Source organism: Bidens hawaiensis, unplaced genomic scaffold (assembly GCF_021521415.1).
Source record: "Bidens hawaiensis isolate Kalapana, Puna unplaced genomic scaffold, B.hawaiensis_p1.1 tig00012834_1, whole genome shotgun sequence".
NCBI lineage: Eukaryota > Viridiplantae > Streptophyta > Magnoliopsida > Asterales > Asteraceae > Bidens > Bidens hawaiensis.
This window is the reverse complement of record NW_027492070.1, coordinates 359,011-503,189: the sequence shown is the minus strand read 5'-3', so window position 1 is coordinate 503,189 and position 144,179 is coordinate 359,011. Positions and strand designations below refer to the sequence as shown.

The following is a 144,179-nucleotide window of genomic DNA, read 5'->3' as shown; positions in this document are numbered from 1 at the left end:
CCCTTGTTGAATACCATGCTATTTAAGAGATCAATATGCTAATATTTTGATTATATTGTTTCACATCACATGGTCTATTTCTAAATACTAATACACCATGGTCCATGCAATTGTATGATCAAGTTGGTGAAGCTTTATGTTGGGTAAGTACACAACCCAAGTTAAAATCTTGTAAAAAGGTAAAAGTGTACCTACAAAACCTAACAACTATAACGACTCACCAAGAAAATGACACAATTGCCATCAACATAAGTTCACGTTTGTCTTTTTTCGTTTCACATTTATGCTATGATAGCCACCTAATTTGGAAAAAATAAAATTGATTTTAACACAAAAAGTTATCTTTTTGATTCATTATAATGTTTTTTTTCTTGATTTTTTAGTTGTTAGTTGTAAAACATGAGTTGCAAATCAATATCAAATGTTGGGGTGGACGTGTCGAATGATCAAGACGAAATGCAAAAGTTAAATTCCTTTTGGCACTAGGTTGCGGATTAGCGGTATGGGCACTGCCTCGCCGCCAATGTTGATTGCACACATGATTTGATCAGTGACGAGGGGAGAAGATCTCCACGCTGAGGTGAAGCGGTGAGTGGTAGGTATACCGCATAGCCTAAGGGGTAAATGAGGACCATACCCCACTTAAGGGCAAATTAGTCTTTTTAACTTTTTTCAGATTCCAAATTTCGCACACAAATTTACAAATCGAACATGATATAAAATTTCACATAAATTAACTCCGGTATCATCAACTTTTAAATTCTAATCCTTTCAAACTATTATGAGAATTAAATGGACCCCAAGACTCTCATTCCAGCATTAATTGGTTGTTGATAAATCACTTGTTCTTTAGGAAGAAGACCGGAGTTGAAAACCTGACATGAGTGTTTATGATGTAGCGGGAAAACGAAAACGAAGATCGAATCACGTTGATTCAGTGAATACCTGTGATGAACTTCCAAAACCCTCAGATCCCACCCAAAGGTCAAGGGAAAATGAAGAGAAAAATGATTGTTAATAAATTCAAGTATGCCCTTTCACATTACATATACTGAATATAAATAGATGTTCTAATACGGATTGGGCCCAAAAAAGGCCATGAGCCAAACACAAACCTAAAAATAAAAACATAAAAACTGCTGAAAAAACATAAAAAGGGCATAACTTTATTTAGAAGGCGTTTTTTTGGCTTCGGGCAGGGGCCAAACCGCCGTGGGCAGTTTGCCACAATGTGCTCCTCGTCTCAAGCTTCGATTTGACTGGTAATGGGCCTGAAACGGAGCTTTGTGGGCCAAGTTATACCCATTTTCGTGCAGCCCCTTTTGCAGCACGATCTTGGACCTCCGGAAACATAATGACCCAGTCTTCTACACTTGGGTCCACATCAGTTTATTTTCTTCGACTATTATGAGAGTATAAATTAGATATGCATGTTTGAGTCGCCGTTAGATAAACGGACCCCAAGGGCCAAGACTCCAATTGTCTCCCCTCTGATCTTTTTCAAGAAGTGATCATAACAGTTTAGTTGTGTTCTTGGTATTCTTACTTTCTTCTTATTGTTTATTGAAGTGTGAGTTTGTAAGAATTGTTATAGGAAACTAGGAAAGTTAAAGAAAAAGAAGAAACTTGATTGATTTTATTATGGGGTTTTCTAGGAACAACTATCCTTTTTTTTAAAAAAAAAACCTTATATGCCTCGTATAGAGCGTATTGGGTGCCCGTATACTATTATTATAGATAACTTAGTAATAGACTGATGGAAACATATAATATGACACTTGTTTTCTCGGCTTTTTGTGTACTTGAGTCAGTGTGTCATCGTTTATGTGATTGTGAGGAAAGAACATTTATGCTTAAAATATTCAAATAAAAATAAAAATAATCAACTTGTTAACATTTATAAACGTAAAACTTGTAACACTTTGCACACACCTATAATTGTTGAAAAAAGTCTATACATGACAAAGAGTATAAATGTAAAGCTGTTTTCAGTTAAAGAGGTAGGGTACATTTGTTAATAATTGTTATAATCAATTTATATGAGTTTATGACCACATTTAATTTTATACAGCTTTTAGGTAGTAAGTTCTTATGAAAAAAAAAGAATTTTGTGTATGTTGAGATGAGATATTTGTGGTCTTTTGTTTACCAAACATGGCTTTAGATTTAGTTTCCACTTTGGAAAGCCTTATGAAACTACTAGTTTGAAAGAAAAACTTTTTATTGTTGACCAAACATTTTTTTATCTCATTATTTTGCTATGGTGTAGAATTTATAAATTCTTTAAAAAGTAAAAAACACTAATTTAATACTATTATTAAGCGCAAAACAGCAGAGGGGTTTGCCCCAATGGCCAGGAACATAATGGATGACCCGGATGTCCCGGGTTCGAATCCTGATTCCGACCAGATTTTACAGGGCATTAAAACATGTCGTGTTTTCGGGCGGGGTGAGCCAACTGGGTTTTACCGGGAACGCCAAGCCAAACTCGGATGCCAGCGTGGATCCTGATCATGTCAACATAGTTGGTCTGAGTGGGGTGGCGGGGCGCGACGTGTTCGCACAGTGAGATAACTTAACTGTAAAAGTCACCGTTCGAAAAAAAAAATGTTCAATTTTTCAAAAAAAACCATAAATAAACTTGTAGAAACAATACTCAAAAGTTTACAATCAATTTAAAAGTATGATAAAAGTTATTAGTAACACATAACTTAATTTTCAAACTTCTATTTATCGATTCATTTAATAAGATTAGTAATTACATGTTGTAAATGAACCAGACGTTTGATAAATTGTTCCTAAATCCATTTACAAAAAGTTTACCTATGCTCTTTCATTTAAGAAAATTATGAACATAAATATTTATTTTCACTTAATTAAACGAACGAATATGAATGCATAACCCATTCGTTCATTTACATTGAAGTGAGTGTTCTACAAGTATAAATCATCTAAGACCTTAAGGGTTTTGACAAGAGGCGCACACCGATAAACACACGCTTGTTACTTGTAACTACTATAGAACACAAAATATCGATTTCATTACAAATATAAAAACGATAATTTGCACATTTAGTATCCGATGGTAATGTAAGGTGACGTAGAAGATGATGAAGGAGAAGGAGAAGGAGAAGGAGAAGGAGAAGGAGAAGGCCATAATTGTGCATTTTTCACCTTTGATATGCTTGAAAGAACGCTAGATGGAGTAACGTTTCCAACTACCGTCACCTTCTTTGATTCCAAGTCTATATGAAATGACGTCACTCCTGCATTTATAAATTTAAATTCAAAAATGGGTTCAAGTCTAATTGTCACATTATCTATTATGATTTGATAACAATGAAATGCATAATTACAACTTTTACACGTAAATAATATATATGTAATGTCAGTTATATTAAGGAAAAATAATCAAAGTAACCTTCCTCATAAGAATGAATAAAGTGAACTGCGGTTTTTATCCATGTTGTTTGTCTAAATCTGCAGTTTTAGTTCAATAGATTCAAGCTTGTGATTTTCGTCCTTGTGGTTTCATTTCACTTGCATTTAAACCCGAATTCACTAATCTCATTAAGTCTAGTCGTTAAACTCATCAGCATGCACTTCATGTAAGGAGCAGTTTTGTCCCTTTTTGTCCCAAATACACCTCAGCCCCTCACGTGAGGGGGCTTGCGAATTAGGAATGAGGTTTATTTGGGGAGAAAAATGACAAAAATACCCCTCACGTGAGGGGTAAGCTGATGAGTTTAACAACTAGACTTAACTGGGTTAATGAATTCCGGTTTAATTGCAGGTGAAATGAAATCACATGAACGAAAATCACAAATTTAAAACTATTTGACTAAAATTATAGATTTGGACAAACCACATAGACGAAACCGCAATTTACTCTAATAAATATTAACCAAAAATCACAAAAATAACCTTTAATATTTGAAAGATATCGTTTTTTTTAACTTAATAACTAATAAGCCTAAGACCATTTAAGGAAAAGTAATTAAATTTTCTATAAAAATTAGATCAAATCAAGTAACTATGCATGATATTTATAGCTTGAACGGTTTTATCGGTAAAAATGGTTATTTGGTATAACTTTCTACATATAAATCATACCTTCCATTCTTGAAAGATGTTTTCTTACTTTCCCTGCACACCCTTTGCAGTGAATCGACACCCTCAGTTCCACCACCTGCACAAATCATTTTTTTATCATATATTATTATTTAAAAAATAACCATACTTATGAATATAAAATAGTTTATTTCTGTTTATTAAAGTTAATAATATGTTTAAATAATATTTAAAGATTCGAGTTTGAGAAAGTACGGACAATATTAATCTGCCACCCGTTTTAACTTTTTATTGTTTTATTTTTGCGGATTTCAATAAATCACGGATTAACTTTATAAAGTTGATTTATTAAAATATATGCAATTTTTTTATATTTAAGACGATTCCTCTATAAAAAGCCAAGTTTTGGCCTCCTTTTGCGTTATCTTGATTATAAAATTCAAAATTTAAATTAAAGAATAAAATTAGGAAATGGTAACTAAATTTTTCTATTATTTTAAAAAATTGGCTGTATCTTTTTTTTTTAAAAAGACACTATTTAAGTTCATATAAATAGTGTTAAACTATTATAAGTACTTTTATTATTATTTAAATTAAATGTTCTAAATAAAAAATATACAAAATGGTATCTTCAATTTTTTACTAAATTTCATTAAGCATTCCTAATTGAGCTTGTAATATGCAAAATTACTTATATGTCAAAGTTATAGGAGCTGACACAAGCTTTGTTTGAAAACCTAGCTCGAATTCTACTTTTATTCTATTAAGAAAAATTTTGAGCGACGTCGAGTCGACTCATATAGTTTTTAAGCCAAAATCGAGATGAATATGACTGAGTGACTAGGCTATGCACGCTTTAAATAGTCCTATAGTTTTTTATATCTTTGCAATTGTTTCATATAAAAATTAGTCACAAATAACACAGAAACTCAACTTTTTTCTAATTAATTTACTTGTTTTAATATTTATAAAAACTAATAAATTATTAGAAAAAAATTGAGAAACATAAAAAGAAAACACAAATAAAACATGGATATCTATATTCTCAACAATTATTAAAATTTCCAGAAAACTCCCACTTCAAATTCCTTTTGTTGACTGCCAACATTTATTTATTTTCTAAATGAAAATAGAACAAAGTAAATTTATACTACACGGTATCAAGATGTTGGATAATAAATAAAACTCGTTAAACAAACCTGATCACGGGAACGAGTCCTTGAAGACTTCAACCGCGGAGATTCCACCATCGCCGCCTCCCTTCTAACCGATGACGATCTAGACTTAACCAACGTCGGGGAATCACCACCCCAAGACAGTCCCGACAAAGACTTCTTAGGTGACTCATCACCATAATCCGGCCACACCAGTTCACTCACCACCAATGCTCCAGCATTACAAACATCACCCTTATCCTTCACATCCCTCACAAAAACCGGATTATTAATAATATACCTTGAAGAACAACCACTAGTATTACTATTCCCATCATTCTTATTATTATTCTTATTATTAATATTCCTATATTCACTCACATCAGCACTACTCTTCCTTCTAACTGTCGCGGTTGCTGACATGTCATCAGCAACCGCAACAGTGAAGGAAGTGCTTTTTCTAATATTATTATTATTATGGAGGTAACTAGTGTAGGGTTTAGGGTCAATATGTTGTTGTGAAGTACAAGGTACTGTAGGTACTTTAAACTTAGGTTTATCACCAAAGTCAAACTGATAATGGTTGTTATAGTAGTTGTGGTGGCGGTGATGGTGGTTGATTGATCTCGGGGTGCACCCGCCACCGCGACGGACCATGGCGTGTTGGTTCATGGTGGTGCAAATGGCTGTGGATGCTGGAGATGCACAAAAGAGTTCGGCTGTTTTGATTTTCATATTTTGTGTGTGTGTTTTGAGTGTGAAAGTGAAGGGGTGTGTGTGTGTGTGTGTGTGTGTGTGTGTGTGTGTGAGTGAGTTATAATATGGTAGTCATATATAGCTAGACAATAATAAATTGTATTATAGAAATGGGAATGTGGGATTAATGGATTATGATAAAGGACACCTCATGTGACATGATGATATGTTTCTATGGTCCAAAAAGATGAAGCCGAAATGTAAATGAAGTAATGTAATCACTATGTTTTTAAAGTCTTAAATTTATTTATTTTCTATATTTTATAACTTTTTCATGTGTACATATATATGTGCATATCTTTACTTGTTCATATGTATATCAACGAGTCCCAACTCACCTAAACTAGAGTGTAGTCTTTCAAAATACCAAATTTATATCCGAAAAATACTGGAAAAAAAACGAAAATAGGGATTTTCAATACCTGAAAATATGGTATTCAAATACCAGGTTCTATACCCGATCAGTATCCAGTGTATAAGGTTTGGTTTTTAAAGACAATACTTGGACTCGAACGCGACCCGAATTTGACCAGTTAGATTCTTTTTAAGAAATTTAATGACAGAGACCACATAACTTAACCTAATTATTTGAATTAATTATAAGCTATTAGACGTTATATTATTATGTTATGCATTTTAGGACGAAATATTTGTGTCCCCTAATTATAGCCTATTGATTGTTTTTAACCCATTGACAATTTAAGTGAACCCAAAATTTACTAATTTGAAATTATCCAAATGAATTCATACACAACTATATTTTACCCAAATTAACTCGAAATTATTTACTTCATCCACCCTCACACTTTCTTCCAAATACTACAAACTGGAAACGAAGCTCGCATTCACTAATCGAATCACGCCGGGCGGTGTGCTAGCCTTACTCTAGCGAGCCAGGTGGGCGAGTAGACATTTATATTTTAAAGAACTATTTTATTAATTTTTAAAACATTATATGTTTTTCAATTAAACATAATTATCAGATAAAATGATTACTAGAGAGGAATTGAGTGGTCTTTTTAGGTCTAAGAAATCCTAAATTATTGCTTTATATTCTTTTGAGAAGATTAACTTTGGGTGCCGATATTTTTTCCAACTCATTATTGCAATATCATTGTTAACGGATTCATCACAAAAAGCCTAACTTTGACAAAATTTTGGACAAATGGGGCAACTTCTATGGTAATTAGAGGGTTTAACACACTTTCTTGCATGTGCTTCCTTTCTTTTTATTTTGCTTTATTACTATTAATATTTTTAAAATATAGTAAATTTTTATTGGAAAATTCTCAAAATGTCTCATTTTTAGAGAGAGATTAAAAATATGTCATTCCAAAATTCAAATTACTTCTTTGACCCTTTATTAACTCATCTTCAGCTCTACGTTAGGAAATTGAGACGATATGTTTCTTAACTCGCCGTCTCCCCTCCATATTAGCTCATAACCCGTCGCCTCCCCGCCATGTTAGCTCAAAACTATCGCCTCCGCTCCATGTTAGCTCAAAGCTTATATTAGCAAAAAAAAATCTACATTATCTTTACTAAAAACATGGATTCAAAACTTAATTAAAAAATATTTGAATATTTTAAATTTTATTGGTTTTTAAGTTCTTAACGTAGAGCCGAAGACGAGTTAATAAATGAACAAAGAGAGAATTTGAATTTTGAAGGGACATATTTAGAATCTCTCTTTAAAAGTTACACATTTTGGGAATTTTCCCAACTTTTATTGGAGTAATATTTGATAACTAGTTTAAATATTAACGTGTACACAGATAAATTAAGTCAAAGTGAATGTTAATAATAAAAACATTCAAATTTACGAAGGTAAAGGTGGCCAAGTAAAAACTATACCTCAAAAATTAGGCTGTATATAGTTATGGGTCAAACCTGAATCTATAATTGTTGTTTTGGTTTTATATTTTTATCATTGATTGGTTTTGGTTAAAATCATTATGTTAATTCGGTTATTGAAATATATGTTTGGCTAATCCTTGGCTATCAGAATGGGTCAATTCAAGCTTATTACTATTAATTAATCCATTTATATTTTGCAACAATTAAAATATTTAGAAGCATGTAATACGAGAACGAGACTATTCTAAATTAATTTTTTTAGACAGCTACAAACACATCCATATACTCTTGCTCCTACTCCTAAACTATTTTACGTGAAACTCTACATTCATACCGGAGTTTGAACCCTGGTGTGTAACTTGTTTATTTAAAGCACAAATAATTACATAATTTATTAACATTTAACACGGACTGTTAAAGTAAAATACACTACAGAAAATAAGCAGAATTTTAAGACCGACAACCACGTTGTGTTCATAAACAACAATTTTTGTGCATCATTTTAAGACAAAGAATAATATTCTGAATAAGAACAAGAAATAGTTTAAAATTTTAGGGGCACTTTATAGGTCTAAGAGTCAAATTATAAATTAATTACCATGTTGTATTGTAGTTATTCAGATCCAACATTTATTTTAAAAATCCATGTTTTCTATTTAGCTTTTAAAAATAAAGTGCTTATTCTTTTTAACTAGAAGTCACTAACCCATTGATTCAACATTTATGTTGTAGATGAAACGATTTAGTGATAATCATAAAAATATTAAAAACATCGATAAATTATCATCGGATGAAGGTAAGGTACGCTTTTCAATAATCAATGCGTGATACAATTATAACGGCAGAGGATGTTGCATCTTTCGTTTATAGCCTTCTCAGAACTCTTTCTTTTTCACATCATCATCATCACATAAGTCTTTTCTTTTTAATTTCTCTAAAGGTGTCTTTAATGATGAATGCCCCGAGCCGTATCAACTTAAAAATAACCCACTGTTTTTTTTATATTGTTAGTCAATTGAATTTGTTTAGTTAAATTTTGTTACCATAGTGACTCAATGGGTTACAAATCAAGGAGTTGAATTCCACTAATTAAAAATAAACTAGGTTCATGTAGATGCTCCTAATCACATGATATTATGTGGCTACATAATATTATTGATACTTTTATTTATTATTATTATTATTATTATTATTATTATTATTATTCGTGTACTTTGTATTGATTAACAAACAAACAAATTGTTGTTTTGAAATTGAATAATTTAAGTTGTTTTCTTTTCTTTTGCCAAATTATATTCACGGGCTTTTTGGCTTTGTAACACGAAAGCACGTCCCTTCAATTTTTGCATTTAGTTACAGGACAGACGCCTATGGCTCAGATCCCCTAAAGTTCATCTAAATTATTAAAATTATACATACATACTAGAATTCCTTTTTGTGTTGATTAATTCCATCTATTTAGGTGTTATTTTGTAATTTAATGTTGAATCAGTAAGAGACCAAGTTCATTAAGAGGTAACCTCCGAATCATTTAACATTGATATGAAACTTGATCGTTAAGAGGCTCAATGAATCATTAAGAGGTGTCTTTTTTAGTGAACAAAACACACATTTGCTCTATAACCAATTCAAAAGTAGCCTGTTAATAGAATACCCCATAATAGTCATATATTAAAAAATCTAGTGGTTATGATTATTTCTTAGCCTTCCAACAAAAATAAAACTTTCTATTTTAACCTAACCAATGCATATAATAAGAGTTCAAGTTATGAAAATATATTTAAAAGGTGTAAATGAGTAAAACCATTTTCAATTTTAAATCAAACTTTAACTAGTCAAGTTTGAGTATCTTGATTACACTTTTATTTGATGCTTATTGAATTTATAATAAACAATGTCATTTAAAAAAATAGATAAATAAGAAGAAAGCTAACCCCGAAATGTGTTGTGGTAGTAATGATGATACTTTGGGGGAAAAAGTTGTAAAAATAATCTAATCCAACAATTTTGACGTGTAAAGGTGAAATCTTTTACCTAATTATAATTTTGTAATCACCTTATCTTTTTAGTTGGTTTAAATCGTTATTCCTTATAATTTTGACTAGTATTTATTATTTTGTGGTGTTTTATTAAATTACAGTTCAAAATCTATTAGGTTGTGAATATAAGCTCTCAAAATCTTAGTATTTTAGTCACGATAATTAATCATATACTAACGATTTATACTAACTAACTTACAACTTGTTTCTAGATCAAAACCTTCAAATTTACAACTTGTGTTCGGTTATGATTGTTTTAATAACTCAATTTTGTGATTCACCACAATTAAGTATATATAGTCGAATAGATCATTGGAGTAACTACTAACTAGACTAAACTGACATGAAATTAGGTCCATAAGCTGCACCAATAGGCGTTTAACGCCAGTGGGTAACCTAATAAGCTGCACCATTTTCTCCAAAAACTGAACTAACTCGACTATTTATAACTAACTTTGATTTGTTATGATAAAAAAATAATCTAAAAGTCAAAATGCCAAATCGATCATTTTCAAAAGGCTGGAAATTTATGACATGAAACGAAATACGACATGAAATAATATAGGTTTGAGCTGTCATTGTTAAGCATTTGATAAATGGGCCATGTTTTGATTAACAATTTAGTTTAATGGGTCATGTTGGGACCTGGGGTTGGCATGTTTAAGCCGTTTTTAGAACATGTTTACCAAAAACTCTATTTTATGGCCTGCTTGATATATTTTTTACAGCACACAAAACCGCTTACCACGTTTATAACTTATTAATTATTCGTTAACCCGTTTTTCATGCTTAGATAAAAGAGTTAAACTTGGCAACATGTTTTTAAATATGTGCCAATTAGAATTGATATTTTTTATTAAAAAGGAGAGAATATTGTTTGGAATTAACAATTCAACCCACCGATTTACACCTACACAACAAACATGGGTGGGCTTTAACTTTTAACGGTTTTGTGGGTCGGTGTGTTAGTGGGCCTTAGATCGTGGGCCCAAGAGGTTTATCCACTGTAAATAATTTGATGTTTGGTGGGCCATAAGAAATCAATAATTACTTAATCACGCGTTTAAAGATGTGGTGTGTTGGCAGATTAGTGGGCCGTTTAAGAAGCCCTTTTTTTTGTTTTTTTCCCTCCTCGTCTTTAATCAATTTTTTAATTAATAGTAAATATTATATACTCAAATAGTTAATTAATTCTTTTAGGAGGCTGGCAGCTTCACACTTTATGACCGTAACTTCCGCAAGTGTAAAATATTTCCTTGGCATTTCATTTAATTTTTTCATTGATTTTTAAAAAGAGCCGATTATTAAAAAATATATTACTCCGTATTAAATAGCATATAATATATTATCTATAACGAAGAGAAGATGAAAGTAAATTCTGTGTCGGGGTGGTTTAACTAAAATTAGGATTACCGATCGTGTGGGTTGGTAACTTGACTGATTTCTTTGTGGGTTGAATTTGTGAATTCGAATGCTACACATATGTTTTAACTTTTAACTATGACAATTTTCTTTTGCTTCCTAGGATTCGAACCAAGGACAAGGGCTATCAACCTAGGACATCTTCTTGTTCTTCTCATATGAAACAAAAAGATATTAATTTTTTTTAACTGTAAGTCGTAACCTCAAAAACAAAAGAAAAAGAAAAAGAAAAGAAAGAAAGGATGATTTGCTTAGTGGGCTACAACTTGTTTAACAAAGCCCATAAATACTAAAGAGAGAAGAAAATGGCTAAGGCCCAGAATCTTTTTTCCCTTTAGAAACGACTCAACGAGTGTAACACTGCACAGTACATTTTAATTTGTGTTTTTTAAATATACGTTACATATTAAAAGCACTCTACTTAAAAGTGACTTAAGTCAGCTAGACCATGGCCAATGCATGACATTTATCTTGTATTTGGTTGAGGTAACACATGCATTGAAGAGGAGGTGCATTGAAACTTGAAAGGTCACGTTTGTTACGAAACGCATTACATTCTGAGTATTGTGGTAGAAGAGTGACTAGAGAAAGAAGACTGAAAATGGTGATAGGGGACATGCATTTGCATCATTGCTTCGGCCATGGTCTTAAAATACTCTCTCCAAGCCGTCAAAGATTTGGACTATAAAATAACTTTTTTAAACATAATATAATGATTTAGACACAACTGAAAGGCCAAATCTTGCTCGATACTAAATATATACGTAACCATTACATCACGTATCATAATTTTGTAAGCCCAAATTATTTTTTCCGCTTCTCTTATTTTCTCTATTCGTATTAGTAATAATAAAATAAAATATAATATATTATATATACTAAAATACTCATTAGCAACTTATATGTAATTTCAATTATATCTTATTGTAAAATATTATTTAATAAATCATTGATTTTCATTATTAATTATTTAATATTTCTTATATTTAACTCCTGTAATACATAGGATTTAACCCAATATTTGTTATATTCATGCCAAATGAATTTGTAATCATAAACCCATACGTCTTATATAAAATAAAATGGTACATTTTGAGTTTCTATATTTTTTTTCCTTTGTAATTAAACTTCTAAACATTATAGATCATGGTGGTGAAAATGAGTTTAACAAAGTCATCATTTATATTAAATAAATCTCGATAATCCTAAGGGATACATGTTAAACCATTTCGAGTTATATCATGTGAGAGTTAAATCAAGCTTGTTGAGTGGTCCACACAAAAATGCACAAGAAAATTTCTAATATGACATGTTATTTCTAAAATATATTAAAATACTCATTAGCAACTTATACATAATTTCAGTCATATCTTATTTTATTATATCATTTTATGAGTAATAGATTTTCATTATTAACTATTTAATGAAAATCTATGATTTATAAAATAACATTTTAAAATAAGATACAATTGAAATTACATATAAGTTGTTGATGAGTTATTTCTCAGTCTAATATCCGAAACCAACTCGAATACAAGTTGTATACATCATTTTCTTGTTTCTTATTAATATGTTGACCATTCCTCTGTATCACTGTATGTGTTTGCTTATGATGATATGAAATTATATGAAAATTAATATTATAAAAGAAATCGGTTTACCCAAATATAAATTAAACGAAAGCAACTAAAATTTTGTTTAAGTACGGCAGTTTGGTAACAATAATAAAAAAAAATGTCATACACGTCTTTACTGTTTCATTGTGTCACAACTATCCAAATGTTACAATAAAACATGATTATCAAATATTATATCAAACATTATTCCTTTGACATGCTCTAATGATATTATTTCAGCCAAATATATATATTTTTAAAAGTTTTAGGATCACGACTGCACGAGTTGTGATATAAAATATCACTTTTTGACAAGAAAACAAGATCTTAATTATATAATATCAGTAGCATAAGGGAATGAAGATCAATTCAATCAACTAAGACTTTAAGTACAGTATTAATTAGAGATTAGAAAAACAAGTTGGTAATTAAGGATAATAATTGAGCGGTCATTTTCTACTTGACCAATAGAGTTGATCAATTCATTGTTTCTGAAATGGAGAAGGGTTGCATTTCAAATGAGATTACATGTGTAATCTGATTATCAATCGGCGGTGTGGATAGTTGTGCCACCAACCCCTCCCCCCTCCCCCCCCCCCAAAAAAAAAAGAAAGAAAAAACAATACTATCATTATTACGACAAAAAAAAATGAGAATTTAGATCAGAATTCTGATCGTCACCGAAGCAGCCTCCAATGAAACCTTTGGCAAGAAAACTTCACCTGGAACGAGAGATAGAGGGAGTCCGAGACAAAATCTCTTGATGGTCTTGGTTGGCGACAAGAGGAGTAACACTCGAGTGAAAGATAAAGGTAATCGACGACAAGATCTATTGGTGGAGTTGATCACCACAAGGTGGGTTGAAAGAGTTGGTGGTCGCCGATTGGGTAATAATAATACATACAATCCATATAAAGTTATAAACCATCGGTGTAACTAATTCTTATTATAATTTTATAAACGTTTGTAATTACTTTTTAACAAAATAAATCCGTGTAATTAACTTTTAATATATTTTTATAAACTTATGTATTTGTTTTTTTTTTTCAACAAAATGAGTAAGGTATCTTGTTAGCTAGTTTCATAAAGTGCTATTCATTTTGCTTTATATATTTTCTAAGACAATATTTGTTTCATCCAAATAATAGTGTTTTTTTAAATTGTTTAATAGTATGTTATTTACGTATATATAATAAACACACTTCCTAAAAACGCCACCCTACTTGGTACTTGCCACAGTTTGAAGACAACTACAAAAAGAATATCCAAATAGAAGCTTCCATGAGTATTTCATCACATATATATTTAGTGTAATGACAGCTGAAGATAGTTAAGCTCTTCCCATTGTCAAGTACGATGTCTTTGTTGATCATATGAATTGGTTCTGTCGTTTACTATATGATTTTGAATATAGATACCTTCAATGCATCATCTGGAATATTCTAATAAACATGAAGTTTTTTTGTTGTTTGATTCAGAATTCATGTCCTATTTCGGGTTATGTATAAGTTGTATCCCATTGCATTGCAAGCTCATTTGAAGATGTATGCCGATGATGGTTTCCTTTTGAGATTGGTCAGGGTTGCGTGTTTCTAATTTGATAATCCGATGTTATTTTAATCAAGCAATCTATACTCTCTAATAAAAGACTACAAGTATTGCCACTTGTCACTCTTACATTAAACCTCACGTTTTTTAATAAATTTATAATAGTAAAATAATAGTTATCATTTTTAGAATTTGTTAATTTAATATTTACTATTAATTTTTTTCAAACATATGATATTTATAATTGTCTTTTACTTTAAAATTGTTTTAATGAATATTGTATAACAACTGTATTAATAGTGTTTAACGGGTTTATTGTTTTCTTATATACTGATTATTTATTAAATATTGTATTTTCAAGAACTACTCGTGTAATACACGGGCCTCAAACTAGTTATATATATATATACAATTGTGAGATTGGTTTTCTGAGGGATAGTTATTATTCACTTGAAATTTACAAGTTTCGTAGGAAGAATGCTCACAAAACTTGTAAATTCGTGTTCAAAACTCAAAAGTGCCAGACAATAATGGACATAAATATAACAGAAGGGGGCCTCCGCCCTCCACAATTTTTTTAGTATTATTTGTACCCGAAAACATCGATCGCCTCATATATAATTTTGGTTAAGCCTCCGATCCCCATTATAAACTCACTATAGCCAGATATACCCACCAACACTGTCTGTCTCCTACAACTACCTACTAGTTAGGGCTGAGCACGGTTCTGTTCGGTTATTAGACGAAACCCAAACCGAAATAATCAGTTATTTGAATATACAAACCGTTCGCTTTTCGATTTTCCGGTTAGTTCGGGTTTTTTTTACAATTACGTGTAGACATTGCCAAAAAAAAATTAAAAAATGAAAATGCATATTTTAAGCTTGTATAAGAAAACGTATTATAGAACCACATATATATTGAATTCAAAAAAACAAAAATATACACGTGTTACGGGAATCATACAAATACAAAGTTGCTTAATTAAGTTTAAAATTCAATAAAAATTTTAACTAAAAAACATTATAAGTTTATTCCCAATTTTCATTCATCTTATTTATTTTCAAAGTTTAATTTATTTCTCATCATCTTGAAATCTTTATCACCATCAATCGGTTCGGTTCGGTTTTTTTTCGGTTTTTTAAAAAAGGATGACCGAATCGAAACCGAAAATTCGGTTTTTCAAAAAAAACAAAAAATTAACCGTCGGTCAATGCTATGGTTCGAATTTTTTCCTTACGATTTTTTCGGTTATTTCGGTTTTGGTTCGATTAATTCGTTTTCTGCTCACCCCTACTACCAGTCACCACCAACACCATCAGAATCACCACTTGTACTTGTCATTACCACCAGCAAAACTAAAAACCAACTTTAAAAGACCCGTTTTAATCCGAACATATTTTTACCCAAAACCGACCACACTTGAAGTGTATGTTTTGACATGACTTGGCTACTGGTTAGATCAATAAACCAACAGTTGTTGACTTGATGCACATGCAAGGGGACCCTTAAAAGGCTAAAACAAAGACTGTTTCATGTCAATTGTGCCCTTCAACAGCCTTAATTGACTTCGTATGCTTTATGTCAACTTCTCATATTTATTTTCATGTGTTACATTTAAATCATAACTTAAAATCCAAATCCATTTTTCAACCACGCGTTTTATTCCCATAAGATGCCAAGTCAAACCCTTTGACTGAATCATCAACCACTCACACCAACTTTGCAGGCCTTATAAATAGTTAAAAGACCCCTCACTCATTATTCACTTCCCTCACAACATTCATAATTTCCCTTACAATTAAACAATTAAACAAACGTACCCAATAAAATTTCACTTACATAGTTTAAATCATGACTGGTTTTCATTTTACATCATCGAAAACAACACCCGCACACTCCCCGGCTAGGGTACACGTGTCACCAACAAACACCCTCTCTCATCACCATCACCAGACTTTTTCGGCTTCAATTATCGAAGAAGATTTACTTTACGCCGAACATATCATCAAACGATGGGACCTCGACTCTCCACTATACACAAAACTCGACCACTTATTCACCAACGACCGTCGTGAAGCTCGACAGTTTATAAAATCCGTCAACAACTTACAATCCGCAATGCATTTCTTCGTCTCGGAGAGTTCCAGCTCCGAGAAAATCGTATACGCGCAAAAACTAATGCAAGTCGCGATGAAGCGGTTGGAAAAGGAGTTCTTTCGAATATTATCATCGAACCGAGACACTCTAGACTCTGAATCGGTGTCAGTCTCGGTTCGATCGTTTAAAACTAGATCTAGTCTTTCGGATGAGGAAAATGTTACCGAAGAATATTATCGTTCGCCCGAAACTGAAACAACAGTTTCGGACAGCAACACAGTTTCGGAAACCGTGATGGCGGATCTGAAACTGATCGCGGATTGCATGATTAAATCCGGATACGCAAAAGAATGCGTAAACGTCTACAAAATCCTCCGAAAATCGATAATCGATGAGAGTTTATACAAACTCGGGGTCGAAAAACACACTTTGAATCAAATCAACAAAACCAATTGGGACACAATGGAACCCAAAATCAAAGCATGGTTAAATGCGGAGAAACACGCGGTGAAAACATTGTTTTCGGGCGAACGAATCCTCTGCGACTACGTGTTTTCGTCGTCCGAAAACATCCGAGAATCCACTTTCTCCGACATCTGTAAAAACAGCGCGATCACATTATTCGAGTTCCCCGAACTCGTTGCGAAATCAAAGAAATCTATGGAAAGGATGTTCCGAACGTTAGACATGTACAGTTCGATCTTGGACCACTGGCCCGAGATTGAACTGATCTTCTCGTTCGAATCAACGGCTGTGGTTCGATCACAAGCCGTGACGTCACTTGTTAAATTAGGTGACGCCGTTAGATTAATGTTAACGGACTTTGAAGGTTCAATGCAGAAGGAAGTATTGAAAACGGCGGTTAACGGTGCTGGTGTTCATCCGTTAACTCGTTATGTTATGAACTACTTGGTTTTCTTATCGGATTATAATGAGATATTATCGGATATACTTGCGGACTGGCCGCTGGAGATCCAGTCGCCGTTGCGCGAAGCTTATTTTCCGAACGTTTATTCCGATGACACGTCGTCGGTCTCGGACCGGTTCGTGTGGCTAGTGCTTGTATTACTTTGTAAAATCGACTCGGGCGCGGATTGTTATAACGACGTTGGTTTGTCGTATTTGTATTTACTGAATAACTTAAACTACGTAGTTTTGAAGGTTCAGAACTCGGGGTTGAAAGCCCTTATTGGAGATGAGTGGATTGAGAAGCATGAAGAGAAAGTCAAACAATACGTTGGGAATTACGAGCGGATGGCGTGGGGTAAAGTGATACAGGCGTTGCCTGCGGGTGAGGCAGTAAATAATTTATCTGATGTGGAGGCGAGAGAGTGTTTTCGACGGTTTAATTTGGAGTTTAATGAGACGTACAGGAAACAGTCCACGTGTATTATTACTGACGGGAATATTAGAGAGGTGGTTAAAATTTCGGTGGGTAAAAAGATATTACCAGCTTACCGAAAGATGTATGAGAAGTATAGAGGGGTTTTTAGGGGTGGTGAATCGGTAGTTAAATATGCTCCAGATGATTTGGGTAATTATTTGTCGGGTTTGTTTTCGGGTGGTGGGGATTCGGGGAGTGTTAGTAAGACGTCGCATTCGTCTAATGGTGCGGTTTCGCGGAGCCGTTGAGATGGTTGTGTTGGAGGCTTGTTATTTTATTTTTTGAGATAAATGTAAGAATTAATGTTAAAAGAACTTGAATAACACGATTCTTTTGTATTTGATATTGTGAATTTTATTTCTTAACAAGTAAAAATATAATTTTAGTTGATTTAACTATTAATGTTCAATTTTAATAAGTTTCTTGGGTGTTAAAAGGTATTAATTGTGTTAAAAAGATAATAAAATGTCTTGATATACAACTACATAAAATGCAACCATGTTGATTAGAAGTGTATAAGATGTAACGAATTAAAAAGTTATGAAAGGTTGGAAATTTGCGTTTTGGAGCTACACGAGGCGTATCACATTCTGGCTTCTCATGCATTACGTATAGTGTATACACTCCAGGTTCTCTCATCTTCGTCGACTAATACACATAAGGAACAACGTAAGCTACGCCTAGTTTGGGTTGAGTTTTTCGTGGTTTGGTTCAGATATGGAATTGTAGCTATGTTTAATGATTATTCATGTGGGCTTGCTAACTTTTGTATTTTTGTGTATACAAGTAAAGCTTATGAAATTTAAGATGATTCGTGATTTAAGTCTTGGGGCTTGATATGAACATCGAGTCTAAAGTTGTAAATAGTTTGTGAATGTGTTAGTGCTCTATATATATATAATGGTTTTGTATAAACAGTTATACTTACTTTGTTCTAACATTTTCCATTATCTTGTAAATGTTTGCACGTTGGATGGATATGATTCATCAAAGTGAATATGATGTTAAGAAAGATTTTTGGTACCTTTTCTTTAGCGGCATTTGAATTTAAAATATACTAGTGTTGCTCGATTTGTTAACAAACGGGCCGATTTCAAACAAGCATTTTACGAGTAACCATTCCATAACTTGGATCACGGGTCACAATTTATACTAGGAATATGAATACTTGAATACGTAGCAATAGCCAATATGTATGCATGCCTCACGCAAAAATGTAAAATGCTAGTTTAATAAGCAGACACATGTTTTGAAAAATAACGAGTTAAGTATAGGTATATATTTTGATCATGGAAACTACTGAAAAACAAATATGCTAGATTGCTAGTACGAGTTGAGTCAGCTGAATGAAATCTAAGTTTGTCTCGAATTGAGCATGTTCAGCTTCAAAGAACTCGTTCTAAAATCTATGCTTAAGGCTTGAGCTTATATAGTGAGTTATCATTCAAGTTTAAGCTTGACTCGTGACCAACTTATGACCTATCTATTATTTATTAATTATAATTAATAAAAAAAGTATTTAATTATTTCTGTCATAATTATGTACGTAGTATAATAATACTTATTATGTAATAATATTTTTTATACGAACAATACATTCGTTCAATCTCATAAGTTTTGTTAAGCTCGGTATATAATAACAGGGTTGAAATTTTAAGTAGCTTACAAACAGCTCAATGTTTTAAAATCAGGTAAGCAGTTCAAACCGGTGGTGTTTGTTCATACTGGTTTTTAATGCATGTTAGAAAAATAGATTTAATAATTTTGAAAGCGAACAACATGATGGGGTTGACAATAATATCAATAACTTAGCCGTTAAGGTACTTGACAACTAAGTGACCAATTTTTGAGGCAATACTAGTAAACGATTTAGACCAACACGGGTCATGATCAAGCATTTTAGTGACCACCACCACAAGTTTGTATGGTTGTGACTTGGTTACATGACTTGCATCACAATTATAATGGTCAAACATGGCGTCGTCTAAATTAAAAGTTTGTATATAACACATGTTGTTACACCTCAAGTTTGACATTTTAGTATAGTTGTAATGTATCGTATATCAGATTATCAGCAACAGTATATATCATTTCAACAAGATCATGCTCAAAATAATCTAACATGTTATCATGCTTAGCAAATAACCATTTTCTTTTTTTACAATAAGCTATAGTACTTATAAAAGCTCAACTAATAATAAACAAATGCTTTATTAATATAATAATTTATATAAAATTGTATAAGTTGAATTAAAATAAATTAAATATATAAAAAAATACAATTATACAAGTAAGATTAAATCAAAATGAGCCCACATCATCACCTATCTTCTTCCCCATTTTCTCTATCATTAGTCACTAGCCCCATTTTCTTAACTAAGTTCGTGTGGTCTACCAACTCTGCAACACTGCCCATCCCATTTGGCAAAGCAATACACGTGGAACAACACGCTGCCCTTGGAGGCCTCGTTGGCGGTGTCCCCGGTAAGGGTGATGGCGTCGCTTGGCGACTCTCCTCCTTCGCTAGAGTGTGTGTTTTGGTGGATTCTAATTGGTTGTAAGCTAAACTTTGAAGTTCTAGTTAAATAAAAGAAATGGTTTAAAGGTGAAAGATGACTATTTCTCTTGTGATTTATATTGCAAAATACGAAAACAAAAGAAATGGGCCTGCATTGTTTGCATTTGATTGTTTCTCTACATTTTAAGTGGGCGTATGCTGATCCACTTGAAAAGAAGGGGGCGCACAGGCCCCTTAGGCCCAATAAGAATTTAAAGCAAACCGAAGCTTTAGCATACACAAAATTAACTTTGAATAGCCAGAACAACGCACCAAACGAAGATCCGATAAGAACACTTATATATAGGATGTACCAGCGGCGTATCCACCATGTCATTATCATCTCTACATTTGTACCGTTATCCCAACTATTTCGATTCTATATTATGATACACAATTGCACGCATTATGATTTCCATGCGAGGACTTCGATAATTATGTAGGCCTCCATAATTAAAAGTGGGCGTGTGCCAATTTTCATTTTTACGTGTATTTTTTCCGTTTAGCAACCAAGACAACTCAGCTACTCTCTTATATATTTTATGTTTCGGTGAATTTTTATACATTAAAAGGGGATGTGTGGTCCCCTATACTTTTTAATATTTTACAATTTTTTTCGTTTTACCTTTTGGTATAAAAGTCGCAAGTTAACACACCACAACATGAGTGTGCGGTTCAACGTTTTCTAACTTTTCCCGTGTGATAGTCGCATTGTTTTTACGTTTCGGTTTAACTTTTACGCATTAACATCGCAACGGGCATGAATTGTTCACCATTTTTATGTCAACTTTAGGCCACATGAGAGGGGATGGTGACCGAAGGAGGCATTGGTGGTGGTGCATATTTTTGAGTGCGGTGGATGAGTAAATAAATGGTTTACGCCGCAACGCCGGGGCATCAATACTAGTTATTAATAAATAATAAAGTTTTCAATCTAACTATATATATAATTGTCTACCATAAAATTCTAGGTGTCGCTCTCAGGTTGTTCCTCCATTCTCTAGAGCCACCTGATTGCTTGATTTATAAATGGAGGCTTCTCATGTATTTGACCCGAATTCGCGGGTACGGGTCTCATCAAACCCGGATAGTCTTTAAATGGGTTATAACATCTGATTTATTTATAAAACTATTTCATAATAAAACAATAATTTTCACGGGTCATGGGTCTCACCAAACACGGATAACCCTTAAACGGGTTATAACATCTTATTTATTTGTGAAATAATCCCTTAATCATCAAATAATACTTTTAACGTGTTATGGGTCTTACCAAACTCTAATAGCCCTCAAATGAGTTATAAGATCTTATTTATTGATAAACACTTTCATCATCAAACCTTAATTTAATTTATCTGTTTTACATGTTCTCCGTTGCTGGTCAATTATCTCCATTGTCGGTTATCTTCGATACTACCCACCATCGTCAACTACAACAACGCCCCTTTAATCATTAGACAAATATTTGTGTTCATGTTAATTTGTACATTTAAAAAAAGCAACATGCTCGTGTTCGTTTATGTTTGTTCGTTAAAAAGCTAAAAACCTAAACATCTCAACTGATAAAAGCCAAACATTAAAAAATATAATATCAAACTAATATATATATATATATATATATATATATTGAATTAAAACAAAACTACGTTAAAAAATAAAATAAATCATCATAAAATAACAAAGCGATTAAAAAAAAATTTTAAATAAACTCCCGTAACACGGAAGGATCAAACTAGTTTTTCATATTTATTCGAGGGGCATCACTAACTTCTTCTATAATATAGTTTAGTTAATTTTTTTAACACATAATCTCTTTTACTCTTTGTTGTTTGCGGGATTTGAATACAAGAGGTTTTTCTTAAAAACCCAGGTTTTTAAAGACTTTTACTGACAAGCCTTCATCATTGTTTAAAAAACATCATTATAGGTTTAGAATTAATTGTTTTCAAGTTTTTGTAGTTAGAATTGTCGGTGTTATTAAACCATCTCCAGGTTTAGAATCTCATGTAAAGATTTATAAAGGTTTAACGTCATGAATACTCTTATATCTAAAACTCAAACTTGTATTAAATATATTGTTTGGAATAAAAATTCATCCCTTTATTCTCAAACTCGTTTGTTTATTCTTGTATTTAGTTATAAATAAATCAAACATTATTTTTTTCTTAACGGCAAACCAACATTACTTTATTATTATTATTATTATTATTATTATTATATTCAGGACTACTATATAGCGTCAAATTTAGGGTTTGCAACTCCCTTGAAAGTGCTAATATCTTCGTCTTGGAGCCAACCATACTTCTCCAATAATGGGTTGGTTAGCTTTTGTGGCGGACAGTCTTCAATATTACACTCTTTCCATACGTTTTCTACTCCTTCAAGATCACGTACAACTTCCCATAAACAACTACCACATTTAAACCCTGTCCCAAAGCTTATCATAAGCAACCTATCACCTTTTTTTAGCCTCTTTTTGGCCTCCATGTACCCTAAAACATACCAAACACTACTAGATGAAGTGTTGCCGAACCGGTGCAGAGTCATCCGTGCCGGTTCAACATTATATTCGCTCAGACCAAGGCTCTGAGCGACTGCGTTAATCACTGCTTTTCCACCTGTGTGAAGACAAAAATGGTCCACACCGATCTTAAAGTTAATAACCGGTTTCGTTGCTTTTGTATGACTATTGCGAAACATTTTTAGTTTTAGTATCAAGTATAGGATGCCAAATCGAAGAAGCTCGCAAAATGGTAAGATCTTGGGCGCGATTTCTTTTAAATTGTCGACAAAGGCTCGGGTTACAGCTTTAGGTAGGGTTTTACTTAGATAAACCCCAACCCGGCCCTCGTTGTCTTCTTTCTGTATGGCACCCGCGTATGATTCATCTTTCGCGCCATGGTGGGTTCGAACTAGGCATTTCAACTTCAACATGCATTTGTGAGCTAAACTTGACTTGTTTGTAAGAATCATTGCACACCCACCGGCTCTAAATAAACAATTTGTAAGAATCATGGACTTATCATTACCATTGTACCAATTTGGAGTCAAAGATTCAGATGCCACCACCATAGCTAATTGGTTTTTCTTTGATTTAAAAATACTTTCAACAAGATTTATAGAAGCCATACTTGCACTACATCCCATTCCACACAAATTGTAGGTCTTGATATCTTCCCTCATCTTGTATTGATTAACTATTCGACTCGATAACGAAGGCATGCATGCAAACATAGCCACATTAACAACCAACACATCAATCTCTGATGGTGAAACACCTGTTCGCCGAAGAAGTCTTCCAATGGTGTACTCGAAAAACTCATCCATCTCTTCAATAGCATCTTGATGACTTGAATATCCTTCATGACCTTCAAACACCACTTTCGGGGCGTAGGTTTCTTCACCAATGCCAGAGCTAACGATCGTTTGGAGTAGAAACTTGTACTCGTTTAGACCGAGGTTCTTATTCCTCTTGATTACTTTACCACTGAAGTCCGTTGATAGTTTCCGGTCATCGGAGGGTTTGAACAATTGGTAATCCAATAAGTAACATTTATGATGCAGTTTTCTTTCAAGAAAGTTGAGCAGAATGAGGTAGAGGATGTATAATAGAGGTATGAAAGATAAAATGATGAGAAATAACATTTTTATGGACTTAAATGGTTGGAAGAGTGATTGAGATGATAGTTTATGTTTTTGGTGTGAAATTTGAAACCCAAAATAAAATGTATATATAGAAATGGAGCATACAACTTGCATGCCAGATAAACTTATTCATCATTCAACTTCTACCAACTAACAATAACTCATTAATTAACTTTTAGAGATCTGGAGAAAGGGCTGAGAGGACTTGGTTAGTATGATACACGAAAGTGGTTTTTCGATTTGCATATCGGTTTAGTACATACTTGCAACACAAATTATTCAAAGGAGATTAGAGATTTCCTTTGTAAAACCTTAGACAAGTGAATCAAGAATACCAAACACTTTTTATTGATAAGAAATAAGAATGGAATACATACTACTAAAACAAAAGAAAACTAATAATGAGTTTATATAACAACCCACAATTCTAGTCTTACTCAAATTAGAAAACATAATAATACTAAACTTCTAATTTATTTAATAATAAATAAAAAAATTACTTTGGCACCAAGTTATTCAACTTGGTCCATGAACTGTAGATCTCCACCAAACCTCCCTTGAGATCTAACGTACCACAATTTACACTTTTCGTATTAGTCATTCGGGCCTTTCAAGTTGGTGTTGCTCCAAAATTTACATCACTAATTAGGTCAATATTATTCCACTAAAAGGCCACATCTTGGGTTGTAAACGAACCGAACAAAGTTTTGTTTATGTTCGTTCGTTTAGCTTTAAATTTGTTCATAAACGCTAATCGAAAGAAAAATCTTGTTTGTGTTCGTTCGTTAAGGAATTGAAGTTTGTTTATGAATGGTTCATGAACATGTTCTATTATGAAAAAGAAAAAAAATCATTCTTAATCCAAAACATTAGTCATAATCATCTTAATTAATTAAATATAAAGTAAAGTACTTGAGATGATAATAATAATAATACCCTAATCGGCACACAAAGACTAGAGATAAACCTGTTTGAAAGGATATTAGAGTATATTTTTTTTCTAGTAATTGTGTATAATTTTTACAGAGATCAAAAGTAGAAAATAAATACATATAAACCATATTCTAAATCATGGAAAATAGAATAAAAAATAAAAGAAAATCCCTTAATTGTTGGAGATAACGGTCACAAACGGCCGGCAGTTTGGTGGTGATTTGATGTTGCAATCTTCAAATAAAGAAATGATGTTAATTGGCATATCCTTGAATATTCTTGATTATAATTACTTTTTATATTCTCTAACACTCCCCCTCAAATTGAGTAGTGGGATTTCCAATACTCAACTTGCTAAGACAGTTGTTGAATATTCTCCCGTTGGCGGCCTTTGTTAAGATATCTGCTAATTGGTCTTTTGATCGGACGAACGGTAACTCTATAATTCCAGCTCCAATTTTCTCTTTAATGATGTTTCGGTCAACATCTATATGCTTTGTACGATCATGTTGGACAGGATTTTCTGAAATTTGGATTGCGGTTTTGTTATCACACATAATTCTACTTGCTTCGTTTGGAGGGAACCCAATCTCGGTTAAAAGTTTGTGGATCCATAGAACTTCTGCCACGCCTCGTGCAATTCCTCTAAATTCCGCTTCAGCACTGGATAAAGCCACTACCTTTTGTTTTTTACTTCTCCAAGTCACCAAGTTTCCGCCAACCAGAGTGAAATATCCTGATGTAGATCTTCGGTCGTCTTGATCTCCCGCCCAGTCTGCGTCAGTATATAGCTGGATCTTCAGATGTTTGTTCTGTTTAAAGAGAACTCCATGACCCACTGTTCCTTTTAGGTATCTGATGATCCCTATTACTGCCTCCATGTGAGAATCTTGAGGTCGGTGCATAAACTTGCTAACCACTCCCACTGCGTATGCTATATCAGGACGAGTATGTGAGAGATATATTAGTTTACCCACCAAGCGTTGGTATCTTTCTTTGTGTGCTAACTTGGCTTCTTTTCAATCTGAATTTTGTGGTTCACTTTCATTGGTGTATCGGCGGGCTTGCAGTCGATCATTCCTGTCTCGGCTAGAAAGTCAAGAATGTATTTTTTCTGGAAAATAAAGATTCCTTGTTTGGACCTTAGTACTTCAATTCCAAGAAAGTACTCCAGTCTTCCCAAATCCTTCATTCTAAATTCTGTGAATAGGTTGGCCTTCAAATCTCTCATTTCGTCTTCATCGTTTCCTGTAATGATCATATCATCAACGTATATAATTAAACAAGTCACAAGTTTACCTTTCCGTTTAAGGAATAATGTATGATCGAAATTGCTTTGTTGGTATCCATATTTCTTCATTGCTATAGTGAATCTGCCAAACCATGCTTGAGGAGATTGCTTGAGCCCATAGAGAGATTTTTTTAGCCGGCATACTTCGTTTACTTTGAAATTATTTGTGAACCCTGGCGGAGCTTCTATATAAACTTCTTCTTCTAACTCTCCATGTAGGAATGCATTCTTAACATCAAATTGATGAAGAGGCCAACCTTCATTAGCTGCAATAGAAAAAAGAACTCTGATTGTGTCAAATTTGGCTACTAGGGAGAATGTTTCAGAATAGTCCACCCCATACGTCTGGGTGTAGCCTTTAGCTACGAGTCGTGCTTTATATCTTTCAATTGTTCCGTCGGGTTTGTGTTTGACTGTAAAGACCCAACGACATCCTACTGGTTTCTTCCCTGGAGGAAGGTTACATATTTCCCATGTATTGTTTTTCATTAGTGCCTTCATTTCGATACCCATTGCAATCTTCCAATTCCTCGAGTCTAGGGGATGTTCCATAGAAGATGGAATTTGTTCGGCATATAAGGAAGAAGTAAAAGACTTGGCTTCTTTCGAAAGGTTTCCGTTGGCTATGTTTGCTATGGGATACCTAGAGGATTTAGATTGTTTTTCTGGAAAATATCTTTTTGCTGGGATGCCTCTGTTGACCCTTGGAGGAAGGACATATTTTTCGGTCGTTTCTTCTTCTCTTGTCTCGTTTTGTATTGGTTCTTCTTGTTCCTCATGCACTATTTGTTCAACTTCTATCCCATGATTATCAGATATGTCACTAGTTTGATTTTCATGAGATCCTTTATTTATTGTAGTTTGAGAATCACTTACCTCGGATGGCAGATCAGGAGTAGTTGGATCTGAGACACTGACTCTTGGTCTATTGGATTGTTGTGAAGTTTGTGACTCATCTTGGGTACTGTGATTGACTTCTTCTGACGATGAAGCCCACTTTGGGACCCATTAAGCCAACTCAGTGTGTCATGTTTAGTCTCCCCCTGACCACTGTGTTGGGTGGCATAAAAGAACCCAGTTTCAAGGAAGTCACAGTTCATGGTAGTGTGCATTTGTCGGGTTTTTGGACTATAGCACCGATATCCTTTTTGTGACTCATCTTGGGTACTGTGATTGACTTCTTCTGACGATGAAGCCCACTTTGGGACCCATTTAAGCCAACTCAATGTGTCATGTTCAGTCTCCCCCTGACCACTGTGTTGGGTGGCATAAAAGAACTCAGTTTCAAGGAAGTCACAGTTAATGGTAGTGTTCATTTGTCGGGTTTTTAGACTATAGCACCGATATCCTTTTTGATTAACGCCATAACCAACAAATACACACTTCTCTGCACATGGATCAAGTTTGGTTCGATTGCTTTTTGGTATGTGAACAAAGACAGAGCATACAAATATCCATGGTTGTAATGTGAGGTCCGGTGGAAGGTTGGTGAATTCTGAAAGGGCTTGAAGAGGGGTTTTTAGGTCAAAGACTTTTGTTGGTAGTCGATTGAGAAGATACGTAGCGGTAGCGAGGGCATCAGGCCAAAAAGATGTTGGAACTTGGGATTCAATCACTAAGGCACGAGTTATTTCTAAAAGAATGCGGTTTTTCCGTTCGACAGTGCCGTTTTGTTCGCGAGTGTGTGCACACGACATTTGATGAATTATTCCTTTTGTTTGACAAAATTGTTTCATTGAATCGTTTACGAACTCCCCACCGTTATCGGATCGAAGAATTTGGATATTGGTTTTGAATTGTGTTTGTATCATAGCATAAAACATATTAAATTTATCAAAAACTTCAGATTTATGTTTTAGAAAATAAATCCATGTCATACGAGTGCAATCGTCAACGAATAAAACGAAAAACGAAAATTTTGACCTCCAAAATTTTTTGCCGGTCCTCATACATCCGAATGAATAAGTAAAAATGGTGAATTAACCCTAGTATTATTAGGTTTAAAAGTATGTCTATGGCTTTTAGCCAAGACACAAGTTTCACAACTAAAACTTTCATTTAAAGGAAATAACTTTGGAAATAAAATATGTGAATAACCGATTGATAGGTGTCCTAATCTCCTATGCCATAGCCAAGCTTCTGTATTGATAGTTCCATGGGCTAGCATCACAGTACCGTGTTGAGTCACTTCTTCCACATAGTATAATCCTTGGCGTTCAGTGCCACGCCCAATAATCGCTCCCGTCCTGATATCCTGTAATATACAGAAAGTCGGGTGCATTTAAACAGAGCAATTTAATTCTTGGGTCACATGACTAATAGACAAAAGTTTATGTGACAACGACGGGATATAAAGGCAATTTGAGAGTTTTAAAGTAGGTGAAATTTCAATGGTTCATCCTTCCTTTACGGGAAGCACTCCCCCATTCGCAGTTTTTATATAGTTAATCTTAGGTTTAGAGTTTGAAATTATATCTGATAGTTCAAAAGTCATGGTGTCGGTAGCACCGCAATCAAAAATCCAAGATTTATTTTAATTTTCGTTGGTTTTGGCCATGTTAACTTCTCCCATGTTTTTGTTATTTTTAAAAACATCATTTCGAGGGAGTTCTGAGATATTATGTTCTTTAGAGATATTACCATTATTAATGAATTGTTCATGGGTTTCAAAAAAATCATATTCTTGGTGCTGTTTATTGGCATCAGTAGATTCACCAACGGAGCTCTTTAACAAATCATATTCTTTAGAATTATTTATTAAATCTCTTTCTTCTTCAAGGGGTATTTTAAGCAATTTGTTAACGATAGGATCAATAAAAGATTCATGACATATACAAGGGTTTGAGTGTATTCCCTCAAACTCGTTACCTCTTCCTCCGTCATCATCATTATGTAGAGGCTTTGAAGCTTCTTCATCAACAAATGCCATGCCGCTGAACCCTGCACCCTGGTGGTTGTCTTTTCCAGCTGCGCTACCGACTGCACCAGCCGCCTTTGTACCTTCCTTGTTCCCTTTCTTGTGCCCATCATTCCACCACTCGGGATAGCCACGAGTTTAAAACACTGATCTCTGGTATGTTTTGACATCCCACAATGGCTGCACTTTTGGTTTGTCTTATCAATACGGGATGATCAAGAATTTAAATTCTTGTTGCCCGATTTGCCCTTTGACAGAAACCCTAGCCCTTGTCCTTCCGATTCGTTTGACCTGTTGGCAGCTAGTCCTGCTGCCACTCCGTTCTGAGAAGATGAACTATCTGTGAGGTTTCCTAGTATACCTTGGTGCGCCATCTCTTTTCGAACGGCCGAGTAGGCACCCTATGCCGAGGGTAACGGGTCTAATCGGAGGATTTCCCGCTTAATGGTATCAACTGTCGGTCAAGGGCGTTGAGGAATTGAAAGAGTTTTTGTTCTGACTGGATTTTTTTGTATGTTCCGATGTCGGTTGTGCAAGTCATGGGGTTTGGGTCTCGTCTTTCGATTCCCCCCCCCCCCCCCACACACCTTGCATAATAATTCAAAAGTTTTCTAATGACATTCCATTCTGTTTGATCCCGTTTGCCTTTACGTGTAAATCAAACGTTTGTAATTTATCCTTCCCACTACTGTAAGTGATCACCAAGGCATCCCACAAAGTTTTAGCTGTGGGAAATTGTAACGTCCCCGAAATTTTGATCAAAAAATGACAAGTTAGTAAAACTAAAGGGGTTTAAAAATAAAAATAAAAATCCTGATTTATTGACCCATCGCGATACGCGATGGGCATAGCCAAAGAGGCCATCACGATACGTGATGGTCCTTGATGACACATCAACACGTGTCACCCGGAGGTGACACATGGCAGACGTCACGACACGTGGCTGAACATGTCTTAGTAAATGACACGTGTCTACCACGTGGCAGAGGGTGGTTAAGATGGTGACACGTGTCCGCCACGTGGCGACACGTGGCACTCTCTGAGTAAAGCGTGTCATCGCGGTACGCAATAACAAAAAGAAAGGTTCCATCGCATACCGCGATGGAACCACTTTTCAGCTATAAATAGGAGGTCATGACTCTTTCATTTTCACACCCAAATCCCTCTCTCTCTCTCTAGAATACTCTCTCTCTACCTCGTTTTCCGTGCCACCGACCCGACAATTATAACCTCGTAATCCGCACCATATACCGAAGACACCTCGAAGTTCGTACCGACAATCCCGACCGTCGGGCCACCTCGTTTTGTGTGCCGACCTCGTAACGCGTGACGACCTCGTAAACCGTGCCGACCCAAGACGACCCGACATTCTGCCTCGAAATACGTGCACGACCCGGCAACCCCCGAACGTTGCCTCGATTTGCGTGCCGAGGAGTTGTTGATCAAGATTCTCAAAGTACGTGCAAGCGTCGAAGTGCCGCTCGAGAATCTAGAAAATAATAAGCTAAGCAAGGTAAGAGTTCTGTCTGAATAAAATATTAATAAAATAATAAAGGCTTAGACCCTAGTCAGGGGTATAGCCTAGACCTTGATCAAAGAATTATAAATATAATGAATAAATTAAGATAATGTTTCTTTAAGGAAGATAGAATTTTTAAAGGATATAGTTAATACATTATTTCTTTATTTTTAAGAAATATAAGATATTAACAAGGGATAGAGATAATTGACGTTACTTTTTGAAGAAGAAACATATCACATAGTTAGCAAATATAGATAAAGATTTCATATCAAAATATTTCTTCAAACAAAAGATCAATCAAGGTTTAAGCTATCAAAACCAGACTAAAGGTCTGTAGCCGGATTAAAAGACGATCCGGGTATTTATATAAACCTATTTTATTATAGGTCAATCATTCAATCAATCATTCATTCATTCACAAAGGTTTTCAAACGAGATCACAACTGAATACGTTAAACCTTTTTCAATCAAGATAAACGGGTTGTTTATCTTAAACAAAGACCGTCAAATAAAGATTTATGGGATTAAGTGATCCCTATTAAAATACAAGATAGAAAATAAAAGCAACTCGGACTGAGTACACATGTGTCTGGATCCAAACATAATCAATCTAGTCTATCAGTCAAGGCTATGTGGCCGCAGACTAGAAGTCATAATAAAAGTTCTTCAAAGGGTATCAACTCCCGGAGAACCGTAATTGTGTGTATGGCAGTGGCACAATCCCAGAAATAATAGACATTTCTGCTGAGATTGTTTCATGAAAACTATCTTGTCAGTCAAAGAAAGATTTATAAAATGTTTTTAGAGTCAACGATTCACCAGCATATCGCTGACGTATTTCCCCCCAAAATATTACATGAAATAAAGTTAGCACAGGTAGCATGGAATTATAGCCAACTCATGGAGATAGATGCTCGCAAGGTAGAGATGACTCAATATTTTAAATTATTAAAATATTACAAACAATATTTAAACAAAGTTTTATAAATAAAACAAAGGTTTGAAAATCAAACTCTTGAATATTTATTATTCGAGAAGCTTTATATCAAATCAAATATTTTGTTATATTTTACAAATAAACTAATGTTTCAAAACATAAATTAATATTTTACCATAAACTAAAGACTTCCGCTAAAACTCTGATACATTTTCAAAGCAGGTACCAACTATTGGTCACACGCCTAGGCCCTAAGTGCGGGTGTGACAGGTTGGTATCAGAGCCATCGATCTTAGCGAATTAGGTATTTAATCATACCTAGGCTTCGATCAGAAATAAGTTTATAATAATCATTAGTATCCAAGTAAGGATATCAAAGAAATAATTGAATGATTAAAAATACAAATAATATATAACAAGTACGGATAAGATAGGAAAACGCGCTCCTATCCCCAATATAGCCTCATACAGATGTGCAATCGTCAATCTAGCGAAGAATCCGTTCAGCTTCGACCCGGTAAAGGGAAAGGCTATATGGGAACATCTTTTCTCCCAATTCCTATATCTAGTGATGAGAGCTCATATCAAACAGCAATGGAGGAAGATTCAGATTCGTTTGATTCTAACTTTCCGCTAGCTCGGATTATTCCAAATCGGAATACGTATGAAGGCGTATCAATTAGATCCAAGAAACCAATTGTGTCGAAAGGAAAGGAAGTAATGACATATCTAGAAGAAAATCCTCAGGGACAGGAATATTATTCAACGATGCAAGATCTATACTTAACACACACTGAAGGTGAAGGTTATAACATGGAGATGTATGACATTGAAGATGATCCAACTCATTATGAAGTCAATGTCACCAAACTAACTGAAGAAATGGATGCTAAGGAAAGGCGAAGAGAAAAGAAGAAAGTAGAAAATACCAAGAATGACAACCAGATCAAGAAGCTGATTATTCGATGGAAGAAATAAGAATTCTTAATAGTTGTAAATAATGCAATTGTAATAAATGTCATGCAATCTTGTAACAACATAAATAAGAGATGTATTTAAATTTCCCCGAATTTGTAATATATCTTTTAAAAGAATTATGTCAAGAAAAGATTGCACAAACTCTCAAAGATAATTCTTCCAAGTACCTCTGGAAGTAAGAGAGTAATAACTAGAAAATAAAGGAAAGGTCCAGGTGGACAAAGTCTAAAAGATGACTAAAATCAAGACGACGCTACGTGAAATAACTAGCAAGGATTAAATGAAACATGACATAGAAATAAGAATTATGGAAATTCTTGAGGTCTATTTGTACACAAGGTATGTACTAACTATTTCAAGAATATGCAACGAGAAAATATTGATGCCTCTCAAGAACCCCATCGACTATCGTCATTAAAGTACTTGGAAATAATGTAATTATCGTTTCAAACGATTGTTTCAAAGCAAAGAATAATTAATTAGATTGTGTCATTACGAGATGAACAATCTCAAGAAAGATTAGAAAGAAGTATACTCGAAATGCGACAGACTTAATTAAACATTCTACAAACAAATCAATAAGAATGTCACACTCTTGTAACAAACATTTTATCGTTAACATATAAGTAAGAATTTCATTCATACTAAAATCTATTCTGTTCACGATATGTCAAACGCAAACAATCCAGAGAATAATGATGAAGCTTCAACTCATAGAAGCAACAAGGACATGTCAAAACATGAACAAGAGATCTTGCACAGTATCTTGTTCAAATACAAGAAATGATTCATAACGCAATGACTCCTTTCGTCGATGCAATGAAAGAAGGGTCACACAAACATAAAATAGAACATTCAAATAAATCATAAAGAACTCATCCGTATAAGAAACCTTCTCATCATGAAGAAAGTGTTCATAGTTCAAACGCTGAAAACAAATTAAATCGTAAATTCAAGAAACAACTAGTAATTCAAGGCAGTACTTTCAAGAACTTCAAGGAATTTGGACCAAAGGAATTCTATGGCGATAAAGGTGCCATATCAGCCGTACGATGGCTTGAAGAAATCGAGTCCATTGTTATCATCAGTAAATGTACCGAGATCGAAAAGATTCAATACTCCTCTCACTACTTTAGAGGTGAAGCTTTGGAATGGTGGAATACCCTGATCATGTCAAAGGGTAGAGAAACGATGTACCAATTGAAGTGGGAAGAATTCAAAGAACTGGTGTTACGAAAGTTCTCTCCCATGCATGAACTCGATCTTATTCAAACTAAGTTTTTTAACCTCAAGGTGGAAGGCACTAATCTCAGAGAATACAATACTAAGTTTCATGAGTATTGTAGATTGGTACCACATCTGGTAATACCCGAATCCAACAACGTAACCCGCTACATTTGGGGTTTACCTCGGGAAATTAGAGATATGGTAAGATCTCATTTGCCTCAAACCGCTGATTCAGCCATGGAATTAGCCGGTTATCTTATGAACGGTCTTATCAGAAATCAAGAAGAGGGTAAGAATGACAAAGAAAAGAGAGAAGAAATCGAGAAAAAGAAAACAAAGAAAGGCAAAGAAAAGGAGGAAGGGTCTTTTAAATATACAAGACCAATCTGCCAAAGCTGTGGCAAAAGAGATCACGGGAAATGTTTAAGACCAACTAACTTTCCCAAAAATACTCCATTAATCACATGCAACTTTTGCAAGAAACTCGGTCATTCGGAAGACGATTGCAAAAGGAAAACAGTTGTATGTTTTAGCTGTGGAGAAAACGGACACTTCAGCTCAGAATGTCCAAATAACACTAACAAAGCAAATGGAAGGGTGCTAAGAAAGGAAAGGCTAATATGTTAAACATACGAGAAGCATCCGACAATCAAGAATAGAAGTAGACAAGAGTATGCCAACGAAAGTCAAGATCTAAAGGCATTAGAAATAACTAATAGTTTAGTTAGCTCTTGTAAAGTGTTTGTAATCTCGTTTTAAACGAGAAATTTTGTAATCATATAAGGGTTTTTAAATCCCTAATGTATATAAAGAAAGATATTAGCATATAGATTGTGTCTTACACAAGAATGCTTACACGCAAAGGAAAAGAGATAGTAAAATTTTTGAAATACAAAAAAAAACTATCATGAAAGGAATGAATTAAACTCGGACATAAGAATATGTCTATTCAAGGAAAATCAATTATCCGAACTATAAAGGTTCAAGAGTATAACTGATAGAAATAAACGGAATCCGTTAAAATCAAGAAGTAAAGGAATATTATTACTCAAGTATGAATATCTTGAAAGGTATCAAGAAGAGTAAGTTAAAAGGATTCGATAGACTGAATCCAAGAAACAATCTTGTTAACATCAGTAAATGTTTAGAATACAAAAGGTAAGGTAAATAGTTAAACATAACTGGCCACTGTGCTTAGCAATTTACAATTACTTAAGATATTCTCAACTATTGACTGAGTATGTCACCCAAAGATATGAGTTAACAACAAATCATAAATTGCAAACCATGCAAACGGTTCAAGTTAAGCTCAGGCAGCAGATTAGAAAGAGTTTGATTGTAAATCGATAAGCAGGAAATCACTCACCACGAATCTCGAGGACGAGATTCATTCCAAGGTGGGGAGGATGTAACGTCCCCGAAATTTCGATCAAAAAATGACAAGTTAGTAAAACTAAAGGGGTTTAAAAATAAAAATAAAAATCCTGATTTATTGACCCATCGCGATACGCGATGGGCATAGCCAAAGAGGCCATCGCGATACGCGATGGTCCTTGATGACACATCAACACGTGTCACCCGGAGGTGACACATGGCAGACGTCGCGACACGTGGCAGGCCACGTGTCAACACGTGGCTGAACATGTCTTAGAAAATGACACGTGTCTGCCACGTGGCAACACGTGGCAGAGGGTGGTTAAGACGGTGACACGTGTCCGCCACGTGGCGACACGTGTCACTCTCTGAGTAAAGCGTGTCATCGCGGTACGCGATCAACTTTTTGCTTCGCCGTTCGCCTTAAAGTTTCAATCATCGCCAACAACCAATACTTGTTGGTCTATCGTTTGAAAAGTGCTTTTCTTCAATAAAGCATGTGAAGTCCGATTTGCATAATCATTTGGGTGATGATTATATAAATGATGTTTGTATTTGTTGTATTGAGAATGAGTTCTTTTTCAAAGTCGTGATTGAAGATATTTTTCAAAATATGAAAACACAAAAATAAAAATTATAATATGCAATATTATCTATATAATTAATGACTTTGTATTTTATTAAATGTTAACGATATATTTTTGTTATGATAGTGATATTGCGTTTTATTTATCTAACCAAATGATCAACCCAACCCGACCGACCCATTCGGGCGCGAAAACTTTAACACTGAAAAAAAATCAAGCATCGAATTCCTAACCCATACGAAAAAGTTTCTGGCTCTGCCGCTTGACACATGTAAATAGTATTTGGCTGCTAAAAAAAATACTTTCATGCATTTTCCAATATAGAACCGAGACTCAACCGGTCGACTCTAATTGTGGATTATACTTACTTGGGTCACTTCACTGCATAACGTGTCATAAATAATCACGAACAAAACTCAATAACTCAGACATTAAAATGATGGCAATACCATTGGTTGTTGAGCTATAAAGTTATCAGTAGCTTGTTAAACGGATGTGTAGTCTAATCATGGGAGGCTTGGAGGGTGTGCGAGCCGCACCATCGGCCGGGACACATAAAGCCCGAGGGCACAAACTTTTTTATACATATTACATATATATGTTTTTTGGTGTTAAAAATATGGTTATTTGCAATGTTTATGAGAAAATTACATGTTCAGAATGGTTTCTACTTATAATAAATTGGCCGATAAAAGTTTTATCCATGCGTATTAGTAAAAAAAATTCGTTAAGATCTATGGGCCTTTTTATTTTGACTCGGCCGATGTATTTAAATTCTCGAAGACGGCCCTGAGTCTAATCCAGCATTTGTTAACATATATCCGTCTCGCTAACCCGTCTTTTTTGCTCCAAAAGTGCTTTCATCAAATGATCAGATTCTATAAATTGTTGTTAATTTGTTACTTTGTGCTGCTTCTATATACCACCAACAATTCCCTCCCATGCCATCTTAATATTGTAACCTTGGGGATTGAACAAATGTTCTCAACAATAAAAACATCATATTTTAGCTATTCTAATTCAGATTCTGTTTATAACAATTTTAGTATATATTTATAAAAATGCAAGTGTCATTTCTCTTTTTAAAAACTCTTCCATGGCTCCAGATAGAAACTTATATATAGTTTTCTTTTGACATAAACGAAGAAGCTATGCACTGCGCTACAGGGGAATAACTCAATAGCTGCGATGCCCGTCACCGGTAACAGTGTAGAATGTCGCCGCCTTTTGCCGTTATTACATAATAGCGGAATATGATAGTTCACCGCTAAAGTTTCGTCGCTATTGTAGCATGTCGCAGCTAAAAACATAATTTCGTCACTAAAAGTTGATGATAGTGGGAATGGTGTCACCGCTACTAACCAAACGTCGCCGCTAAAAGTCTCTGGTTTGTTTCAAATGTTTTTTTTTTCTTTCTGTATTTCCAGGATTTTCAAATTTTCCAAAATACAGGAAAAATGTGAGAGCCGTATTATTTTGAATTCGAACCTGGGACCTCAACTCAAGGACATTGCAGAGCTACCAATCTACCATTGCATCAATTCTCAGCTTGTTTTATTGGTTTTTTTTATTAAATAAAAACTATATATGGGTTAATACGAATTTTCGTAGTATACGTAACATATAAAAGAAAAAAACTATGGGTTCGCTTGAACACGTACCCCTTAAGATACCCCTAATCCTATTAGTATATTAATATATTATGTTGGAGGCATAGGGGCTGAAAATCCAATACATGATCCGATGAACACCCTTTTGTGTTTGTAAAAACGGAAAGGAAACTTATTTGGTTTAGTCGTTCCTGTCACTGAACTTGTTTTAATTAATGATCATACATTGTACATAAATGTGGTCCGTGGTTACACACACATTAAACATCTTCAATCTTTTCACTTCACTTGTCATCATGATGATTAACTTTACAAGGTCCACCATTTTTCTCCCTTTCTCAAGCCATCATCATGCTATTTAAAACTTGATTTATATTTTGACGGTTGAATGACCGTTCAGAATCTGAGTTCATATGGCTTTAACTGTGAATAAATTTATAACTAGTTTTTGAACCCGTGTATTATACGGGATTTGTTAAATGAAAAAAAAAAAGGTTTGCTAATTAAATAAATGGACAAAATTAAAGGTGAAAAAGAAATGAAATAAATTATACAAACAGTAACAAGTCTGGAATCTTAAATTTATAAATTTGATAAAATCTATTTATATACAACATTTGTTGTTCAATCACAAGTATTCAAATTGCAATCCAATATAAACAAATTTTAGACAATGTCTGCTAGTTACCCTGAATAATGCAGCATATAATGTCCATGAGAAAAAACTGGACATCGAAGAAACAAAACAACCTTAGAAAAATATTGTTCTTTAATATTTTCTACTTGTTTTTCATGTTTCTAATTGTTTGATCTTCAATCAATATTACTTTTAATTTCGTTACTATTCTATAACCCGATTGCCAAAATAGTTTTGGCCAATGATATCCATTGTAGCTAGTATGTATGAGATGAAATATTAGAATATTAGAATAGAAGATTGACTATTGTATAACTCATTTGCCAACATTATTTTAACCCATGACCCATGGATATCATGAATTAATAAGAATAGAGATTAGAAATTATGATTTAATGTGATTATGACATATCGACATCATTATTTTTGTTTATTAGTAAAGTAAGATTTCACGTAATGATAAGGCAAAGGTTCTCCTCATATTAACCCATGCTAATTAGGTATACCCTTAATCCTGTTAGTATATTACTATATTATAGGGGTCGAAAATCCAATAGATGATTTGATGAACACCCTTTTGTGTTTGTAAAAATGAAAAAGAAACTTATCTGGTTTAGTCGAACCTTTCATGGTAGACTTCTTGTTTTAATGATCGTACATTGTACATAAACGTGGTCCGCGATTGCACATTAAACACCTTCAATCTTTTCTCTTCACTTGTCATCATGATGATTAACTCTAGAAAGACCACCCATTTGAGTTTTCTCCATTTCTCAAACCATCATCATGTTATATATGTAGTACTTGATGTAAATATTTGACGTCTGAACGGCCTAACCAATTTTATCTTCGATAATAGCAAAATAGAAAGCAGAGTAAACCCATGTTGTTTAAGTCGGTTCATTATTTAATGTATGGTACTAAAACGTCAACTAACACACTCTCAAATCTATTACTAAATTACAAGTTGTTTCTGTTCACTACCACCGGACTTGAACCCCCACTACTTAAAAAGACATAAACTTATCCACTATCTTGGTATCATTAGACCACAAACCTTTTTTGGAGGTATGGTATGTATGATATGTACTAGAAAAGTTAATATTACTTAGAGTTAGCTACGGAGACGGTCTCAATGCTAAGTTCAGATACGTTCATCATGTATGAAAAATTACATCCATGCTCACTTTTATACGATATAGTTCAATTGAAAACTCCTTTGAGTTTTAAGAACTTGATGTAACATTTTTTTTTCATATGTATTATACACAACTAGGTTTCTTTTACATGGATTACAAAGTGAAACAAATGAAACGAGCTGCTAAATTACAACAGAACATTGTAATGTAACAATTCGTTACATTCGTCACACTTTTGTGTTTTCATATGTGTTATATGTATGTTATATTCACTAGGCTCTAATACCAACTAAAGGACCAAGGGATCACAAATCAACCAACAATCAAGAACTAAAACTAAAGAAGACAGTCAAGGTCAAGGTCGGGATTCATCTAGGTAAATCCCTACCTAAAGCGGTAACCCGAGCCTTCGTTGACAATTTAAAAGAAATCGGTCCCAAGATCTTACCAATTCGGGAGCAACTACGGTTCGGTATCCTCTACACAGCCCTAAAACTAAAAAAGCTTCACAATAGTCATTTAAAATCAACAAAACCAGTTATCAACTTTAAGACCGGTGTGGACCATTTTTGTCTTCACACAGGTGGAAAAGCCGTGATAGACGCAGTTGCTCAAAGCCTTAGCCTGAGTGAATACGATGTGGAACCAGCACGGATGACCCTACACCGATTTGGCAACACTTCATCTAGTAGTGTTTGGTATGTTTTAGGGTACATGGAGGCCAAAAAGAGGCTAAAAAAAGGTGATAGGCTTTGGGACGGGGTTCAAATGCGGTAGTTGCTTATGGGAAGTTGTACGCGATCTGGAAGGCGTAGAAAACGTATGGAAAGAGTGTAATATCGAAAACTATCCGCCACAAACACTAACCAACCCATTCTTGGAGAAATATGGTTGGATTCAGGATGAAGATGTTAACACCTTCAAAATACCAGAGTGATTATAATTTGCAAGCTAAGGACTTCCACAAGAAATTCTTTTGTTTCTAGCAAAAGTAAGGGTGAATTTCGTATACATCGCAAAGTATGCTTGACTTGTGTATTTTAATGTGATTGTATCATGTATTTTTTTCTTGCATGATTTTCTTTTGTTTGTCGACTTTAATTAATAAGAGTTGTGCTAGTCTTGTGGAAAGTATCTGTGTTTGTCCCTTAGTTTGTGTTGCACGATAGTATCCAACTGAAAATAGTTGAACTTGTAAGGTTTAACAAGTGATATCAAAACTAACTCGGAAGTTAAGATTGATTTCCATGTTGTCAGGGGAATCAAGAACTTAACAAGAACTATAAGACCACACGTAGGGGCTTCGTTTTGTGAGGAAAACGAGCTCCAAAACTAACCCAACACTCTCCCCCCCCCCTAGTTGTGAGCCAAGTTTTGCAATGGCTCGTTATGCAAAACTCTATTGCTTAGTGAGACGTCAAATGTCGCAAAACGTCATTATGTGCTTAGTTATCACTACACTTGGTATAATACATGATCGACCTAAGGTCAAGATTTGTTGGAAGTTGTTATTGGCTTAGAGATGAACCAACCAAGAATTTATTTGAGTGGGTCCAATGCCATCCATGCCCATTGGCGGACTATCCTTGGGGTGGGTTGGGGTGGGGGGCGTCCTATGTGAAAAGTTTTTAGTGCTATTATAGTGTAATATTCTGACCGTCCTCTGAGAAATTTTGACATCTTCCTCTATGGAATTTTGAGAACGATCCCATAAAGTTCGAGACGAACCCTAACAAAATGCATATAGTGTACGGGGATGTGGGCCGGTAAGACAGGGGATCTGGGCTTGTTATCTATGGGGGAGAATAAGGGGAGTGGGCTACAGGTGATATTTGGGCCTAGTGTGATGTTTGTGGTTTCGACAAAGACCAGATGTGAATATGTGATCATGTGAGGGTGAATGGGGTGCGATAAGAATTCATTTGAGGGCGTGGGAGTGATGCAATTGGCAAAGGGAAAGATGGTCTCATAAAAAACAACGTGGTGAGAGATGGTGAATTGGTTTGTATGTAAATCAAGGCTAGTGCCGGCCCAACATTTTTAGAGGCCTAAAGCAAATCAAAAGATTGTGGTTTTTGTACGAGTTTTATTATTATTAACCTGTTTTTCTATTCCATCAAATGTCGATAATAATAAACTTTAATGCATGATTTATGTGTAATACATGATTTTTGCACTTGTGTTATAAATTAGTTTTTCTAACACATCACTTCCCTAAGTTTTTTCTTCTTGTTTTATCCATTTTCCTTCACTTTTTCACTTCCTTAACTCTCTTTCCTTCCTGTTTTCCTCATTTATTCGTGAAAACTAGGGTACACTTCAGGGATTTTGGTGAAAGACCATCCGGGAACCCGGGGGATGGTGTTCCCAGCTAGTCCCTTTTTTCCTCCATCTCTCCACGGCTCCCACTTCGGTGCTCTAATACCAAGTTAGCATCTCTTGTTACTCAATGCTAATTAAGATGGATATATAATTTATTTATTATTGTATTTGTCTTCTCAAACACCATAAACAGAATTTCTAACTAATAATAATGGAAAAGTTAAAGAAATACAATGTTGATGATAGCGCAAGTCTATATTTTGTCAAGATAACTATAAATATGGTGGGGAATGAAAACAAAGAATAATAATTGTTGGCATGGTCTCGTTATGATTAATTGCATACCCCAATTCATCATTATACCTTTTCTTTAATATATATATACATATTTAAGAAAATTGTTGATTGAGCGGTAATCAAGTATTTTTTATTTTTTATTTTTTTTTAACTATCAACGAGTAAAGGTGACTATCCGAGGTAACTCAATGACAAAAGACGATATCATATGCTCGCGGTATCATATTTCTTTACTAACCAACAAATGAAGGCCCACCATATTCTGTTTCGAGGAAACCCCACCGCCTGACAGCTCACTACAATAAAACCTGTTTGAGATCGAATTCAAACTTGAGTCCTTGAGGTATGCATTCCATATCTTCATTTCCCTGTAATGTCAGTTGAACTAAACGTCTAAAGTTGAATGTCAATCAAGTTTATATCTTAAGAAACTCATTCAAACAACCTATCTAAGCTTTAAATTAGGGTTATTTTTGTGAAAGGTTTATATGAATTTTAATTTTACTTTATGTGGACCAGCATATATGTGATAGTTAAAATCATACCCAATTAAGTAAAACTAACACTTTTTGGTGCATATATGCACGTTATCGTGTTTTCATAATTCTTTTATGGGCTAATAGGGTCCTAGTTACTTTAAATTAAGTGTCGACATATATACCTATTTGTAAGGCTCAATCTTTCTATATTAATACTCCGTATTAACTAAAGATAAGTGGGAACTTGGGTTAATAGCGGCATGTAATATTGGTAGTACATTACTACTATGACGTGTGATACATGACATTAATGGTGAGTTAGTACTAAGCAGTAGTAATTTAGCTCATGGTTCACTAGGCTCAGTAGTAACCGATATAAGCGGTTACTATTGAGTAGTAGCATGTTTTATCGAGACATTATACTGATGCAATTGATACATTCAAGCATTTTGCACTCTTTCACGAAGAGTTGTAATACTTCAACTTGTATATAAAGAAAATCATATGGTCTATTTTAGATATGATCATATCCACTAGTAGTATTATGGGACGGTTAATAGCTGATGTCGACATGTCATAATGGAAAATTGTTATCGTGAGTTTGGTTTTGTCAAGGAGAATTGTTTGTGGTGAAGATGGACGGAGAAGTTCGTGGTGTATGGTGGTTCAAGCAGGAGTGATGGTCCAGTGGTAATGACGGGGTTGGGTGTGGCAGTGTTAAACCATATTTGACGTCAAATCGGTAGTCAATAAATACAATATCTGAGGTTTATAGCAATTAACAACCTTAAAACCTTAAAAATATTATAAGAAATACTAAAGAACTAAAATACAATATTAAAGAAAAACTTAATAGTAGAAATATTATTAATTCGTAAAGGAAACAAAAAGTATAAGTCATCAAAATGTGACAACCCATCACCAAAATATTACAAACTATTGTTGTTGACAAAGACAACCATTCTTGCATTGTAAGTAGCATTTCTTTGACTTTGTGCATTGAATCATCTTTCTTCATTTGGGGATAACCTTTTCTTTTTCCCTTTTGTTTTGGTATGTTTCTACTAGTCATCATAGTGGCCACTAAATCTTTATACAAAATCATACAAGAGTGAGGAATACATATCTGGTTAGTATATTGTATACGTTATAATAATATTTCTTCTTTTATTATTATCATCATCATTTAAAACTACATTATTATTGTATAATGTTAAACATATTTGAGAAAAAATTATGAAACACGTCTTTTAGATGTGATATATACGCATATATATATATATATAGATACGTACAGAAAATCATGTTATAGTTTGGGGTTACATGACCAATATATTTCGTGTTTTAATTACCTTATGTACCAATATCAATAAAACATTATTTTTTTTCTTTCTAATAAAGTTCAAATCATATGCAAATTAGAGTTGTTTGCATATCTAGATTTGTGAACGTGTTAATTTCATCCGTCAAACTTCATGCTGTGAAAAGATGATATGTGATGATCACTTCGCATATACTATTGGATTTTAAGCATGCAAATAAAAGGCGTATGTGATACACGACACATTAGTTGTGTAACACATGGAATCTATTAAATGTTATATTCTTTTACCTGTATATAGAGGAATATCACACCATAAATAAGATTATTGGTTAGAGATTATTAGTTAGTTATGCTTCGAACCTTTTGAAGTATGGCTTATAACACAAATATTTGGATATACAACAACAAAGGGGTCGCCCCAATGGCCAGGAAGGTGATAGAAGACCTGGAGGTCCCAGGTTCGATTCTTGATTCCGACCCGGTTTTACCGACTATCGAGGCTGTGGGGCCATTTTGGCCGGCTAAGGAGACGGGTTTCTCCGGTTGGGGGTGTGGCTTCGTCACCATACGGAGTTCAAGATGTGGGCCCGATTCAGACAACACATCTTGGCCGGTTGTGGCTCGTAAGTCGCCGTTCAAAAAAAAACAACAAAAGGGTCATTTTATCTAACGGTAACAACAAAAGAGAGATTACATTTTATTTTTTGGGAAATATTCTTCCATTTTATTCGATTCCAAAAATTCATAAACGATAACAATAAAGTGGTAGGCAAACGGACAACAAGATGTGCTGCAACCCCCATTTGAATAGAAAACCCAATCCTACTAAAAACAAAGCTTTGGGACATAAGAGTCGAAGAGGTACCATTTACGACACGTTAAACCCTGCTAAAAAAAATAAAACTTATTGATGCTCTCTTATATTATAGCACATCATAATATTATATTAACCCCCCCTAAATCCTTATCTATCTACACGTCGTCTCGTCCGTTCACGAAGAAACAAAGTCTGCGACTTGTTTTTTTTGTCACGTGGAATTAAATGTAGCTCCGCATGCATATCACTAGTAATGACAACCAACATAAGTATGCTTGTTTTTTTATTTGAATTTCTTTCACTATCAAATTAATAAATAGAATATTTGATTTGATTTGTACGTTTCTTACAAGGGTGGGTCATGGATTAAAATCGAATCCTATGTTTTGGCTTTAATATTAATAACCAGTGAGTTTCGATTAATGACGATTTCGATTATTAAAAGAGATGAAATATTATTTGTAATCAAGGTTCATTTATCTATATTGGATTAATCTTTTACACCTATGTATATGTTACCGGATATTATAATATATATAAGGAGGGAAACAAGACAATTTTACATAATTTTAAAAGTTAAACCCATTTCAACTTTTAGAATATATGATACAATCCTTTTAAACATATTGCTAATCGTATATGATACTTGGGCTCTAGGAGGAGATGCAAGAAAAAAAAATCTTAGAGTGAACTAGGTTTTGGTATTCCTTCTTGAGCTTCTATTTCTTCCGTTTTAAGAGATTCGAGAAAAGAAGGAATAAGAAAACGTGTTTCCAGAATGAACAAGATACGGGTTGAGAAGTGAGAGTTAGCAAAGTTAGACAAGACTGGAATGGGCATAAGAATTTTAAGCTAACTTTTCCAATTATTTTTTAAAAATATCATAATTTTTTCATACGTTAATATCTTTTTTACAAAAAAATAAAAACAAACGCTTTATTTTTTAATTTAATTATATATGAAATCATTATTTTCTTTTAAATTAATAAAATTAGCATTCCCCACCGCATCACACAAAGTTTTTGGTTTACAATATAATTAACCATAGCTAGCATAAAACTTGATTATAAAGAAAAGAGAAAAAAAAGTTAATAACCAAATCATTAGTTTTTCAACTAATTTTATTCTTTTTCCTTCATTCTTTCATAAGTACAGAAATAAGGCCGAAAATTTTAGGAATTATGGAAGCTTTAATTATAAACTATAGTATGTTGTATTAACATTAATAAACATAAATAAAGGAGAAAAATAACATAAAACCAAACCTTTCAAAAAAAACATAAAATCTTCATGCAATTGATCAAAAGTCAATCCACAACATCAACCTTTGTAGTGCAAGACAACAACCTTCGGAAAATAGAAGCCAAGGAAGCCCAAGATGCTTCCTTAGCCTTCATAACCATGGTACACTCCTCCTTCCTCCTCTTCCTCTTTCCACCGTCTCGCGGACGACGGTCACCGCTCTTCGGAGTCTTGTCCGGTTTCCCGCGGACACTAGCTCTTTCCTTAACTCTTCCTATACACTTCATGGTTCTCTCATTCAAGCTTTCTTTCCTAGAAAACTTGTAGCTTCTTAGGTAAAGTTGCCTGCATGAGATACTATCCACCACCCTCGGGTGGCGGATTTCGTTCTCATGATGGCTGTTTTTACTGACTGACCGAACAAATTCTCGGTCAGAATCAGGCCATTTGTAGAGGTTTGTGTATGTAGCACGAACGGAGACGCGTGCGTCGTCAGCGATGCATGTTGACATGCATGTGGAGGCCATGGTGGTGAATGGTGATAAGGGTTGGCTGAAGTTATTGAAAGGTAGGATTGATGGGCTTAGGTTAGAAGAAATGTAGAGGAAAGATGGATGGAGTGTAAAATGAAAAGTGTGACTTTATTTATCTCAATATTGTTTATGGTGGATGATGAGTGTGTGGGGATAAAGTGGGAATGATTTGGCATCATGGGTGTACATGAGACTTCATGAGGTGACTTATTGATTATGCATGTCAATTTTGGTGTGTTAATATGTTGATAATTTGTTCTTTTAATAAGTTTGTTAGTTTTACAAATATAATCTTAAAAGAAATAAAAGAAAAATCCATGAATATGGACCCACTAACCCACACGTAGAAGTTTGACCATGAGCCAATGCAAATCCATTTTAGAAAAATTTAATTTCGATAGCACTAATTCAAGCAAACTAGTGATTAGTGAACACCAAACAAAGAGATTAGCATAATTATATTTGAAGAAATAGGAAAGAACACTAAAAATAATTTCCATCCACCAACACCTGAAAACCCAAGACGAGAATCTTATTTGAAATCTTATCTTCAGTATTAATAGCAGATTACAAGTCTAATATATGAACCTCATTCTTAAAACTCCTTTATCGGACGGAATTTAATTTATACTTAAAATCAAAAATCGATTCGAGTAATTAACTAGTCGATCTTGTACAGTTCCGAATGTTGAGGCAGTTTACAACCCTAACGCTTCTCCATAGGTAACCAAAGATCACCACATTCAAAAGTTCAAGCATATATTTTGTTAGTTGTGTGTTATAATCATCATTTGGCGTGTCTTTCTTGACTGGATCCCAACGAATCAACCATCATAGTGGCATTGGACATATATGGGTTATATTTTGTGCCATATATGTGGTTCTTAATTGCGTGACTTGCTAGGCCACTTCTTATTGCATTCTTTTAACAAATATAGCAAATAGCTTTTTAGTTGATGGAGTACGTAGACGAACCGTTTATAGAATAAAAAAATGAGAGACTTTTTATTACTATGAATTACAATACTAAATTGGAAATAAAATGGTAAAGTACAAATCCTTAGAAAGCAATAAACTACAACTATATAATAATAATAATAATAACAATAATAATAATAATAATAATAATAATAATAAAAGAAGAAGAAAGAAGAATAGAGGCGGAAGCATAAAAGATGACCGAGAACTACATGTCATACCCATAAACTGCATAAGTTAGTCCGTTTCCTAAGGTACAACATGAATAGAAGTTACCTAAATCACGAGCCTAGTTGATGTTAACGAATCATATTCTTGGAGATACGAGTGAGAAATCTCTTAAAATCAAAAGTGAGAAACCTCATGTACACTTTGAATTCTAGGAGGAATCATATTGAAAGTACTAAAGTAATGTTATAGGTTTGAGTTTGAATTTGTTAAATATCATGTTACATTGTAACCAAGAATAATAGTTTCTTTGCCATAAGTCCAAATACATAAAAGAAAAAACAGATGATGTTAGTTTCTATCAAACCTATCACTAGAAATTTGTCAAATGGTCCAAACTACCCTTAGAGCAACTTTAAACCACACCAAGGGCTTATAAGTTTGGACCACAACTCGCATACGTCGGCCAAGGGTATTTTCGTAATTTCACTCGGTTTTCCGCTTGGAAGGCCTTCTGTCCGGTTGACTTCTGTTAGTCAACCGACCAACAAATTTAAGAATCTCATCTATCAATATAACAGGCAAAGCAACCGCCAGAACCAACAACCACTCGTTAAAGCTTAACGGAACAATACCAAACACTTGTGCAAGAAACGGGACGTATAGGATTATAAAATGAAGCCCGAACGAGACTGACATTGCAACAAGCAACCATGGGTTGACCCATGGTGGCATGGTCAAAAGGCTCTCGTCTTCCGAAAGGGCGTTAAGGGAATTAAACATTTCAATGGCAACCAATACGGAGAGTGAGAGTGTCATGGCTTTGACTTTGCCGCCTTGGAAATAGTCACAAGGGTTCGAGTCAAAGTCGAATATTTGGTCTCCGGCTTTAAAAGGTGAAACGGTGAAATTTTGCCATGTTTTGCATTGACCCCAGTTTGCAAGCTGAGAGTATGTGACTAGAGTGTGACCATCTTGACTTAGGTTAATGCCGAAAAAGGAGTCGTGAGTGTACCAAATGATGAAAACGCCCACGGTTGCTATGCCAACATAGAGCCCAATTACCTGCATATTTAAAATTTCAAAAGTCAAAACAACACAAAATGTCAAATATATTGTAAACAAGCCTAGCGCCCTAGCCCCATTTTGTTTTATTATTTATTAATTATACGAATATTTTTATGTATATATGATTATAATTTTCATATATAATTTAATATGAATAATTTAAGTATTTTATCATAATTTGAAATATTATAATATTTTATACACTTAATACATCAAATACAAAATTATATAAATAATAGGCTCGTTAAGGGTCTTGAGCCTAGTCAAGCTCGATATGTGAAGCTCTGGCTCGAGCACATTAAAACAAAAGTCTCAAGTCAGCTTAACCCTAGTGACCCATTTTGACCCGTTACATGAGTCGCTCATATTTAGTATGAAGTAAGAAAAATACCAGATAGCGGATTAAAATCCAGGCACTGATTAATGAATCGTCACTTCTTCGAGGAGCTTTTTTCATGATGTATTTGTCGGGTGGATTAAAGCCCAATGCAGTGGCGGGGGGACCATCGGTGACCAGATTGACCCATAGAAGCTGAACGGGAATCAGGCCTTCTGGGATGCCGATAGCAGCAGTTAAGAATATGGAGGCAACCTCACCAATATTTGAGGAAATCATATAGCTGAAAAGTAGAGAAAAACAGTTTAAAAAAGATGGATCGTTAAGAAAAACAGAAGTAAATGATAAAATCAAGAATACAATTCAACAAATTATTGCTTTTGAACTCACCGAATAAAGGCCTTCATATTGTTGTATATAGACCTGCCTTCTCCAACAGCAGCCACAATTGTGCTAAAATTATCATCAGCTAAAACCATGTCAGAAGCTTCCTTTGCAACCTGTGTGCAAATTAACAAAATAATATTATTTTCCAAGAGATTAATATCTGGTTCGTTGTGCCTTTTGTCCAACATTTTTAGTATAGATAATTTGTCATATATAACCATAAAATTATATTGTTTTCAACCATAATCTATGTTTTTAAGTAAAATGATCTAGGAGTTTGTATGCATAAACTACACTCTGGTTGACTTTTAACATGTTTGACCAATTTGACTCATTTCCTTCTATTTTACCTTGTTTTATAACTTAAAGGCGATTTTAGCTCGACTAGGGTTTACCGAAACACTTTCTGTCCAAAATTTATCATTATTTTCTAAATAGGATTTACGCATGAAAAGTCAAACATACCTCGGTGCCAGCAATGCCCATTGCAATTCCAATATCAGCCAATTTCAAAGCTGGTGCATCATTGACCCCGTCTCCAGTCATAGCAACCACTTCACCTAAATCTTTAAGGAGCCTCACTATTTCTTGTTTGTGACGTGGTTCAGCCCTAGAAAACAGAAGTCCACCTTTGTATGACAGGTGTCCTTTTTGATCATGATGTTCCATAAACTCTTGTCCCGTTAAGCTTCTAGAACTAATATCTTCATGCTGTCCAAACACTCCTATTTCACGACATATTGCTTCTGCTGTGTTCTTATTATCTCCGGTTATCACAATAACTTGAATTCCAGCTGCTCTGCAGTCTTCAATTGCTTGACGAACTTCTTTACGAGGAGGGTCCTTAAAAAAGATAATATTAAATTAAGATTTAGTGTTTTGTATGAAGATATTAAAGAAATGGCATACGGGTACTCATTTACTCACCCTGAGTCCAGCTAAGCCAGCAAAGACTAAATTACTTTCGATTTTGGAGTAATTTGCTGGGTCAAGTAAAAGATTATGAGCAGGATGGTCTTCATCACCATTGTATGTCGTAAACTCTGATGGGTCCTCCTTGTATGCAAAACCCAAAACACGTAATGCCGACGAGGACAGCTCATTAAGGCTATTTAAGATGACTGTTTTGACCCTGTTGTCAAGTTCCACAACAGACCCGTCAAGCAACTGTATGTGGGAACTCCTTTCCAACAGATTTTCAACCGCACCCTGCAAAAGTCAAACAGTGGACCACATTTCATGTCAAATTTTTACTAATAAATGATTGCAAAAGATAATGTGTTACCTTTACAAGTAGTGAATTCCTCCCAGATTTTGATGATACAATGACCCCCATTGACTTTCTATCACGGTCAAACTCAAGAGTGGCAATTCTGGTTTCAATTTTACTCCACTCGTGAGAACAAGCTGCATATCACAGGATCACAAAGGGGAATTTTAGTCCACGTCACGAGTAAAAAAGACAAAAAAAATCACTATTGACTTACCCATAAGGTCGTTATCCCCAGTAGATGAACGAGAACCCAATCCAGTAGGAAGACCCATTTTCTCAACAAGAACCTATAAACAAAAACACCATAAGCCATGAGTAATTCTTAACACAAGCGAAGCACATGTTTCAATTGTGTATAAAAAGGCAACTTTTTTAAGGTTACCATACCTTTAACGCTGCTTCGGTTGGCATTCCAGTGGATACATAACCTTTTTCAGATTTTTCAATGCCTGCATCATTAGCCAAAGCAGCAATCTTTGCGATCGTTTGAAGGTTAGCATCCATTACGCCAGCTGGCCAATCTTGTATTCTCCCATCATACGGGTTGTAGCTGGTCCCTTCAACATTAAACGATCTAACAGCATTTGGTTCACGACCCATAGCAACAAGTTTCGCCACCGCCATCTGGTTGGTAGTTAAAGTCCCGGTTTTGTCTGAACATATGACAGTTGTACACCCAAGAGTCTCGACACTCGGTAACTTCCTAACGAGTGCGTTCTTCTGAGCCATCTTACGTGTGCCAAGAGCCAAACAAGTGGTAATGACAGCTGGCAGACCTTCTGGGATTGCAGCAACCGCTAATGCGACCGCAATTTCAAAATAATAAGTGCATTTCTCAAATGAGAACTGAAAGTTTCTTGGAAAACCGTCAACCATATCCCATGTAAGAAAATACTTCACGTTAATTAACCAAACGAGAAGACAAATTAACCCGATTAGCATCGTTAAAACTTCTCCAAACTCGTTTAGTTTCTTCTTTAACGGCGTGTCTTCTTCGTTTTGTGCAGCTTCTTGAATCTGTGAATGCACTTTACCTATCTCAGTATTCATACCTGTTTCTGTAACCAAACAGATACAGTTTCCGTTAACAACTGTGGTCCCCGCAAACACCATACATTTCTTCCCTTGAATATCAGATTCTTCACCAACAGGTTTAGTGGTTTTACTAACAGCTTCACTTTCACCAGTCAACGAGCCTTGTTCAACTCTAAGAGTCGAACTTATTAGACTAACAACTCGCATATCAGCAGGGATTTTATCACCTACACGCAGCTCCACAATATCACCAGGAACGAGTTCTTTTGCAGGAAGAGATGAAACTTTTCTTCCATTACGGATCACGGTTGCTTGTTCAGATTGTATTTGTTTCAAAGCTTCTAAAGCCTTTTCCGCATTACTTTCTTGCCATACGCCAACAATTGCATTAACAACTAATATAAGAAAGATCACCAATGGCTCAACGAATGCAGTCTCTTCTCCATCATAAGAAGCTAGAACAAATGATATCACAGCTGCAGCAAGTAATATTCTAACTAAAGTATCGTTAAACTGATCCAGTATTAACCTTAATATAGATTGTCCTTCATGTTTATCCAACTCATTGGTTCCATACTTTTGCAGTCGGTTCTTAACTTCATCATCAGAAAGACCTAATTTGATATCTACCTGATAGTGTTGTTCACATTCATGAATCTCCTTTGACCATGCAGGATATTGGTCTGAATCCTGAGATGATTTGCCTGTGTAATTTTGGGCTCCTTTACCCATTAATATATACCAAAGTGCAATGATGATAAAAAAATCCTCAGACGAATCACCTGCAGATAAATTTCACCAGCAAGTGAACAAAGTTTAGAAGATAACAGAAAATAAGTTTATTATGTGTGATTCAAACTATTAAACGTGAAACAAGATGAATTCAACGATTAATGACGACAATTACACAAGCGAAATCGATCCGAAATTAACACAAACACCAACAACAAGTAATCAAAACACCTATCACAATCAATTAGACAACAAAAAACACCGAGTATGAAAATACGATACAACAACCGAGTAAAGCAAGTTGAAATTACCAGAAGTTGATAACTATTCTAGCAGATGATCCAAAACTTGGACGAAATTAACATGTATAGCGTAAACTATTCAACGAAAACCACGTAATATACGATTCGATAAACCTAATCATCAACACAACCATGACAGTCAATTACACCTCAAAAACAATGAATGTACTATTAGAAGTCAAAATTACCTGCAACTGATTACTATTCTAGCAGATGATCCAATATTTGGACGAAGTTAACATGTATATAGCGTAAATTATGCGACGAAACTACAAATATATGATTAGATAATTAAGTAAAACAAGTTGAAATTAAATTACCCTGCAATAACCTACAGATCCACAGTAAAGTCAACCGAAAACTAATATTAACAACGGTTATCATGTTCTGTAACCTAATTATCAACAATAACTAATCAACACAACTATCACAATCAATTACACAACATAAACACTGAGTATGAATGTACGATACAATTATGAAGTAAAACAAGTTGAAATCACCTAAAGTTGGTAACTATTTGGAATAAAATTGACATGATACTGATACAGCGTAAATTACGTAACAAAAACAGTAGTATGAATGTACGATTCGGTAATTGAGTAAAAACAGTTTGAATATAAATTACCTGTAACTGATTAATAATCTAGCAGATGATCAGAAATTGACGTAAATTATGGTTACAGAGAACAGAGGAGGTTGAATATTATTAAGTGTGGAAGAGGAAAGGTATACTATTTATGATGAAACGAATCCACTTTTTGCCAAGTACTTGTTGGATTATTAGAATATAATATAATAGTATGGTTTCCTGGAAGGTGTGTTTGTTATAGTTTAGATTAATACAAGTGTTTGAATTGAAGAGGAGGATAATAAATGGAATATTTGAAATTAGACAGACACTCTTTTAGTTGTTATTATTTGAGGAAAGTAAGAAAAGGACTACAAGTTTGTTCACATTTGTGAATTTTAATATTTTAAAACTAGATTTGACGGGATTGTAATGGTGATGGGCTTGTTTGTTGTGTTTTTTCACTATTTTGGGCGGAAACACTGGGGAATTTTCGATAAGCTTGTATAAATAAATTGATTGTTGAATTGGTTGTGTAACTGGTTTATTTATAGGATATTATCTGTTGAACTGGGCTAAAAATTGGATGGCGACTTAGTAAATTTATAAACGTATGAAAATATTAATTTAAAAGTATTTATTTTGTATTGATTATATTTAAAATAATGAAAAATAATTATTTACAAAAGGAGAAAGTAATTAAGATACTTTTAGTTGCGAATAACTTAGTTTATATACCTAGAAATATAACATCAACATATTCTACATATTTGACCACATCTTTTCATGTATATATAATGCACTTTTTTATATAATAATAAAGAGTTTAAAGGAGTTGAAAAGTATTTAGTTTGAATAGCTAGACATATATATGTCAATATACTCTCATATTTGTTGACAGGTACCTCTTATCTTATGAAAAGGTATCAAGTTCCAATTTTATACATCCACTATATATGTTGACATTCTTTTAAATAAGTGTTCGTATTATTTTTTGTATAACTTTGATTAATTTTTTTGTAATTTATTTTTTTTACAAGAAAAAAACATGTACTTACAAATAAAGAGTCTTCGTTGCAAAAACTTGTAATATCAATGTCGAAGCACGAAATGGAATCTGACCTGACTCATGACGGAGCTTCCACGGATTTCGAGATGAATGAACCGCATTCTGGTCTGCTGATCCTCTCCTCCGGCTGCTCGCGATCTGCAGTGGCGTTTTGGGGGTGTGGAGGTGACCGCTAAGAGATCTTCAAGATCTCTTGTTCACAGACACAAAAACTGGTGGTGGCACCTACTGAGCATGACCCCATGATGACCTCCTTATATAGAGTCTCATGGCCACCATCATGATACCCTAATGGGCCTAGCCCAATTAGGGCTACCTCCACAAACCTCCTCAGCCCAATAACAAATGTATTAGCCCATATAATAAAACAAACCAAATATAATAAATTTAGGATTGTAAACCGGGTTTAATACCATACCCCTACAAGCCCCCCCAAGTCCAGCGTTGCTCCTGGGCGCGCAAGCGCTTAGGTGGAGCGTTGACTTTATAAGGTGTTAGGGCGGTTTTTTCCCTTTTATTCGGCCTTATCTTTATTGTCTTGAGTCTGGGAGATTTTCTCCATGATGGTGACGCGTTGTGATCCTTAAGATAATGGTGGTGTCGAGTTATAAGGATAATAAAGCTTTGCGCGCGAGAGGCGTCTTACGAGCTGAGAAATAAAGCCTGCGCGCGAGAGGCGTCTTACACGCTGGGTAATAAAGCATGCGCGCGAGAGGCGTCTTACAAGCTGAGCAATGAAGCCTGCGCGCGAGTGGCGTCTTACGAGATGAGAACAATAAAGCCTGCGCGCGAGAGGCGTCTTACGAGCTAAAAATAATAAAGCCTGCGCGCGAGAGGCGTCTTACGAGCTGAAAATAATAAAGCCTGCGTGCGAGAGGCGTCTTACGAGCTGAAAATAATAAAGCCTGCGCGCGAGAGGCGTCTTACGAGCTGAAAATAATAAAGCCTGCGCGCGAGAGGCGTCTTACGAGCTGAAAATAATAAAGCCTGCGCGCGAGAGGCGTCTTACGAGCTGAAAATAATAAAGCCTGCGCGCGAGAGGCGTCTTACGAGCTAAGAGTAATAACTGAGCTAGCGCGTGAGGCGACTTACGAGCTGTAATAATAACTGAGCTGGCGCGTGAGGCGACTTACGAGCTGTAATAATAACTGAGCTGGCGCGTGAGGCGACTTACAAGCTGTAATAATAACAGTAGCCTGCGCGCGAAGCGTCTTACGGGTTGTAATAATAATGTAAACCTGCGCGCGGGGCGTCTTACGGGCTGTAATAATAATGGAAACCTGCGCGCGGGGCGTCTTACGGGCTGTAATAATAATGGAAACCTGCGCGCGGGGCGTCTTACGGGCAATGAAAGTAATGATAATAAAAGCTGGCGCGTGGCCGACGGGTTTATGAGGATTCCCAACCTTCAAGTATGGCGGGGAGCCGTATGGGAAATTGAGGATTCCCAACCTTTAAGTATGGCGCGGAGCCGTATGGGAAATTGTGAGGATTCCCAGCCTATGGCGCGGAGCCGTATGGGAAATTGTGAGGATTCCCAGCCTTCAAGTTTGAGCTAAGACTCATATTTTTGGGCTAAGGCCCTGACGTTTTAGAGTTAAGACTCGTCAACGCGTTTGAGCTTGGAGCTCACGCATGTATGTTTTACTTCGCTTTCTTTTTAATTTGATGTCAATATAATGTTGTCATATTGCTCAAATTAGTAAAAGGAAGTGCGAAACATGTATGCGAAAACTTGTATGCGGTGGCGCGAATGCAAAACTGCTGCGCGCTGTGGCGCAGAGTAATCGCCTGGGCGCGCGCGCGCGACCCGCTGAGGCGCAGAGTAGTTGCCTGGGGCGCGCGCACGCGACCCCGCTGAGGCGCAGAGTACTTGCCTGGGCGCGCGCGCGACCCGCTGTGGCGCAGAGTAATTGCCTGGGCGCGCCCGCGCGACCCGCTGAGGCGCAGAGTATTTCCTGGGCGCTGCGCGCGACCCGCTGTGGCGCAGAGTAGTTGCCTGGGCGCGCGCGCGCGACCCGCTGAGGCGCAGAGTAGTTGCCTGGGCGCGCGCGCGCGACCCGCTGAGGCGCAGAGTAGTTGCCTGGGCGCGCGCGCGCGACCCGCTGAGGCGCAGAGTAGTTGCCTGGGCGCGCGCGCGACCCGCTGTGGCGCAGAGTAATTGCCTGGGCGCGCGCGCGCGACCCGCTGAGGCGCAGAGTAATTGCCTGGGCGCGCGCGCGACTCAAAGGTTTTGAATATCCACATCAGGTAGGTTTTATGTAAAACCAACAGATCTGATAGGGTTTATAAACCTATGAATATGAGGTGTGGCTGCTGCTCGGACGAACCCAGATCTGAAAACCCAGATCTGAGGGTTTTCCTCAAAAGCTCATTTTCTTCCTGTTTCTTCCAGATCTGGAGGTATTTTCCAGGTCTGAAAACACAGATCTAAGGATTTTCCCCAAAAGCTTGGTGGTTTCCTCCTGCATCTTCCAGATCTGGAAGTATTTTCCAGATCTGAAAACATAAATCTAAGGGTTTTCCCCAAGAGCTCGGTGGTTCTTCCTGAGATTTTGATGAACGGATCGGAGGGCCGAGAAGAGAGGCCAGTGTGGTTCATTGCCGTCCCACGGATGGCGCCAATGTCGAAGCACGAAATGGAATCTGACCTTACTCATGACGGAGCTTCCACGGATTTCGAGATGAATGAACCGCATCCTGGTCTGCTGATCCTCTCCTCCGGCTGCTCGCGATCTGCAGTGGCGTTTTGGGGGTGTGGAGGTGACCGCTAAGAGATCTTCAAGATCTCTTGTTCACAGACACAAAAACTGGTGGTGGCACCTACTGAGCATGACCCCATGATAAGGAGGTGAAGACCTCCTTATATAGAGTCTCATGGCCACCATCATGATACCCTAATGGGCCTAGCCCAATTAGGGCTACCTCCACAAACCTCCTCAGCCCAATAACAAATGTATTAGCCCATATAATAAAACAAACCAAATATAATAAATTTAGGATTGTAAACCGGGTTTAATACCATACCCCTACAATCAAAAACTGTTTTTATAAACTTTTAAAATACATGCAAAAGTGACATCCATTTGACTCTTATTTTGAGGTGTTCATTGTTCACAATTTCACATTAAGCTTCAAGCCACTTAGACCATTGGATGATATAGGCCCACGAGTTATATTCTCCACTTTTATATGAAAAAAACAAAAGGAACAAAAAGCTGTTTGTAAGTTTGGTTTCTTTCAACACCACCACAAATGTTTTCATTCTTTGTTATGGCCATTGTTTATTTCTATCTGTAAATTTGGTGGCTTCAATTGAAATAAAGAAAAAGCCAAGTAAACCATTTTTTTAAATGCTAGATTTATTTATTAATTTTTCATTTCTTCGTAAATTATGTAAGTATATGTCTTTAACTTGTTTATACAAATACAATGTTCAAAAATTCCTTTGTGCGGAACCACACACATCATTGTTGCGGTTATTAGCGTTTCATAACGATTTTTATTTGGCATGGTTGACTAAAGTTGAATCAGTTAATGAGAACGTTGGTTAGACCGCTTTTCATTTCTTTTAATATTTTATTTTTTTCTTTGCAAGATCACATTGATTGTCTGGTTTTCGTATTTTTTTTATACTTGGTTTTATCCTCTATATTTTGTTAAAGCATTTTTAATAGAGGTTCTTCAATCCCATGAACACTGATGAGGAGGAGAGAGAGAGAAAATGAAGGCATGGAATAGAGAGGGAGACGCCACGAGCAGTGCAACTGAAGTTCATAAGGGCAATGACATGGGAGGTCCATGAGACTCTTGCGTTGCATATGATCATAACATTGGAAGCCGTCTGACCAACAGTCGGTTCGAGGATCATTTAAGTTATGAAAACATTGTCTTTTATACACAAAACCCCAAGATTATATTGTGGCTGATATACGTGAGTTAAAACTAGTGAGGCTAAACTAAAACTTTTAGACATTTTAGGGGCTAAAATAGATTCATATATAGGGTTGTTAAACCTTTATAATATAATAAATGAAAAAAGGAAAGATGTGGAAACTTCCAGCTCCATGTCTCCATCAGTTGCAACAAGTGGGAACCCTAAGTTATGGGCCATTGCAGCATTTTCGTTTTCAGACGGCATAACAACCACCAATGGTGACACCACGATGCTCAGTATACTTTTGTTTTTGTTACATTGAAGAAATAAATAATAGTTATATCATTCATATAAATTATGTTCCACTTGTCATAATTAATTAGGTCTAAAGATAGGAATCAGAGTTGGAGAGTAGGTTAATATATGTCACATAAATATCATGGTTAAGTTACTATATCTTAAATATTAATTTAGTAATTTCCTTATTTTTAAATAGATATAAAGAAATATTGATATATACACAGTGACCGGTTTATAAATTTTGATTATTAGTTTCGTAAATTTTTGATGTTCGAACGTATGTCTAGGTGGATTTATAGCCGGCCCGGGTCGTTGACATTTTTTATCAATGATTTTTTTTATATTTGGTTCCTAAGTTCATTTTGTTCAAAATGTTCATATTGACTTAACAAGTTAATGTTCAACAACTACTAAGTAGCAAAATACCAAGTAACACTTAATAGGTTAAGGGATTTAAAATATTAGTAATCTAAGAATTGAACTTACCTTTGAATTAAACCGGCCAATAAGCAAATCAATTATAAGAATTTTATTGTATATATCTATCTATAATATATATAAACGAAAACATAAAAATCCTACGTGTCGCGATGTGGTCGCTCCCCTTTTTTTGGAGTCATTAGTTTTGCTTGATTTTTAAATGGAGGCTTCTCATACATTTGACCCGAATTCACTGATATAGGTCTTACCAAATCTAGATATTCCTTAAACGGGTTATAACATCTCATTAAATTAAAAGTTATTATCACCAAATTATTGATGTGAAAATCTCATAAAATATGATATAATATAAATTATTATATGATTTTTTTAAATATTATTTATAATTAAGAAATAATTTTATAGTATAAAAAATAAGTGTGTCTTGGGTCTTACCAAACCCATATAACTTTTAAACCGGGTTATAACATCTTAGTTATTTGTGAAACCTTTTTATCATCAAACTCTTAATATATTATAAATTTCATTACAATAAATAAAATTAAACCTAAAAAAATATAAATATTAAAAACGAGTAATGTAAAACAGCCCCCGTAATACGGGGAAAAAAACTAGTATATATATATACCCTATATATGTATTGGATCATTTCAGAAGTTTTTTTACAGCAAGAAGTAAAGATATAACTCCATTAATCCCTAATTTCACTCACTTTCTTATGTGTAGGTGCATATGTATGTGTATAGGTACGTATGTTTGTAAATGTGTATGTATGTTTGTATGTGTGTAGGTACATATGTTTGAATGTGGCTCGGTACATTTATATGTTTGTAGGTTGGTTTGAATGTATAATTAAGACATAAATACAACCAACCTACATATATGTATGTAACATCATATAAAAAGGAGTGAAATTAGGGATTAATGGAGTTATACATTCACTTCTCGCACTTCTCGCTGTAATATCACTTCTCGCAAGATATATATATATATATATATATATATATATATATATATATAGGGGATGGATATTGCGAGAATTGATATTACAGCGAGAAGTGCGAGAAGTGAATGTATAACTCCATTAATCCCTAATTTCATTCCCTTTTCATATGAGTTACATACATATATGTAGGTTAGTTGTATTTATGTCTTAATTACACATTCAAACCTACCTACAAACATATAAATGTACCGAGCCACATTCAAACCTATGTACCTACACACATACAAACATACTTACACATATACAAACATACGTACCTACACACATACATATGCACCTACACATAAGAAATGGAGTGAAATTAGGGATTAATAGAGTTAGAGCATTCTCATCTCATTCCTTATCTCCATCTCTATAATTACACTAAAAAATACTACATTTCTCTCTCATGTTCAGTTAAATAATATTTTTATACCTTTATCATTACAGTTTTCTCTCTCATCTACTCACAACCAATCCAACAAATATTAAAATATAAATAGGGGCAAACAATGTTTCCTCAAATTTACAAAAAAATCACTACATTTCTCTCTCTACCCTATAATTTACATTCACAATCACCTACAACCCCACCCCATAATTTACAAACTCCCCACACATAATTATAGGGGATGGGATGTGAATGCTTTTACATCTTCACTTCTCGCACTTCTCGCTGTAAAAAAACTTCTGAAATGATCCAATACACACACACATATATATATATATATATAACAAAGCTATGTAATGTTTGGAGGACAAACTTGTCTTCCTGTGTTTGAATTACGGTCAGGGATTCGAGCAGTACCGCTTCATGATCAAAAAGGAGATAAATACAAGTCTGTGAAGCTGTTTATGCGTTTTGATTTTGTATAAGTTATAAACTTGTAATCATATATCTTATGTTTTGTTTTATGATATTGTGATTAATATGTGTGATTGTAGATCTGGACAAATGAAAAAATATGTTTGTATACAGTATGACAGGAATAAAAGAGTTTTTAAAGTCAAATACTCTAAATTTCAATTTAAATATTGAAGTAATCTCATCAAATTTTCAAGATAGGTTTAAGTAATTACATAAAAAAAGAAAAATAAAACATATAAAAAATGATAACTTTAGGTGTTAAATAAGTGATGGATTGTATCCTGATTTTGAGCTTTGGCATATCAAGTTTGACCTCTAAAAGTAAGATCATTTATTACTTTAGAACTAATTGGAAATGATATTTTGGGTAGGGCATTATATATCATTTACCATGTAACCATCAATGACCTTGACAATGTGTACAACAATTCTTAAATTAACTTCAAATTGTTTCAAAACTTGAAGGGACATAAAGATCCATGGGTATATTTGACTTTTAAAGTCAAAGTCAATATGTTAGTCAATTACTCTTCCCCACAGCTTGTAACAAAAGCAGGAGCTTAAGGAAGTAATAAGATACACCTCCAATGGTGGCATACTGCAACTTCTCTGGCCCCTCAACTTCTGCGAAATCTCCTTCAATGGCACGGTTGAATCCGCCGGCCAACCATCCCAAATTAGTATATCCATTGTTATGTAACTTTGATGTTGCCATCATTGACCTGAAACATAAGGAATTAATAAACTACGGATTGAAAATCAAAATATGACAGCAGTAAGGGTTAAAACGCTATTAAACGCGTCCAATCAGTTGCAACATAAAAAAAAACCTTTAGGGTAAAGGATAAAAAGACTCATTTGCAGCACCACTTTTTAAATTTATTATTAACTAGTTTTTCATCCTGCGTGTTGCGCTGGGGCAGGTCTGTAAACACACAGGCGGTGATAAACCCAAGCGTCGATGTGGTAAGTCGACACGAATTTGGTTGTTTTCGGTTACGTGCGTTATGGTTCGAAACTAAAACCAAAACAAATATATATATATATATATATATATATATATATATATATATATATATATATATAATTGAGTTGGACCAATGGGCATGTGTCGGTTGGTAAAACTCGGACGTTGGTAAAACCCAAGCGTTGTCGATCCCGGCCGTTCAGGCGACGTGTCAACGCAAATTCAGTCGGTCTCCATCACGTGTGTTACCTTACTGAAACAAAAACAAAAACAAAAACAAATTTGGCATTCAATCGGTTTTCGCTACATCGTTACAGTACTAGGACTAAAACAAAATACAATAAGTTTACACGAATTCGGTACATGCACCCTCTCCCTACATCCTTACTCGGACCGAAATTACCATTTTCTTAAAACGACATGTCCTTACTGGAAACCATTCTCAGCGGTTACTCCCACAACCCAATCCACCCGTTTTACAGGTAATATGTTGATGAGTTATTGGCGTTGATAGCCGAAAGACAAGGGTACATGCACCGATCAGCCGGTGTCCCGATGATTGAGTGTTATGTGCCTTATGTCTAAGGCTTGATGCAAAACTACTATCGAGCCGGGGGTCTCACCAGAAGCAGCCTCTCTATCCCTATGGGTAGAGGTAAGGCTGTCTACATCTTACCCTCCTCAGATCCTACCATAGCTTTGCTATTGGTGGGATATACTGAGTACGATGATGATGATGATGATGATGATGATGATGATGATGTTGATGTTGATGTTGATGATGTTATGTTTTTTAATCTTTGATTTAGGTTCTACATGGAAATGTAGCTTGTCAACATTACCTTGAGGTTGTTAATGCTAAAACCAGGAAAGTTCAGTTATTTCATTGTTTTTTTTAGTAATACAGTATCTACTTAGTAGAATTTGTTGGGTCAATATTCTATATTAGTTTTCGGATTGTGTATGCCTTTATATTTGCTTAGAGTCGGTGTAATACGTACCCGAGTATGTTTATTGTGTAAGGATAAAATGTAAATGTGGAGAAATGGGGACCCTATATAAAGGGTCACTTAACCCATTTCTCCATAACCTTTGTGAATAAACCCTTTGCAAATTATTATCCAAGTAACATTAAAACTCTCTCTACCTCACCCTCTCCCTTCTAGTTTCGGCCTCCCTTAGCACCACCACAAGATCCGGGATCTCGGTCCTTACTAGTTGTTTCCGCCAACTAGTGAAGAGGTTGATCCAAGACGACTAGTTCTTAGTTTGTTGTGTTGTTTGATCCGGTCACGGGACCTACAGAATTCTACCTTGTTTCACTAGACTAAACAATGAAATGCTTGAGTCATATTATAGCAATTTTTAGAAACCGGATAGATTTCTTAACAGCGTTCGGTCATAGTTTTGATGATTTTGGTCATTTGCTCTTATTTTTTAATCGGCCCACCAAACCTATTTTGGCCGGAACCTGTTTTTACCTTAACCAAATTGGGAGATGTTTTAATCAGTACACTAAAATCCATTACCCAATCGGAGCCGACCCCCCCCCCCCCTCATTTCCCTAGATACCACGTTGATAAAACATTCGATCCTATCCGGTCCCACATTTAACTGAGACCAACCCCACTCCCGGTTCGGTCCTTGGATTCCATATTTACAGTTAAACAGTCTCGGTCCTGTCTTGGACGATCCGGCCTTGACCCGTTAATCAATCCTTGATTCAAACCTACAAATTTAGGATACTTTAGTTTAACCCATGGTGGGATTCAGACAGGTTTAGAAATATATTTTAATCCTCATTGATTTAACAGTATTATAATTAGAAATTTATAATAATATTACATTAAACAAGTAGAAATTATACAAACAGAACAAAAGCAGTCTACTTTATCTTTTATAATAATAAAAAGCTTCATGTGACATAACATTTGCAATAATTCAATGGAAGACAACTGCGCATGGAGTCTTATCTGTCATCGTGACTTTATGGTTGACCTGAAGTCTACTCTTATGATCATCCACACAAATTGAGCAATCTATTAACTCATTTGCTTCACCTTCATTTTTCATTCCAATCATTATTTCCATCTGAAATCAAAACCCACAAACAATCTTTACGTTTCCAGATTACAATATGGCTATTGGTGAAGTCTTTATTGGAGCCTTCATCACCATGTTGTTCGAGAAGGTGGCCTCGAGTGACTTCATCAAGCTGGCTCAGTCTGCAGGAATTGATTCTGAGCTCAACAAATTAACAAAAAAACTGGCCCTGATCCGAGCTGTACTTGTCGATGCAGAAGAGAAGCAAGTAAAAGACACATCAGTTCAAATTTGGTTGAACGAACTCAAGCATTTAGCGTATGAAATAGATGATGTTCTTGATGATTTGGCCACCGAAGCTATGAGGCGCAAGTTGAATTATAAAGAATCTCAAGCCAGCACCAGCACGAGTAAGATAGCGAAATTCATTCCAACCAAATTACATGCTTTTAAATATGGTTGTAAGATGAGTTCTAAGCTAGATGGGATTACGACCAAATTGCGTGATCTTGTTAAGGAGAAAGAACTTTTGGGTTTGAATAATAATGTTGAAAGCCCGAACAAAGCTAAAAAACGGTTGGTAGAAACTTCATTGGTTGATGAATCCAAGATTATAGGCCGGGGAGGCGATAAAGAGGCATTGTTGGGGAAATTGTTGGGCAATGAATCTTCAAGTAGTGAGACTCCAAATGTCAACGTTGTGTCCATAGTTGGTCTCGGTGGGATTGGAAAAACTACTCTTGCCCAACTTTTGTATAACGATGAGAAAGTGAAGGAATACTTTGAACTCAAGGTGTGGGTTTGTGTTTCTGATGTGTTTGATGTATCAAACATTACCAAGACCATTTTTCAAGCTGTTGGTGGAGGTAATCAAGATTTTGCTGATCTAAACCTTCTTCAAGTAGCACTTTCCGAGAAACTCTCAAAGAAAAGGTTCCTAATTGTTCTAGACGATGTCTGGAATGAAAACTTTAAAGAGTGGGAACTCCTTCAACGCCCTTTTTATGTCTGGGAAGTAAAATTCTTGTGACAACACGGAAGACCAAGGTTGCGTCGAAGATGGACTGTGGCCAAGCCTACTCTCTCAAGCTTTTGTCAGATGAAGAAGCATTGTCTTTATTTGCCTTGCATGCAAAGGGTGAGCAAAACTTCAATGTGAATCAAACACTTCAATTGCATGGTGAAGATATCGTCAAAAAGTGCGGTAGGTTGCCTTTGGCTTTGAGAACACTTGGGAGGGTATTTAGAACAAGATCCAGTTATGAAGAATGGGATGAGCTCTTGAATAGTGAGATATGGAATTTAGATGAAGGAAATGAAATTCTTCCAGCACTAAGGCTAAGTTACTATGATCTCCCACCACATTTGAAGCAAATGTTTGCATATTGTTGTTTATTTCCAAAGGATTACGTGTTTCATAAAGATGAACTTGTGTTGTTGTGGATGGCTGAAGGATTTTTGTATCAACCAAACGGGGACATATCAATGGAGAGTTTTTGTGGGGTGTGTTTTGAAGAGCTAGTGTCAAGGTCATTTTTTCAACAATCAACCAACGATAAATCACTATATACCATGCATGACTTGATAAATGACTTGGCAACGAGTGTTGCAGGAGAGTTCTTTTTCCTGTTCGATGGCAAGATTGATGTTTACAACGGCCATAATTCTTTATAGAAGGTCCACCACTTTTCATTTATTCGTGAAGATTACGAAACATACAAAAAGTTCAAGGAACTACAGAGAGCTAGACGCGTGAGAACGTTCTTAGCCATGTCGGTTAGACAGTTAGATAGATGGGACTATTTTTACATATCGAATAAGGTTCTTATAGAATTACTTCCTCAACTGCAATTCCTAAGGGTGTTAAGCCTAGCTTATTATCAAATTACAGAGGTACCACAATCCATTGGTAGTCTTAAGCATATGCGGTACCTCAATTTCTCCAACACCAATATCACATGTTTACCCGAACAAGTTGACGACCTTCATAATCTACAGAGCTTATTGTTGTCTGGTTGGGAGAAGTTATCTAGCTTGCTAAATAGTATTGTAAAGTTAATTAACCTACGACATCTCGACATCACTGATACTCCAAATTTAAAGAAGATGCCATCAGGACTTGGTGGGTTGACGGGTCTACGAACTCTAACTAGAGTCATTATTGGAGGAACTGGTGAGTGTAGATTGTCCGACCTGAAGGACCTAGTGCATCTTCGGGGTCTGATTCCATTGAAGGGCTGCAAAATGTTAAAGATGTAGTTCACATAAAAGAGGTGAACTTACAACAAAAAAAAGGGAATTTGTGATTTGAAGATGAAATGGAGTGATGTTTTTGATGAATCTCGGAACGAAAAAACTGAATATAGCGTGCTTGAAGGGTTAAGACCATTCAAGAAGTTGACAAGCCTCAAGATTGCGTACTATATGGGAACAAAGTTTCCTGGTTGGGTAGGCGATTCTTCATTTACTTGCTTAACCCAGCTAGCGTTACGTGGTTGTAGAAGTTGTACAAGTTTACCAAAACTTGGGCATTAACCTTCACTTCAAAAGTTGCTTGTTGAAAGCATGGATGGGTTGAAGAGTCTGGGTTCCGAGTTACTCCAACCTTCTAATTCTTGGCATGATGTAGCATTTCCATCACTCGAAGTTTTGGAATTTAAAGATATGAAGAGCTGGGAGGAATGGTCTACTAGTGTTGGTGACAAAGCTGGATTGTTTCCTATTCTTCGTGAGATGTCTATAATTAATTGTCCGAAGCTAGATGTAACGGAAATGGCGTTAATACCATCACTTCAAGTTTTGCATGTAGAAGGATGTTCTTTAGCGGTGTTAAAAACCATGGTCGGTGTGTCTTCATCAGTTGCTAGATTGACAATGGAGAATATTGAAGGACTTACTCAGCTCCATGGAGAAGTTTTAAAGGGCAGTTGAAAATTTAAGAGTTTCCATGTGTGATGAACTCATATATTTGTGGGAATCGGAGGCAGCGGCATATGCAATTCTTGTGAATTTAAAGAGGTTGGGGTTAAAGAACTTGGTATCTTTGGGAGAGAAAGATGTGAACCCGGTGATTAGTAAGTGCAAATGTCCGAGACTGAGTTACAATTGTCCCAATAGTATTGAGAATATATGATGCAGTAGTAACATCGTTGACCTGCCAAACAATCCAATTTGAAGTATCTTGAGATTACAAATTGTGGAGGTAAATTGGCTTCTCATGCCATCACTTGAATCTCTTTCCATTTGTGAAATGAGGTTGCTTCCAGAAGGATCATCTCACTAGATTGAACATTGAGCATTGGTGATAAGATAGAATCCATTCCAAATACTGGTTATGATCATTTATTTGTTTCATAAAGTTGTCATTATGGGAATCAATTGAAGCATACTCTTCATTTTCTACACCGTATTTACCATGTGCCAACAAGGTGTTTGATGAAATGCTTCTGTAATAATATACATGGAACTGAAATATATTCTTCACTACAAACATTGAACAATCATTTCCTTTTGTTTTAAACATCTTAGACAATTACGGGCAAAAAATATTTTATTTGGTGTTGGTCAAAAAAATATATATTCTTCACGGTTATGGCCTGAGGACTGGACCGGGATATTCATAAAACCTGGGTCCATGGTACAACCAAGGTATAACATTTTGGTCTGGGCTTTGGTTAAAACCGGGTTGGTTTATTGGTTTTTTCCGGGTCCCGGTCCATCTTAAAACAGTCCGGCAGAACCGCATTCGACCCGAGAAAAACCACCCTCTCTCTCCCAGTCCAGCACTTCGCTTCCATATTTACAGTTAACGTTAACGATCTTATTCCCGGGACGGTCCAAGCTATTTAAATTGCTAACTGGTTTGATAAACTGAATCAGGGTGGTCAAACGTTTGCTGATGAAGTGGTGGATGTTTCGGCTGATTTTGATGAAGAAACGAGTCTTTATAAAGATAAGCAAGACGAAGCTCTTGGGTATAGATTATCGAGAATTCGCCCCTCAAGTTTTCATTGATAATTGAAAAGATAAGCAATATTGTTCTCTATTTTTGCATGTTTGTGTGAAGTTGTATTATAATTATCAGCAGTTGAAAAAAATGGTTGTAAGTATCATTGAAATTGATTTTGGATCATAATCCAAGGTTACTTGCAAAACTCATGTTTTTTTTTTTTGTTGATAGTTATCTAGTCAAATTGACTTTTACTTTTATATATGTGCTTAGACTTTTAAACGATTTAACAATTTATAACAAAGTCAGTTTGGTTAATTTTAAAGCCAATGGGCCATAACTAGCATCTAAAGGTGGCATAAGTTTATATGAATCCAACATAAAATCAAGTTGATCATAAAAGTTAAAACAGTCTGACCAAACCCCGCATTAGACTCGAGACCAACCCCTCTCTCCCAGTCCAGTCCTCTGGCTCCACATTTACAGTTAACGGTCTTGGTCCTGTGTCGGCAAGATATTCAAATTGCTAATGGGTTTGATATATTAAAACCGGGTGGTCAAGCGTATGATGACAACTTGGAAGATATTTCAGCTGATTTTGATGAATAAACGGGTCTTTATAAAAGATGAAGTTTTTGAGTAATTGATTTTCTAGAATTAACCCTTCAAAGTGTCATTGATGGTCGAAAAGATAAGCCAAAATTGTTCTATTATAAGCAATGTAACATTCATAATATGGGTGTTGATTATAGTTAGAGGTGCACAAATCGAGTATTATGAAAAACCGGGTTCGGGTATGGAACCGGGTTCGGGTATGATCGGGTATTGAAAAATCGGGTATTAACAATAATCGGGTCGGGTTCGGGTCGGGTATTGGCTTGAAAAACCATACCCGGTAGGGTTCGGGTAGGGTATTGAACCAGGTCTTCAATACCTGGGTATTTGAAGACCCTATTTTCGGGTATTAAAAAAACTCCGTTTTATGGGTTTTGAATACCCTATTTTCCGGGTATTAAAGAAAACTCATTTTCTACAGTTTTCTTCTATTAACGGGTCTGCTTCATTTTTTATCCTAACTCCATTTTTTTGCATACAAACTTCAAAGTTTATTCAAACATACATAAACAACTAAACAATGATACAAAAAACATATATTTTATGTGTTTTCAGTTGTTGTTTGGTATATCAAAAGGTGTTAGCTCTAAACAAGTATTTATATCACATACGTGCTTCAAAAAAGATCCGTTGGAGAACAACTATATGGACAGCCACACAAAAACATGTGCACAAACACTAATATCCTAGCATGCAAAAAATTTTGTTCGGGTATACAAAAAACCCGGGTTTCGGGTATAACTAGAACCGGGTTTCGGGTTTCAGGTATTATCGGGTTTAGATCGGATACGGGTTCGGGTTCGGGTTTCAACATTGAAAGTCATACCCTATCCGTACCCTACGGGTAGGGTCGGGTTCGGTTTCGGGTATTAAAAACCCGGGTTTTAGAAAAACCAGTTTCGGGTTTTTTTTCGGGTCCGGTTCTGGGTTCGGGTTTTTTGTTCACCTCTAATTATAGTAGTAAAAATGGAGTTGCCCATTATTAAATGATGTGCTTCTTGTTTAGTGGGATTACGGTTGAATCAGATCCATATTTGGGCCTTTTTATATTTTGGGCTTATTGTGATTAGTGATGTAGAGGTTTTTGGGGTTTGGGCTGTTGGAACATTTATTGGGTTTTGTGGTTGGATTAATATTTTGTTGATTTTGATGATAAGCCAGCAATTATTTTACAGTATAAGTAACAAAAAAAAACAAACAATCTAACTAAATTAGTGCATACCAAAATAAATAATTAAACACTAAGATGAGTACATTGATATATAATTTTAACATTGCTAAGTTAGTTTGAGTATCTCGCCGAAAAAGGATAAATCAATAACATATAAGTATATAACTCACACAACAAGGGTCAGATATAGTTTATTATGACTAGTCGCACATGATACTAATAAAAAGAGATTATGTGTCATATGTGTATTCGACATTCGAGTGACATTGTATATTTTGACGATATATAACAAAATATATTTTCCCAAACTACACGGAGGTAAAACATTTTATTTTATATGGACCAAATATTGGCTAATGTGGTACTCTTTTTATTATTCTTTACCAAAGATTTGGAGGAACAAAAAAGGGTGTTACGAATTTAACGTGTGGAGAAAGAAAGCTGAATTTGTTGATAGACCCAACGACTCTTACCATAAGGCCTGATCATGCATGTGGCCATGTGAGGTGGGTGAGAGCCTTATGTTTTGACAGTTGTAAGTATATTTACTTTTAAGGGTTAAATCAAATTTTAATAATATACATGATGAGCACATTGTGGATTCCAAATGTAAATTTAACACCATCTTGGTACAATAGTAACATCTACGCACTATGTATAGTGTATTACCCAAGTATTACTTTCTAAAATAAACTTTTATGTAAGTATATGACCGGCTTAACGATTTTAGACGCATAAATCAAAATATATTTTAGGGCTCTCTCATGACAATTGTGAATAAAAGAAAAAAAATGCGTATTCAAAGTCTCAAACTCATAATCTATAGCATAGCTTAGCAACAAATAAGTTCATCACCAAACTAATACATTTTTTAAGTTTATTTTGTCTGTTATAATATATCTATATATAGTCTTTTGTTATGTTTTTTTTTTTTTTGGAATTTAGAGGCATTACTTAGATGTGGGCTTATGGCCTTACTTAGTTTCGATGGCCCACGGGCCTGTATAAGTATTATTATTAATTTATATTCGTCATCAAAGATATATATGGTTTTTTGTTGGTGAAATTTTATGAAAATCGGGTGTAAAGTTTAAGCTACGAATGAAAAACTTTAAATCCGTTGGTGAAACAATATTGACCTTCCCATAAAACTTTAATGGCTGATTAACAATGAAATTATAGTTTGTAAATAAATGTTATATTCATATACATATTTATAAAATTGTTTATATAGTATTTCCAACTTTATTGCCAAAAAGATATTGTTTCTTTTAAATATATTATTTAATTATACATACACACTCTTTCCTACTTCCGATTACTTCTATACTCATACATATCATGATACATGTGTGAGGACGGCATGATACTTACGTGATTGTCTTATATAATTGTTTAATTTCATATTTTGTAAATTAACAAAAGCTATATTTATAATAATAAAACAAATGATTTTGCAATAATTAAGTCTACTAAAGAGAAATTCAAGATTAATTAGAATTAATGTTGGATATTTTCAAATTACACAACTTTCCTTTTTAGGTACTCTTTGCAAAATGGAGACAATTCTATATACTTTTTTTTTTTAAATTGACTTTCATTAAAAACAAACACAACCAACGACTATTACCAAGACGGAGAAAGACGCTGAAATCCAAAAACCAAAAACAACAATCACGTTACATCAAATAAACACCATCTTTTCCAATCCACTACTCCTATCTTAGATCTATTTTTGTACAAAAGAAAACCCAAAGATTTTATATCCGCAACCATTTCTGCCACCTTAGTGTTCTTGCCCGAAAAAATCTTTTCATTCCTAGCCCGCCAAATCCTCCAACAAGTAATGATGACAATTCCATGAATAATCAATCTCTTGTTCCCCGTCGCACCACAAACCTTATGCACTTCCACCAAATCATTGACATGAAAAACAAAAGATCTAGGGATGTTGCACCATGAACCAATCGCATTCCAAACGGCCATAGAAATGAAACACCCGGTTAACAAGTGCTCGAGCGATTCCTCATTACTCTCACATAAAGCGCAACTATGATCATCACAATGCAAATGACGTCTAGCTAAAGCCTGCTTGGTTGGAAGACTATCCAGAACGGCCCTCCACATAAAAATATTACATTGTTTCGGGACCCAATCGCTCCATTGGAAACTGAAACTCCCAGCATCCACAACGGACCGCACCATCCATCTTTTAGTCGCCGAAACCTCGAACTCTTTGCAGCTACCAACCGCCCAAGACCATGAATCTTCACGGTCAACCATCACCACCCCTTGAAGGAGATCTTCCAACTCTTGCTTCTCGATCACCTCCTGTTGGGAGCAAGGAGCTCTAAGCCAATCCCACACAATGCGACGAGAAGATCCAGTGACCACCAACCGATCTGCTAACAAGACATTTTTATGTTTTTCTACCGCATATAAGGACGGATACTTGTCCATAATCGGCGCCGAACCCAACCACAAATCCGTCCAAAACCGAACTTGGCGACCATTCCCAACTGTGGCCCGGATCACTCTATTAAAACCCACACCATCAACCTTAAATTTGTTCCAAAACATAACACAATTCTTCCAAACCCCGGGAACCCCATTATTAACCGGAGCAAGCCCCCAACAGCGCGAGGACCCGTGAATAGACAACACTACTCTTCTCCACATCGCGTGATGATCATTTAGAAATCTCCCAAGCCATTTAGTAATCAGCGCTTGATTATTAACCTCTAAACGAGCGATACCTAAACCCCCTTCTTTTATAGGTTTGGTGACTACCTCCCAAGCCACCCATGACATCTTCCTCACTTCATCCGAACGACCCCATAAGAACCTTCTCATCAAAGCTTCTAAATCATTGGTAACCTTCTTGGGTGCCTTAAAAAGCGAAAAATAATAAGTAGGAAGACTATCCAGCACCGATTTAATAAGGGTTAACCGACCGGCAATAGATAACGAATTAACTTTCCATTTAGATAGCCTCTTCTTGAACTTGGACACAACCGGTTCCCAATTAACCACCCTATTCATGTTAGCGCCAACTATAATCCCTAGATAAGAAAACGGGATTCTACCCGGCTTACAACCCATGAAACCAGCTTGGATATCGATTTCACCATCTTCTACACCTACTCCAAATAACACTGATTTATGGAGATTAATCTTTAGCCCCGAACACAAGTAAAATATGCGAAGAATACGTTTCAAGTTATCAAAATTAAAAGAAGACCACTCTCCCATAATCATAGCATCATCCGCATAAAAAAGATGGGATAAAGTAGGACCTTCATTAGGAAGAGTAATACCATGAAACGCACCTATATCACAGGCTTGTTTCAACATACCTGAAAAAGCCTCCATCAGAATAATAAAAAGAAAAGGCGATAGCGGGTCACCTTGACGAATGCCTTTATGACACCCAAATTCGAATGTAGGAGATCCATTAACAAGAACAGACGATCTGCTCGCCAACAAGATACCACTAATCCAATCGCACCAGACCGAAGGAAAACCCATCTGAGAAAGAACCGACAACAAGAACTCCCAATTCACATTATCAAAGGCTTTATCGAAGTCAATCTTGAACATAAAAATTCTTCTCTCCCTCTTCTTAGCCCAAGCAATAACCTCATTAGCCACCAAAGGGCCATCAAGAATATATCTCCCGGATAAGAAAGCCGACTGATGCTCTGAGACAATCTTATTCATAACCGTTTTGAGTCGATTCACTAACACCTTCGACACAGTCTTTAAAATACAACCAATGAGACTTATCGGTCTAAAATCCCCCAAAGAAGACGGATTGTTTACCTTAGGAATTAAGGTGATAAAAGACGAACCAACCCCCGAGCAAAAACTTTTAACCCTATGAAAATGATCAAGAATATCCGCAAAATCCTTCTCGAACAACTCCCAAAAAAACCGAATGAACTTAAAATTAAAACCATCCGGCCCAGGAGCTTTGTCACCACCGCATTCAAAAACCGCATTCAAAAACCGCCTTCTTGATCTCATGCACGGAAAAATCACTGATCAAAAAATCCGCCTCCACCGAAAACAAGACCGAAAACCCATATCCAATCAACCGAGGCCGATGTGTAATAGATTCTTTGAACTTACCAGCAAAGAAGCGCAAAACTTCCTTTTTAATGAGAACCGGGTTTGTTTCCCACGCCCCATTCACTTCCAAACCCGGAAAATAATTTGAAGCTTTACATTTATTAATAAAACCGTGAAAAGTCGAGAATTTTCGTCTCCATGAATCGCCCAATTACACCGAGCCTTTTGCTTCAAATCCCGGTAATAATGACTATCCAACTCGCCTAGCCGTCTTTTAATTTCGCTTAAAGACCATGTCTCTTCTTCCAACAAATCCCGGACCTCCATGGTTTGGTCCAAATCACGCAACTCTTGCTCCAATAAAACCCTTTCCTCCTTTTCTTTGGCTTTACAATCGATCGCCCATCTAGTGATAGCATCACGCAAAGCTTTAAATTTATACAACAATCTCGCGTCCGGAGAACCATGAAACGAGCCATCAACAAGCGTCTTCTTAACCAACGTCCCAAAATCCTCTCTACCAAGCCATGAATTGAAAAACCTAAACGGTTTGGGACCATAGTTCTTGGAAGAACCAATTTTCAAAACCAACGGACTATGATCCGGCTTATTCCTTTCGAGAGCAATATACTCCGCACACGGCCATTCCATAAAGAAATCCCAATTAACGAAGATTCTGTCAATACGGCTTAATTTATTTCCTGCAACAAAAGTAAAACGCCTCCCTTTCAAGGAGTACTCGTGAAGATTCGAATCATCAATGAAATCGTTAAACTCATTGGCCTCACCCACATTAAACAAAGAATTCCGCCTATCCTCGGCACACCGAACCGAGTTAAAATCTCCTGCCACAATCCACCTCCCATTACCCTCCCCGATCAAATCACGAATTTCCCCCCAAAGTGCTCGTTTAGTAACTAGATTTTGAGGAGAATAAACATTGAGAATATGAAACAAGCTACTCTTTCCTTTCACAGTGCCCGAAACTAGAAGCCAATTATTATTCTTGACCACCCTTTCCATACGAAAGACTTGGGAATCCCAGATCGATTATAACCCACCCGACCTTCCAGACGAAGGAACCCAATCAAAAGAATACTCACCATAACCCCAAAACCGTCCCACATCCACAGAATCCAAGGAAACAAATTGCGACTCTTGTAAAACAATAAAACTAACCTCATGATGGACTCGAAGACCTCAAATCCAATCGGCTTTGCTAGAACTCCCTGACCCACGAATGTTCAGAGAAAAAACATTCATTGAACACCTTCTTGATAGCCTTCAGAAACAAGAACCTCTTTAACATTAGAAACAAAATCTTGCAAATTCTCAACACCTAACGCCTTACTCAACTCAATGGTCTTCTCCAACTCCACCTCAATCGGACCTTGGTGTTGCACCGGATCAATACCTCTACCAATCATCGAGGGCTCCGCAGTCTCTCCCTCGATGTCTCGAACCACCTCCGTATTAGTAGACATCCCTTTGTTAAGATCCGGTGTTAAGAACACTCCTTCAACACCTGTCTCGATACCCCTAGTAACATCCGAAGGCACGTGCATAATACCGATAAACCTATCAAGATCAAACATATCTTTATCCTCCCTTGGCCTCTTCTTAGGACGCTCCCTAGAACCACTACCCCCACTCCGATTAGAAAATAAAGACTTCCGTCTGAACTTCTTATGTCCCTTGCCTTTCAACACAGAAACATTAGTACTATCAACGTTACCATTCTCGACCGCCTCCTCATTAGAATGATCATAAGAGTTCGGAAACTCACCGACCATCACGTTAGAGACAATTCTATATACAATAGTCCCTAATCAAAATGGTCAATTAGTATCTATTTACAGTAAACATTATGATCACTCCTCTTTTTTTAGTTTGTACAAAGTTCTAAGGTATTCCAAATATGTTTTCATACAATTCCAAGAAGCTCTATAGTAAGAGTCTTTAATCTTTAAAACTTTTGTTGAATGTGTCATCCGGATTAACTTGATGAAAATTATGGTCCATAGTATAGTGCATCCTTTTTAATACCATGTCCGTCCCATAATTACGAAAAAATTTTAAAATCAAATTTTGTATCTAAATATCAGTCCCGAATGCTTTGACTTGAGAGTCCGCTCACTAAATTTAGGTTCATTTGACATTCTAATTAAAAGTTAGATTATACATACTATATATGAACTTGAAACTTTACCTGATAATCAAGATCCAGTTGTCCATAAATGAATCAATTTGGTCGGAAAAAATTGCATATGAGCTATTTTTATTTACTTAAATTACACAATTGACACATTAAATAACGAGCCATTTGTATATCAATGTTAACTTAAAAGGTGCCTATACTGTGAGCAACACACATGACCATTGAATGTCGTCACCACATCGATGGTCACCGCCAAACCTCTTCCGCCACCACCACCTCATTCACCGACACAACCATCACCACCTTCGTCGCTACATAACCTCCACCGCATCCTATGACACCACCATCACCATCACATCAATAATTGACCGTCTCTAGCTACCTCTAACATCTATGACCACCAATAAAAATTTTAACTAGCAAGCCAATTTGATAACTTATTTCTTGAACTAACACATATTAACCCAATTTTATTTTAGTCCCAAACAATATTTAACCCGAACTGAAGTGATACATTTTAAAATGACTCATTTGACTATAATTCATTCTGACTCAAACTCCACTTCAACCAATCTAACCTTCCCGTTATACAAACCTTACAAAAAAAAAAAACCCAATTCATCTTGCAAAAGTAAAGATACTAAAGATTCCCGTGAAACAAAAAGTTTTACTCCAGAATTTGCTCAACCCACTTTTTTAGCCACCCCTAACAAAAAATCACTATTAAAGTATTAATAAATAATTATTAATGTCAACGAGATTGTGGTGGAGTGGTAAAAACAAAAAGAGTTGGTGTTTAATGTGACCCATGTTCGATTCCCACTTTTATCATTTGGTTTCGGCGACATCATATGATGATAGGAGACTAAGCGATTAGTTGACGTTCAATAGTTGGATCCTTCAACTGAACATGTTTTATCTCATCGCACTGTCATGCCTGACTGCATCTGGTCGAGTGTTCATGAGCGTTGGCCTTAGGTGAATGTATCCATATTTGGGGAATTTAGCAGTACCTCATTTGAATGATTTGTTGGCCACTCAATAAATAAGGAAATTAATAAATAAATAGGAAAATTGGTTTTAAATAATCCAAATTATGCCTTATTGGAAAATAACAGTCCCAACTTCACACTTGGCTAGTAGCGGTCCCAACTAAAAGTGCATTTGTTTACAACGGTCCACGGCTAACAGAACCGTTAGTTGCAGGTCGCCGGAAAAACATTTTTGCTCGAAAAAAATCATATTTTTCGTTGGAAAACTCAACCTGAACACCACCACCACTAACTGACTCAACACCAACCAATTGCCATCGCCACTTGATCACCACCAATTGACTCCCGCGGTGGTTTTAGGTTTTCGGCGACCTCAATAATTGAGGATTTTACTCGAAAAAAATGTTCATGAAGGCCTGATTTAACGCTACAAAGAGGTTTCAGTCCAAAAGATTGATTTTCCGCGAAAAATATGATTTTCAGGCCAAAAACGTTTTTCCGGCGACCTGCAACTAACGACGTTAAGGTTCTGTTAGTCGCGGACCGTTGTGACCAAATACACCTTTCTTTGGGACCACTACCAGCCAAGTGTGAAGTTGAGACTGTTATTTGCCAATAAGGTATAGTTGGGATTATTTAAAACCAATTTTCCAAATAAATATTAAAATATGGATGTGATTTTCATACACCACTCCCATGGGCCATGGTGACTGTACATGGTTATACGACCCATATAGGCCAATACGAGTCGTATAGACTACACATGACTGGCAAATTTATAGAGTGGACACATAAAAAACAACTTTTTGCAGCCTATACGACCCGTATAACTCAATACAAGCCATATAGCTCTTCAACAACTCGTATAGAGCCTGATACACCACCCATCGTCTACAACTTTCAGCTATTAAGAAAAGTGTTTATACACCTCGTATTGAGCACTAGAAACATAAAACGACAACTTTCGAAACAAACTGACTCGTCTTAAAACCTATACAACCAGTACAAACCTATACACATATGAAAGGCGTGTATAAAGATCCATTCCTTATAAAATATTAAAATACAAGAATTTTAAAATTTTAAATCCCACACGTTTTACACCATAAATTTCAAGTATTTGTTTGTTTCCCAACGTATATTATTTTGAACACATACGGTTAAAAACTCAAAATAATAATAAACAACAAATAAATTAAATTATAAATATAAATATAAATATACATATCCCCGTCTGTCTAACTTTAATCAAAGATTCAAACACCCTTCTAACGGCCATAATATTATTATACTCACATCATCTTCACGGACTCTCTCATTTTAACTTTCTCTCTCTACATCTTAACCTAATTATAGATACACTCTCACTCACTCAACATCATTTTGACGCCGATTTCAGGTATACTTATTGTTATCTGTTAATCTATCACTTTCAATTAGTTGTTTCATTCACTTATTCAGATCCAGCAGTAACTGATTGATGAGATTCGGTTGTGTAAATTGCTAATTTAACGCCGTTTGTTTGAGTTTATCAGTTCAATTTGCTGTTATAATCACTTATTCAGATCGAACGGTTACTGATTGATGAGATTCGGTAATGTATATTGCTAATTTAACGTTAACGCCGTTTGTTTCAACTTATCAGTTCAATAAGGTCGAGCGGTAATTGATTGATGAGATTCGGTTATGTATTGCTAGTTTGAAGCTGATTTTAGTTTTTTTTTTGTTAATTTATCGGTTCAATTTGTTGTTACGTTCACTAATCAGATCGAGCAGTTATCGATTGATGAGATTCTGTTATATATTGCTAATTTGAAGCAGATTTTAGGTTTTTTTGTTAATTTATCTGTTCAATTTGTTGTTACGTTCACTAATCAAATCGAGCAGTTGTCGATTGATGAGATTCGGTTATACATTGCTAATATAAGTTAAATTTATTGTTGTTTTCACTAATCAGATTGTGAAGTCATTGATTTATGAGTTTCGGTTGTATATTATTGCTAATTTGAAGCTGATTTTAGGTTTTGTTTTAGAGTTTTCTATTAATTAAGTTAAACTTGTTTTTTCGATAGCTGTTCAGATCGAGTGGTTATTGATTGATGCGAATAATGCGATTCGGTTATATGTAGCTAGTTTGAAGCAGATTTTAGATTTTGTTTGAATTTATCAGTTCAATATGCTGTTATAGTGATCGAGTGGTTGTTAATTGATGAGATTCTGTTATGTATTGCTAATTTAACGCCGTTTGTTTGAATTTATTAGTTCAATAAGACCGAGCGGTTATTGATTGATGAGACTCGGTTTTGTATTGCTAGTTTGAAGCTGATTTTAGGTTTTGTTTGAATTTGTCAGTTCAATTTGTTGTTTTAATTACTGTTCTGATCGAGTGGTTATTTATTGATTAGATTTGATTATATATCGGCGATTTATTGACGCTATTGTTTAGGTTTCTGTTTTGGTCTGCATTTTGTCTGATTGTGAATTTGTGATAGCTAATGCTTACTTTATAAGGATAGTTCTGGTTGTGAACGAGTTGACTCGGTGAGTCGAATGGTGAATTGTTGACGTTTTTGTTTAAGTTTCTGTTTTCATCTGCATTTTATGTGATTGTCATAGCTAATAATGAGTTGACTCGGTGAGTCGAGCGGTTTATCATTTTTAAGCGTGTTTATTATTAATCACTTTTTAAGCGTGTTTATCGTTTTTAATTTGTTCGTGAACTGACCTTGAAGTGATTATTAATAATCAAATTTCTTGTTAAATTAAAGTTTTTTTTACTTAACCCTGGGTTTACTGATTGCTTGATATTTTTCAGAGAATTTTCAAAGAATAATTTCTTGATTTGAAGACTTAATTGTAAAGTTATGGAGAAGAAGGGAGGAAACACGATTCCAAGTTCACCATCTCAGACTCCGAGGTCTATTGACAAGTCAGCACGAGAACTCCGACACGTGGAAGGAAATATGAGTGGAAAACATGATAAAGAAAAGGGGGTAAATGTTCAGGTTGTTGTGAGATGCAGGTGTGTACTTTTTTCGTCTTCAAGCATAAATTATAAATATAATTCTAAAATTTGAATGTTAAGTCTATGAAAAGTTGTATTATTGTGGTGTTTTTGAATGTGTAGACCACTGAATCCTGATGAAGAAAGACTACACACACCAGTGGTGATTACATGTGCAGAAAACAAGAGGGAAGTATGTGCAGTTCAAACCATAGCTAACAAGCAGATTGATAGATCATTTATGTTTGATAAGGTGTGTTTACTTATTTAATGTCATTTATGTTTATCAGTATCAAATGTCTCTTTAAGCAATTATCTTTACTGTTTGAAGAATGAAGAAACGAGTTTTAAAGTGTACCTTTAAATGTTCAATATGTTTTCTTTTACTCTATACTTAATAGGGAAAAATAATTGAATCTGGTGTCGTTTCGTATGCTAATCTGATACAATATCCATAGGTATTTGGTCCAAAATCCGAACAAAGGGACTTGTATCATTCAGCAGTATCTCCCATAGTTTTTGAAGTTCTTGAAGGCTACAACTGCACTATATTTGCATACGGGCAAACAGGAACTGGAAAAACTTACACAATGGAAGGAGGAGGGCGAAAAAAGGTATATTTTACCCCAGAGTTGAATGAAATCACGAACCCCTTATGTTTTTCGGTTTTTATATCAGAAAATAACTGTCTTTTTTTTGTTCAGAATGGGGAATTCCCAAGTGACGCAGGTGTGATTCCCAGGGCAGTTAGGCAAATATTTGACATATTAGAAGCTCAAAATGCAGAATACAGTATGAAAGTTACATTTCTAGAGCTGTACAATGAAGAAATAACTGATCTTTTAGCTCCTGAAGAAGCTTCAAAGTTTCCCGAAGATAAGTCCAAGAAACCCATAGCATTAATGGAAGATGGAAAGGGGGGTGTGCTTGTTAGAGGCTTAGAAGACGAGATAGTTTCAACTGCTGATGAAATATACAGAATATTGGAAAAAGGTTCTGCTAAAAGACGTACAGCAGAAACGCTTATGAATAAACAAAGTAGTCGTTCGCATTCTATATTTTCTATCACTATTCATATCAAGGAACGTACCCCAGAGGGTGAAGAGGTTATTAGATGTGGAAAGCTTAACCTTGTTGATCTTGCTGGTTCAGAAAATATTTCGAGGTCTGGTGCGAAAGAGGTATGAAAGTAGGCCGTAATTGTTTTGAACATGCTAAATCTCTTTGTTATTTCCACATTTTATATGTTGAAGGACGTTTTATATAAATATATTTAGCGGTGTGTTCAAATGAGAACCACCAAATACTTGGGTGATCAATATATACACTATCCCTATTATAAATGAATAAAAACACTTTATTAGAAATTTTCATGAAATCAATTGTTACAGGGTAGAGCTAGGGAAGCTGGTGAGATAAACAAAAGCTTGCTTACACTTGGCAGAGTCATAAACACGCTAGTTGAGCGTTCAGGACACATACCTTACAGGTATTATTAGTTATTTTTTCGAATTGATTTATTATTGAAACACAAATCTGGATGAACCATCTAAATGCTTTATATTTCATTCTTAACAACAGGGATAGTAAATTAACGAGATTGCTGAGAGACTCATTGGGTGGGAAAACAAAGACATGCATAATTGCTACAGTCTCCCCTTCGATCCATTCATTGGAAGAGACGTTAAGTACTTTAGATTATGCTCACCGCGCAAAAAATATCAAGAACAAACCCGAGGTTAGTGCTGGCTACATCAATTTGTTTATTAATTCACAAGCTTCTGCCTTTTTAGCATGTAATGACTGATAACTGAACTTTTTGTTTTGATGTTTTAGATCAATCAGAAGATGATGAAATCCGCAATGATGAAGGACCTGTATTCTGAAATTGAACGGCTTAAGCAAGGTTGTGAAATTACCTTATTACCCATTGCTTCATAAACTCTCTCAGTATGGTAGCCCATAATTAACAATATGTATACTGTTACTGTTGGTTGACCAGAGGTATATGCTGCTAGAGAGAAAAATGGGATTTACATACCAAAAGACAGATATCTTCAGGAAGAAGAGGAGAAAAAGGTAATTTTCCATCAATTAGCATTTATTATCGTTCTTTTTATTGAAAGTTTAGTGATTTTTTTATAACTTAATCCAGGCAATGGCTGAAAAAATAGAGCGCATGGAACTTGATAATGAATCTAGGGGAAAGGTATATATAAAAGATATAAAAGATATAAAATTTGTTACCATTTCTATTTTATTTTTAGATTATTTGTTGATATTGGTTTTCTGCCTGTAAAATAGCAAATGATGGAGCTACAGGAACTTTATAACTCTCAGCAATTAATAACTGCAAATTTAACTGAGAAGCTTGAGAAGACAGAGGTGTGATATGTTTTCTTCTTTTTTATTTGGTATGATGTTTTCATTTTTCTGACATTAAAGAATCATACTTTTATTTGCTTTCAGATAAAGCTCCAAGAAACTGAACATTCATTGTTTGATCTTGAAGAAAAGCATAGGCAAGCAAATGTAACAATCAAAGAGAAAGAATATCTGATCTCCAACCTTTTAAAATCTGGTAAGTCAAAACTTTATTTAATCCTTTAATAATCCATAGCAATGTTAAATGCTGTGTTGTAAGTTAATGATTTAGGAGAGTAACAATATGGCAACTTGGATTTTGTTACATCTGTAATTGGTCAACTTGGATTTTGTTATATCTGTAACGGGTCAAAACTCAAAAGTGTATTTTTACTTTCATACAACCTGCATGACCCACCTGTATAGCTACCTGTACACAATGATAGAATATGGTTTGTAATAAAGGTCAAAGTAGTTTTATAGTAATGGTCTTTTTTTTAATATTAACAGAAAAGGCGCTTCTTGACCGGGCATTTGACCTCCGTGGGGAGCTTGAGAATGCTGCATCAGACGTATCTCGTCTATTCACCAAGATTGGTACAAACCTTAAACTCTAAATTTGTGATATATAAATATTCTTTCATGAATGGTGCAAAAACTGGCACTTATTTCTTTATTATGTTGACTTAAACAGAACGCAAAGACAAAATTGAAGATGAGAACAGAATTCTTGTCCAACAGTTTCAATCTCAACTAACCAAACAACTTGACACTTTGCATAAAACTATCGCGGCTTCTGTAACACAACAAGAGCAACAGTTGAAAGGCATGGAGGAAGACATGCAATCCTTTGTATCCACCAAGACCGAGGTATATATTATTATTTTAGCCAGATAACAAAGTAAGTCAAGCTAACCCAATACACCTTTTGCCTAAAAATTTCAAGTTTTTAAAAACATTTAGGGTGTCAAATAGGATTAACACATATTTTATATAATTTCAGTAATAGAGGAATTAGGGTGTTTCATACGTTTAAAATACACATTGTGTCTATGAATTTAAAATTTTAATAAATTTCAAGTAGGATTAACACATTTAGGGTGTCAAATAGGATTAACACATATTTTATATAATTTCAGTAATAGAGGAATTAGGGTGTTTCATACGTTTAAAATACACATTGTGTCTATGAATTTAAAATTTTAATAAATATTTATGGTCTCAGATACAGTTAAAAAAATTATATTATTTCAGTAATTATCTAAGTAATTCAATTACAATTTTTAAGAATGTTTCAAGCAATGATGATACACTCTTGTGTTTATTGTAACTTTTTGAGCCACTAATATGCATGCATTTTAAATTTGTGTAGGCAACTGAAGAACTCCGAGCTGCCCTAGAGAAATTAAAAACAATGTACGGTTCTGGAATTAAAGCTTTAGACGATATAGCCGATGAACTTAACGGGAATTCACAGTCAACTTTCGGACTTTTAAATTCTCAAGTCTCCAAAAACTCTTCCGCTCTTGGGGAGGTATGAATATAATATATGTTACCTTTTATTAAAAAAAAGCAATATTTATATCAATATGTCATAAGTTAGCTTCTGTTTCATTTCCAGCTTTTCAAGGGTATTGCATCAGAAGCTGAAAAACTGCTTGGTGATCTTGAGAGCGTTCTCTACAGCCAGGAAAATAAACTAACCGCATTTGCACAACAACAACGAGAGGTTAGATATATAACAAGTTAAACATAATACTTTTTGGTACTTTTAGTAATGTCACTTTTTACATGTGATATGCAGGCACATTCTAGAGCTGTGGAAACATCAAGAACAATATCTAAGACTACTATGAACTTCTTTGACACTTTAGATGAGCATGCAACAAAATTGATCAAAATTGTTGAAGAGGGCCAGACGGTTAATGACCAAAAACTGTTTGAACTTGAAAGAAAGTTTGAGGTAATAAAAGTTGTGTTTTACTTTTGGTTTGTTCTTGAAACATGATTTGGTCTTCTCATTCTATTTTAATTTTTTCAGGAATGTGCTGCAATTGAAGAAAAACAACTTCTGGAGAAAGTTGCAGAATTGTTTGCGGTTTCAAATGCTAGGAAGAAAGAACTGGTATGAACAAGTACAACACTAAAGTTGGAAAAATGGGCGGGTTGGGTCATGATTTTGAACATGGCTGGTTGACCCAAAACCCTTATCCAAAAAATTAAACTTTCAAAAAGAAAGAGTTTATACATTCGGGGTCACGTCAAAATGCACTTGACCCAAAACGTTTGTCCAAAATTTTTATACTTTCTGTGAAAATTTAGTTTTACAAATTAATTACAAAAATGTATATTTAATCTAATCTTTAATAAAATGATGTACTTGTAAGATTTTTTATACTCTTATGCATCAAAATTACACTCGTGCGACTTTTTACCCGTTTGACCATTTCCTTTCTATCAAGTTTTAGTCAACTCTGTTTTCTTATTACAGACAATTGAGAGTATAATTTCTTTATACTTATAGTTATGCTAATCATATTATACAGGTTAGAACAGCGGTTGATGGCCTACGGGAGAGTGCAGCTAGCAAAGCTAAAAGATTTGACCAAGAAATGTCAACCATGAAAGATTCAAGCTCTTGTATAAGGAATGAGTGGATAGGTTACACCAAAAAGGCTGAAATCCACTATCTTGAAGACACTGCAGCTGTTGAAAGTGGAAATATAGACCTCGATGAGGTTCTTCAAAATTGGTATGTGTTTAATATGCTGGTTTATTTTTCTTTTAAACATGCTTCTTTATATGGTCAATACTATTGACTTTTATTAAATGTTACAGTTTGCACAAGACAAAAATGGGGTCACAACAATGGAATAGCGCACAGGAATCTTTGATCAGTTTAGAGAAGAGCAATGTTGCATATGTGGATCAAATAGTTAGGTAAAAGAAATTTACAGCTTCATATTATTATTTTAATAATATAGTCAAAGTCATGTACTGTGTACCTAAATGCATACAAGTCCTTGGAGAAATTATATTATTGTTTTAAAAGTATAGTTTTATAATACAGTAACTATTTATGACTTCGGTTGAAAATATCATTAACAAAATGCAGAAAAATAACTGCTTTTTCACTTTTTTAGGGGAGGATTGGAAGCTAATCAAATCTTGCGTGCACGGTATTCAGCTTCTGTGTCATCTGCACTCGACGACACAAACATTGCAAGCAAAAACTTACTTTCATCAATCGACCGTAAGCATTTCTTATTTTACTTTGCATGTGAATAAGTTATCTATCAATGTGTTTTTAATTTTTTTACTATGTTTCTAACTTTTTTACTTTATTGACAAAAATCAATTGCAGATTCGTTACAACTGGACCATGATGCCCGTGAAAATCTTGATTCCATCATTGTTCCATGTTGTGGAGAATTAAGGGAACTGAAGGGCAGACACTATCATAAGATCATAGAGATTACAGAAAATGCTGGAAAAACTTTATTAAATGACTACACGGTTAGTTTTCTCATTTTACCTTAACTTAGTATTGTGAAATTTTACCTTTTGCCATTTCCGCCTCGGCATGCCATGAAACTAATCACGTTTTTGGTTGGTATATCTAACCCGTTTAACCATGTGTGACACGTTTAGATAAATGTTCGAGTTACATGATTTAAGTATGTGAGAGAGTAAACGAGCCAAGCCGGCTCGTGAGCTACTCAAGGTTGGCTCGTTAAAAGCTTGAATCAAGCTGAGCGTCTCGAGCCTTAATATAAGTTTGTTTAATAAATGAGCCTGAGCTTCACTCATCGAGCACGAGATGGCTCGCTAGCCTAAATGAGTTTTTTTAATTAATTTTATTTAGTGTATAAAGTATATATTTATATAATAATTTTTATTATATATAAAATTATGGTAAATAATAACTATATAATAACATTTTGTTGGATATAAAATTTATAATTGAAAAATATATAAAATTGAGCCCTGGTTTACTAGTTCAACCCGTCAATTCGACATGATTGAGATATATGATTTAGAAAAGTATATTATTTAAAAGCTAATCTAGTACTTTATTTCTAATGTCTTAATATTATTTTTGTTATGTTAATAAGGTTGATGAACCTTCATGTTCAACACCAAAAAAGAGGGCATTCAATCTACCAACCATGAGATCAATTGAGGAACTACAAACGCCGTCGTTTGAAGAACTACTCAAACAATACTGGGATTCAAAATCTTCATTGAAGCCGAATGGAGATGTGAAGCATGTGGAGTCTAGACTTCCACTTGCAGCTATTAATTGAGATACATAAAATTATACATAAAACATATGTACAAATTACCATTTTATTTCTAGATTCAAATTTAGGATTTTGAATCTTGGTTGTTTTTGCTTCATATGTTTATTGTAAGAGTTTGTACTATGTAATGGTGTTGCTATGAGTATTTGCTAATTTAGAGCATCAAAATTAGTTTGTTTTTACATTTACTGTTTGGTGTTGATTATAAGAATATGTTAATGCACCGTCTAGATGGCTATCATTTCACTTTTTTCTCAATTCTCGGGAAATCTTATACAATGTCAAACTTGAAAGTGAAGGCAGTAGTGTCTCTGTCAGATCTCTTAGCTTTGGGCATCCGTAAATAGAAAGATGTTGAAGGGAGGTGAGGTGTTGCAGGCCATCTGAAACTGATTCCAACTCCTTAAAATAATAGATATGTAATTGAGTGAGAGATGAAGGAAGAAGAAAAGTGAGGTTGGCAAATGAAACCACTCCTGAGTCATTTTCACCATCACCATCTAACCATAGCGAAACAAGTGAGGTTGGGAAATTCTGCAGCCCCCACTTTGAAACGGGCTTCTTTAACTCTCCTATCTTTAAAGTAGTTAAATTAGGAGGCCACACACCACATGGGAAGGACTCATCCAAACTTGGACATTTATATATTTCAATTCTTTTCAAAGATGTGAGACTTTGTAAATGCTCATGAGGAAATGACTTCAGATTCTCGCAATTATTGATCATAAGGTTTCTCAAGCAAAGACATGGAAGAAAACCATAACCATTATCAGGAATGGATTCTATCTTATCACAATCGTAAATTTGCAATGTGGTGAGATGAACTAAGCATCCTTCAGGAAACAACCTCAGATTTCTTATGTCATAAATCCAAAGATGTTCAAGTGATGGCATGAGAAGCAAATTTACCTCCACATTAAAACAATTCCAAATTTGAAGAGACTTCAAAGTGGTTGGAAGGCCGTCCATTGTTGGGAAGGTCAAGGATGTAATTGAAACGCAATCCTTTATTGTCAACTTCTCAATACTATTGGGACAGTTGTAACTCTCTAGTCTCGGACAGTCCTCGATACTCACTTCTTTAAAAGATTCTACTCTAATCACCAGGTTCGCCTCTTTCTCTCCCAATTTTACCAAGTTTTTACACTCAGTTAGCTCCAACCTCTTTAAATTCACAAGAATCGCATATGTCGCCGCCTCTGATTCCCACAAATTAACGAGTTCATCACACATGGAAATTTTTAAATCTTCAATTGCCTTAAGATGCTCTAAAACTTCTCCGTGGAGCTGAGTAAGTCCTTTAATTTTCTTCATTGTCAATCTAGCAATTGAAGAAGACACACCGACCATACTTCTTAACACCGCTAAAGAACATCCTTCTACATGTAAAACCCCAACACACGGTATTAAGTCAATTGCCACTACATTTAGCTTTGGACAATCTACTATAGACATCTCTCGAAGACGAGAAAACACTCCAGCTATGTCACCACCACTAGTTGACCATTCCTTCCAGCCCTTCATATCTTTAAATTCCAAAACTTCAAGCGATGGAATGCAACATCTTGCAAAGAATTAGAAGGTCGGAGAAACTCGCAACCCATACTCTTCATCCTATCCATGCATTCAACAAACAACTTTTGAAGTGAAGGTAGATGTCCAAGTGTTGGTAAACATGCACATCTTCTACAACTACGTAATGTTAGCTGGGTTAACCAAACAAATGAAGAATCCCCTACCCAACTAGGAAACTTTGTTCCTATATAGTACGCAATCTCGAGGCTTGTCAACTTCTCGATGGGTCTTAACCCTTCAAACACGTTATATTCAGTTTTTTCGTTCTGAGCTTCATCAAAAACATCACTCCATTTCATCTTCAAAACACAAATTCCCTTCTTTTGTTGTAAGTTTGCCTCCTTTGCATGGAATGCATCTTTCACATTGTGCATCCCTTCAATGGAAAGCGTACCCCGAAGATGCACTAGGTCCTTCAGGTCGGACAATCTACACTCACCAGTTCCTCCAATAATGACTCTGGATAGAGTTTGTAGACCCGTCAACCCACCAAGTCCTGATGGCATCTTCTTTAAATTTGGAGTATCAGTGATGTCAAGATGTCGTAGGTTTATTAACTTTACAATACTATTTGGCAAGCTAGATAGCTCATAACATTGACACAATAACAAGCTCTGTAGATTATGAAGGTCGCCAACTTGTTCAGGTAAACATGTGATACTAGTGCCGGAGAAATTCAGGTACCGCATATGCTTAAGACTACCAATGGATTTTGGTATCTCTGTAATTTTATAATTAGCTAGACTTAATACTCTTAGCAATTGTAGTTGAGGAATTAGTTCTATAAGAATCTTGTTTGATATGAAAAAGCTTTCTTGATAACGTAACGGTCTTGCCGACATGGCTAAGAGCGTTCTCACTCGTCTAGTTCTCTTTAGTGTCTTGAAGTTTTTGTATGCTTCATATATTTTATTCATGAGTGAAATGTGGTGGAGCCTCTCCAAAGCTTTATTCCCATCATAAGCATCCATCTTATCATCCAACAGAAGAAAGAACTCTCCAGCAACACTCGTTGCCAAGTCACTTATCAGATCATGCATTGTATATTGTGACTTAAACTTAGTGGAATGCTGAAAAAATGACCTCAACACTAATTCTTCAAAATACTCACCACCTAAAATCTCAAATGGTTTATCTCTATTTGGCTTATCCAAAAACCCTTCAGCCATCCACAACATGATTAGTTCATCCTTGTCAAATGTATAATCCTTAGGGAATAAGCAAGAATACGCAAAGATTTGCTTCAAAGGCGGTGGGAGATCATAGTAACTCAGCCTTAGAGCTGGAAGGATCTCATTACTTTTATCTAAATTCCATATCTCACTATTCAACAGCTCCTCCCATTCTTCATAACTGGATTTTGTTCTAAATACCCTCCCAAGTGTTCTCAAAGCCAAAGGCAATCTACCACATTTCTTGATGATATCTTCACCATGCAATTGAAGCGTTCGATTCACATCAAAGTTTTGCTCACCCGATGCATGCTGAGCAAATAAAGACATAGCTTCGTCATCCGACAAAAGCTTGAGAGGGTATGTTTGAACAGATTCCATAACAGATGCAACCATCATCTTCCGTGTTGCTACAAGAACTTTACTCCCAGGAGCCCATTCAGTAAAAGGCCGTTGGAGGAGTTCCCAATCGCTGTAATTTTCATTCCAGACATCGTCTAGAACAAGTAGGAACCTCTTCTTTGAGAGTTTTTCTTTAAGGGCCTCCTGAAGAAGATTTAGATTAGCTGAATCTTGATTCCTTGCTCCTACTGCTTGACAAATGGCCTTGGTAATGTTTAATACATCAAACTCATCCGAAACACAAACCCATACCTTGAGTTTAAAATATTTTTTCACTTTCTCATCATTATACAGAAGTTGGGCAAGAGTGGTTTTGCCAATCCCACCCAGACCAACTATGGACACGACGTTAACTTTTTGACGAGTCTGGCTGCTTGAATATTCACTACCGAACAACTTCCCTAACAATGACTCTTTATCACCTTCTCGCCCTATAATTTCATATTCAACAAGTGAAGGAAGTTTCGTTCATCCGTCTACTAATTACTCTGTTTGAACTTTCAACATTAATATGACTCAAACCCAAAAGATTTTTCTCCTCAACTAGATCACGCAATTTGGTCGTAATCTCATCTAGCTTAGAACTCATTTTACGACCATACTTAAGTGCATGAAATGTGTTTGGCATGAAATGTGTTTGGTATGGACGCAACTAACGGTATTATTACTATGGAATTGGCTAAAGGTAATATTATAAATGAAGAGATGAGAAGAAAGTCACAAGGTTCCTTTTCACAGTCAGATGCCTTGGTTACCGAAAGTAGGGGGAGAAGCCATAGCAGAGGTCCGAGTAATAGAGCAAAGCACCGCAGTAAGTCCAAATGAAAGTTTGAAGAATATGAGTGTCATCATTGTGGTAAAAAAGGGCACACAATAAAATATTGCAGGCAACTGAAAAAGGAGAACAAGAAGGCTAATTACAACAATAAAAAGAACATATACGTATACGGTATAGTACTAATTGTTTTTTATGAATAATGAGTCGATAGTTTATTGTTATTATTTTAATTTTGTTTTAATGATAATAGTAATAAAAAAATAAATATTTTAAAAAGTAACCCATGTTTACATGTATATATATTTTTGAAACATCTTTAAGCACCTATTCAAATATTTTAAATATTATACTTTACTTCAAAATAAAACATTTTAAATGGACTGTACGTAGGGTTGCATTTGCATCAACTACAATTACTTTGCTTTGCTGCTGTCTGTCTTGTAAGCCAAGTAATTAATACTGACTTAGTAACGACATGTCTATGCAAAACATAAAGTACTACACGTCTCCTAATTGTCATGTTTATTGTGTCTTAACTATGAAACACAACACACACACACACGCTCCAATCCCGACCACTGAATACTCCAGTCCAGGATTAATATGAAATAGACACTTCAATCCCATCTACAAAAACATATTCAATGCTATAGTTTATAGTTTATTATAACTTTATAAGACCAAGTGACATTAATACAGAAACACATAACTTATAAATATAATAATATCATGACCCTACCCTAGATGAGCTTAACTGATTTTCATCATTAAGTATATATTATTATATGATCAAGAATTGTGAGTCAAAGTAGATTAATTAAGGTGACTTGGAGGTGGTGGATTGATCATCAGCTTCTTTGAGATCTGTGTTGGTGAGTGGGAAGAGTTGTAGGGTTTTTGGTGGTTCTTTTGTGCAATATGGATGATCCATCATCATTGTCATTTGTTGGCAATCACACATGAGTTGATCAACCTTCCAATTGTTGATCATTGGGTTGCATTTTGGTGAATATTCAACTCCAGCAGTAACCTATTCACACATTACACACGAAATTGTTAGGGAAATTTAGGATTTTAACTCACACTTTAAATAGTAATAAACTCGTAATAGGCTGGTATTCAATGTTAATGCATAAAAAGCATATATATGATCGATCATAGGCGTAGTGAATATCAGGTTTATTATTACGAGCCTGTATATATAAGAGGTATCTTGGGTTTGCACATCACTCTATATATTGTTATACATTATTCGATGATAATCAATTGATGCCATCGTAGATGGTATAAGAGCCACCGGAGGCTCTCTATCATCAATTCTATAAAAAAAACTCAAAGATAAAAATCCTACGTACATCGCCAGTCGCCACCAAGTTCAAACATTAGACAGGAGGGTGTTCCATTTCTTTTCTTGAAATAAAATTATAGTTCAGTCACCTCACCTGATCTCACTAATTTCTTTGTTTTTGCTCTTATGTAATATATATTGATATCACTTTTCACTATCAAAAAATTTAACTAAAAAAGTATTTCAAAATTTAAACCACCAAACAAGCATGAATGAGTGAATACTTAAGAGAGACGTTAACTATTGCCTAATTGTATTAAAGAGTTAGATAATGTTTTGTCTTGAGTTCAAATCACGTAGGTGACAAAAAAAAAGTAACAAATATATAAAAGACGGCGTTGAAAAATTATCATCTTCTCAGTATATATCCAAATTAAAATTTCATAAAAGCTTTTCTATGTTATGTGTATATACACATATACATACACATACACAAATATACATATATATATATACGTATGTATATATAGGCAAAAGATCCAATACAATAATAGTTGAACGTACAATAGGTACGCGAATCCTTTTTTTCACGAATCGATTCATGAAATCATATCCCAGCATTTCGGAATCATCAATACATACCCATTAATCATCGATTCACCGAAAAAAACAGTTTTGGATCGTTAATGGATCAATTTTTTACTTTTTTCGCGAAACACGTTTTTGAGCGTTTTAGTTTTGACTAAGCGTTTTAGGTTCCGGCTTAGCGTTTTTTGAGTGTTTTAGTATTTTTTTTGCCTTGTTTTTTGCCTTTGAGCGTCTCGCGTACCTATCGTACGTTAAGACATTATTGTACAGTATCTCGACCATGTGTGTGTGTAGAAGCTTGAAAATTTGGCCACCTTTTAAAGGTATAGACGTTTTATATACAATATGCATGCATGAAAACACATACAAAACATGATAAGGAATTAAATGTTTTCAAATATATCATGTAATACCTGATGAATAGGAAGAAACGTATGATCATGAACAGGATAAAGACGGTGTTGCTGATACGACACCATCAATTTCTTTCTAAGCTTTTGACGGTCACGAGCCTTATGATTCTGAAACCAGTAGAACACATTTTTGCCTTGAATTCTGCCGTAAATCGACAATCTTGCGGTGATTTGTTGTATCTGAGTTGCCGTTGGTGTTTTTAGGCCGCCTCTATACATTCCCTCTAGCATCATCACCTGCTCCGGCGTTGGAGACCACCTGCTTCCACCACCACCACCACCGCCAGTTGTCGTCTCCCGCGCCTGCCCTGATGTCATTATTCTTTCTTTTGGTGTTTGTTTGTTTTTTTATTGTGTACGTAAGTTTTGAAGATGATGTATTTATAGAGGGGTGGGGAGTTGAAGGGGTACTGAAGTGATAACTTGAGTTGATGAGCCATGATGGTCCATTTTTTGAAATGGAAATAGATATATAATATATTTTATGCATATAATTAACATATATGGATATTTTTTTTGTTAGAAGAAAGAGTTTAAAAATAACATACGATGGATAAAAAGTAAACTATAGGCATTTACATAATTGTAACATATATATATATATATGTATAGAGGTTATGTGCATATAGATGTGTAGGTATATTTCCTACATATGATAATATATATAAATAAGTTTACAAGTAAAACAAAAATGGACAAGTAATTAGTTCAATATCTTTTTATATGTATATATAGCATTGACATTTGTATGTAATAAGTAAAGCTTTTAAATATATGGATAGCCCGCCTACCTGCTATGTTGATGTAATATCTATGTTTTTATATAATGAGAAAATATATATATATATATATATATATATATATATATATATGGATAACTAACAGCAAAATCAAATTATATAGGTTTGTTGGTGAGCATCCCTCATGCAGAGCATCGAGACTCCGAGAGCCATTCTTAATTGCTTTATATTTACATCTCAGTCGTTCGATACGTCGTCTTCCATCTTCGAGATCAAGAAGTATTCATAGACTAATCTTCTAATTTTATCATTTTGGTGAAGAAGAACTTTAGTATTTTAAAGTTATGATTATTTAGTAAAATGGCGTGTGTATTTTTTTGCAATTCTTAAGCCATGCATGACTTCTTATGAATATTGGGTGTTTGATTTTTATTAACTATAGTTATAAACTAATGTTTGGTTAGAGTCCAGTGTTCATAGCAACTAGCCAAATATATAATCATTGTAATATATAACTTATCATATGTTTATATATATATATATATACGCACACTACGTATTATATTTCAAGTAGCTTTTGGTTACCTGAAGAAACACTAACCGGACCCCGGGCAGATTACGGATAACCTGGGGGTTAGATAGGTGTTTCCCACGAGGGGTTAGACCCGGCAAAGATGGTTCTTCTGATAACCTGCAAAACAGACACCGTGAGCTCGTCACTGAGAAGGGGGGGTTCCTCCTTGTGACCACCCTCCGGCGTGAGAATCAGACTAGATTGCTCTTGAATATAAATGTATATTAAGAGATTGCTAGAGCAGATATCAGGTATAATATGATGATAATGTGATAAGATGAGATGATCATACCATTTGGGGTATTTATAGCCGAAGGTAGGTTTCCAAGGAGGTGTGGCCGGCTGAATAGTATTCCTGTTCTACCAACTGTGGCCTACGCACGTGCCCTGCTGGTAGTTGGTGGGTAGGCAGCGGCTGATAGTGACCAGGCCTGCTGTGTACTATTCCTTTCCACCAACTGCCGGCTATGCACGTGGTATGACAGGAGTTGGTGAGTAGGCAGCGGCTAATAGTGACATACAGTACAAGAGCATGCTGCTCGCCATACTTTTGTCAATAAGCTGTCGTATCTTTAGTCAGATCTTTTGCCCATACCTCGTCAGGTACAGTGCAAAAGATCTTCCCGTATCGTACGGACTGGCTTTTGGGCGGGAGTATTCCCCCTCCCGCCTTTGTGCGGGATTGTTCCCGGCTTTGCTCATTCCTTCAAGTGACAACTGAGTGATTGAGAGCTAAGTGCCTTGTGTGTATAGCCTTGCTGCGCGGGTGGCCTTCCCTGATGGCTTGTATCCGCAGCTGCGGGAACAGGCAGAGTACTTCACCATTGGGAGGCATTTCCTGCGGGAACAGCTTGCGTACTGCGCGTAAGGACGTCACGTCTCTGAGCATGGTGGGTCCTGCGGATCCAGTTGGTTTCTGCGCAGACGTCTCTCTTCAAGGTGAGTCTTGCGGGTCCAACTGGGCTCTGCTGGGACCTACCTCTTCAAGTCCCCCCAGTCCAATGTTCTTCTCATGAATGTTTAATAAAGTGAGGTGAACTTTTGGACTTAAGCAAAGGGTTTTGAAAATGGTTTATTTTAAAGGTTTTCCATGGGGATTCTTCCCGCGGAAGTCCTTTTGCAGAAATTCCCGACTTTCCTGCTTGATCTTTGGGTATGATGCGGGTAGGTCTGTAACCTCCTCGCAAGTCAGGAGCGTTGAGTCCCACTTGTGTGGATTCTCCATGAGGTTTTGGTAGTTTTGAACATAGTGATCAATTATGTTAAAACCACCAATTCCATCCTGGAGCTTCAAACAATGTAGTTCTCGACGTTCCCGCTATGCGGGGATGTTATTCCCGTTTCCGCAAGCATTGCCCAGAAGGTCCTTCTTGGTTTCAATTCCCTACGGAGCGCTAGGTATGTGAAGGGTTTTGCCTTAACACTGTACCCGCGCTCGTCTTACGGTTACTTTACTTCCAAGGTATTCCTGGCGTCCATTCCCTGCGGGTGCTAGGTATGTGAAGGGTTTTGCCTTAACACTGTACCCGCACCCGTCTTATAGTTACTTGGTTGCCGAGGTATTCTTGGCTTCAATTCCATGCGGGTGCTAGGTATGTGAATGGTTTTGCCTTAACACTGTACCCGCATCCGTCTTATGGTTACTTGGTTGCCAAGGTATTCTTGGCTTCAATTCCCTGCGGGTGCTAGGTATATGAAGGGTTTTGCCTTAACACTGTACCCGCATCCGTCTTATGGTTACTTGGTTGCCAAGGTATTCTTGGCTTCAATTCCCTGCGGGTGCTAGGTATGTGAAGGGTTTTGCCTTAACACTGTACCCGCATCCGTCTTATGGTTACTTTGTTGCCAAGATAAGGGGTATTTTCCCGCTTACTTTTGAATTTTTCTGAATTTTTGAAATTCGAAGGGTTGGTGAAAGGATAAGAACAGTCCAAACCTCTGAAACGTCGTGCGACGGTTTCTTCTGACTGTGTCAGGACGTGCAGGAAGTTATGGTGATGTGACAGTACATGGTCATTCCAGACGCTTTTTCAGGCGCGTGGGCCCGATTTTTCGGGCGCGTGGCCGCGAAATTAATGGTACGCGTCTTTTCAACAGCTGTTGCCAGCTTGCTTTTTGCCACGTGTCATAGTTTCATTGCACATTCGATTTCTCTCTCTTCCGCATTAAATTCATCGCATTAATTGCGATTAGTATATAAATGGGGAGAGGGTTCTTTGTAATCCACACTTTCACTTTTCTTTTCATCTTCAAAACGATTTCCGGCGAATACTCACCTTTTCAGCTGAGCATTCTCTTGAAATCGTTTTCTTCTTTCATCTGCAAGATGTCTTCTCACGATCTCGAAGCTACAGCCCAGGAGGCTGGAGTGTTCGCCGATGACAAGAGTACTGCTGGCGAGTGCCAGTGTGCTCTGCCTGTCGATCTGTATCAGTACATCGTCAGGAAGTTCATGCTCGAGTCTCTCGAGCCTGAGTTTCCTGAACCCCATCAGACGGTGTATGATGCCCCCAGAGGCAAGATCGGGGTTTATGCTGCATTCTTTGTCTATGGGAATCTTAGGTTCCCTTTGACAAAGTTTGTGTACCGTGTCCTGGAGAGGCACGGTGTGCACCTGACCGAGGTGCACCCGATGGCGATCGCGAAGATTCGCCACTTCGAGTGGGTGTGCCGGATTCTGGGCATTGAGCCCTTCGTCGACCGCCTGATGACCTTCTACTCTTGGAGGTGCATCCAGGGGTGGTATACGCTGATAACCCGAATCAAGGGTTTGAAGATTTGCGCAACCGAGCGCAGTCTTCGTTCGTGGAAGCGGGAGTTCTTCTACATCTCCGCTCGCGCCATCCCTCTTGCCATGAAATTCAAGAATGGGCAAGCACTTCCCAGCCTTCACGCCTCCAACTACCAGGAGGCGGAATGGTTCTCGAAGATATCCCGAGTCCAATCTCCGGTTTACCGGTTTGCGGAGTCCGGGATGGTGATGCTCGGGATGAGCCGGGTGTGGAAGGATGCGGATGCGCAAAAGATCCCAATCGTCCTTGAATACGGTTCGAACTCTGTTCCTTACGGTATGCTCTGTTTCTTTTTGTTGATTTAGAATCTCTTCTAACTTCTTTCCTGTTTATTTCAGAGGGGAACGACTTGCAGTCGCTCCTGTATCCGCGGGAGGCTGACAGTCCCGCTCGGATGGGTACTCGTGCTCTAGATGAGAACGAGTTGCCCATCCTTGAACAGACGGCGGATCGGTTCGTGGAGGTCTACCCGCTAGGCCACGAGATCCTGAGCGCCAGGCGGCCAGGTAAGGCGCTATTCAACCCTCGACCCCTCAATGTTGAAACCTCTGCTGGAATTCCTCTAATCTTATGTTCTGATGAGGAATCCGCAGATGGTCCTCCGTTGGTGCGGAAGAAGAAGGCTGCCGGCGGGAAGGGGAAGGATAAGGTGGCCTCCACTGCCGATCCGGTGCCTCGGTCTGACTCAGAGGCCGAGAGCGAGGAGGTGGCGGGGAACCCCGGTGGTGATAAGACCACCGCTCCGGAGGCTGCGACGACTGTCACCTCCGGAAAGCCCAGGATAACAATGGTGAGTGGCGTGAAGAGGCCGGCTCCATCGGGTTCATCCCCGCCTGTCCGCACTTTTAGGCTCAAGAAAACCCGTAAGTACAAACTTTATTTTTAACTTCATAGCTTTCCATCATTAATACTTCTTCTTTGTGCAGGCGTGGATGTTGACGCATTCCAGGATGGAGCGCAGAGGAGTACCCCTCCGCCCATGACGGTAGGCTTGGTCAGCCTACCTGAGGCGACGACCCAGGCGGCTGCGCCTGCGCCTGCTTCCGCTGGTTCAGTTGCTCACTCCGTTGAGCCGACTGTTCCAGCTGTTATGACATCACCGTCGGCTGTCAGTGCCATTTTTACCGCATCTTTCACTGAGCCGGCGGTTACTTTTGCCGCGGATTCCGCAGCGGCGACCGCGGCGGCTTTTACCATGCCTCCTCCGTCATCGGCAACGACGGCCAATCCTTCAGGTATGCATGGGGCTTATCGCCAACCTCTGCCTCCTTCCCATCTGCCTGACCTCTTGGATGGATTTCCTTTGGGTTCAGGTGATGGGTTCGGCGGCTATCGGCCTGTTGTTGACCATACAGGTGCGTAGGGTTCTTTTGGCCATTTTCATATTTTTATCATCTTTTCCTAACTGCTTTATGTTTTTTGCAGTGTCGGATTCCAATGAAGTGTATGTTCCACGATGGAACATCCGCCGAGGAACAACCCTTCGCACACCTGTGGAGTGCGTGGAGTGGGCTCGTCACGCAGCTCCCAGTGGTGCGTTGGGGGAAGCCATGGCTAGCTACCAGGAGGGTAGGCTAACCAATGAGCTTCGGGTTCTCCTGGCCCGGATGCAGCCGCGAGTCGAGCTTCTTTGTCGTGAAAACGACAAGTTAAAAGCAGCTCGCCTTCAAGAAGTAGCTCGGGCGCGGGCTGTCCGGGAGGAGAACGTAAAGCTTACCGCAGTGGCTGCGGAAAAGGAGAAGGCCTTCAAGGCCCTCGAGGTTGAAGTTCAGGCCCGGCTCGAGGCCCGTTCCAAGGCTGCCCAAGCTGTTAACGAACAGCTTCGGCTGGCTAAGGAAACTGCAAGGAACGCAACCGAGAGGGCCACCAAGGCTGAAGCTGTTGCTGAGCCTCTACGCGTGGAGAATGAGGAGCTTAAAGCCAAATTAGAGGCTCTCCAGCAGGCTCATGATGCCTTGGCGATGGAAGACGCCAAAAAGCTCCAAGAGATCTTGGACCAGAGGGGGGTGCTTGACCACACTGAGCGGAAGCTAAAGGGCGTTGAAGAGGCTGCGGCTAAAGAAGTGTTGCTTGCCAACCTCAACAAGAGTGAAGCCGAACGCGCCCGTAACGAAGCTCAAGCTGCCCTCCAGGAGGCTCTGGTTGCCAAGGAATGGCTTCTTCGAGAAGCGTTGTCTCAGGTATGCTTTTCATGTCTTTACGCTTTTCTTTGTAAATAGAAAAGGTTCTGATACTTGTATATTTTCTTTTTTGTAGGTTGTGCATCGAGTCTTCATGGAGACGTCTTATGACGATGCTATGAGCGCAGCCCTCAACGCTTCTCACGAGGATGGGGAAAAGGCCGGCTTCCTGCTTGGTCTAGGGTTCGTTGAGAAATGCATCCCGCCTTCCAACTTCCCTTTATTTGATTTGGATACTGAAGCTGTATACGACCAAGCAGTGAATCAGTATGCCGCCTTCCCGCATCCGGTGGTGGAGAAGGTGAACGAAGTTGCTGCTGCTGATGATGGGCTAGCTATCCTTAAAACTTTCCTTGAACTGCCACGCTCTACTGATGGTGCTGGTCCAAGTGGAAGTGGCCCTGAAGCTTGATCCTGAAGATCCCTTCCCACTGCTAGGATAGGTTTAGCTTGTATAGATTTATATTCTTGTAGGCGGGTAGTTACCCGGCCATTCTCAATGAATATTATGAAATATAAATCTTTGTGCGGGTAAGACCGCTATTTTCACTGGATTCCTTGCTTTATAAACGTTATATGACTTGCATACTTTAGTTTAAATTAACAATTTTCCAAGTGTTTAGAATAAGTTAACCTTTGAACGTGGTAGATAATAGGTTGAAGTTTTGCTTCCTCTTTCGTGATTGTGCGGGTAGGACCGTCACTTGCACTTAGTAGGATGGCTAAACTTTACCTACATCTAACCTGCGTGTAGGTTTTCCTCATCTTTTTTGAAATTTCTAAGTGTTTAGGATAAGTTAACCTTTGAACGTGGCAGATAATAGGTTGAAGTTTTGCTTCCTCTTTCGTGATTGTGCGGGTAGGACCGTCACTTGCACTTAGTAGGATGGCTAAACTTTACCTACATCTAACCTGCGTGTAGGTTTTCCTCATCCTTTTGTTAGAAATTCTCTGTTTTGAATAAGTTATCCGTTCGACGCGCGGTTGTCAGTAGGTTCGGTTTCCTCTCATGATTTGTGCGGTTAGGACCGGCACTTTCATTTAGTTGACCAAAGTTTACCTATGACTGACCTGCGTGAAGGTTTGCCGTTTTTTTGGGTTTATGCGGGTTTTGCCGCCTTCCCCACGCAACGACTTTCACACTTATGTATACGGTGAAAACCGGCATCAGTGTTGAATAAATTAACCGTTCGACGCGCGGTTGTTAATAGGTTAGTGTTCAGTTTCCTCTATCATGATTCATGCGGATAGACCGGCACTTTCATTTAGTGGGATGACTGAACTTTACCTTTAACTGACCTGCGTGAAGGTTTTCCGTTTTTTGGGTTTATGCGGGTTTTGCCGCCTTCCCCACGCAACGACTTTCCACGTAATTATGCGGTGAAAACCGGCATATCAGTGTTGAAAGTTCATAAAGTATAAATGTAAAATCATCAGCGTCGATGTTCTAAGGAGAATCATTTCCATTAGAAGTGGCTCTGGGCCTTTTCTTTACAAATTTGGAATTGATCTACATGCAAACTGTGTAATTGAGCTCCCTTCCATGTTGTTGGGATGGGAGTGCCATCGAGCCGATACCTGGTTCGGGATCTCGTTCTTTACGCAGCATGTAGTCTCCACATTGAAGCTGCAATTTTATTCGTGTTTTCCCCAGCTGGGGTTCTACACGCATCAGCCTGCTCAGCGTTCATTGCTCCACGAGGTGCGCGAGCGTCCCATCTCTGACAAATGCTTCGACCATGTCCTTTACGTCTATGCATTCTTCAGTGTTGTGGCCTTTTGTCCTGTGAAAGTCACAGTATTTGCTCCGATCAGCATTGTGACGATGTCGGATTATTGGAGCCTTTGGCCATGGGAGCTCCTCAGTGGCGAATATCTCGGTGACGCTTTTGGTGAGTGGCGTCCATCTAGAGTTCTGGTTCGATTGTACGTTATCCCTTCCGCCTAACCGATGTTGCAAGCCGGATGAGGTGTCAAAGTTTACCCTTGACTGCCAAATGCCTAGCTTCCGCTTTTTGTTTAATCGGGCGGTAAGGACGTTGTCTTCTCTTGTTTTCTGGGTGTAGAGGTTTGTGCTCTGGGGGAGATCTCTACCCAGTTGCTTCTCCGTTTCCGCAAAGCGTTTTGCTGCTGTCATGATGGCATCCCATGTGGATGGCATGCCATCTTTACCCGTTAAGGTGCGGATGAGCTCTGGGTCGTTCGCGCCCTGGATGAAAGCAGCGCGAACAAGATCTTCGCTGATACTACCCAGGCTTAGCTTCTTTGAGTTGAAGCGAGTGATGAAGTCTAGCAAAGATTCATCTTCCTCTCGAATGCATTTGAGGATTGTCCATTGTTCCTCGGTATACTTTCTTTGCTGGCTGAAGTGTTGGCTAAACTTTTGCTGGAAGTCTTCCCAACCGTAGATGTGGTGGACCGGTAGACGATCGAACCACGCTCTAGCAGCCCCAACAAGCGTCATTTGGAACATGTAACACCACGTAGGTTCCGTCCAACTACTGACGGTTGCCCCCGCTATGAACCTGTTCAAATGATCGTCTGGATCAGATATACCATCGTAAGTGCCGATGTTAGACATCTGTTTGGCACTTTTCGGGACGATTGCTTCCGCAATGTCCCTTGCAAATTTGGACGTTCCCGCCTTTGCAGCAGTTGGTGTAAATGTTTTCGAGAAGTCACGTGGATTTCCACCTGTGTTTTTTGGTTTGAAGGTTTCTTCAAAATTCTTTCTCGGTTGGGAGTCCGTTTCCTTACGCTTCCCTTTTGCCCTATGGCGAGGGTTCGCGTCGGTATCGGATTCCTCCGAATCATTGTCCCAGTACTCTCCGAATTCCTCAGGCTGTTGGAGTGAACGTAAGCGTTCATCCAACTCGGCTTGGAATTCTTTTTGACGTGCCTCCGCCCACGCTTTAACTTCATCGAGTGTTTGGCGGGGGAGCCTCGTTCGTTCTCTCTCTAACCGGGTATCAGTGAATCCCAGTGAGCGATTATTTACTGCACTTGCCCCAGCTTGGGTAACTGGGGTAGTGTTCGTAAAATTTACTGCACTTGCCCCTGCTTGGGTAACCGGGGTAGTGTTCGTAAAAACTGTGTAGTCGCCGGTATTCCCCCCAGTAGCTGGGGTTGTGGTTACCGGAGTTTCTTTAACCATCTTTCCAGAAGTTTGAAAAAACTGAAAAGAAATGAAGTTCTAGCTTTTATGCACGGATGGCGCCAATGAAGAAACACTAACCGGACCCTGGGCAGATTACGGATAACCTGGGGGTTAGATAGGTGTTTCCCACGAGGGGTTAGACCCGGCAAAGATGGTTCTTCTGATAACCTGCAAAACAGACACTGTGAGCTCGTCACTGAGAAGGGGGGGTTCCTCCTTGTGACCACCCTCCGGCGTGAGAATCAGACTAGATTGCTCTTGAATATAAATGTATATTAAGAGATTGCTAGAGCAGATATCAGGTATAATATGATGATAATGTGATAAGATGAGATGATCATACCATTTGGGGTATTTATAGCCGAAGGTAGGTTTCCAAGGAGGTGTGGCCGGCTGAATAGTATTCTTGTTCTACCAACTGTGGCCTACGCACGTGCCCTGCTGTTAGTTGGTGGGTAGGCAGCGGCTGATAGTGACCAGGCCTGCTGTGTACTATTCCTTTTCCACCAACTGCCGGCTATGCACGTGGTATGACAGGAGTTGGTGAGTAGGCAGCGGCTAATAGTGACATACAGTACAAGAGCATGCTGCTCGCCATACTGTTGTCAATAAGCTGTCGTATCTTTAGTCAGATCTTTTGCCCATACCTCGTCAGGTACAGTACAAAAATATTTCAAGTAGCTTTTGGTTACCAGATCCTAGCTTATTTTGCAGCAAAAATATATATATAAAAAGTTCAAATAGAATTCTAATAAATACAACAAGTAATGAAGAGAATTGCTATATTATGATAAATTTATTCAATATTTTCGGTAAGGCAATAAAAAGAGGAGCAAGAAAGACAAAACTTTAAAACCTTACTCTGTGGTCGCAGCCCGCGCCCCGCAGGACCATCAGAAAATCAGTAATCTTACAACCACCGATATTAGCTCTAGAACTTCAATATTATATATGTTTTTTTCTGTTTTTATATTATATATTGTGTGTGCAATAATTACGATATTTTATTTGAAAAGTAATGATGGATTCCGGATTTTTTTTAATTATGTCACTGGTTTTAGATACCAAACATAAAACTTTCTGGCTTGATTCGACAGTTTGGGTCAGTTTAATGATATGTGTCGGGCCAGGATGGAATCGCCTAAAATTTTTCTTGCTTTTAGATTCAGGAATATAAATTCCACCTAAAGTCCTAAACCCTAAAACTAATTATCCATAAAATTAACAACCCTAATTCCTATGAATATTCAATTGATACTCAACTAAATATAATAACCCTAAATCGTAATACTTATACTAATCAGTGATGAACAATCAGTTGATACTCAACTAAATATAATAACCCACAATTGACAATTCAGTTTATGTATCAAACAAATCAAAACCGAGATGGAAGATCACTTAAAAAAACATAAGGGAGACCAAGCCTTAACCATTAGAACCCTTATACATATTTCTATACGGTAGGGTGAGCACGGTTCGGTTCGGTTCGGTTATTGGGTGAAACCCAAACCTAAACCTAAGCTATCGGTTATTTTAGAATAATAACCAATCGGTTTTCGGTTATTTGGTTTTCGGTTATTTTCGGTTTCGGTTTAGGTTATTTTCGGTTTTATTTATTGAGAGGACATTACAAAAAAAAAAGAATTCAAATAAATAGAATACCTCATACATATTGAATTCAAAATACAAAAATAGGAACATGTTATGTGGAACCAAACAAATACAAAGTTGTTTAAGTAGTATAGTTTAAAATTCAACAACGTTCTTAATAAAAAAAAACCAAATGTTTCCCGAATCTTCATTCATTGTCTTATTCATCACCATAATCTTCATCATGATTATGGTAGATTCTTTTCTGGTCTTAACATCTTAAAAAAACACGTAGAAAACATAAGTTCGATTAATTGGTTCAGTTCGGCTTTTTTCGGTTTTTTTAAAATGGATAACCTAACCTAAACCCAAAAATCGGTTTTTGAAAAACTAAAAAATTAACCGTCGGTTAATGCTTCGGTTCGGTTTTTTTCGGTTCGGTTTTTCCGGTTATTCGGTTTCGATTCGGTTAATCGGTTTTATGCTCACCCCTACCATACGGGTTACTATATATATGTATGCAACATAGGATCTCATTACACTTTTTTGTATATAGTCATTCTATTAAAATTCTGAAACTCAGTGGATTTCGATAAACTTGGACCCTAAGTCTGCCCCAATGGAAGGTACTTAAAAGACGAGTTTTGTATGATTATATATTAAAAGTTTTAAGTTACTTAGAAACTACATCAGTTCTTCCTGTCAATGGAAATGTTTTTGGAATTGTTAAGGTAACCCAAAGTTTTTGCATATATCTTCAATGATTCCTCGAGTCAAGATGGTGACGTTATTGAAAATCTTATTATTTATTACCAGTAGTGAAACTCCAATATTCCATAATATATGTCTCTAACTTAAAAGTTAAAACACAAAGATGTGTGAGGATTTGAACCATTGACACAAACACGACCCAAACCGAGTTTGCAATACGCACCAACTAGCAAATGTTTCATGGTTTCCTCGTGCAAAGTTTTGTTTATTTAAGGCTAGTTTATAATGTTCACATGGTTGTTGGTGCACAACCTTGAATTAACTAGCGCATCCTACAAAAAACTTGCATTTTTCCAATCAGCCTTTGATAAATTATATCAACTTGACTGAAAATATACGTGCTAAATTGGATTAGCTTACACTGTTGATTTCTATGGTGGTGTTTGTTTTTTCCCAAAAGAGCTTCCTGGCATCTTCTGTCTGCGCCGCGCAGACATTGCCCTTTGTAGACTGTTTGTTTTTCCGAAGGTGTTTCATTAAAAAACGTCTGCGCACCCACTTCCTAGTGCAGACATGGTTCAGCCACTTCTAGCCTCTTCTCACACATATTTTTCATCAGACTCTCATCTTCTCAAACCCTAATCTCATCCTCTCCTTCCCTCTATCACCTCCACTTCCCAGCCACCTCCCTTCCACCTCCGCCACCTCTGCCACCGTCTCCTCCACCCACCACGGCCGCCGCAGTCTCCTCCACCCACCACGGCCGCCGCCCACCATGACTTATTTGCTGTAAAGATCAATCTAAAATAAACCAAAAAATATTAACCCTAGTTGAGAAATAGATGCAAGATACAAGATCGAGCAGGTGTGAAATTGTACGTGTACATAAAGACAATTTTTGAAAACCCATAATAAATTGGTTTTTTGCTTACATCATGTTTGTAGTGATTGCCATCGAAGGTTTATGGTGAGAGATAATCTTGAATAGAGAATATTGGTCAACAATATTGGTTTGTGGTGTTCCTTTTCTAATATGCACGAATGCAATTTACTTGATTGCCCTTTTTCAATTTAAATGATGAAATTAAGTTTGTAGAAACCGATTAAATGTTTGTAAAAATTGATTACTTTGCATAATAGTTCAATTGTTATTAGTGCAATTGTTAGACGTTAAAAAACAGTCTTGTTTTTGCAGATTGCAGAGGTTTGGTCCACCTCTTCTGTTGTAGATGTGGTCCGCAGGCTGCAGACATTTTACCTCTGAAAAAACAAACAGCACCTAAGTTTAAGCTTTGGGAATAATATTGGTTGAAATACTCATTCGAAAACCAATCTAAGATCATTTCCTTCTAAAAAAGTCCTCTTTGGTTCAAATACTCATTTTTGACACACAAACTTGTATATGCACTTTTGAATATTAGGCAATCTTTGTAAACAATGCAACTATAACTAAATAGAAAGTTTACATGTAAACAATTAGCAAGCATATATTTCAACCCACGGCATTGTAAAATGGTTCATATATAGAAGTAAGCTCTTGCCTATAATAGAACACATATTAGTGTATATGCTAAGCTCTTGACTAGCTCACTCTTACACCCAAGCTAGTCTGTTGTCTTTCAACCAAGACAACCCAACAAGGTTAAAAATTTGATCATGAGTGATAACAATATCTTTTAGAGTGTTCATGCGCTAATGGTTTGGTTTTTCCCTACTGATATGAATGTTAACAGTTTCTTTTCGGTGATCATGCCCCAAACACTCGGTCTAAACTTCCATCGCATGCCGAAAACTACTAGACATAAATTAAAAAATATTGTCGTATGTAATTTTCAACTCATCTTTTATCTGTATAGAAATAGTGAAATACTATCAATCCCTCAAAATGACAGTTAACAGTTAACACGTACAAACTTTCACATTTAAGGATTTTACTGTTAAATGGGGCACACTTCACCACTCTTTCGAAGGGGCTCTTAAACATAATTTTATATAACGTCATATTATACCTCTCCAAGTTTTTGAGAAGATCTATGAAACTAGTCATACTTTCTTAACATGATGACTAAAATAATAAGATGCTGAAATCATAAATTTCTGCTAGATGTCACAAACAAAACCTCTTTTCACACTCACCTTAAGTAGGGGTGCAAACGAGTTGAGCCGCTCGTAAAAAACTCGATCAAGCCGAGCTTAATCGAGCTCGAGTCTAAAAGTAAGCTCGTTTAATAAACGAGCCCGAGCTTCACTTATCGAGTTCGAACCGGCTTACAGCCCTAAACGAGCATGTCATTTGTATAGTTTTTTAATATATATATTTAATAATTATTAACATATATATATATATATACACTGTTATGAAAAAAACTAAATAATAAATATTATTTATTTATAAAATTATAATTAAAAAAAATTCATAAGTTATATACATATAAAAATTAATTAATAAATAGTTTACTAGCAAAGCTTGAAAATCTACTAACGAGACAAACTTGAGTTTTGAAAATAAAGTTCGAAACGAGCCGAGCTCAGCTCCGTATAAATTAAACGAGCCGAGTTCGAGCCTAATCGAGCTCGGGCTCGACTCGGCTCGTTTGCACCCCTAACCTTAAGTAATATCACAAAGCAACTTCAAATGGTAAAAATAAGAATATAAGGATATTGGATATCTCTATTAATAAATAAATTATCTTTTTTCAGCGACGTTTTCATTTTTATTTTTTATTTTGCCCTAACGAGTTTACCCTTTGAAAATACAAAACCTGATTTAACTCTTTGATACCGGTAAGCCAAAGATCTATTAATTTACAACCATGGGTGCTCTTTCCATTTTGACGCCCATGCTTAAAGATTGTGAAATGGTCCTGGCGTGGGCCCATACCTTAAAATTAGGAGACATGTGTTGAATTCTGATAGCTGAGACAATAATTCTTTTAGCGCCTAAAAGTAAATGTAAGACTCGTGAATTAATGTCTGATACAAGATGTAGATGAGGCACGAGTGTTAGTTATGTGCATTATATATTACTGTTTCTTTTCAGAAAATAACTATCCATTATTTTGGAGATGCCATGAATAACATCTATTTCTTGTCTTCCAACCCCCCTATTATTTCTGGACCCGCATTCTTTATAACTTCACATTTTCCAATTTTTTGGTACCATAGTTTTGTAGGCATTTGTTTGTACAATGTTTGTATTTATGTCAAGAGAACGTACCACAAATAGTTTATTACAAAAAGTTTTTGATAGATGCTTTATTTCCTCTTTTTAGCCCAAGGATTTGTACATAATTTCATAATTAATAATCAAATTTCAGTTTGTCCGTTTCAGTTATTTTACGAACTTATAAACGCCATAAAGTTAATTAGAGTATGTATATATAAGCATTAAATATGGTTTGTCGAGTTTTAGGAAATCAAAATTTAAAAATTTCTTATAAATAAACCTCAACGTGCTCATCACTCGATTAGTTTTTGATAGTTCCACAAGAAAAATACTGATATTCATTTGTGGCGTATTAAAAATCTTCTTCATAGATCTACTAAATAATATTATTGATACTTGGGATGACGTTACTTTAGAACTAAATGATGTAATTTAGGAGTAGTGTATAGTTTGCCGTCAAAAAAATTTAAAAAGTTGATGGATTCTCAATTCTTCATATGGATCATATATCTGAAGATGATGCTATATATGTTTGTATTAAAAACACTTCTTCTTCTTACCATTTTCAAAAAGTAGGCAGTCAGTTAAGTTTCTAGCTAGTCCACAATTATAACACAATGATAGCTAACTGTGCCTAATTTATGTAATATGTAGGTGAGCACAAAATGATTGAAGATTATGCTGATTTGAGGATGAGACTTTTAGGTTTTTATGAGTGAGTATTAAAGTATTTAGTACTTAGCAATCTTGTGATACAAAAAGTTTTAAGACAATCTTTCAATGTACATCATGAATGTTATGATCAGATTTAATTATGTTTTGCACTATATCTATTATTAAATTATAAGATATTCGTGTTTTGTGACATTTTTGTGTATTAAAATCTTTTTTTTTTCCTACTTTTATCTCATTTCCACGTCATCGCTGTGTAAAACAAAAATCATAAATTAAGAGCTAAAAGTTGTTCACTGAGTTTACTTTTGTTTCTCCCTTAAAAAAAATAAGAATAAGAATAAAAAAAATAAACAGGACTAAACTCTTTGTCATGTACCATATATGACGATGAATTTATAAATATGTGATTATGATGAGTGTGTTAGGACAGACAACATGACATGGTGTTATTGAAGGATTGACAGTAAGAATTAAATGAGAATAACAATGCACCTTAATTACCTCCATCATAGTGTCTTTTATTTAGTTTTCATTATTTGAATTCCAATCCATAATAATGTGGTTGAATACTTGAATTTGAACATATTTAATCTGTTTGGACCACTTACCTTGGAATTATAATCTTCGTCTATATAATTGATTAAAAAACATATTTACTCTTAAATCTATTCACCTTTTAGAAACCTAAAACATCCGATTCTTAATATATAGCTTTAATTTTATTGTTTTTAAACAGTTATTTTCTTGTGTTTAGACTACAGCACACGTCTAATTGAAGAGTCATGTTGTCTCACTCTGACAATCCTATGTTATTTTAACCGGGTCCACGCTGGCTTCGAAGTTTGATTTGGGCATTCCTCCGAGAAATTATACCTTTGGCTGCCACTTAATAGTCGATGTGTCAGCACAAGAGCATAACTCTATGACCTAACACACAGTGGGACGAAAACATAGGTGGGCTCGGGATTCGAACTGACAACCTTGCACAAGGCTTATATCAAATTCTTCATTATTATAATCTCCCCACCAAAAGTGATACAAGTGGTGATCGAACTTTGGTTTCCACCGAAAAACCCAAATCTCCTACCACTAGCTCTATTCAGTTAAGTAATAATTTATGTTTGTGTGTATAGTGTTAGGATCAAATAAAAATGGTCCATACCCTACGGCTTAATACCTGGTCAAAGGAAACAACACACAGTAATATTTTTGTAAATAAAGTAATCACGCTACAAAGAATTACTCAAGAGTAATTATTATTACGCTAGGCTTTTAAGAGGGGGCGGGGTGGTGCGTGAGCCGGCCTCATCACCTGTGATGGCAATTTGCACACCGCCGCCGGTCATTGCTCACGCGTGATTGGGGATGGTTGCGTGATAGCCATCACGCAAGTGAGGGGGTGGAAATCGAGGAGGGAGCCGTTGGATGGAGGTAGCCGTTGAGGGGGGGGGGGTCTAGAATGGAGGACTGTCACCGGAATTGATGGAGGACCGTCGCCGGAATTGATGGACCACCGAAAAAAACAGGGAAGAAGGAGTACATCTGGAATTTAAACAGGTAGCCGTTGAGGTCGCCGCCGTCGCCGGAATTGATGGGCCGCGGTCACCGGAATTTTTTGTGTATTGGAATTGGTATTTGGGTGTGGGTTTGCAAGTGATACCGGCCGGAATTATACCAATTTGGGTGTGGGTTTGCAAGTGATGCCGTCGCCGGAATTGATGGGTCGCGGTCGCCGGAATTGGTATTTGGGTGTGGGTATTGGAATTGGTATTTTGGGTATTGGAATTGGTATTTGGGTGTGGGTTTGCAAGTGATACCGGCCGGAATTATACGACGGCAAAGTGGGTTTGGGTGGGTGTGGGTTTGCAAGTGATACCATCACACAGCCACCCCTACCAAATTCCATCAAAATGTGATGGATTTGGGGTTGGTGATGTGGCACACCACAATTGGGTGCGGTGTGTGAGGAGGATTGACCACCCCCCGCCCTAAGTAGCGAAAAAGTTATCACGCTACTTCAATTTGGATGTAGTATTACATAACTAAATTACTCTAGAGTAATAGGTTTTTTGCCACTTTAAAGCTTTAACGTAATAATCTTCCTGTATTTCACACACATAGCAAGTTAAAACCTATTTGGTGTTTTTATGGAAATACATATAAATCCGTGTTAGCATCACACTCGGCACAAAATTGTTATGGACCAATTGGATTTGTGATAAATAACTCGTTGAGTGAGTCAATCTCTAAGAAAATAAAAAGGAATCTAGAGAAGAATTTAGAGAGTTGCAGAAGAGAATAAGATGGGACAATTTTCTAATATATTCCATAATGCAAACAAGTACACTATAAATAAGAAAACAATGAAAACTAATTCAAATCTAGTTCCTAACAACCAGGAAGAGAACGTTGGCATCCCATTATTCTCTCTTGGACTTACTCAATTTATTATTCAAATAAACAAAAGAAAATAAACGTGCATTTAGCATGCATGCATGCAAGCAATTAGCCAATGGGCTTCTTGGGCTCAAGCAGCTTGTTGGACTCATGAATATCATCTTTGAATTTCTTAGGAAATGGCCCAGGTACATAACAAAAATATAACCAACAATTAATTCACACTTCACCATTTACTAAGTAAACAAAATAACCTACTAATAAGCAAGAATGCAAGATGAAGCAAATCCAGTATAACAATTACATTTTCTCTTTAGTAAAAAAAAAGGTCAAAAACCAGGTCGAGTAAGAACCGGTTTCGGGTTTTTATTGGTTTTCGGGTAGGGTCGGGAGGTTTTGACCGGGTATAGGTGAAACCGGTTCCAGCGGGTCTGCACACGCAGGTCGGTTAGGGTCGGGTCAGGTCCAGAACCGGTTTTCTTTTGCACCTCTATCATTAGGTGTTAGATCTCCCAGTTCCTTCTCTTCTTTCTTTTTCCTCATCAAAAGAATATTGCTGGATTATTTATAATTATAAACAAAAGTAGACAATGATCTCCATAACAGACCATAATAAAAATAAAATTAATAAACAACGTAAAACAACAAACTCATTATATGTACAAAATTATTTCTCAACACCTACAAAAATCAACACAAAACTTACAAAACCATTAACCATAATCAACTCGGGTAATCACACACGGTTATCTGCAACTGCGGCTCCGCCACCGGCTGCCTCACAAACGCTCTCCTCCACCATATCTCAAACGCCCGTTGTATATTCGGGCAATCATCCCCCTTTTTAAGAAACCGACTGAACCAACTCATCAAAAACGCCTCTTGTTGCAATAACGGTAACGTAAGAATAATATTACTCAACACCTCTTCAATCATTCTCCGGTGCACCGTTCTTGAATCACGTTTCATCCAACCAAAATCATCGTATAACGCGTCCAACCACGTCGACAACAAACTCACACGTGTCTCTTTTGGTAATAAAATGTTACCTCGACCAATCGCGATACATAATTGTGCAGTAATACGGCTTATCTTATGTCTATACATTATTGGAACTTTTGAATGAAGCATCGCAAGCTCATTTTGCTCCGACCATATTTGAACAAACTCCTCGCTTATTTGCTTTTCGATTAATATATCGACAACCCATTCGAGATTATCGGCTACACGACCTATTTCACTCATGACTCCTCGGTTTTCATCATTAGACGTCGCTTCAAATAAGCAATTAATAAGGGAATTAAGACACTTGTGACATATGGTGTAAAGCGTTTCTTTCGAGAGATTATTTTGGGGATAATTTTGATCCGATTCTTGTTTGAGTAATCGTGAAACTAGGGTTTTCATTTCTTTACGGGCTTTTTCGTCTTTTGCGTGTATGACTCCCGTGACGAGCCTCGAGAAGATGTCATCGAGTTTTGAAGATGTTGAGGGGTGTAATGGTAATCTTTGCAAGACTTCATGAGTGGTGTGAAGATGAAGTTCACTGAGATTTGATATTATTCTCTCTTCTTCTTCTTCTGACCATGGTACTGCTTCTAGATATTCTAGACATGATGATATTCCATCATCAAATTTTAATGCATCACATACCTATAAAGATAGTAACAGATTACCAATAAGGGTAAAACGATCATATCACATCGACCTAACTCTAATGCATCATACTTCACACGCCTACAAACATCGTCAAATTAAGCAACTGGTTGGCAGTTGACTTACTGGGTCAAAATAGATCATGTTCGGAATCTAAGTTAGCATGAATTGTGTAATTCTGCACCTAAATTATACAATTCTACATCAATTTGAACAAATATTATCTCTATCATGAAAACTAACTTCGATGAATCACATATCCATAAAGATAAATAAGAGATTACTAACAATTAACAAAGGTAAAACAGTCATTCCACATCGATGTAGCCTGAATCCAAATTTCTCAAAATATTTCTCTAAACATGTTAATTTACCATATTCTTATCACAATTCACACCAGTGTTATAAACCTGTTAGGCGCTAGACGGGCAGTAGAGTACCTCTTTATACGTAAATTTTCAAACTTATCACAATTCACACCAGTGTTATAAAACTCACTAGGCGCCATACAGACAGTGGAGTACCAACAACTGACAAGCGATTAATCGGATTGGAGCTTTATATGTAAATTTTCAAACTTTATATATAACTTTTCAAACTTATTAATCGAATTATATTAATAAGTGAAATTTCAAATAATTTATAGATTTTGACCGGTTTTGACCAATTTTGACTGCCTTGGACCAATAACCAATTTTAAAGTCCGATAAGTTGAAATCTCATTGGCAGCCCAGCGATTAATCACCACCAAGAATCGATTTTTACAACACTGATTCACGCACCTACAAACACGATCAAAATTAAACAACCTAGTTGACCTGTTGGTCAAAACAGACCATTTTCAGAACCTAAATTAGCATGAATTGTGTAATCCTACACCTACATTATACAATTCTACATCAACTTCAATAAAAACCCTAACTTTCCAATCAAATCTCAACTAATCAAACCTAATAATAATAATAATAATAATAATAATAATAATAATAATAACAAAATCAAGAAACAAATAATTTTCAAATAATTCAACGATTTTGACCGAAAGTGGCTGCAGTTTGACCAATTTTGACAGCCTTTAAGTTATTACAATTTTAGAGGCCGACTAGTTGAAATCGCACCAGCAGCCCAGCGATTAGCGATTATTTGCCACCAAGAATCGATTTTTACAACACTGATTCACACACCTACAAGCATGATCAAAACTTAACAGCCTAATTAACTTCTAGGGTCAAAACAGACCATACTCGGAACCTAAATTAGCACCTACATTATACAATTCTACATCAATTTCAATAAAAAACCCAAACTTTACAATCAATCTAAACTAATCAAACCTAATAATAATAATAATATCAAAATCAAGAAATAAACAAGCACGTACCTTTAACAACCCCAGTATCTTAACCACACCTTCACCCAGCATCTTCTTAACCGGGTCATCACAATACATCAACACCAGTGTTTCCAGATACACCTCCACGTCATCACACTCACATATCTCAACCGAGTGGTGGGACCAGTCGAAGCATGAAATGAATCTGACCTGATCCATGACGATGTTTCCACGGATTTTCGAGATGAATGAACCACGTCTTGATCTTCTTCTCCGGCTGCTTGAGACCTGCAATGGTTTTTCGGGGGTGTGGAGGTGACTACTAAGAAATCATAAGATCTCTTGTTTACAGACACAAAAAGTGGTGGTGGCTCTTATTGAGCATGACCCCTTAATAAGGAGGTGGAGACCTCCTTATATAGAGAGTCTCATGGCCACCATCATGGTACCTAATGGGCCTAGCCCAGTTAGGGTTACCTCCACAAAACCCCCTCAGCCCAATAACATTGTATTAGTCCATATAATAAAATAAGCCAAACATAATAAATTTAGGGTCGTAAAACCGGGTTTAGTACCATACCCCTACAAGCCCCCCAAGTCCAGCGTTGCTCCTGGGCGCGCAAGCGTCTAGGTGGAGCGCTGGACTTTATGAGGTGTGTTAGGTCATGGGGCGGTTTTTTCCCTTTCCTTCGGCCTTGTCTTTATTGTCTGAGTTTTTGGAGGTTTTTCCCCATGATGGTGACATGTTGCGGTCCTTGTGATAATGATGGTGCCCTGGCATAAATAAGATATAGCACGCATCATAGTGGCGCGAGGCCTGATAAAAGATGGAGCGCGCATCTTGATAATAATGTAACATAACTTGCGCGCGAGGCAGCTTATGAGTTATGAGAATAATAAAGCCTGCGCGCGAGGCGACTTACGGATCTATGAGAATAATAAAGCCTGCGCGCGAGGCGTCTTACGGATCTATGAGGATAATGAAGCTTGCGCGTGAGGCGACTTACGAGCTATAAGAATAATAAAGCTTGCGCGTGAGGCGACTTATGAGCTGTAAGAATAATAAAGCTTGCGCGAGTTGCGGCTTACGAGCTATAATAATAAAAAAGCTGCGCGCGAGGCGACTTACGAGCTGTAAGAATAATGAAGCTTGCGCGTGAGGCGGCTTACGAGCTATAATAATAGAGCTTGCGCGAGTTGCGGCTTACGAGCTATAATAATAATAACAGCTTGCGCGCGAGGCGTCTTATGAGCTGTATGAATAATAAAGCCTGCGCGTGAGGCGACATACGGGCTGTAAGAATAATGAAGCTTGCGCGAGTTGCGGCTTACGAGCTATAATAATAATAAAGCCTGCGCGTGAGGCGACTTACGGGCTGTAATAATAATGGAGCTCGCGCAGATGTTGCGTGCGCGTGCGCATAGGCTCTGGCTTTGTGTTATGCGCACGCGCAGATGTTGCATGCGCGTGCGCGTAGACTTGATGTCCCGCGCACGCGCAGTTGTTGCATGCACGTGCGCGTAGACTTTGTGTCCCGCGCGCACGCGCAGTTGTTGCATGCGCGTGCGCGTAGACTTTGTGTCATGCGCCAAGCGCAGATGTTGCGTGCGCGTGCGCGTAGACTGATGTGAGAGCATGTGATGCGTAAGCATATGTAATACGCGTTAGCATCTGTGATACGTGAGCATATGTGGTGCATGAGCATGTGATATGCGACTGCGCTCAAGCATCATGGTGGTGTGCATGTTGAACGGAGCGGAGCCGCGTTCGGTCTTGTATTCGGCGCGAAGCCGTATGGGTTTATGAGGATTCCCAACCTTTAAGTATGGCGCGTAGCCATATGGGATATTATGAGGATTCCCAACCTTTAAGTATGGCGCGTAGCCATATGGGATATTATGAGGATTCCCAACCTTTAAGTTTGGCGCGTAGCCATATGGGATATTATGAGGATTCCCAACCTTTAAGTTTGGCGCGTAGCCATGTGGGATATTATGAGGATTCCCAACCTTTAAGTTTGGCGCGTAGCCATGTGGGATATTATGAGGATTCCCAACCTTTAAGTTTGGCGCGTAGCCATGTGGGATATTATGAGGATTCCCAACCTTTAAGTTTGGCGCGTAGCCTTGTGGGATATTATGAGGATTCCCAACCTTTAAGTTTGGCGCGTAGCCATATGGGATATTATGAGGATTCCCAACCTTTAAGTTTGGCGCGAGGCCTGATGCGCGCATGCACGGCGATGGAGTGGTGACTCGTGAGTGCGCGTGCATGGCGGAGGTCTCTTGCGCAAAACCCAGATGGTGGTTTCCGCGGCGGCACATGCACGGCTGCGGAGTGAGAATCCGCGGGCGCGTGTACATGGCGGCGGAAGTCTGGTAATTTCTGGATCTGCAATTTTAGAGTCAGATCTGCAACTTTAAACCTAAAATCCAGGTCTGTAATCTAGATCTAGATCTGTAAATCAGATCTAGATAGATCTGAAGCTCGGAGCAGATTTAAAACCATCACAGATCCGGAGACCTGATCATTCGAATCAGGCCGTTTCTTCTTGCACAGATCTGGAAGCCTCTTTTAGATCTATGGATCTTTTTGAGCTTTAATAGAACAAGCCTTGAAGCCTTTTTCTGTAAACTTCCAGATCTGGGTTTTTCCTGGGAGAGATCTGACAGCCGAGATGAAGATCGAAGGGTAGTTCGTTGCCGTCCCACGGATGGCGCCAATGTCGAAGCATGAAATGAATCTGACCTGATCCATGACGATGTTTCCACGGATTTTCGAGATGAACGAACCACGTCGTGATCTTCTTCTCCGGCTGCTTGAGACCTGCAATGGTCTTTCGGGGGCGTGGAGGTGACTGCTAAGAAATCCTAAGATCTCTTGTTTACAGACACAAAAAGTGGTGGTGGCTCTTATTGAGCATGACCCCTTAATAAAGAGGTGGAGACCTCCTTATATAGAGCGTCTCATGGCCACCATCATGGTACCCTAATGGGCCTAGCCCAGTTAGGGTTACCTCCACAAAACCCCCTCAGCCCAATAACATTGTATTAGTCCATATAATAAAATAAGCCAAACATAATAAATTTAGGGTCGTAAAACCGGGTTTGGTACCATACCCCTACACATATCAATTCTCTCATAGTTTTAACTAATTTTTAACGTTTAATTTACGTAAAGTTGTCATATACTCATATGAACTTGTACTTTCAAATGTTGTTATTTGTATAAAATTAAAAATTGATATGTATACTTGTATAGTAAATGAAGGAATTTAAGTAACTATTTTTTAGAAAATAAAAATAACAAAAAAGAGTTATTATATATATTGGTCGTGAGGCAATCACATCAGTCCCCAAGCCCGTGCTGGATTGCTGGCCGTTTTCGTTACTTCCTTTTCTTATGTACCCCACAGCCACCTCACTACCCCTTCTTCATATTAAATATAGGGTCATGCTATGCATACACCAGCCCCTTGGTGTAGGAATAAGGCTATATGGCTCGTATAGGCCTATACGAGTCGTATAGCCCTAATTTATTGACCTGCGTACGGACGTGTCAGTGTGGAAGCTTTTTGCAGTCTATACGAGCCGTATAGATTTTCCAGCTCGTATAGCCTACGTAACTCGTCTGACCTATACAAGCCGTATAGGGTATATACGACTCGTATATACAGCATGTACTTTGACCAGAGATTTTTAATTACTTTTCTTGTCTATACGACTCGTATAGATAGTATACGACCCGTATAGACCAGGTGTCATATTTTCTTTCTCAAACCATAACTCATATACGTGTCAACCAAAATGGATTGTATTACCACATCTAAAAAGTCGTTACCCCGAAACGCTCATGTTGTACGTATGTTGTTATGTATATTTTTATTTTGTAACCAACTGGGTGTTGCTTTTAATATTTTGTAGTTTTAAAATTGAAAAAAAAAACTATACGAGTCAAATAGACCCTATACGAGTCATATAGCCCTATACGAGCCGTATAGGGGCTATACGATATAAAAGAATAAAACCTGACACTTCTGCTTGAAAATGACTTGACCATGTACCTATACGAGCCGTATAGAGCCTATACGACTCGTATAGGCTACCCTGGTGTATGTATAACCCAAGCCTAAATATATTGCTTTCTTTTTCTTTTTTTTTTTAAATAAAAAGATAGCTATTATTATGATTTATGTAAATTACAAACTTTTCTTTAATTTTTTTTAGTGTAAATCACGTTATTTTACTCTCACGGTAAATCATTTATGGCTTTTGTTAGATTACAAACTGAACTAGTTATGACTGTTTTAAGTAAACATCTGGTTTAAGTTGTTAACTACGGTTTACGGGTTTAGAAGAACAGCAATCCTAATAACCAATCATTTTATTCGTTTATAATATTTATTATTGTTTTAGAGTAATTTTATCATTTATAACAAAGTAAAGTGACATTTTTGTCCCTGGAGTTTGGTTACTTATGTGAGTTTGGTTAATATCCTGTTTAGTTGAAAAAAAATGTGAAATTATAATATAAGTAACTCCTGTAAATTCTCTTGTCTATAGGAAGTTAAGAATCTTCCCATAAGTTGGTGGGAAGTATGAATTCTTCCAACTTGTTGCATGTCCTTATAAACACGTCACACTCACCCTTCAACTCCCCCCCCCCCCCCCCCTTTTCATTCTTCATTCAATCATTCTTATCATGCAAGATGTAAGTGATGAGAGGCAGATAAAATCGCGAACTTGCTAGGCCACAAAGGTTCAGGCACACAAGGTAGAAATCATGATAGTGTTCGCCTAGGACAAACTCATGATAATATGTTTGCATATTTGGGTTGGTGTAAGTTTGAGTAGTCTAGGTTTAGTTTTAGTGCGTTAGCATTACCAATCAGAGTACCTTCAACGATGGATTTATCCATCGGTGGTCTCTCAATGAAGGTAGGATACGTCGACAGTATGTTGGTGAAGGTTTGTGAGAAATGATGTGGATAAGAGTCATAGACTTCATCTAATTATGTAAAACAATTACCAAGAGATCACCGACAAATAACTCTGGTATATTAGTAAAGGATCAACCAATTAACGAATGCTTTTCACCAGTAGACTAGTTTTTCCCTAGTTTTCCATAAGCTTTCATCATGTTTTAGGAATCCCTAGTGTCTCCTCCCTTACATGTTGATTCGTTTGCATCTTAGTGATTTGTTTTTGGAAGGCAGTAATATACAATATGCATGAGGTGTTAAACAAATGATTTTTAGTTTGTTAACGATAAAAAATACATTATATAAAAAGAATACTTCAAAGAAAGACTAGGAGGTCAATATCTCCCAATGTTGTAGTTGTCGGGATCACCAACAACGGCATAATGGGAATCACGAATGGTTCCATCCCCACCTCTCCGCTCCACAATTTAAGTGCAAATTTGTGATTGTGAAGACGGTTGAGTTGGTATTCTTTCTTGGTCGGGTGACTACAGTTAAAATTGTCGATACAGAGTTTTGAAACATCAAAATATTATATTTGTGAATTAGTTCCCCTATATTTTTAATTTCTATGCATTTTGTGAAGAAAATACATTTATGTGCTTATGGGACATGCCACATGCAAGTGACATGTACACGAGACCATAAATAAACTCATACAAACTAGGATATTCGTCTCTCATCATATTAATCTCATTGATTGTGTTTGATTCTATCGTGTAAGATTAAATATTGTTAGGTGCAAAAGGCCTTGGATAAGTTTGTACATGAAGTGTGTGTTTGATTTTGGCCCAATTTGCACCAAACTTGTAATGGATAATTTAAGCACGTCACTACTGATTATTTATCACTATAATATGAGACTGGATCTTAAACATATTACACCAAAATTTACTGGTCTAGATTTATAAACAGGCATGTAAACAAATCGAATAAATATATATTGGGTATTTTGAAAAACTTTAATCAAAACAATTGATAGAAGAGGAATTAATGAACATGTTTTCTTGTTCACATTCATTCCATAAGAAATGAACGTGTTCATGTTCATTTATGTTTATTAGTTAACAGTGAAATAAACAGTTCATGAACGTAATCGGATGAACATAACTAAACATAGATGGGCGAACAATTAATATTGATCCAAAACCTACTATAAGAAAATGTAAACATGAAGGTGTTGGGCCTAAAAAATATTAACAAACGTAAACTTATAACATAAATGAACGTAATTGAACAAGCTAGACATATGTTTATATACATCTGTTTAACAAAAAAAATTGTCCTCATGTTTGTTTGATTATTAAATAAACAAACATAAACGAACTTCTCATTGTACAATTCACTAAACATATGGTTTGTTTACAAGCCTATTTATAAAATTTTGGGTTTGTCATTGCAACGTGCCAAATTTTATCAACGTCTTGATATAAATTTTCTCGAAACCAAGTCATAAGACAGGCCACTATGGTGAGGGGCTTCGAAGCCCCTCCCCAGTGCCACGTCAGCGCTGGGGGGCTTCAAAGCCCCACCCCAAAGATGCCCCTCAATGGTGACGGGGCTTCGAAGCCCCTTAATTTTTTTTTCTTTTTTAATTTAATAAAACTAACAAACTTAATATAAAAAACTAAATAATAAAAATCAAACTTAATTAAACTAAAATACATAAAGAAAACATACAAATAGAAAAAAAAATACAACTAATTTTCGGCGTCCGAGTCCTCGTTTGCGTATTTTGCCATTATCTTTTCTTTCTTTTTCTCCAAAAACGCCCGCGTGGCCGGATCTAGATGCAAGAGATCCTTTGCGAGGAGCTTGAAGTCATTCTCTCGTTGTCGTTCTGATTTAGCCTCCTTTCTTTCTTCATGCATGGCTTTGTATTCCGCATGCATCGTTTTTCTTTCTTCGTGTATTATCTTGAATTCCTCTTTCGAGTGTTTTTTTTCCTCGCGAAACTCTTTAAGTGCAAGCTCCAAGTTGTCAAACAGCGCGCTCACGTCGGAACTCATCGAGGATGTCGTTCTAGACGAAGACCCCCCGCCTCTAGCCACCGCCTTGGCCCTTTCTCTTCCTACCGGACGTGGCAACTCATCCGGTTCATCAAAAAGAAAATCGGGATCACTCTCGTTTAAGTTAAACTGAGAACGAGCATCTGACGCAGCTTGAGACGGCGATTGATCGGCCAAAGTAGACGTTGTTTTTGACCGTTTGAACGGTCGCGGTGAAGATGTCGGGATCGGATACCACTTTGGCGAGCTCGTGCATTTCTTCCAAATTTCAAACATCGCCATGCCGAAGTGGTGACCATGAAGGCCCTTGTATTGTTTCAACATAGCCTCAAGAAGGTCGGCGTCGTTCGTGCCGCTTTTTCTGTTGTTATTAAGGCGAGTGTGAATTGTGGAGAAGTGGTTCATTTTTAAAACCATTGCCTTCCATTTGTTGGAGACGGAATCATCCCCGCGTTAGCGACCTTGATCCGTTATCTCAAAAAACTTATCACGTATTTCTGCCCAAAATATCACGGTGCGTTTACTGTCACCTAACACCGAGTCTCCGGATGAGTCGATCCACGCTTGCGCCCAACGCCGCTTCCTCATCATCTTCCCACTTCTTCCTGTCGTACAATTTGGTTGGTGTTTGATCGGCAACGACCTTCTTTTTATGGCTTCGCTTGCGACGAACTTGGGGTTCGTCGACTTGGGTTTCGGGAATTTGGGTTTCCACAACTTGGGTTTGGGGTGTTTGGGTTTGGGGTGGCGGAGGCATAAACGGCATTGGCATTCGATAAAACATATCGTTTGGAGGCATTGCGGGTACATGCTGGTTGGCAAAGTAAGGGTTGGTAGGGTCATTGTTTGCGAGTAAACTAGCCCACCACCTTTGAGACGGATCCCACGGGTTTGGGTTGGTGTTCGGGTTTTGGTTAGGGTTTGAGCTCGAGCTCGTGTTCTGGTTTGGGTTTGGGTTTGAGCTCGAGCCGGTGAAATTTGAGAAAGGATTCATGGTAGAGAGTTGAAAGTTTTTTGTTTTGAAATTTGATAGTATTTTGTATTTGTTTGTGTATAGAATGATAAAATGAGTTAGTATTTATAATAAAATAATTAGTTTTTTTTTAAAAAAACTAGCCGTTCAAAATGAAAGTTGGGGGGGGGGGGGGGGACCAAAACCCCACCAAGCGCGCCGGCCGTTTGAACGCTGGAATCAACGGCGCCCAAGGAACAACCGCGCCCCACGGCGGTGTTTCGCGCCCATCACCCCATGCCACCTCAGCCAACCCCGCCCCATAGCGTATAGTCTAAGGCCATCCTCTATGGTGAGGGGTTTCGAAGCCCCTCCCCAGTGCCACGTCAGCGCCACGTGGGCACTGGAAGCCCCACCCCAAAAGATGCCCTCTATGGTGCGGGGGCTTCGAAGCCCTTATTTTTTTTTGTTTTTTTTAGAAATTTATATAAATATAAATAACTTAAAATTCTCACCCTTCACTTCACCTAACCTCAACCACACACTGTTCATCATCATCATCATCATCATCATCATCATCATCATCATCATCGCCGGCCGACTCCGACGGCCACCTCCACATCCTTCGCAAACTCACACCCTCTCTTGAAGCTTTCTCTCTCTAAAACCCTCTCTCACTTCCTGCCCCTCGTCGGCCGCCTCACCACCGACTCCGACGGCCATAAATTTTTAACATGGTGAGATGAACTAAGCACTCTTCAGGAAACAACCTTAGATTTCGCATCTCATAAATGGAAAGAGATTCAAGTGATGGCATGAGAAGCCAATTGACCTCCACGTTATCACAAGGACCAATGCCAAGATACTTCAAAGAGGATCGGAGGTCATCCATTTTTGGGAAGGTGAAGGATGTGACTGAACGGCAATTCCATATAACCAACTTCTCAATGCTACTGAGACACTTGTAACTTTCCAGTCTTGGGCATTCCTTGATTCTCACTTCTCTAAAATATTCCGTAATAATCCCCAGGTTAGCCTCTTTCTCTCCCAATGATACCAAGTTTTTACACTTAGTTAACTCCAAGCTCTTTAAATTCACAAGAATTGCATATGCTACTGCCTCTGATTCCCACAAATATATGAGTTCATCACACAAGGAAACTCTTAAACTTTCTACTGCCTTAAGATGCTCTAAAACTTCTCCATGGAGCTGAGTAAGTCCATTAATATTATTCATTGTCAATCTAGTAATTGATGAGGACACACTGACCATGGTTCTCAACACCGCAAAAGAACATCCTTCTACACATAAAACCTGAAGTGACGGTATAAACTCCATTGCCACTACATCTAGCTTTGGGCAATTAAGTTTTAACATCATGCGAAGACAAGGAAACAATTCAGCTTTGTCACCACCACTAGTTGACCATTCCTCCCAGCACTTCATGTCTTTAAATTCCAAAATTTTAAGTGATGGAAATGCCACATCTTTTATAGAATTAGAAGGTCGGAGTAACTCGGAACCTAGACTCTTTAACCCATCCATGCTTTGAACAAACAACTTTTGAAGTGAAGGTAGATGTCCAAGTGTCGGTAAACATGTACAACTTCTACAACCACGTAATGTTAGCTGGATTAAGCAAATAAATGAAGAATCGCCTACCCAACTAGGAAACTTTGTTCCCATATAGTACGCAATCTCAAGGCTCGTCAACTTCTCGAAAGGTCTTAACCCTTCAAGCACGTTAAATTCAGTCTTTTCATTCCGATAATCATCAAAGACATCATTCCATTCCATTTGCAAGTCACTGATTCCCTTCTTTTGTTGTAAGTTTGCCTCTTTTGCGTGGAATGTATCTTTCACATTTTGCATCCCTTCAATGGAAAGCAGACCCCGAAGATGCACTAGGTTCTTCAGGTCTCGTAATATACATTCACCTGATCCTCCAATAATAACTCTGGATAGAGTTCTTAGACTCGTCAACCCACCAAGTCCTGATGGCATCTTCTTTATATTTTGAGTACCAGTAATGTCAAGATGTCGAAGGTTTATTAACTTTACAATACTATTTGGCAAGCTAGATAGCTGATAACAATGAGACAACAACAAGCTCTGTAGATTATGAAGGTCGCCAACTTGTTCAGGTAAAGATGTGATGCTGGTGCTGGAAAAATTGAGGTATCGCATATGCTTAAGACTACCAATGGATTGCGGTACCTCTTTAATTGCATAATTAGCTAGACTTAACACTCTTAGCAATTGTAGTTGAGGAATTAGTTCTACAAGAATCTTGCTCGATATGAAAAAGATTTCTTGATAACGTAACGGTCTAGCCGACATGGCTAAGAGCGTTCTGACTCGTCTTGTTCTCTGTAGTGCCTTGAAGGTTTTGGATGGTTGATATCTTTTACGAATGAATGAAAGGTAGTGGAGCCTCTCCAAAGCTTTATTTCCATCATAAGCATCCATCTTATCATCCAACATAAGAAAGAACTCTCCAGCAACACTTGTTGCTAAATCACTTATCAGATCATGCATTGTATATTGTGAGTTAAACTTGGTAGAATGCTGAAAAAATGACCTCGACACTAATTCTTCAAAATACTCATCACCCAAAATCTCTAATGGTCTGTCTCTATTTGGCTTATCCAAAAACCCTTCAGCCATCCACAACAGGATTAGTGCATCCTTTTCAAATATATAATCCTTCGGGAATAAGCAACAATACGCAAAGATTTGCTTTAAATGCGGTGGGAGATCATAGTAACTTAGCCTTAGAGCCGGAAGAATCTCATTTTCTTTATCTAAATTCCATATCTCACTATTCAATAGCTCATCCCATTCTTCATAACCGGATTTTGTTCTAAATACCCTCCCTAGTGTTCTCAAAGCCAAAGGCAACCTACCACATTTTTTAACAATATCTTCACCATGCAATATAAGTGTTTGATTCACATTGAAGTTTTGCTCACCCTTTGCATGCAGGGCAAATAAAGACAGAGCTTCTTGATACGACAAAAGCTCGAGAGGGTATATTTGAACAGAGTCCATAGCAGATGCAACTATGGTCTTCCGTGTTGTCACAAGAATTTTACTTCCAGGAGCCCCTTCAGTAAAAGGCCGTTGGAGGAGTTCCCAATCGCTATATTTTTCATTCCAGACATCGTCTAGAACAAGTAGGAACCTTTTCTTTGACAGTTTTTCTTTAAGGGCCTCCTGAAGAAGATTTAGATTAGCTGAATCTTGATACCCTACCCCTACAGCTTGACAAATGGCAATGGTAATGTTTAATACATCAAACTCATCCGAAACACAAACCCATACCTTGAGTTTAAAATATTTTTTCACTTTCTCATCGTTATACAAAAGTTGGGCAAGAGTGGTTTTGCCAATCCCACCAAGACCAACTATGGACACGACGCTAACTTTCTGATGGGTCTGACTACTTGAAGATTCACCGCCCAACAACTTCCCTAACAATGCCTCTTTATCACCTTCTCGCCCTATAATTTTAGATTCAACAACAAGTGAAGTTTCGTTCATCCGTCTACTAATTACTCTTTTTGAACTTTCAACATTAATATGACTCAAACCCAAAAGATTTTTCTCCTCAACTAGATCACGCAATTTGGTCGTAATCTCATCTAGCTTAGAACTCATCTTATGACCATACTTAAGAGCATGAAATTTTGTTGGAATGAACTTTAACACCTTACTCGTGCTGCTGCTAGTACCGGCATCTGATTCTCGACTCAACCGTTGACGCATGGCTTCGGTGGCCAGATCGTCGAGTATATCATCTATTTCATAAGCCAGATGTTGTAGTTTGTTTAGCCACAACTGAATAGATTTTTGTTCTATGTGCTTCTGACCTGCATCGACCAGCACAGCTTGGATCTGGGTCAAGGTGCTACTCCATTTGTTGAGCTCAGAATAGATTCCTGCGGACCGAGCCAGCCTGATCAAGTCACCAGAGGCCAGCTTCTCAAACAAGACAGTGATGAAGGCGCCAATAAAGAGTTCAGCAACAGCCATTGGAAAACTGAAAATGGAAAAAGAGTTTGTTTGTTTGTAGGATTTTGATTTCAGATCAATAAATGAAGATGAAGCAGAGTAGACTTAGGGTCAACCTTAAAGTTAAGATAGCAGATAACATTCCATGTTGGTTTGTCTGCCATTACAAATTTAATAATTCAATTTGAAGTTTTTTTGACGCCCTGCTTGTGGTGCGCGCATATAATGTATATATGTGTGAACTCTCGGGTGGGCAAAAGTAAAATTGCACTAATTTTGACATTATTTTACTAATCTCATGAAAATAACGTTAAAAGTGGCGGAAGGTTAATCAGGCATCATGTGGTGGCGTTGATAGCCGAAAGACAAGGGCACATGCACCAATCAGCCGGTGTCCCGATGATTGAGTGCTATGTGCCTTATGTCCAAGGCTTGATGCAAAACTACTATCGAGCCGGGGGTCTCACCGGAAGCAGTCTCTCTATCCCTATGGGATAGAGGTAAGGCTGTCTACATCTTACCCTCCTCAGACCCTACCATAGCATTGCTATTGGTGGGATATACTGAGTACGATGATGATGATGATGATGATGATGATGAATTTGAAGTTTTTTATTATTTTGAAAAAGAAAGTTGTTTGTTTTTTTCTCTTTACGTTTATTAATGTTGCCGTACGTTTATAATAAACTTCCATGTTAATCAAATTGACGCGTTAAGATAATAAATTCCTTGCTAACAGTCTAAAGACAAAAGAAAAAAACATATGTTAGTTAATTTCTATCAAACCTACTAGAAATTAATAGCTTTAAACCAGACCAAGGACTTTTTTTCATAACCCACGTAACCGCATTCATCAGTACGTCATGGGTATTTTCGTAATTTCACTCGTTGAAGCTTAATGGAACAATCCCGAACGCTTGTGCAAGAACCGAAATGTAAATGACGCCCGAAGGAGAGTCGGAGACCGCCATTGAAATAAGCTAGCAATTGATTGGTATCATACCCGTACTCGTACCCAAAATTACCCGTATCTAAAATCAGTAAATCTGGGTACCCGTACCGAATAATATGGTATGGGGTACTTTCGGTACTCTACTCTCTTTGGTACCACTTTGTTCTTTTTATAAAAAAAAATATCCACTAAACTTGGTATGGGTACCGGTACGGTACTTACAATCAATTATCTATAAAACCAAAACATAATACCACAATCAAAACCGTAATAACACAACCGACGCAACTAGAACTAGGGTGATAGTTTATAATCAACCGGAAGTAGGGATGAGATTTTTCTATCGATTGATGGGAAGATTGGAAGATATAAGGCAATTAGGTTTTGAAAAACCCGATTGAAACCTTGAACCGTCTTCTGATAAAAGTCTCGGGTATACTAAGACGAGTGTTGGAAACCCCATAAAAGCCATAGATATTCTAAACATGTACTCAGTACCAATAATACCCGTATATGTACCTAAAAGTATATGTGCCTAAAATCACTAAATCTATCCACCCATACCTGTAATGAATAGACATGGACGGTACGAGTACTGTACGTTACGGTATGGGTACGGATCTTCAGGAAAAAATCGTATCCCAACCGGCAACCAACCAACCATGGGTTGACACGCGGTAGCATGTAAGATTACATTATAAAAGAAAAAGGTCTTTCAATTATTAAGTTCTACTATTATTTAGATAAAAAAAATCGTATTTTTATACAATAACATTTATTGCACAATAACAAAAAATAATTTAAAAGGTTCATATAAAATTACTTGTTATGACTTGTCTCCCACTTTAGAACGAGAATTGAGATATATACGTTGGCCATTCTTTCTTCTAAATGGATTCAAGGATTGAGGCCCAAAGTCCCGATATATGGCATCTTCTTTAAATTTGGAGTATTAGTAATGTCGAGATGTCGTAGGTTTACTATTTGTTAAGCTAGATAACTCCGTACAACCAAACAACAACAAGCTCCGTAGATTATGAAGGTCGCCAACTTGCTCAGGTAAACATGTGATACTGGTGTTGGACAAATTAAGGTACCGCATATGCTTAAGACTGCCAATAGATTGTGATACCTGTGCAATTTTATAATAAGTTAGGCTTAAAACCCTTAGGACTTGCGGTTGAGGAAGTAGTTCTATAACAACCTTGTTCGATATGTAAAATTCGTCCCGTCTATCTAGCTCTCTGTGGTGCCTTGAACTTTTTGTATACTCTATACCGTTCATGAACGAATGAAAGATGGTGGACCTTCTCTAAAGCTTATTTGTTAACTAAATTAGTGTGTGAATCCTTATGTATTTTCGAAATGGTGAAAGATAATATCAAAGATTATCAAATTCGCAACTTGAATTTTGTACAAAATTACATAAATTTTCAAGACCACCATTAATGTAGGATTTTATGTAAGAAACCACCTCATCAATGCATCTTCGTTGTCCTAGAAGTCCTCTAGCGCGGTCACTCCGTAGAAGAAAAAAAAGAAGAAAGCATTATTTGTAGACCGTTCAACTTCGTTTTCCTAGGAAACTTACCAAGTACAAATGGGTAAACCACATACAAAAAACAAAGATTCCGAGACACCCTAACAATGCAACTCATTTTCCTAGCTGACTTATTGTGTATAAGGGGTAAATTACATACGATAGGCATACAAGGATTCCATGGCCACCTCGCGAGTAAATCTTCATTTTCTGACTGAAAATATCTTCAAACCGATTGATGAACACCCCTATAATAATAATTAAAGAAAAAAAAGACGGAAAGATCATATGATTAGATAGAGCGAGACAAACGTCAATAAAATCTATAACGTAGTACTCGTTTATCAAAAAGCTTTAGGAAGATGACATTTTGAATAATTGTAATTACAACCAATTCGATTTGGACCTTTGGTTACACTACACAACAAAACCAAAACTAAACCATAATTTTTATTAATCTGTTATGACTGAACTAATCCATCTCCAAAATTGATGAATAATTGTGGTGCACAAAATATCTGGTTTCAGACCCGACCTAGAACATGTTTTTATCCGTACCGACTCACGGACACGACATGTTATTGAGTTTCTCCCAAGACCTGTACCTGGAACCGGAATCAACCCTGACCCGACTCTACTTGAAACCCGAAAAAAACCCATAAAACCATGTCAAATACCCAAAACAGGTTCCTAAAAATACCCGGTTTATGCATACCTCTAAGTGGTGCCGGGGGGGGGGGTATCTTTCTTGCATTAGCCGGAGTGTTTCGACTATTTTGGTGACGCAACTGGTGTCAAGTGACATCAGGGGATAATGTTCATTCGAGGACGCACAAGAAGATATTCCAGGATCCAGGGGTAAGGCACTTTGAGAGAAACTTTGTGGGTTTCAAACCGGGACCGACCCGACCGACTACCTGGTCATGCCGTAAACCGCCGCTGCCCCAAAAAAATATTTAAAAAATGAAAGAAAAAAGAAACCTGAGTTTTCATTCTCGAAACCAACCGAGTCGAGTGAGTGAGTGACTCAGTCGTCTCCTCTTCCTTCCAGACCACCATCACCTCACCTCCATTCCATCTCTCTGCAAACAAAACAACACACGCTTCTAACTCTCTCTCTTTCTTTCTTTAACCCTAATAATAATAATCTCTCTCACCTTTTTATCATCTCTCTCAATTATCACCCACCCCAATCCAACCGCCCACATCTCTCCACGTCCACATCATCTTCTTCAATTTCATTCCCATATTAAGATCCCCTTTCTAGGGTTTCCACTCACCATTCATATTCTTCCGATTATTTCAACTTTCGTATAATTAAGGTACTTAATCGCTCAATTCCACTACCCTTTTACGTTTATTCTTTCTTACGCCTCTCAATTTCATGTCTTGCTTCATCTGTTGAAGATTATTATTAATATTATCGTTATTGTTATTTCTGTTATGGGTATTGTTGGTATGATTGTTAGTGCTTTAATCCCATGAATACAATTTGAATTTGGGTTTTTTTTTCGGGTTTTTGAACTAGGGTTTATTAATATTATTATTGTTATAGTTATGGGTATTGTTGGTATGATTTTTTGTTGCTTTAATTGCATTATTATAATAATTTGAATTTGGGTTTTTGTTTTGTTGTTGTTCGTATTAGGGTTTGTGATGAATTGGGGGTTTTTAAACTAGGATTTTGAAATTTCGATGACGATTGAAACGAACAGTTTCAAGCCTTTTTTTGTTATTCATATTATTAAGCATAATTCGAATGCGATTTTTGTGTGTGTGTGTGTGTGTTCAATTTAGTGTTGTCATGAATTGGGGGTTTTTAAACTAGGGTTTATTGTTGTTATTATCATTGTTATTGTTATGGGTACTGTTAGTATGATTTTCGTTGCTTTAATCCCATGATTACAATTTGAATTTGGGTTTTTTTGTTATTGAATTTAGGGTTCGTGATGAATTGGGGGTTTGTAAACTAGAGTTTGATAGAATCAAGGGTTTTGAAATTTTGATGACGATTGAAAAGAACAGTTTCAAACCTAGATTAGACTCTGAGTTAACCATGTCGAGTGAAGACGATGAGTTCCAGAAACACAGCGGTGAGTTGAACGAATACGACGATGATTTCGACGACTGTGATTCCGGTGCCGGTTCTGACGAGTTTGATTTGTTGGAATTGGGTGAAACCGGGGAGGAGTTTTGTCAAATCGGAGATCAAACATGTAGCATCCCGTTTGAGTTGTATGATCTTTCGGGTTTGGAAGATATATTATCCATGGATGTTTGGAACAATGTGTTAACCGAAGACGAACGATTGAATTTGACGAAGTATCTTCCGGATATGGACCAAGAATATTTTATCAGGACCATGAAAGATTTGTTTACGGGTTCGAATTTTCACTTCGGAGTTCCGATTAACAAGCTGTTTAATATGTTAAAAGGTGGTTTATGCGAACCGAGAGTCTCGCTTTATCGACAAGGGCTTGGGTTTTTTCAGAAACATCGTCATTATCATACCATTAGGAAACATCAAAACACCATGGTCAACAACCTCGTTCAGATTCATAACGCGTGGTCAACGTGTCGAGGGTATAGTATTGACGAAAAGCTTCGCGTGTTAAACATTATGAAAAGTCAAAAAAGTTTAGTTTCTGAAAAGTTTGAAGAGTTGGAAACAGAATCTTCGGATGAATCAAGTCATAACCGGGCGCGGGCCCGGTTTGGCTCAACATTAGCTTTAGAACCCGCTTCCAGAAAGCAAAACCCGAAAGGGATGTTAAAGGTTTCAGGCTCGAAAACGTCTACACATGCGGTTCCTTCGGTTTCCTCATCATATCGGGCTCAAGAACAAACGATGTATGATGTCACTCTTCATCGGGATCATAACTTGAAGCATTATAACGAAACGTTAATGGGCTTGCCTGTGGCGTTGAGGCCCGATATGCATACGTTTGGAAGAAACAGGCCCGTTAACCAGCTGTCGGATATTAAAGTGTTGACTGCAAAACCGTCTAATTCAAGGTCTCATTATGATTATGGGAAGAAGCTGAAACCAAGTGATTATAATGCTTATAATCAGAATATTGATGTTAAAGATGTCTTGAAGTATAGGAATCCACACGGTTTGAATTTTTCACAGATGGATAATCAACAAGATTCGTTTTGGCATCAATCAGTTGGAGAATCGGTTGATCTTTACAGGTATGTTGATATAAATCTTAAAATATATGAAATGCACAGTTTAGGGGTGTTTGGATTTTTGATATAGAACTAATTATCTTACAATCATTAGTTTTTAATGTATAGATAAACAGATTACCGTTGTAATTGGACACTTGGCGTTAATCTATTGGTGGTGGGAGGGAGGATGTGGGCCCGCTTAAGTGTTACTAATTGTATAAATAAAGTAAAGTTGTCCAAACATCATCTTAGGGTTGTAAACGATAAAATAACTAGAAGATATATGAAATCTTATATATAAAAATTATCACTAAAAGTTATACAAAATAGTAATCATGAACTAATTAATAAATAATAGAGGAGCCAAACTTGAGCCAGCTTGAGCTTGGAAAACCCCTCACAAGCCGAGCTGAGCCCGACTTGACTAGGCTCATGCTCGAGCTCGGCTTGTTTTGAGCTCTTTCTAAAGCTCAAGCTTGGCTCTGGCTCAGCTCGTTTATATATAAGATATATTATATTTAGTTGGTTTTTATTATAATTTTAAATAACTATTATATAAATATTATATCTATTGTTTTAATTAAAAGGCTGGCTTAGGCTCGCGAGCCAGCTCGAGCTCGATGTGTGAAGCTTGGGCTCATTATAATTTCAAATAATTATTATATAAATATATATCTAATGTTTTAATTAAAAGGCTGGCTTAGGCTCTCGAGCCAGCTCGAGCTCAATGTGTGAAGCTCGGGCTTGGTTATTAAACGATCATATATTTAGGCTCGAGTTTGTTTCGTCGAAGCTTGATTCGAGCATTTAGCGAACCGATTTCGAGTGGTTTGTGGCCTCGTTTATTATCGTTTTAGTAGGATACTCACTTTCAAAATACACATCCAAACACACTTTTAGGGAGTATTTTGATATCAAAGTTGACTTTTTTGTATGTTGATAATAGGACGGGAACGAAGAAGGGCAAAACAGTCATTACACAAAACGGAGGACGAGTAGTGGCAGCAGCCGAAGGAATACAGATGCTAGCAAAAGGTGAAGAAACAGAATCTGATTCATCCGAACAATTCGGTGAAGATGATGATGACAACCCGTTGATGAGAAGCAAATGGGCTTACCCTAGTGGCATTAAACCCGGACCCACTTTCAAAAAACCGAAACTTGGTGGCAAAAACGGTAATAAAAACATCAAGGGTTTTGATGGGTCATTACAAAATTCAAAAAAGAATTTTGACAAACAAAAGGGTAAAACCCAAATCACCAATCTTTTTAATGTCTCTAACGGTGATGATATGTTTTTAAGAAAAACATATGGGAAGAAACGAAAAGGGGAATACAGAAATAACCATTTTACCCTTTCACCGATGCATATAAACAATTACGCCACTAATGAGCCAAGGTTCGCTAGAAAAGGTCAAATGATTGACGTGTATGGTCAAGATTATCGCGGTATGGTGGAAGCAGGATTAGTGGAATGTAACTCCTCAGGGACAAAGAAACGTAAAGTCAAAGACGAGTTGATTTATATTGATGATTATGGTCAAGAAAGCCAAGGTCAAGGTCAAAGTCAACTCAATTTAGAAACCATGGTTCCCGAGGCGACGGTTATGGATATAACCGAGGAAGAAGCGGATTTAGAAATTAAAACGCAGAAAAAACCGTTTCCATTAATCACACCGACCGTTCACACGGGTTTTTCGTTTTCAATTATACACCTTTTGTCGGCAGTAAGAATGGCAATGGTAACGGTACTTCCTGAAGATAACATTAACGAAGACGTAAAAAAAGAAGTCGTTAACGGAGATCAAGGTACAACCAGTAGTGACCTGAATGTAAATCCGAACGTCCCGTCTTTGACCGTTAAAGATATAGTCAACCGGGTCCGGTCAAACCCGGGTGATCCGTGCATTCTTGAAACTCAAGAACCACTTCAAGATTTAGTACGAGGGGTTTTAAAGATATTCGCTTCGAAAACCGCACCGTTAGGAGCGAAAGCATGGAAACCGCTTGTTATATACATAAAGTCAACCAAATCGTGGTCATGGGTGGGGCCTGTTTCTCAAACATCACCCGATCACGAAATCGTCGAAGAGGTACCGAGTCCCGAATCATGGGGTCTTCCATATAAAATGATGGTCAAACTTGTTGACTCGTTCACTAACTGGCTAAAAAGCGGTCAGGAAACGTTGAAACAAATCGGGAGTCTACCCGAACCGCCTTTGGCTTTAATGCAAGCCAGCTTAGATGAAAAAGAACGGTTTCGAGACTTGCGCGCTCAAAAGAGTCTCAACACGATAAATCCAAGTTCGGAAGAAGTTCGCGATTATTTCCGTAAAGAGGAACTTTTACGGTATCTAATACCCGACCGGGCTTTCGCGTATACCGCGTTCGATGGTAAAAAGTCGACTGTGGCTCCGTCAAGAAAAGGAGCGGGAAAACCGACATCGAAAGCGCGTGACCATTTCATGCTGAAACGGGACCGGCCGCCTCACGTGACAATACTATGTCTCGTTCGCGACGCGGCTGCGCGGCTGCCAGGAAGCATTGGGACACGTGCGGACGTGTGCACATTAATTCGCGACTCGCAATACATAGTCGAAGACGTATCAGATGCGCAAGTGAACCAAGTGGTTAGTGGTGCCTTAGACCGATTGCATTACGAGCGGGACCCATGCGTGCAGTTTGACGGTGAACGAAAATTATGGGTTTATTTGCATCGGGACAGAGAAGAGGAAGATTTTGAGGATGACGGGACCTCGTCTACTAAGAAATGGAAACGACAAAAGAAAGAGCCGTCTGAGCCGGTTGAGGCATCTGAGCCAGGTGGTTCGGTCACATTGGCTTTTCAGGGAACCAGTGAGCCAACCGAGCCAACATTGTCTTATAATGGAACCGGTGAGCCAACCATGCCAACATTGGCTTATAATGGAACCGGTGAGCCAACTGAGCCAATATTGTCTTATCCTGGAACCGAGCCAACATTGGCTTATCATGGAACAGGTGAGCCAACCGAGCCAACATTGGCTTATCCTGGAACCGGTGAGCCAACCGAGCCAACATTGATTTATCATGGAACCGGTGAGCCAACCGAGCCAACTGGCGATGATTTAAGTTTTGAACCGTCAGGTCAAAAGAGTTTTGATGAGGATGTTGAGGTGTTGAATAATAATAACAATACAAGTGTTTGTTGATGAGTTTTGTTGAAGATTGGCTAAGTGATTTAACAGTTTATTATTTACACATGTCTTGGAAGAAAATGTATTTGGACTTAAGCAGATATAACAGGTGGTTTAAGTACTGGTTGTTTTTCTAAAAAACGGGCCGGGTCGGGTTAGATGGAGGTGTGTAATAATGAAAATGCTCACAAACGAATGGATACTTTTTATATATGTATACAGATACATTGTTATGATTCTAGGGTAATTGACTTGTTTTTCGTTTACCTGCTACTGCTGGTTTACTCGTTTATCTGCTACCGCTGAATTACTCGTTTTTAAAAGCTAATGTAAACCTTTCAAGCACTACCCAATGTTGTCTTCGAGATTGAGTGTCCAAAACAAGTATTAATATATGACCCTTCAATAAATTTGTTATGATGAATAATGATTTTCCATTACGGATTTACTTTTATTATTTGCTCAAAAACGAATAACATTTTATTAGATTGTTAATATACTTGTTCAGATTTTTGTGTAATTAACGGTTTGTACTTTCTTGTAGTCTATTTTCAACTCAATTCACTAATAAAGGTTAACAAAACATATGTGTGATATATGCCTTTTACGGGATCGTGCTCTAAGCGTTGGCTGAGCTCTATATGGGTCTGAGACGGCCATGGCACTACCTTGGCTTCTTCCTTTAATTTTCAAGTATTGACAGTTTCATATTTGGTTGAGGTGAGACATCCAAAGACTTCAATTTAAAATGAAGTCTTGGGTTCAAGTCATACATGTGACAAAAAAGTATGGGTTTTTAGGTTAAGCCAAGTGTTTTCTCACCTATAATAGTTTTCTTTTCAAAAGATAATTAGGTGAGTCACTGATACGTCACTAATTCAAATGAACGATAAAAAAATATATGTTAACAGTTTGTAATATTTATTAGTAGATAGTATTTATGTGAAAAAGTTTCTATGTTAGTTGGTCCCTCCAATTTGCTTTACACTTGTCCTACCCGGATATCCATATATTTGTTAAAACCATCTTTCAATTTTTTTCTTTAATAATAATTTTTAATTCTTTTAGATCTCTTTATTATTCCAAGTCTTACGCCCCCCTTAACCAACTGATCTACACGGCGAGGACTTGTGATATACTGATATCAACATATATTTAGTATTTATAAACGTGATATTTTTCTTTCAGTAAAAACACGCAAGCAAATTAATTCGTAATTATATCTCTATTTTCTGTGATAGTCAGTGAGTCGATTATACCGTACAATTTTTGTTAACTTTACATAACGTATTTCTTGAATTTTTGGTATCAATTTTTCGGTTAGTTCCAATCCTTCACATACTTCTTTCTATTTCGACAAGCTATTTATGTACGCAAATTTTCTCACTTAACATACTGATTGCTATATTGTGTGCAAAGATTTTTGTTAATGTCTCTGTATTTTAGTAAAGATGTTTAATCTCTATATGGCACAATATGGCGCTTTAATAACGCAGTTTGTACTTTGCATCGTAGCTCAAGAGATGCTTTTATGTTTTTTAAGGTTCATTCGCTAGCCACTAGTTAGGTCACGGCTGCCCACGGAGCTTCAGCCATATATGTTGCAATTGACGATGCTTGTTTTTCTTGTGGCTCAGCTCATGAATGACTGAGCTGGCTAGGTACGACTGCCACTACTTGAGCATTGGCTAGGTTTTTGGTGTGGCTCGGGTGGTGGATGTTCCCACTGCTAATCACCTACTTGAGTAGTGTTTTGGTTGCAACTTATGTGATTCCCACAACTTGAGCAGTGACTTGGTTTCCACTACTCGAGCGATGGCTTAATGAGTTAATGCTATTGAGGCAAGTTTCCATTGTTGATGGGCGAGCTGGGACTACCTAGGTGCAATTGAGCTCGCCACTTCTTATGGGTGCAATCGATCAATTATTGACTACTTAAACTCATCTTAAATTAAGTGTTCAAGAATGAGACTAAGCACATTTTTCATTCATTAAAATGTAGTGTTTAATATTATTTATTACAATAAAAAGACTTTCGGTTTCTTGTTTCTTGAGATTATATAATGAACATGTTGGTTATTTTGAATATGAGTTCTTTTTTCTTCCTTTTCCACAAGAACAAAAACATCATTTTACCCGGTGCAACCTCAGCATTGTGAGCCATCTCTGATAGTAGATACAGATTCGTTTATTGTACTTTGGAAGACAGCCGAAGTCTTATAAGGTGAGACTCAAAATCCGTTTAACTGCTTTAACTGACTTGTGCCGAACCAAGAATCCTTGACCATCAACGACTTGTGTGTTCATTCTTGCAACGGTGGATATTACATGGCACGGTTGAAGTTCTATTGCCTGTCTTGTATACGGTATAGTACTAATTGTTTTTTATGAATAATGAGTCGATAGTTTATTGTTATTATTTTAATTTTGTTTTAATGATAATAGTAATAAAAAAATAAATATTTTAAAAAGTAACCCATGTTTACATGTATATATATTTTTGAAACATCTTTAAGCACCTATTCAAATATTTTAAATATTATACTTTACTTCAAAATAAAACATTTTAAATGGACTGTACGTAGGGTTGCATTTGCATCAACTACAATTACTTTGCTTTGCTGCTGTCTGTCTTGTAAGCCAAGTAATTAATACTGACTTAGTAACGACATGTCTATGCAAAACATAAAGTACTACACGTCTCCTAATTGTCATGTTTATTGTGTCTTAACTATGAAACACAACACACACACACACGCTCCAATCCCGACCACTGAATACTCCAGTCCAGGATTAATATGAAATAGACACTTCAATCCCATCTACAAAAACATATTCAATGCTATAGTTTATAGTTTATTATAACTTTATAAGACCTAGTGACATTAATACAGAAACACATAACTTATAAATATAATAATATCATGACCCTACCCTAGATGAGCTTAACTGATTTTCATCATTAAGTATATATTATTATATGATCAAGAATTGTGAGTCAAAGTAGATTAATTAAGGTGACTTGGAGGTGGTGGATTGATCATCAGCTTCTTTGAGATCTGTGTTGGTGAGTGGGAAGAGTTGTAGGGTTTTTGGTGGTTCTTTTGTGCAATATGGATGATCCATCATCATTGTCATTTGTTGGCAATCACACATGAGTTGATCAACCTTCCAATTGTTGATCATTGGGTTGCATTTTGGTGAATATTCAACTCCAGCAGTAACCTATTCACACATTACACACGAAATTGTTAGGGAAATTTAGGATTTTAACTCACACTTTAAATAGTCGTAAACTCGTAATAGGCTGGTATTCAATGTTAATGCATAAAAAGCATATATATGATTGATCATAGGCGTAGTGAATATCAGGTTTATTATTACGAGCCTGTATATATAAGAGGTATCTTGGGTTTGCACATCATTCTCTATATATTGTTATGCATTATTCGATGATAATCAATTGATGCCATCGTAGATGGTATAAGAGCCACCGGAGGCTCTCTATCATCAATTCTATAAAAAAAACTCAAAGATAAAAATCCTACGTACATCGCCAGTCGCCACCAAGTTCAAACATTAGACAGGAGGGTGTTCCATTTCTTTTCTTGAAATAAAATTATAGTTCAGTCACCTCACCTGATCTCACTAATTTCTTTGTTTTTGCTCTTATGCAATATATATTGATATCACTTTTCACTATCAAAAAATTTAACTAAAAAAGTATTTCAAAATTTAAACCACCAAACAAGCATGAATGAGTGAATACTTAAGAGAGACGTTAACTATTGCCTAATTGTATTAAAGAGTTAGATAATGTTTTGTCTTGAGTTCAAATCACGTAGGTGACAAAAAAAAAGTAACAAATATATAAAAGACGGCGTTGAAAAATTATCATCTTCTCAGTATATATCCAAATTAAAATTTCATAAAAGCTTTTCTATGTTATGTGTATATACACATATACATACACATACACAAATATACATATATATATATATGTATATATAGGCAAAAGATTCAATACAATAATAGTTGAACGTACAATAGGTACGCGAATCCTTTTTTTCACGAATCGATTCATGAAATCACATCCCAGCATTTCGGAATCATCAATACATACCCAATTAATCATCGATTCACCGAAAAAAACAGTTTTGGATCGTTAATGGATCAATTTTTTACTTTTTTCGCGAAACACGTTTTTGAGCGTTTTAGTTTTGACTAAGCGTTTTAGGTTCCGGCTTAGCGTTTTTTGAGTGTTTTAGTATTTTTTTTGCCTTGTTTTTTGCCTTTGAGCGTCTCGCGTACCTATCGTACGTTAAGACATTATTGTACAGTATCTCGACCATGTGTGTGTGTAGAAGCTTGAAAATTTGGCCACCTTTTAAAGGTATAGACGTTTTATATACAATATGCATGCATGAAAACACATACAAAACATGATAAGGAATTAAATGTTTTCAAATATATCATGTAATACCTGATGAATAGGAAGAAACGTATGATCATGAACAGGATAAAGACGGTGTTGCTGATACGACACCATCAATTTCTTTCTAAGCTTTTGACGGTCACGAGCCTTATGATTCTGAAACCAGTAGAACACATTTTTGCCTTGAATTCTGCCGTAAATCGACAATCTTGCGGTGATTTGTTGTATCTGAGTTGCCGTTGGTGTTTTTAGGCCGCCTCTATACATTCCCTCTAGCATCATCACCTGCTCCGGCGTTGGAGACCACCTGCTTCCACCACCACCACCACCGCGAGTTGTCGTCTCCCGCGCCTGCCCTGATGTCATTATTCTTTCTTTTGGTGTTTGTTTGTTTTTTTATTGTGTACGTAAGTTTTGAAGATGATGTATTTATAGAGGGGTGGGGAGTTGAAGGGGTACTGAAGTGATAACTTGAGTTGATGAGCCATGATGGTCCATTTTTTGAAATGGAAATAGATATATAATATATTTTATGCATATAATTAACATATATGGATATTTTTTTTGTTAGAAGAAAGAGTTTAAAAATAACATACGATGGATAAAAAGTAAACTATAGGCATTTACATAATTGTAACATATATATATATATATATGTATAGAGGTTATGTGCATATAGATGTGTAGGTATATTTCCTACATATGATAATATATATAAATAAGTTTACAAGTAAAACAAAAATGGACAAGTAATTAGTTCAATATCTTTTTATATGTATATATAGCATTGACATTTGTATGTAATAAGTAAAGCTTTTAAATATATGGATAGCCCGCCTACCTGCTATGTTGATGTAATATCTATGTTTTTATATAATGAGAAAATATATATATATATATATATATATATATATATATGGATAACTAACAGCAAAATCAAATTATATAGGTTTGTTGGTGAGCATCCCTCATGCAGAGCATCGAGACTCCGAGAGCCATTCTTAATTGCTTTATATTTACATCTCAGTCGTTCGATACGTCGTCTTCCATCTTCGAGATCAAGAAGTATTCATAGACTAATCTTCTAATTTTATCATTTTGGTGAAGAAGAACTTTAGTATTTTAAAGTTATGATTATTTAGTAAAATGGCGTGTGTATTTTTTTGCAATTCTTAAGCCATGCATGACTTCTTATGAATATTGGGTGTTTGATTTTTATTAACTATAGTTATAAACTAATGTTTGGTTAGAGTCCAGTGTTCATAGCAACTAGCCAAATATATAATCATTGTAATATATAACTTATCATATGTTTATATATATATATATATATATACACACACTACGTATTATATTTCGAGTAGCTTTTGGTTACCAGATCCTAGCTTATTTTGCAGCAAAAATATATATATAAAAAGTTCAAATAGAATTCTAATAAATACAACAAGTAATGAAGAGAATTGCTATATTATGATAAATTTATTCAATATTTTCGGTAAGGCAATAAAAACAGGAGGAGCAAGAAAGACAAAACTTTAAAACCTTACTCTGTGGTCGCAGCCCGCGCCCCGCAGGACCATCAGAAAATCGGTAATCTTCCAACCACCGATATTAGCTCTAGAACTTCAATATTATATATGTTTTTTTCTGTTTTTATATTACATATTGTGTGTGCAATAATTACGATATTTTATTTGAAAGTAATGATGGATTCCGGATTTTTTTTTAATTATGTCACTGGTTTTAGAAACCAAACATAAAACTTTCTGGCTTGATTCGACAGTTTGGGTCAGTTTAATGATATGTGTCGGGCCAGGATGGAATCGCCTAAAATTTTTCTTGTTTTTAGATTCAGGAATATAAATTCCACCTAAAGTCCTAAACCCTAAAACTAATTATCCATAAAATTAACAACCCTAATTCCTATGAATATTCAATTGATACTCAACTAAATATAATAACCCTAAATCGTAATACTTATACTAATCAGTGATGAACAATCAGTTGATACTCAACTAAATATAATAACCCACAATTGACAATTCAGTTTATGTATCAAACAAATCAAAACCGAGATGGAAGATCACTTAAAAAAACATAAGGGAGACCAAGCCTTAACCATTAGAACCCTTATACATATTCCTATACGGTAGGGTGAGCACGGTTCGGTTCGGTTCGGTTATTGGGTGAAACCCAAACCTAAACCTAAGCTATCGGTTATTTTAGAATAATAACCAATCGGTTTTCGGTTATTCGATTATTCGGTTATTTGGTTTTCGGTTATTTTCGGTTTCGGTTTAGGTTATTTTCGGTTTTATTTATTGAGAGGACATTACAAAAAAAAAGAATTCAAATAAATAGAATACCTCATACATATTGAATTCAAAATACAAAAATAGGAACATGTTATGTGGAACCAAACAAATACAAAGTTGTTTAAGTAGTATAGTTTAAAATTCAACAACGTTCTTAATAAAAAAAACCAAATGTTTCCCGAATCTTCATTCATTGTCTTATTCATCACCATAATCTTCATCATGATTATGGTAGATTCTTTTCTGGTCTTAACATCTTAAAAAAACACGTAGAAAACATAAGTTCGATTAATTGGTTCAGTTAGGTTTTTTTCGGTTTTTTTAAAATGGATAACCTAACCTAAACCCAAAAATCGGTTTTTGAAAAACTAAAAAATTAACCGTCGGTTAATGCTTCGGTTGATAATGTTTTTTCGGTTCGGTTTTTCCGGTTATTCGGTTTCGATTCGGTTAATCGGTTTTATGCTCACCCCTACCATACGGGTTACTATATATATGTATGCAACATAGGATCTCATTACACTTTTTTGTATATAGTCATTCTATTAAAATTCTGAAACTCAGTGGATTTCGATAAACTTGGACCCTAAGTCTGCCCCAATGGAAGGTACTTAAAAGACGAGTTTTGTATGATTATATATTAAAAGTTTTAAGTTACTTAGAAACTACATCAGTTCTTCCTGTCAATGGAAATGTTTTTGGAATTGTTAAGGTAACCCAAAGTTTTTGCATATATCTTCAATGATTCCTCGAGTCAAGATGGTGACGTTATTGAAAATCTTATTATTTATTACCAGTAGTGAAACTCCAATATTCCATAATATATGTCTCTAACTTAAAAGTTAAAACACAAAGATGTGTGAGGATTTGAACCATTGACCCAAACACGACCCAAACCGAGTTTGCAATACGCACCAACCAGCAAATGTTTCATGCTAGTTTTGTTTATTTAAGGCTAGTTTATAATGTTCACATGGTTGTTGGTGCACAACCTTGAATTAACTAGCGCATCCTGCAAAAACTTGCATTTTTCCAATCAGCCTTTGATAAATTATATCAACTTGACTGAAAATATACATGCTAAATTGGATTTGCTTACACTGTTGATTTCTATGGTGGTGTTTGTTTTTACCCAAAAGAGCTTCCTGGCATCGTCTGTCTGCGCCGCGCAGACATTGCCCTTTGTAGACTGTTTGTTTTTCCGAAGATGTTTCATTAAAAAACGTCTGCGCACCCACTTCCTAGTGCAGACATGGTTCAGCCACTTCTAGCCTCTTCTCACACATATTTTTCATCATACTCTCATCTTCTCAAACCCTAATCTCATCCTCTCCTTCCCTCTATCACCTCCACTTCCCAGCCACCTCCCTTCCACCTCCGCCACCTCTGCCACCGTCTCCTCCACCCACCACGGCCGCCGCCCACCATGACTTATTTGCTGTAAAGATCAATCTAAAATAAACCAAAAAATATTAACCCTAGTTGAGAAATAGATGCAAGATACAAGATCGAGCAGGTGTGAAATTGTACGTGTACATAAAGACAATTTTTGAAAACCCATAATAAATTGGTTTTTTGCTTACATCATGTTTGTAGTGATTGCCATCGAAGGTTTATGGTGAGAGATAATCTTGAATAGAGAATATTGGTCAACAATATTGGTTTGTGGTGTTCCTTTTCTAATATGCACGAATGCAATTTACTTGATTGCCCTTTTTCAATCTAAATGATGAAATTAAGTTTGTAGAAACCGATTGAATGTTTGTAAAAATTGATTACTTTGCATAATAGTTCAATTGTTATTAGTGCAATTGTTAGACGTTAAAAAACAGTCTTGTTTTTGCAGATTGCAGAGGTTTGGTCCACCTCTTCTGTTGCAGATGTGGTCCGCAGGCTGCAGACATTTTACCTCTGAAAAAACAAACAGCACCTAAGTTTAAGCTTTGGGAATAATATTGGTTGAAATACTCATTCGAAAACCAATCTAAGATCATTTCCTTCTAAAAAAGTCCTCTTTGGTTCAAATACTCATTTTTGACACACAAACTTGTATATGCACTTTTGAATATTAGGCAATCTTTATAAACAATGCAACTATAACTAAATAGAAAGTTTACATGTAAACAATTAGCAAGCATATATTTCAACCCAAGGCATTGTAAAATGGTTCATATATAGAAGTAAGCTCTTGCCTATAATAGAACACATATTAGTGTATATGCTAAGCTCTTGACTAGCTCACTCTTACACCCAAGCTAGTCTGTTGTCTTTCAACCAAGACAACCCAACAAGGTTAAAAATTTGATCATGAGTGATAACAATATCTTTTAGAGTGTTCATGCGCTAATGGTTTGGTTTTTCCCTACTGATATGAATGTTAACAGTTTCTTTTCGGTGATCATGCCCCAAACGCTCGGTCTAAACTTCCATCGCATGCCGAAAACTACTAGACATAAATTAAAAAATATTGTCGTATGTAATTTTCAACTCATCTTTTATCTGTATAGAAATAGTGAAATACTATCAATCCCTCAAAATGACAGTCAACAGTTAACACGTACAAACTTTCACATTTAAGGATTTTACTGTTAAATGGGGCACACTTCACCACTCTTTCAAAGGGGCTCTTAAACATAATTTTATATAACGTCATATTATACCTCTCCAAGTTTTTGAGAAGATCTATGAAACTAGTCATACTTTCTTAACATGATGACTAAAATAATAAGATGCTGAAATCATAAATTTCTGCTAGATGTCACAAACAAAACCTCTTTTCACACTCACCTTAAGTAGGGGTGCAAACGAGTTGAGCCGCTCGTAAAAAACTCGATCAAGCCGAGCTTAATCGAGCTCGAGTCTAAAAGTAAGCTCGTTTAATAAACGAGCCCGAGCTTCACTTATCGAGTTCGAACCGGCTTACAGCCCTAAACGAGCATGTCATTTGTATAGTTTTTTAATATATATATTTAATAATTATTAACATATATATATATATATACACTGTTATGAAAAAAACTAAATAATAAATATTATTTATTTATAAAATTATAATTAAAAAAAATTCATAAGTTATATACATATAAAAATTAATT

The 144,179-nt window shown here is 36.6% G+C and overlaps 8 protein-coding genes and 3 pseudogenes across 8 annotated transcripts; 4 read left to right on the top strand and 7 right to left on the bottom strand.

Moving 5' to 3' along the window:
* Positions 1–2,833: 2,833 nt before the first annotated feature.
* LOC143542351 (uncharacterized) lies at positions 2,834–6,004 on the bottom strand. Its single transcript, XM_077034956.1, has 3 exons — positions 5,271–6,004; positions 4,114–4,189; positions 2,834–3,266 (listed from the first exon to the last, which is right to left on the bottom strand). Exons 1-3 carry the CDS (start codon positions 5,958–5,960, stop codon positions 3,073–3,075), a joined length of 960 nt encoding a protein of 319 aa, XP_076891071.1. The 5' UTR covers positions 5,961–6,004; the 3' UTR covers positions 2,834–3,072.
* Positions 6,005–16,311: 10,307 nt separating this feature from the next.
* Positions 16,312–18,287, top strand: LOC143542374 (exocyst complex component EXO70H1 pseudogene; annotated as a pseudogene).
* A 4,446-nt stretch (positions 18,288–22,733) lies between these two features.
* Positions 22,734–24,149, bottom strand: LOC143542344 (3-ketoacyl-CoA synthase 12 pseudogene; annotated as a pseudogene).
* Positions 24,150–45,847: 21,698 nt separating this feature from the next.
* Positions 45,848–46,309, bottom strand: LOC143542343 (uncharacterized). The gene has a single exon (XM_077034951.1). It carries the CDS (start codon positions 46,307–46,309, stop codon positions 45,848–45,850), a length of 462 nt encoding a protein of 153 aa, XP_076891066.1.
* A 1,359-nt stretch (positions 46,310–47,668) lies between these two features.
* On the bottom strand, positions 47,669–52,293 carry LOC143542373 (calcium-transporting ATPase 1, endoplasmic reticulum-type-like). The gene is made up of 8 exons (XM_077034972.1): positions 50,914–52,293; positions 50,741–50,813; positions 50,539–50,660; positions 50,181–50,462; positions 49,719–50,096; positions 49,257–49,366; positions 48,921–49,149; positions 47,669–48,526 (listed from the first exon to the last, which is right to left on the bottom strand). The coding sequence occupies exons 1-8, from the start codon at positions 52,291–52,293 to the stop codon at positions 47,948–47,950; spliced, it is 3,153 nt and encodes a 1,050-aa protein (XP_076891087.1). The 3' UTR covers positions 47,669–47,947.
* Positions 52,294–63,599: 11,306 nt separating this feature from the next.
* On the top strand, positions 63,600–66,787 carry LOC143542372 (putative disease resistance RPP13-like protein 1; annotated as a pseudogene).
* Positions 66,788–79,365: 12,578 nt separating this feature from the next.
* LOC143542371 (kinesin-like protein KIN-5D) lies at positions 79,366–86,583 on the top strand. The gene is made up of 22 exons (XM_077034971.1): positions 79,366–79,694; positions 79,800–79,929; positions 80,135–80,290; positions 80,381–80,857; positions 81,068–81,165; positions 81,258–81,414; positions 81,513–81,582; positions 81,679–81,755; positions 81,832–81,885; positions 81,981–82,061; positions 82,146–82,257; positions 82,551–82,637; positions 82,735–82,910; positions 83,413–83,574; positions 83,662–83,769; positions 83,845–84,003; positions 84,082–84,165; positions 84,587–84,792; positions 84,879–84,980; positions 85,184–85,293; positions 85,405–85,556; positions 86,156–86,583. The coding sequence occupies exons 1-22, from the start codon at positions 79,537–79,539 to the stop codon at positions 86,345–86,347; spliced, it is 3,108 nt and encodes a 1,035-aa protein (XP_076891086.1). The 5' UTR covers positions 79,366–79,536; the 3' UTR covers positions 86,348–86,583.
* Positions 86,584–86,587: 4 nt separating this feature from the next.
* On the bottom strand, positions 86,588–125,682 carry LOC143542342 (putative disease resistance RPP13-like protein 1). The gene is made up of 2 exons (XM_077034950.1): positions 122,248–125,682; positions 86,588–87,191 (listed from the first exon to the last, which is right to left on the bottom strand). Exons 1-2 carry the CDS (start codon positions 125,511–125,513, stop codon positions 86,588–86,590), a joined length of 3,870 nt encoding a protein of 1,289 aa, XP_076891065.1. The 5' UTR covers positions 125,514–125,682.
* LOC143542362 (BTB/POZ domain-containing protein At5g60050-like) lies at positions 111,192–113,753 on the bottom strand. The gene is made up of 2 exons (XM_077034963.1): positions 113,583–113,753; positions 111,192–112,198 (listed from the first exon to the last, which is right to left on the bottom strand). The coding sequence occupies exons 1-2, from the start codon at positions 113,751–113,753 to the stop codon at positions 111,269–111,271; spliced, it is 1,101 nt and encodes a 366-aa protein (XP_076891078.1). The 3' UTR covers positions 111,192–111,268.
* A 3,312-nt stretch (positions 125,683–128,994) lies between the features above and the next one.
* On the top strand, positions 128,995–134,489 carry LOC143542369 (uncharacterized). The gene is made up of 3 exons (XM_077034970.1): positions 128,995–129,306; positions 129,926–131,179; positions 132,105–134,489. The coding sequence occupies exons 2-3, from the start codon at positions 129,990–129,992 to the stop codon at positions 134,347–134,349; spliced, it is 3,435 nt and encodes a 1,144-aa protein (XP_076891085.1). The 5' UTR covers positions 128,995–129,306; positions 129,926–129,989; the 3' UTR covers positions 134,350–134,489.
* Positions 134,490–136,924: 2,435 nt separating this feature from the next.
* Positions 136,925–139,295, bottom strand: LOC143542341 (WUSCHEL-related homeobox 1-like). The gene is made up of 2 exons (XM_077034949.1): positions 138,818–139,295; positions 136,925–137,559 (listed from the first exon to the last, which is right to left on the bottom strand). The coding sequence occupies exons 1-2, from the start codon at positions 139,133–139,135 to the stop codon at positions 137,347–137,349; spliced, it is 531 nt and encodes a 176-aa protein (XP_076891064.1). The 5' UTR covers positions 139,136–139,295; the 3' UTR covers positions 136,925–137,346.
* Positions 139,296–144,179: the final 4,884 nt, after the last annotated feature.

Coding starts and splice junctions, on each gene's coding strand:
- LOC143542371 (XM_077034971.1), top strand. CDS start 79,537: ATGGAGAAGAAGGGAGGAAACACGATTCCAAGTTCACCATCTCAGACT. Junction 82,062..82,145: donor AGAAGCTTGAGAAGACAGAG/GTGTGATATGTT, acceptor ATTTGCTTTCAG/ATAAAGCTCCAAGAAACTGA. Junction 84,004..84,081: donor AACTTGAAAGAAAGTTTGAG/GTAATAAAAGTT, acceptor TAATTTTTTCAG/GAATGTGCTGCAATTGAAGA.
- LOC143542341 (XM_077034949.1), bottom strand. CDS start 139,135: ATGACATCAGGGCAGGCGCGGGAGACGACAACTCGCGGTGGTGGTGGT. Junction 137,560..138,817: donor CGTTTCTTCCTATTCATCAG/GTATTACATGAT, acceptor ATGTGTGAATAG/GTTACTGCTGGAGTTGAATA.
- LOC143542342 (XM_077034950.1), bottom strand. CDS start 125,513: ATGGCTGTTGCTGAACTCTTTATTGGCGCCTTCATCACTGTCTTGTTT. Junction 87,192..122,247: donor TATGAGATGCGAAATCTAAG/GTTGTTTCCTGA, acceptor AAGAAATCTGAG/GTTGTTTCCTGAAGGATGCT.
- LOC143542351 (XM_077034956.1), bottom strand. CDS start 5,960: ATGAAAATCAAAACAGCCGAACTCTTTTGTGCATCTCCAGCATCCACA. Junction 4,190..5,270: donor GGACTCGTTCCCGTGATCAG/GTTTGTTTAACG, acceptor TGATTTGTGCAG/GTGGTGGAACTGAGGGTGTC. Junction 3,267..4,113: donor ACATCTTTCAAGAATGGAAG/GTATGATTTATA, acceptor TTATAAATGCAG/GAGTGACGTCATTTCATATA.
- LOC143542343 (XM_077034951.1), bottom strand. CDS start 46,309: ATGGCCTCCACATGCATGTCAACATGCATCGCTGACGACGCACGCGTC.
- LOC143542362 (XM_077034963.1), bottom strand. CDS start 113,753: ATGGATCAGGTCAGATTCATTTCATGCTTCGACTGGTCCCACCACTCG. Junction 112,199..113,582: donor AGATACTGGGGTTGTTAAAG/GTACGTGCTTGT, acceptor CTATCTTTATAG/GTATGTGATGCATTAAAATT.
- LOC143542369 (XM_077034970.1), top strand. CDS start 129,990: ATGACGATTGAAAAGAACAGTTTCAAACCTAGATTAGACTCTGAGTTA. Junction 131,180..132,104: donor GAATCGGTTGATCTTTACAG/GTATGTTGATAT, acceptor TGTTGATAATAG/GACGGGAACGAAGAAGGGCA.
- LOC143542373 (XM_077034972.1), bottom strand. CDS start 52,293: ATGGGTAAAGGAGCCCAAAATTACACAGGCAAATCATCTCAGGATTCA. Junction 50,661..50,740: donor TGGGGATAACGACCTTATGG/GTAAGTCAATAG, acceptor TGTGATATGCAG/CTTGTTCTCACGAGTGGAGT. Junction 49,150..49,256: donor AATATGAAGGCCTTTATTCG/GTGAGTTCAAAA, acceptor TCTACTTTTCAG/CTATATGATTTCCTCAAATA.